Raw genomic sequence first — 122936 nt, 5'->3', positions numbered from 1 at the left:
TTTTGGTCAAAAAGAAAACATATGTATAGAAAAAAGACAGGTAAGATATACACATCATGTATGAATAGTGGGTACCTTTAAGTTGTGGAAGTATTTGGCTTGTCTGCATTATATACATTTTCTTCAATTAGCATATATCCTGTGGGAAAATATTTAAACTGCTCTTTGCACCATTGGCAGCCAGCATGAGCAGATAAAAGAGGCCGCCCTCTTTGTAAGGCCTGTCACCCCTCCACAAAGGGGCGGCAGGATTGTGCCGACAGCCCTAAAACCTCTCAATCTCAGGCCACAATGGGAGCTCAAGGAGACGTTTCAGAACGTTCCAGGGTGAACATTTCCTTCTCTTCCGGGCTCAGGAGGACAAACGCTACAGTAATATTTTTGTCCACCAATTCAGAGAGAAAAACCCAGCCCAGGAAAGACACTCCCTTGGTCTGTCCATTGTGAATTTCTCAGGGAACCACAGAGGGGGCGGGGGAGGGGTTCCATTTGGTTGCTTTTCACTGAATAGCAATGAGCCAGGAGAAAGCCATAACTAATCAGCTCTGTTGGAGGGGGAAACCCTACCAAGACTTTTTCCTTTTTATTTTACTTTAAAAAACGCACACACAACTTTCTTTTTTAAATATATTTTTACTGGTTTCAGAGAGGGAGGGAGAGGGGGAGAGACAGAGAGAGAGAGAAATATCAATGATGAGAGAGAATCATTGATGGGCTGCCTCCTCTATGCCCCCTTCTGGGGATCAAGCCCACAGCCCGGGCATGTGCCCTGACTGGGAAATGAACCGTGATGTCCAGGGTCATAGGTTGACGCTCAACCACTGAGCCACACCAGCCAGGCTCTATTTTTTTTTTTAAAGTGCAGCGGGTGCATAGCCTGACATGGCCTGTTGCGTGGTGGTTTTGGTGTTCCAGCCCTTCTGGACGGGAGCAAGAGAATAGAACTGAGACCAGCGTGCGGTCTGCCCCACACAATAAATGAGTGTTGGTTTGCTTCTTAAGGAGCCCATTGCAAACAGCGGAGGCAGCATCTGTGCTGGAGGAATGGGGCTTGCATCAATCCTCTGTGGGGTGGGGTCTGTCCTGTCCGAGGGCTCAGCGTCGAGCCTCAGACAGCTCTGGCTTCCATGAGAGAACCTTCTGGATTAGGACCAACATCTCAAAAGAAACAGCCTCTATTTCTGGTTAGATAACCTGCTCAGTGAGGGATGGCAGGCAGCATGGACATTTTTAGTTCCTTGTCTCTCTGTCTTTTGCTCTTCCTTCCTGCTGTGGGTTGTTCTACCTCATTTACCAGGCAGGGGATGTGGTCTGAGTGTCCTTTGTTTCATCATCTGAAAATGTTGGGGGAGCAGTCCTGGAAGCTGGTTGGACAGCCCCTGGGGGATGAGAGTGCAGTACCTTACTTGGACAGTTGTTCTCAACACAGCTCTGACCTCTGTGGGGCAAAGCAGTGGGACAAAGGAATGGAATTCCGCTTTCTCCGCTGGGAAAAAGAAAAGCTTGAAGCTGTGAGTTTTCCCAGGCTTCTTCTGGGACGCCAAGGAAGACTGAATTGCATAATCTCACAAAAATGCCAGATGTAACCTACGCCTCCATAAACTCTCATAGTATAGAGTCAAGGGATTAGGGAAGCCCAGAAACATATGCATGATTTCCTGACCTGAGCACAATGAAAGACCCTGATTGCAAAACCTAAGTGCCTCCAGACCAAAGAACTACAGAAATGCAGTTCACCATGGACGGGTCCTAATGCCACAGGAGGTTCTTTCATAATAGCGATGCGGGAGAACCCGGAGACACGCATGAGTGTGTCTTATGTTACACAGTAAACTCAGAAAGTCCATATTGGAAATTGCCCATTCATTCCTTCAATAGAGATTGTATCTAAAGGCAAAGATAGCTTTTAAACATTGCTATTTTAATAGATTTGCTTCTCTGAGGCCCAAGGCCAAATTCTTTCAAAAAATATATTTTTATTGATTTCAGAGAGGAAGGAGAGGGAAAGAGAGAGAGAAACATCAACATGAGAGAGAATCATTGATCGGTTGCCTCCTGCATGCCCCACACTGGGGATCGAGCCCACAACCCAGGCATGTGCCCTGACTGGGAATCAAACCATGACCTCCTGGTTCATAGGTTGAGGCTCAACCACTGAGCCACGCCGGCTGGGCCAAGGTCAAATTCTTGATAGTTCTGTATTTGAGTTTAAAATGTGTTATTTGCGGTCGATAAGAGCTGCTGGGCTTCGGGACCCTTAGCCAGCTGCCCAGATGATCCCAGGGACAGTGGTGGTCCAGTCTTGACCGATATGAAGGACACAGTCCCTGCCCTTAGGAACGTCACAATCTGATGGGAAATATACATAAAAATTAATGTAATAAAATAAGTGCTAATTTATTAATATGAACACTATTTTCATATGCAGAACTCAGGAGTAGGGGAAGGCCTTAAAAATTCTTCAGCAAGAACCATCGTCCAAAAGAATGTATCTGGACTTTTTACAGGGGTCTCTTTCTCTTGATCTCTAAGTCAGTGGCGTCCACAGTAAGGGTGGGAACCCTAGGAACTACAGCAAATAATCATGCAGATGCATAAATGAAATATTATAACTTAGGTTTTAAATGTATCCTTTAGAATATTTTTGCATATATTTTAGAATATATCATGGTTTATAGTTAATGCTGATCATTTATAAAAATAATTTACACATTGGAAAGGTGGTATATGCTGAGAAAAAAACTTGATGTGAGAGTATGAACAAGTTTGGAAATTATTGGGCTTGGTTGTCCCTCATCTCCAAGGCCCCAGATGGTTTCCTCAGGCTTTGGGGCAGTTTGGCTCTGTCACTAAGACTTAGTGACTGTTTTCTGTTGCCTCTGCCCAGCTAAGAGAGGACCCTCCAACTACCTGCATCCTTTGTCCTTGGAAAGCTGCCTGTAGTTATAGGACTTTCCCCCTTTATGTCATAAATGAGGAGGAGGTAGACACCCAGAGAGTTGAAGCAACTTGTCTAACATTATAGGATTAGTATTAACAATGTGCTTTCTGGCAGAAACAAAACAAAACAACCCTGACAATGGCTGAAGTGTTGTACCAATAAGAACCTGCCCAAAGTCTTAAGCAGAAAAGCAGAAAATCACAAAACCCGTTGCTACAAGAACTATAAAAGCCATGAGCTGAGCGAGACAGGGTGAATGAATCAGCATACCTATGTTGTAGTCCTACAGACCTGAGTTAAAATCCCAACTTTCACTTAGTACCTGTGAGATGGAAGCAATTACTGAATGCCTTGTAAGAGTATCAGTTGCAATTCTTGGGTTGCAAGGAATAGAAACCAGCTCTGGCTAACATAAGCACTCTTAAAAGGAATTCGTTGGAAAGAGATGGGGTCATTCCCAGAATCAAAGGAAGAGCTGAAACCTAGGCTTTGAGAAGGACAGATCTTGGCAGGGATGTTAAACATCTTGGATCTTAGGGTACTCAGCTCTGACAACTCCACTTTAATTGCTTTTGATTCTGAATTGCTCTCTACTCAGAGTTCACATTCCCAGAATAGAGTCTAATTGGCCTAACTTGATCACATGTCTATCTCTGTGGTTCTGTGATTGGACAGAGCTGGGATTTTAAACCCCAGTATTTACAGAATGAAGGGCAGGCTGGTACTCAAAGGAAGGAGAGCTGGGCAGTCAGAAACAAGTCATGTCTACTACATTAATCCTCAGTTACCTCATCTAGAAAACGGGGGATACAAATACAGATCTCCTATGGTTGTTTTGAAAACTAATTGAATGATATAATGTTTGCAAAGTTCTTAATACGAGGCCTCACACTTAGTAAGTGTTCAGTAATGGTAGCCACCGTTATTATGAATTACCGGAGATCATATGGAAATTATTAGAAGTTCAGTCTCCCCCTCTTATACAATGTTTGTAGAAGTGGCTTTAGCTATGGAACTCTCATAGAGGGATCTGTTTGATTGAATGCTAATGATGCAATAAATATTTGGAATGAAATGGGGTAATACAGTGAGAAATTTTGGTTACTTCTATCCCTGCTTTGTGCGTGGAATCCCACTCCTTTTCATATTTCACTATTTCTAAACTCTGTGGTTCCAAGTGCAGAATTGCAAAAAATAAATAAATCATCCTTTAAGTCACCCTCTCCCCACTTGCTCTTTTCATAGATCTTGAGGGTTCTTTCCTTGGTTTCCATGAACTCTCCAAGGACATACTAGGTTTGGGAAGGAGGGAGAAACCCCACCTTTGAGGCTAAGCTACTCATAGGAAGTGTCAACACGGCACTGAAGAGCTAGTCAACTTTGTTTAAAAACAAAAGCAGTCAAACCCCCATAGACAGAATTTGAGATAACTAGTGGAATTTTTTAGTCAGTGGGCAGAATTAAATGCATATTTAAGCATCACGTCAATATAACCTCAGATTTGGCCTTAATTTGTTCCATGGTTGGTAAACAATCTCCAATTGAATGACTGTTATTGGCTAAGTGACTCATGTCCCCGTAGCCGGTCATGGTTTGTGAGGGATAATGAGTATGGGTGGTGAGGGACCAGCTTGTGAGCATGGAGTCAGGGCAGGTGGGATGTGCCCTGGCCCCACCTCTGCTCTCAGCCACGTTTTAATCTCCCTGGCAGAGTGCTAATCTCTGCCCCGGACAAGTTACCCCAGAACAGAAAGTCTTGTGGGAAAGGGCCTTGAGATGGGAGCACTGAAAGGCTTGTTCAAGTTCAAGATGACCAGGAAAAGGCCCTGAGAAGGTCCCAGCAGCCTGTGTCAGCTGCAAAATAAACAGGCTCTTGCATGCAAATGGGAGCCACGCTTATATGCGGGTGGGTAAGTCTGCTGCTGACACAGCAAAGTGGGAAACTGGCCCGATGAGCTGGGAAATCCTAGCAACAGGCTCACTTAAAAATCCTTACTTTTATTGAGTTTATTGGGGTGACTGGCTAATAAAATTATATAGGTTTCAGGTGCACAATTCTATAATACATCATCTGTGTATTGTATTGTGTGTTCACCACCCCGAGTCACATCTTCTTCCATCACCATTTATCCTCCCTATACCACCCACCCCCTTTTCCCTTTGGTAATCACCATACTGTCGTCTGTGTCTATGAGTAGTTGTTGTTTTGCTTAATCCTTCTACCTTCATCACCCAGCCCCCAACCCCCTCCCCTCTGACAGCTGTCAGTCCGTTTTCTGTATGTATGAGTCTGAGCAACAGGCTCGTTTTTGTCTAGCTGAGCTGAGTCATTCAGAAAGGTCAGAGCAGAGCTTCAGCAAAACAGGTCTGTCTTTGATCTGGGGAGTTTCTCTGAGCTGCGTTTTGCAATCCCTTCCTCCCTCCAGCGGGTCATTGCCTTGAAGAATCTCTGTCTCCCCTCCCCCCACTCCCCATTTCACCAGCTCACCCTGTCCTTCAAAACAGACAGTATTCCACATAGGCACCTGGGGGAGATTCCAGGCGGTTCTGTCCCTGCTCCTCTTATGCCCTTAAAAATAAAACACACTTCCATTAGACACTCTTACACTAAAGATAGCTCATTTGGGGCATGAAGTAAATGACAATGAATTGGTGTCTTTCTGTCTGAAAATTAGGCAGTGGTTCATACTCTCTCAGACTATTCAGTCCTTGGAAAAGACAGCAGATGAAGAGTTTAATAAATGGTAAATTTAGTGGATGAGGAAACCACAGTTTTATCCAACTTGTAAGTCAAAATAAATGGACTATATACATACATCCACATACTCGCATGTATGTGTGTTTAATAGATAAAATGCTTATAAAGGGCTCTTTAAATAGCAAGGTCCCTGAGTACATTTAAAATATGATTTGAATTACAACATGTGACTTGAACACAACCTTTGGGGAATGCCTTCTTCGCCTAAATTGTGGCAAATGTACAAAGACAGTGTTTAAATGTTATCAGAATCCTTGGCTGAAGAGTAGTCAGCAACATATATCTTTGGTTTACAAGAGGCAAAATGTGTTCTAAAAGAAAAAAAAAATGTTTACCCAAACTTTCCCTTGGCCTGTCTGTCCTGGATCCTCATCATTTGGCCCCAAACTTATCTTTCCAATCTCCATTCTCATCAGCCCCCTACACAATTCTTTTATTTCTGTTTCTTACAAAGCAAATGACTAAACATTGCAAAGTGCACAAGACATGTATGAAAACCATGAGGTCCAAGACTGAGCCTTAGGACGCTCTGCGGTCCTCAGGCCCTGGGGTTGAAAGAACCGCAGAGATTGGGGTTCCCAGTGGAAGATCGTTTCTTTTCCCCACTCCCCACGCCCTTTACACCCCCACTTCTGTAGAACATGGTGACAGCACCACCAGTAAGGGAAGAACCTGGCCTGATGCTGAGAAAACAGGTCCTGTTTTAAAAGACATTTTAACCAAGTGGATCTCAGGGGTCACTGGCTTGAGTTCTATGTGAGGGTCAGCGCGCCACAGGCTCAGCCTTCCTCAGCGGCTGAAGTCTGCTTTGCTGACCAAGTCTGGTCTGCCTAGTCTTGAACTTGGGACCCAGATGGCACTTCCCTGCCTTTCAAGATACCTTGGCTTTCAAAGCTTGAGTTCTCCCTTTGCCCATAAAGCAAATGAATCCTCTCTCTCCAACCTCACTTTTGTCTCTGTCCCAGGGCAAGGAGATTCCAGTTGAAATGAACTCTGCCCTACTCCTAACCCTCATGCCCTTGTTCAAAAGCCAAACTTCCATCCTTCTGTCCCATGGCCTAACTGTACCTGTGCCACAGCTTCTAGCTCAGTCTCCTGCGCAGAAGAGAGTCAGCGAGTAGCTGAGTAAATTTCTATTTGAGTGGGAAAACAAAATGTAAAAAAAGTATTTGTATTGTGGGGCAAAGAAACTTGCCTCTACCCTTCAAGTTTCTTTTGGCTGGTCTAATAATTAAATCCACATAAGACAGATTAACAAGAGACAATAACCAAATTTAATTCCATATGTACGTATGGGAATCCCCAAGGTGAGGTGCAGGGATAGAAAGTTAAAATGAGGTGGATAAGGCATTCTGAGCTCAGGATGAGGTAAAGTGCCCTGGGGTTTCAGAGGAGAGGAGGGTCACTTGAGGACAGTAAGAGCAGATGTCCAGCAATTAGAAGTTCCCTTGCCCTAGAGATGGATGGGTCACAAGGTTTGTCTCTAATCATCTCTTACGGGCAAGGCCCTTAATTTAAATTCTTCTAGGCAGTTATGGCAGGGAGGAAGTTTCCCTTGAGCCCTCAGGGTCTTGGTTGCCTTTAGCTCCAAACAATTTGCATACCACAGAGGTACATCTTAGGGCAGTGATGGCGAACCTCTGATACCTCTGACACGCGAACTCATTTTTTTGGTTGATTTTTCTTTGTTAAATGGCATTTAAATATAGAAAATAAATATCAAAAATATAAGTCTTTTACTATGGTTGCAAATATAAAAAAATTTCTATGTGTGACACAGCACCAGAGTTAAGTTAGGGTTTTTCAAAATGCTGACACGCCGAGCTCAAAAGGTTCGCCATCACTGTCTTAGGGTGACTTGCTCAGAGCCCTTACAGTATGAAAAGCTGAATTGCTGTGTTTCAATTCAAATGTGTGAAAACCACACAGAGCAGTAGGTGTTCAGTGCTCCTTCTTCCACAGGAATCTTTAGGAGGTGAGACAACTTTTGATCAGCACTCTGACCCCTCCCTACCAGGGGGTTCAGATCGGGAAAGTAAGCAGGTATGAGGTTAGGGTCAGGATCCTTGGGCATGAGTCAAACTTTCTATAGGAGCTTTGTGACCTGGGTCAGGTTACGTTCCGTGAACCCCAGTTTCTTCATTTGCTTGTGATGATGACAGTTTGAGGATACGAGGAGATATTTATGTGAACTTAGGACATTGTCACATATTATATGGGTGCTTTTTTTCCCTGCTGGTAATATATAATCACAAAGAGCTTAACCTGTGAAGATCTGAAGGGTCAACTGGTGTAGGTTCTTATGGCACGACAAGACTAAAATCTACACTGGGTAATGACATGTGTATTTAAAAGGTTTCCAGAGATGAAATATTCACAAACAGATTTGGTGATATGTTCAGAGTATTCGAAAAGAAATTACAAGCCCAAAATGGAGTCATTTGCTCCATGACAGTAAACCAAGACTTAAGTATGGTTTCAATTTTTTCTCAGGAATGTGACCTTTAAACAGTCAGTCTGAGACGTCCAGATTAGCAGCAGTGAGGTAAGCTGCAGGATAAAGCTCCTGCTTTCCTTCTGTCCCTTGATCCCACCCCTTCTCCAAAGATGACCTGGCCTGACGCAACTCCCCCCTTTTCTCTTGCTGAGACCTTCTTGTCCCACCCTCCTCCTGCCTACAAAAACCTTCCTTTCAGTACAGCCCTGAGAGTGCGCGTCTAGATTCTAGATGGATCCCTACATAAAGCCAATTAGATCTTCAAATTTACTCCATAGAATTTTGTTTTTAAAAGAAGATTTAATGACTTGAGTCCTGGAGAGGCTTGGCATGTAACATTGTTTGTGCTGCCTTTAGGTCTTACGGCATCTATTCTCTAGCATCTATTTATATAGCACCGTGGTTGGCAAACTGCGGCTCGCGAGCCACATGTGGCTCTTTGGTCCCTTGAGTGTGGCTCTTCCTAAGCCTTAGGAGTACCCTAATTAAGTTAATAGCAATTTACCTACCTATATAGTTTAAGTTTAAAAAATTTGGCTCTTAAAAGAAATTTCAATTGTTGTACTGTTGATATTTGGCTCTGTTGACTAATGAGTTTGCCAATCACTGATATAGCATCTAAAACAACTACCAACTCACTCCTGATGTAAATGAGCCCCTCTCTCTTCTGGCTGCAGGGTGTGTCTCTAGCTATCCTTTTGGAGGAGTCAGGGTAGTGTGAGATGACAGGCAGTGAATGACTATTTCTTGCTGTCCTGTGGTCCACAATGGAGGCTGTACCCATGGGCAGTGACAGAAAACATTGTCCCTTTTGACTTTCCCTGTAGTTACCCCACCCTGGGCTTAATAAGGCATGAGACATTTTAATGAAGTGCTTCTGGTGATCGCTCCAAAGCTGCATAGAGTTGTGATATTGTGATTTATAATAAGAAATACATATTTGGTCTTCGTCCCCATTGCTGGCACAGACTCCAAAACTCTTGGGATTTCCTAAATGATGAGAGCCAGAAAGAGCTCATGCCTTTTGTTATGTGAAGGAGGTGGTTTGGGGACTACCCCTAAGATAGGGGACGGTTGGGAGAAGAGCCAGTGCTCTGATTAGAGAGTTGGAACTCTCATTCCCATCCCCTGACCTCTGGGGAGGGGGAATTGAATCAGTCAGCCGTGGCCAATGAGTGACTCAATCATACCTATCTAAGTAGCCTCCTTAAAAATGTATAGGGTGGGATTTGGAGAACATGACATGCCTGGAGAGGGCAGGGGAGCTCTGTGCCCTTTTCCCATACCTTGTCTATGCATCTCTGCCATAAGTGACATGTTTCTCTGAGTTCTATGAGCCACTCTAGCAAATTAATTAACCTGAGGTTATGGGAACATCTGATCTATAGCTGGTCAGAAAACCTAGCCAACGACCTGGACTTGCATTTGGAATCTGAAAATGTGGGACTGAGCCCTTTACCTGTGGGATCTGATGCTGTCTCCAGGTAGATAGTGTCAGAATTGTGTTGAGTTGTAGGACTCCAGGCTGGTATCCCACATGTTGTAATTGGTGACCAGAACTTAGAAGGATGGAGGAAGAATTGGCATTATCCCCAGGTTATTTCCATGAGCCCTCTTGGATCACACAAGGGTAAAGGTCTTACTGCCTAGACCTGCTAGAAGGCTTACTTTGCTGTTTCCCAGGCAATATGAGGGTGCCTTGCAGACTTCCCTTGGTCTAAACCAGGGGTGGGCAAACTTTTTGACTCGAGGGCCACAATGGGTTCTTAAACTGGACCGGAGGGCCGGAACAAAAGCATGGATGGAGTGTTTGTGTGAACTAATACATGTTAACACTGCTGCTGGTGAAGGAGCGGAGGGGAGAGCAAGAGAACCCTCCGCTCTTTCGGCTCCGCGGGCCGGATAGAACAGCCGAACGGGCCGGATCTGGCCCGCGGGCCGTAGTTTGCCCACGGGCCGTAGTTTGCCCACGGCTGGTCTAAACTCTCTCCTCACCTCCCTCTTCTAAGAGCCCTTGCCTTTTCACTCCTGGCCACTTCCAGTGCCCTCCCTATCCTCAGAATGCCCTTTCTATGGAAAATACCAAATTCTAAGTCCACTCTCAGGTCTTGTAAATTCCACAGCCTTCATCACTGAATATCAAGAGTGGAGGAGGGGGTGGCATAGGGGACCAGAACTACCCAGCTGGGTCCATGGTTATAGTGAATAAGGTAGAAATGGTATTCCAATCCATGCCTGGCTAACTCCAGTAGTTGTTCTGTTATTCTGACTGTAGTTGGCACTTTCTAAGGGTGGTTGATTTGACTGGTTTTCAAAAGAACCTTTAGATCCTTGGTGTTGAAAATACCTTCGCAGTTATGCGTTGTTACGTTTGAACAATCTCAGCTATAGGAAAGAGAATACGGGTGTTCTCAGTTGAAGTTTACCCTAACTGAAATGGTGTTTTAAAACCCCCATTTCTGATTTGCTGAATGAATTGAATGTTTCAAATGGGGCCAAACTGATAGTCTGCAGGATAAATTCTGCTATTTATGCAAGAAACGGATACAGTGGCCATCTGCTTCAACCCTCACCTTGAAGGGCCTTTCCTACAGATCATCTTAATCTATCTTGGTTTCTATGAGCTCTGCTGCCATCGGTGCTGGGCCAGTGGTTAGAACTGTGCTAGGAGCCTTTAGAACTGTAATTCCCGAACCTGCTTGTATATTAAACTCACTCGGGGACTTAAAGTAGGCAGATTCCTGGGCTTTCCCCAAACTTCCTGAATTTGAACTTGACCAGGAATCTGTGTGTATTTTCTAAATCCTGCCCCAGGTTTGGGAACCATTGCGTTGGGGAAAGTTCTGTCCTCTGTGGGTGATGGTTAAATTTTCTCTTGCACCATTGCTTGCTTATTCACCCCCTTCCACCTTCACACACTTACCGTGAAGCAAGGGTCTTCCCAGTGTCAGGAAAACTGGAGGAAATGTCAGGCTTTGTCAACTGAAGTCAATATTTACTTGAGAGGCCATTTGGCACGTCTGTGTTACTAGCAAATGTCTGTCCACACTGCTCAAAAAACAAAATCTTAATCAGAAGGCTATATTTAAATCCCGCCTCGAGTTCTAAGCTGCATTCTCATTTTTGTTAACATATTTTCCTCATTACTTCTTCTCAGTGTGCTTCAACACTTGTTTATTTATTTCTCAAGATTTGTTCCTAGAGCCTGGAAGGCACACAAACTGAAGCATGGTTAGAAACAGATTGGGGGGAAAATCTCCACCCTTTTGATAGAGACTAACATAATACACATCTTGGCAGTTGTTTAAGGGAAATATTATTACAGTACAATAACCTTGCAGTGATTAAATGAAATTGGCAATGTTGCAAATCTATGGGGAGTCCAGGCAAGAAGGAGGATGTAGAATAAGTGGCTGAAATTCTCCTGCAGGTGTTGCGGGGGAGGAAAGGGAGGATGGAGAGAGAAGAATGTGCATATGAACTTGATTTTGGATGCTCCTAGCATTGTGTATTTTATTATTGCCTCATGTTCTTATTAAGTATATATAACCTATGTGTTTGCGAGTCCTATTGTTGTGTCATATTGGTGTTGACACTAGCTGGGGTTAGAAATCTGGGAAAATGCACTCTGAAGAACAGTCAGGTGTTTCTCCATAGTAAGGACGCATAACATGTCAGATAAAGAGATTTAATAGCTGGAAATTGCATTGGTAGACCTGAGTTCTACAATATGCCCTTATGTTTCACAGCCATTCAGAGAAGTCTTACCCTGATACCATTGATTGTTGGACTTTTTTTTTATTTTTTAAGAAATGCCCTTGACCACAGCGAGGTCCATTTTCTGTTGCTCTGGCTCCTCTCACACGATGACTTTCTGTGGGGGATCCTCACCAGTGTGACACTGGCTTAGCAGCTGGGCAATGGGCAGCAAAGAAGCTGACATTTAAGGCTGAAAAGGGGCCCATGTTGTGCAGTGGTGAAACATTTGGTAAAACTGTCACCTCCCTTAATTTAAGAGGCAATTTTTACATGGGTTCAGGGAACTAGTAGTTGGAAAATAGCAAAGTGTTAGTGAAAGTGTAGCTTTTATTGGCTACCTTTAACAAGGTGTGACAAACAAACAAAACTCAGGAATCACCTGGCCCGTTTACAAGATAGAATGTAAGGGAATAGAAGGAGTCCAGGAATTGGGGACATCAGATTTGAGAAAACTACCAGCTTTTCCATCCCAAAAGGTAAAATTTTGAAAAAAGTCTTGATTGACAAAGATCTAGTAATACTCCTCAATTGAACAAAGTAACTTAGCCCTTCGACAAAAATCAGATTAGGTGTGTGTCCTTTCTTCATATTGTTTCAGACGGCTTGAAGGTGGCCACCATTAAGGGGAGAGAGGGAGTGGAGAGGGAGGGAGGAAGAAGAGAAGGAGAAGGAGAATGATGGATGATAGAGGCAAAAAAGGAAAGAAGTAAATCGGGTTTGAGGATTATATCTGGGAAAGAACTTTGGGTGTGGCTACTGGCTCCTGGAACTGACTGGTGGCGAGTACACCGGGAGCCTGTGAAGTGTTTGAAAGGATTCCATTGCCAGAGAAATCATGAGCCTGGATTTTCCAAGGTGTAAAATAACCCCTGGGCTTTCAAATGTGCTTCAGCAGGAAGTGGACTCCTATGAAACCTCCAAGGGAGCCCCCCCCCACCCCCCCCACACTCTCCGCCAGTGCTCCCTTCAGACACAGAAAGATCATTGTATCGAAACAACATCCCAGAGGGCAGAGCCAGCAGCCACAGAGAATGAGGGGCAAAGGAGTTCTCCCCAGAGAACAAAATTAGAGCCCATGGAAGTTCTCCAACCTCAAGGAAAGGAGCCTTCTCCGTGCCTGTCTCATTGTGGGCAAATGTGCGTGTCACTTCGACTTCTTTCTAAATACGAGTATGCTTTCCTTCCCCTAAGCCATCGCTGTATGTTGGGTGCGTGTTGGCGAGGGGCATGTATACATTGTATTTTTAATCTAAAGCCACAACTCTCTAGACTAGAAAGGGCTACATCTGGACTGAATGCAGAGGGCCGTGCATCCCTTGGAGATCCTAGACATAAGCTGGGTCCACAGATTGATTGGATGGACTTTGGGTGACCTTTGGGTTGTCCCCTGTGGATTGCCTATTAAACAAGTATTTGACGACCAGAAAAGGGGGGGGTGTGGTCTATGGCAGAGGCTGATTAATTGCTTATCCAACCACTCATTTTTCTACTGGGCATGTAGTTATAGGTGACATGTTCTGTCCTACCTTATGGACAACCATGTCACTGAGTTTTGCATGGATTTTATGGATGCCGTTCCCCCCAGACCTGGCTCATAAAACCTTCTGCATGATCCTCTTTTCCCCTCATTTGCCAGTTTGGCTTAGAGGATCCAGCAGAGAACTCTGAGGGGACAGTGGAATCTGGTGGAAGGTGTCTGGATGGGGAGGCAGAACCCCCTCCCACCCTGCACTGGACAATGACATGAAGGAGAAATAAACCGAGATACTGTGTTAAACCACTGAAATTCTCAAGGCGCATTTTATAACAATCTTCCTACCCTTACAATGGAAATAAATTTAGAGCAATTAAGTCATCTGCCCAAGGTCATGAAGCTACCAAGGGCTAGAGCAGAAATAAAATTAAGGGGTAAGCTCAAAACTTGGGTCTGTAGAAGAATGTGATCAGAAATACTTGGGAACCTTTTCAAAGTACAGATTCTTCAGCTCAACTGCAAAAATCTGCTTCTGTAGTTTTGGGTGGGAAGGGGAGTAGAGAGGCTGTAAATCAATTTTTACAAGCTCCCTGGGTAATGTTACCTAAATGATGCTTAGAAGCACCAAATATGAGCAGTTATTCTAAAACATGTCAGCTGAATTTCTGTGGAGAGATGTCAAATGAGTAGGACGGTCATCTAATTTATTGTCCAATCCGAGACACTTCCGAGAGTGAAAGGGGGAGCTATTAATAATTACGCTGGGAAACCAGGCATAAAACGGGACTTTCCCAGGGAAATAGACACATAAGAGCCCTTCCACATGAGAGCAAAGTCGGGACAGCTGTGTTCTCTGCTATAAAAATTCTGTTTCCTGTTAAGAAATTCTCAATTTTTCTAGAGAGTACTATCTTCCATCTGTGTAGGACAAAGGTAGCCTTCAAACTAGGGGCAAAGCTGAATTCTGGACAAAAGTCCGAAGAGGCAACCCGGGATACTTGGACGAACAAAACTCAAGTATCATGGAGTTGGAGAAGTGACACTAGGTACCCACAACTGCTCCCACAGACTCAAGAACCACCAAGGGCTTGAAGAGTTAGTCCAAGCGGTAGGAAATGGGAGAATAATTCTGATAGAGACCATAGAAGCCAAGAAAGAGGTCAAGTATGGAGCCAGATTCAGGATGGTGCGCCACAGGAGCCGTCCTGACCGATTTTCCAAGGAAGCAGGCTCTGCTTTCCAAGGAAGCTGGTACACCTATAGCATACAAATGATCCTCCACTAGAGTGTGAAAAGGAAGCACCAGAGTTTGTCTCATGTTCTCTCTCGGGACCACACGAAAATAATTATGACGCTCTCAAATAATTTGTCAACATGATGCCACTTACTAGCTGAGCAACCTAGGATCACCTTAATCTCTCTGAGCCTTAGTTTCTCAACAACCTAATGGGATATACATCTCTTCCCACTTCATTAAGGGCGATTGGTGGATCAGACCAAATATGTAAATAGCAGTGTTTCCTAACAGTAATGATTACTGAGATGAAAGATAGCATCAGTGTTAACAATATTAACAAAAATGTATAAAGAATAGAATCAGGTAATAAGTTTCCCAAGATATGTGAACATTTTCTTTGTGATTACATTGATCCTTGAAAGAAAGAAGTAAGCTAGGGTTCTTGTTTATGTAATTGTGTGTGCGTGTGTGTGTGCGCATGTGTGTGTGTGTGCACGTGCGCCCACACACACACGTCCCTTTTACTTCATATATTAGTATTTATCGGGGCTGCTTGGTAAAAATGCAGATTCATCCTAAGTTTACTGAATCTCTGGTGGTAGGTCCCAAGTGATTCCTGTGCACCATGTTTTAGATGAACTGCTTTAAGCAGTGGGGCTCTAGGAATAAGCTTCCCTCGGCTTGGAGCTAACTGGTTATCAAATGGCATTGTTACTTGACCCAGGAGGAGGAATTAGTCAATGTAACAATCTCTGAACACCTCCTCGGAGCTGATGGAGTCTCCAGTGGGAGAATGCATTGCTGCGCATGGTGTGATGTCATCAGTATCCTTTCTGATTGGAAGGCCAATTGTGGGTCATGGCACCTGATTGTTCACAAAGGAATAGGAGGGTAGGAAAGCCTCTTGCCTCCTCTGTGCAAAGAGCAACCTAAAACCAACCACCCAAATGTTTCCATTAATTTCTCCAGGTCTCACTAGAGTTTACAGAGATACGAGTAAAATTCAGGTCCAGAGAATGGCTGTTCTTTAAACAAGGTCTGGTTCAAGGAAAAGAGAAGCATTAAAAATGCTTCTCACATCTCTTCCTCTGTTAGATGTCAAGAAGCTTTCATTCATTTGGGGTTAATTTTTATTTCATCCATTTAACCAATATTTATTTCTCATTTGTTACGTGCTATAGACCCTACTGGACAATGAGGAGACAATAATGAACAAGATCCTAAAATGGGGCTTGATGTCTTCAAACATTTAGAGTTAAGGGGAAGGAATTCCCTGTAGCAGGTATCAGGAGAAAGAATAAAAGACATCTTTAGGTCTTTGGCAAGTGGTAGGTTTGAGTGACAGATAAGCTTGTGGCAGCTATCACATGCGGATCCGGAAGCTGTGAGGTATTAAATAACTGATTGCCAGTTTTAGTTCACAAAAATCATTGCTGCGCCTTTGAACTCAAACCACTCTTTGCCCTCTGAGTTTTGAGTTTTCAAATTTAGGCCTGTGGTTTTTAAACTTCAGCATTTACTAGAGGAACCTGCAGAGCGTGTTAAACCACAGACGACTGGACTTGACTCCAGAGCTTCTAACTCAGCGAGCCTGGGGTGGGACTGAGCATTTGCATTCCTCACAATTTCAAACAAAGGGATGCTGGTGCTGCTGGTCCAGGGACCACATTTTGAGAACCACTGCAATGATTAAATGGACAACAGGCAAGTGAGAGCATTGTTGGTGAGGAAAAGAGATGATTCATTAGCGTGCTCACATGGTGTTTCCTCTGAACTCCTATGGCAATTACCGGCTGCACAATACATCTGGCAATTAATCATGTCTTGCCTTTTAACACGTCTTCTCTTTGCCTGACTGCTATTTACATATTTCTGTTGGGTTTATGCGTTAGAACCAGGCAGGAATTGGGGCCAGCAGGGGACAACCAGTGGGCGAAAGAGGAGGGGGATCCAGCCCCAAAGGGGAGCAGGAAGAGGATAATTAAGCAGACAGAGGATCTGCCTGTGGGAAAGTTGAGTTAGTGCTGGGCTTGAGCTACATCTAAAGATGAAGGAGGAAGAGAATTCACATGGTGTCCAAAAGATGTGGTGTGGGAAAGGCAGGCAGACACCAGGAAAGTTATAGGGTAACCTCAAAGCTAAATGATCCAGTTGCCAAGTGAGATAAAGGGTGTGTGTGTGTGGGGGGGTGGTTATGGAGAATATAATATACCCTAAAAAAGAACCCCAACATTTTTTGGGCATTTTCTGTGATACTGGGGAAGATGCTGATGTGTGTGTTTGTTGAAGACAAAGGGGACTGAACAGGATTGTTTAATCCTAGGAGACGAAGTTCATGGACCCAAGTACTTTGGGTGGGTAAGTTTCATGAAAATGAATCGGGATCAAATGCTTGGGAAAACAGCATTTTAAAACATATCAAACCAAGAGGAATGGAGCTAGAGCCTGAATCCAAAGGAAAGCCAGGGGGTGGGTTGGTTTGAGAGAAACAGGGTTGGGTTCTTGAGATGGGGGGTCAGTTTTGCTTAGACTGTGGCACCCTCCCTTCGTGGGCCATTTGTGAAGGGCAGGGCAGCATTTCTCACCTGCATCGGGCAGGCAAGCCCATCTGGAGTGCTGAAGGTCTCAGGAGATTCTTGAGAAGCATGGCCACCGTGAAATGCCTTGGATAAGGGGGGGAAGCCCCCAGAGGAATCATCACTTTTAGACTAGAACTATTGTTTTATGTCCAAAATCAAACGAAAGAACTTCTGGTGGAAAAGCAATGGTCTCCTCCTCTGCTTCTCTCCACCCACAGCAGACACAAGCTCTTTTAATTGTTTCTATGTTTAGTTTTTTGGGTGCATCTAAACATCTAAACAACGTGTTTATACTCCTTTTGAGTTATCCACATGTGTCTGTTGACTCCTCAATATGAAAGGTGAATATTAACTCACTAATCTTACTCTATATTTTCACCTTGTCTTCCTACCAATATTTGTTTTATTGTTTTTAGTTCTATTGGTTACCTTCAAACTAGACTCTATAATATGCTACAATTTCTGTTTCTTGTTATGTCAGTTTTGTATAGAATCGCCTGATTCTCCATTTCATAAAATGAAGATATTTCCTTCTGTACTGTTTCTATTGTTTTTCCTCTCCCTATTCCATCTTGCATTCTAGCAAATCTTTCTACTTTGACATTGTGTCAAAAATTTAACATTTACTTCTCTCCTGAAACAGAAACCAAGTCTTCTGTGTGAGTCTGTAGTAGACTCTAAAAGTTTAAAATCAATATCTGCGTCACATTATTGTTTGATGCTATGCTGAGGACTAGGATTACATACCTTTCTGGGAGTCCAGTGATAAAATCCATGGGCTAATTAAAATAAAATATTCCTAGCTTCAAGGTCAAGTGGATATTCTTTTTTACATTATATCAGTTGCTTAAGATGGTTTTGTTTGTCTAATATTTGATCTATGTCTTTCTTGGATAGCTTTCTGTTTTTCCTGGAGTTGCTAACTTTCTGTTCCTTTTCTCATAATTTAGTATATCTTCAAGTTTTTCCAATTTTTAACCCATTTTATCTACTCTACAGCATATTTTTCCAGAGACCTGCCTTCTCTTGGAGTCCTTGGTCCAAGTTAGCCTAGCTTCACAGCTGACATCCAAGAATTCTCCCTCTGCTTTCCTGGGTTGGATCTCTAGATTCCATGACATCTCATTCTTGGTTTATCTCTTATTTGCTGGTGTCTATCATCAAGTACTATCCTAAGAAGGGATGATGTTTTGTATCTTTGAAAATATTTCAATCTGCCCTCACAGGAGCTTAATAATGTGCTGTGTATAGTGCTGTAGGTTAGAAAACGATTTAGAAGACAAATATTTGAACATCCAATGTTGCCGGAGAAATTTGATGGCTGACTAAGTCTCATTATTTTCTAGATGACTTGGTTTATTTTCTCTGAAAGCTTTAACATCTCTCTTTTGTCTTTGGTGTCCTGCAACTTCCTAAACAGTTGGAGTGGGTGTGGGGAAAGGGCTCACCTGAAATTGCCTGAAACCATACATCGTCACCAACAGCAGCAGACCGATGCTGCCCTGCAGGCTGGCGTGGTGGCCCAGAAAGTCTGAGAAAATGCATGTTCTTACCTGTACAGGGTGATGAGAAACTGTCCCCACTTCACACGTACAGCAGCATTAGAATTAGGTCTGTAGTCAACAGACACTTGGGGAATAAATTAATATGTGTCTTTGTGTCTGTATGTGTGTGAGAGAGGGGCAGACAGAAAGGATTTAAATACACTTATTTCTTATTGTAGGACCTGAAGTGTCTCCTGATTGAGTGAAAATGGGTCACGTGTAATTAGTTGGTCCTCGCCACACCAGCCCCATCTATGTACTGGCAGGTCCCTACCATCAGTTGTAATTTTATGTTTACTACCTTAAAAATGATTCTACTATTAAACACATTCTTATTATAAGTAATTTAAATATTATAAATACAAAAAATATTATGAACAGAAATGTGAATATTTTCATTCTTCTCTTCTGACTCATCTACTTAGTGGGGAAAACGTCAACATTTTGATGAACATCCTTCTGGTCTGTTTTAAATATACACGTGTGTGTGTGTGTGTGTGTGTGTGTGTGTGTGTGTGTATACACATGCCCCACAAAGTTTTGTTTGTTATTTGATTGTTTTACCCATACATGATCATAACATACAGACTGACCATCCTTCAGCTTGCTTTTTCAGTTAATATAGCTTGTGGCGCATTGCACATCATCGCATCCTTTAATGGCTGCTAGTGTTTCATATTATGGATACAACATATATTGTAGCACCCTGTCTAACCAGTAGTGAACATCTTTGTATATTCATCTTTGTAACGTATCTAGATGTTTCTTCAGGATGGGGAAATTGCTGAGTTGGAGGGTGTATGCATTTTTCAAAACGATTCTTTCCGATTGACTCCTCCCCACATTTTACATTATCCATCAGTTTCTGGTTAAACATTTGATATTTTCAGTTGTTTTTAACCTAGTGGTTCAGAATGTAGACTTTGTACCCAAGACTGGTTTTGTGCTCAGAACCTGCCCCATGACTTAGAGCGGTGTGCCCTTGGGCAAGGTAATTAACCCCCTGTAGCTCAACTTCCACAAGTGGAAAGCGTGAACAGGGCCTGCATCATCAGGCTGCTGAAAGATGCAGTAAGGTCGTTCCTGCACAGTGCTTAAACTTGTTCCTGGCCCTTAGTACTTGATAAATGTTCACCATTATTATTTTTTTTTTAGGTTTGAGGGCTAATAAATAATATCACATAATCCCCTAACCTCTGAACTTATTAGTATATACTCAAGGAGTAAAACAGATGATCAAAATATCACCTTTGTTACTGATAATGTGTAGGATCTATAGTAAAGGGGGCTGACCACATGCTTCTGTGCTCAGCAGACCTCTTTTCGCTCTCATGCAGTATAGCAATTGTTGTAAATATAATTCATTTGGCCATTAATCCCATGCAACCCAGTGCGACCATAGTAAAGGTCAGATGTTGTCCGTGCTCCACTATATCCCGTCAGCACAATGGCCATTTCTAGGCACACTGTTCACACTGATGACACCCTGTGTGCTTCCACTTCCAAAAGCCAGCACAGCACCTACGCCAGCACCTACACCAGCACCTACACCTCTCGGTAGGAAGGCTGTTCCCAAGCAGCTGTAACCACATTGCCTGCCAGTACAGACAGCCGGAAGCACCTGGAAACTCATAAGTCCTCTCAAACTTTCTCCCCCCGCCAAGTGACTCATAACCTGTGACTGATGAGTGTAAGTCCTCCAGCTCCTTGCCCCTGACTGGATACTGCCTTCAAAGCTCATGTGCAGCACCGAGCAAGTTTCCCTGTGTGGGCCTTCCCTTCCTGGCCCATTTCCCCACGCCCCACATCACTTTCACACACATCTGCATCCGGGAGCCCTACCGAAGACAGAAACCCACTCTGTTAAAGTCTAGGCTGTTCATATGTTTTCCTTACTTTCAGTTGTTTTCCAGTGTTCAGTTGTTTCGGTAAAGGGACCCGCAGAGATGTGGGCTGAGCATGGAGGGTACAGTCCTGGCACTTCCGTGTCCTCCTGGGGGACAGTTTGACACATAATAAGGACTAAACTATTTGTTATTGCTTTCTCAGCATCATACAGCCTCAGATTATATGAAAACACGAGGTGTTTGGAGAATGTGCATATTTATCATGCAAATAATATATTACACAGTCATTAGAATTTTAAAGGTTTTTTTTTTTCCTGAATACAGCACTAAGTTATACACATTTATAAAGATCTCAGAGAAAAGTCAGGGTGATATGAATGTTGTATGAAATTATTATATGGGATCCAATAGCTTAGTACCTGCTCTTAAAGACATTTTAATGTTGAAGTTGCTTTTAAGAATTAGTAACTAGTGAATAATTGAAATGTTGTCAGAGTGGATTCAGGGTCAGTTAGTTTGGTTGCAGATAAAAGGTCCTAAGAAATCCCTGACTTCCAACAAGGGAAATGAATATGATTTTATTATCAGTTTGGGTACCAAAATGTGCCTTTTCTAGAATATAGTAATTTAGCTTTCATGCCCAAACTGGAAGTGTGATACTAACATAAATGAATCCAATAATGGATATGCAGGAAATAATGGCATAATTATAATACCTGACATTTGTACATGCTTTCTTACTTTTTAAATAAATTTTACAGCTTTTTTACCCAGTTCGCTAGACCTAAAAACTTTAACAGTTGATACAGACTATAGTTTTCTTCATTTTGAATAGATTGATTGATGAATTTCAAATTATCAATTAACATTTTTATACCAAAATAACTGGTTATTTGGCCAGACCAACTGGCTTTACCCATCGTCCTGGTGACAAGCAGATACTTCCTGAGACAGTGTGCGTCAAAGTATGTCTCACTTCAGCCAGGCTCAGCCAAGGTGAATTCAATATTCAGTCATTTAAGTGGATGACTTCAGCTGCTTAAGTGGACTCTGTGCTTGGTCACCCGATGGACTGTGTGGTAGTTTGATTCAGATTTTGCTGTTAAGCGAGACCGAGAGTCTTTGTCACCCATGTCATGTTCTTTCAGGCATGGCAGGAAGTTGTTTCTACATTGCTTTAACCATCACTGAAGAAAACGAGATCTCAGGTGCTATTAAAACGAATGAGCCATGTTGACTATACCAGGTGCATGATTGGTCCATGTACACACACAATCCTAAGTAATAATAACATCTCTCATTGTGGAGTACTAACTCAAGTGCCAAGAATGTAACAACTCAGTACTTTTCATGTGTTAATTCAGTGAATCCTTAAAATGTCTCTATGAAGTAGATACCCTTTTTATCCCAACTTTACAGATGGGGGGACCAAAACACACAGAAGCAATTCACCCCAAATCACACAGCCAGTAAGTGGCAGAGTCACGGCGTAGACCACTTGTGGTATCATTTGTCTGTACACACTCACCTCATCATCTCAAAGTGAACTAGTCATCACATGACCACCTCATGCTTTGTGGACCCCTATGTACTCTAGTAGAATAAAGCTACATGGTCCGGGTAATGGCACCAGTGCTTCATTTTGCTCCACATGTGTAGCCACAGCTTTATATTCCAGGTGCTGAGTTATTTGTCTTTTCTGTGCTGTGCAGTGGGGACGCTAGGAGACCCACCTTCTAGGAATCCTACCATCAGAAGAATCTTTTCTATGAGGGAAGTCACAGCCTTAGGAGGGAAAGTCTGACTTTTAGGGGATCTTCCTATAGATGCCACTGATGCTGACTTCTATTGCTTGAAGAATTGAAGGTCAAGACAATGTCTTGTATCATTCATTGAATTTCTCTTATACCTCTGCTAATAAATCAGTGTGTTTTTTGTTGTTGTTGTTTTGCACTTAGGACTGCATTTTGCCATCATAGGAATTACCTTTGAATGACTTTGAGTAATTCATCCCCTGGAAAGTTAGTTTCCTTACCTATGAAACGGATGTAGAAATGTAGACCTCTGAATTTTATGGCAAAAACAAACCTTTGATTAACAGATATCTAATCTTTTTCATACGTTTTTAGGTATGAACAGCATTCCATAGCTGAGTGATGATAAAGAATTTCAAATGCCCTTAGGAATGGAAATACTCCCCCCCCTTATATAGTTTCTTATCTTAACAGCGAATCTCCTGGCTTTGATCATTGTAATAAATTCATTTTCAGTTGTGCATATTGCCTTTTCCATGCAGTGTTTTTGATAGTGCCCATTCATGTTTTCGATAGCAATACATATTGTGGAATTTCAGGTAAAAAGAACTCTGAAATACCTTCTCTCTGCCCTTTCCTCTCACTGGAGTGTTACCATAAGGCCAAGAAGTTTTGGTTAATTTGTTCATGAATTTATCAAAAACATTTTGCACATAGGAGGTGCTCAAGAATTATCAGTTGCATAAATGAATGTATACATGTTCATATCCAGGTTTTAGGAATGAATCATTTTAACTATTAGCCTTTAGAATCACAAGATTCTGTTAGAATCCCTCAGTTTACCAGTTGTGTGATCCGGGGAAAATTCTGTCTCTTTGAAATGTAATTTCCTCATTTGAAAATCGGGGGTAATATCTAGTTCACAAGACAGGCATGAGGATGAGTAGGTCATACGGGCAAGGTCATGTGGCCTGCCTCGAGTGCCAGTGAAGTCCCAGCCCCTGGGAGCGCTGTTAGCTCTTGTCTATCTGTGATCTCCAAGCACCTCTTAGTCATTTACGTGAACAGGCAGGTAAAGTGTTACCCTCGTTCTGCCAATGGGGAGTGGTGGTGAAAAGAGGCACCATTGGCTAGCTCTGCAGCTGCGTTTTCAGCTTGCTTTCCTCATGCTCCAGGATGCCTAGGGCTGACTTGCAATTTAGAAGAATCTTTGAGAGCTGAGGGGGTGACTATGTAAAACTCTCTGCCGGTTCCTATGGTCTTCGTAGTAACCCCCAGTGGTGAGGGAGGAAACACGTGTTATCAGCCCAGGGCTGGAGCTCTACCCATCTGGCAGGGGTGTAGGACCCAGCGGATGGGAAGACACGATAGGAGAGCAGGTGACGACATGCTTGATGACTTTAGGACATTATTTATAGCCCACTGCGTTGGCCACAGCAATTTCCATTGCAGCTTTCCTCTGGAATTCCTCCGGCTGGGGAACAGCAGCTTCAAAGCCTCCTTTCTTAAAACGGAGACTGGCCTTTCGCTGACTGTGTTTGGCAGGTGGGGGTGATGGCTGGGTGGCTGACTCTGGATAAACATCTCCACGTGGCGGCGTGGGCTTGCGTGGCCTTCCTGCTCCTTGCTGTAGGGGATGCTGGGCTTAGAGGAGGCTGCAGAGGGAGGATCTGCTCATATGTTTGCAGTGCCCTACAGTCCAGCCCCAGCCGGAGAGAAGCACCTATGTGGTGTATGTTACACTCCCCCTGGAATGAGTGTTGTTGGGGAGGGGAGGGCCTAGAGACAGAAAACAGGAAACTTTGGGCTGATGTTTTCAAGGAAAGCTGGCTTTGCCAGCAAAATTCTTGCATTAGCAGCAAGACTGCAGAGAAAGAGCAAACTGGTGACGAGTCTTGGCAGAACACTTCCCATCACTCTGTTCTTGCAAAATACGGCTCTAGATGCCAGTGTCAGTGGGGAACTCAACCATCCTTTCGGTGCCATTAATGCTCCATTACTGTCCCAGCCGTGCAGCCATCTGTTTAAAAGGCTCCTGTTTTTCATTGTGAGCCATCTCCAACCCGATGCTGGAAGAACATATTGAATAAAAACGTTCCTGCACATAAGACACTGGGGGATAGGGGAGGCTAGGGGACTGTCTAGGGCGGGGGGAAAAATGGACACATATGTAATACCCTTTGTAATACTTTAAGCAATAAAAAAAAAAAGACACAACAACAACAACAAAAAAAAAAAACGTTCCTGCTTGTGACCAAGGCAGCAAGGGTGACTCGATTCTTCCATTCTGTCATGACTCAGGTGGACATGGCCACAAATGGCATCTCATGAGCAGAGTGATGAGTTGGTGGAGGAAGGCAGGACCCACAGGACCCAGATTGGAGAGAGGTCGGCCAGCCACATGGAGATGGGGAGACCCGTATGGAGGGTGCAGAAGAAAAGAGAAGAGCACACAGGTGCCTGCCCACATCTAGTATGAGATGTGTGGGCGGGAATTCATATCAGCAGGGACCTGACTTACAGACGAGGTGAGGGAGTCAGAGCGCAGGCTACGAGGTTCTGGACATTCATGTCCTTCACGGCAAAAGCCCAGACAGAAGCTAGGGGGAGGAGCCGAAGTGTTACAGGCGGAAATGATGTCAAGACCCCAGTCAAGAAGACGGGCTTAGGGCAGGATTCAAAACCCAGTGCCAGGCAGAGCTGGGCCATGGGCTCTGTGAGGCAGAGTCTGCCTTTCTTTGGTCTCCGTCTGTATCTGGATGCCAAGGACAGTGCCCTATAAGAACATGCATCTACTGAGTATTTGTTGAACAAAGAAATAGAAGAAAACAAAGCAAAAGCCGAGCCGAGTCATCCAGCCTGAGCTGGCTGGGCAGACAGGTCTGGATGAAGTAGGTGTCAGGTGCTTCGGACAGCAATAGGTCTGAGAACCAATTAAGACCAAACCCCACCAGTGGGGGGACTGAGTTTGATTATCTTGTTCATGACATGACTGACTTGGGAACTGCCAGGGGCAAGGTCTTTGGTTAGAGGAGGGCTCCTATGACCCCATCCCCAAGGCTGACTTCTGCAGGGGAGCTCAGGTGGTTTCCTGAAGCAGGTTTCCTTCCCTTCTCATGGAGGACACAGGCACTCAGTTTACACACATACAACCCAACAGATTTGGAGCTTTTGAAAGCTGGAAGGCATTTTGCAGGCCCTTTATTTTATTGTTTTTAAATATATTTGTATTGATTTCAGAGAGGAAGGGAAAGGGAGAGAGAGAAACATCAATGATGAGAGCAAATCATTGACCGGCTGCCTCCTGCACGCCCCCTACTGGGGAACGAGCCCACAACCCGGGCCTGTGTCCTGACTGGGAATCGAACTGTGCCCTCCTGTTCATAGGTCGATGCTCAACCACTGAGCCACGCTGGCTGGGCTTTGCAGGCCCTTTAATCCAACCTCCTTGTTATGCAGTCAAGGAAACTGGGACTGAAAGGAGATTAATGACTTGTTTGGCCAGAGTCCAAAATAGTTTCTCTATTATTCTGTTTGTTTCATCTTCACATGGCTTTTGTTTTGTTTTGTGCCCCTACTAGATTGTAAGCTCCCTGAGGAAGCAATTATTATAACATCACCATCTCAAGTACACATAATTTTATACACAAGGAGTCTCAAATACAGCTGTTGGCTGACTGACAAAATGAGGAGCAAATAAATAAAATAATGTCTTTTTTTGAAGGGCAAGTAAGTTGTTTTGAAATCGCAATTCCCAGGGTAGCTGCTCATCATCTCATGCATGTCCAGTCCTCAGGGCTTGGGAATCTTTCAGAGGAGACGTTGTATTTCAGGCTCTACCTCCTCTGCTCCAGGGTCTGGTAATGGAAGCAGAGATGATCCTGGGGGTTATTATCTCTCAAGACCCAGATTCAAGCCCAGGCACGAAGGGCCCTTGTATCTTATATGACAGGCCATAAACCAGAAAAATCCCAGTTCTTTTAAAGGGGAAACTTCATGTTTTGGATCTGTTCAAGTCACCCACACTATGCTGCAGATAACTGACAAGACAACACTCCCATTTAGGGCTGAATTTATTTTTCTTTGAAATGGTATTAAAACAGCTGAAAATCCAGAGGCGACCTAAACAAGAGAACCATTCAACTGGATTTGCGAATATATATTTTAATGAACAAATTTTAGAAAGAAAACACAAAGACAGACCCTATAGGAATTCAGAAGTGGGGGAGATTTTTTTGGGGGGGGGCTAAGAAATCTGGGGAGCTCCATCAAAGAGGCAGGACCTAAAGGAGCTAGATTAAGTAGGAAAGGGTAATGTTGCCTTCACTCACTTTTTTTTACTCTACTTGTAGAGTTATTTGGATTTTAACTGTGTCAAAAGACAGGAGTGACTCTAATGATGGGGTTTTAGGCCTGAATGAGTTCATGGCCAGGGTGTTTGAAGAATTGAGAGGCTTTCCAGGTACACACCTAGAAGTAAAAACGGCCCTGAGGAAGCAAACCCTGGTCCGAAGAGGTTCTGGGAAGCTGGAGGGCGGCCGAGGCAAATTCCAGGGGCCAGGTCACTGGAGAACTGCTCCCTTCCCAGTGCTGACCCCACACCCCAGAGCCCATGACCCGGGGCAAAAGACAGCCCTGGCCTCCCCTGCTGGTGGGCCTTTCCATGGGAACAGTCAGAGTTCAGAACTAGTGTTGCTGTTTGCTGTGAACAATAACAAATAACTCCATGAAAGGTACCGTGCCAGGAGGCCGGAGACCTCTGCTAGGAAACATGTCTGAAGTCTGGCGGGGTGCGTAGGGGTGCGAAAACGCTGTGGTTAATTTTTGACTTCCCCATTGATGAAACGGAATCAGAGGACAGTGTTTCTGTGGTGTCAGGCAGTGTTCCTATTCAGGCCGGGTGTCACCTGACAGGTCCAGGTGAGTAATGGCCTGGGCAGCACCACTGTGAGCCTCTGCCATGTTCCCCAGGGCTCAGTGTTAATTACACCAGCATCAGCCTTTCACACTTGTCCTGGATGGCTGTTCCTTCCAGCTGCCTCTCCATTGTTCTACCTTCCCCTTAATTGCAGCATTCAGGTGACTACTGTTTCTCACATTAACTCATTGCCATGGTTTCCATTCGGTGTGAGATGATGTCACCCTCGATGAGGAATAGAGCTCCTTTTACTGGGTTACAGCCGGTGACAGCTCCCTTTTCACCTCTGTACAATACAGCTAACGCTCACAGCAATCAATTCTGTTTTATGTGTGTTCTGCCTTCCCCTGGACACGTGATTTCCAGGGGTTCTCGGGGCAGGGGCTCAGCAGAAATGAAAATTGGATAAGATTTAGCAGGGATGGACCAGAGGGTATTATGTTAAGTGAAATAAGTAAGACAGAGAAAGACAAATGCCATGACAGGAAGTGGTGAACACACACTACAGTGTACAGACAATGTGTTGTAGAATTGTGCACCTGAAATACGTGTAATTTTGTTAAGCAGTGTCACCCAATAAAGTCAATTAAAAAATAATAATAATAGAAAGACAAATGCCAGATGATTTTACTTATATGTGGAACCTAAAGAACAATATAAACAAACAAAACAGAAACAGACTCATAGATACAGAGAATAGACTGATGGTTGCCAGGAGGAGAGGGCTGGGGGACTGGATGAAAAAGGTGAAGGGATTGAGAAGTCCAGATTGGTAATTACAAAATAGTCCCAGGAATGTAAAGTACAGTGTAGGGAATATTATTAATAATATTGCAATAATGATGTATTGTGCTAGGTGGGTACTGGAAATGTCAGGGGGAACACTTTGTAACTGAAACTAATACAAAAGAATATTGAATATAAACTGTAATTGAAAAGAAATTAAAGAAGGAAGGCAGGATATAAATGTGAAAGAAAGCTGGGGTATGCAGGATCCGTGGCTGGCAGCCAGGGGCGGGCTCAGTTTGGGATCATAGAAACAGCCTCAGGCAGGCAGGGAGAACAACAGATAGATGAAAAATTCTACATCTTTTAAATGTTTTATTACACAAATAGAAAACTTTAAAATAAAGATAGTAAAGAGACAACAAAACCGTCTATTGCCCGTTTGATGTGGCTCAGTGGTTGAGTATAGACCCATAAATAAGGAGGTCACGGTTCCATTCTGGTCAGGGCACATGGCAGGTTTGTGGATTCCGTCCCCAATAGGGGGCGTGCAGGAGGCAGTTGGTCAATGATTCTCTCTCCTGGCTGTTTCTATCTATCCATCCCCCTTCCTCTCTGAAGTCAATAAAAATATTTTTTTTCTTTAAAAAGAAAGAAAAAAGCTGCCTTAGTCACAGATGCTGCTTCCAACTTTCTTCTGTCTTTGAGACATTCTGATGACTTCTCTGGCTCTAAACTTATTTTCTTTGTGACCTTTTTCTCTGCACTCATTGACTTTCTCATAGTTCCTCCCACCTTTTTATCCCATCAGCACAACAAAGACACAAGAAGCCAAATAGAACCATAGAATAGTCTTTAGAAGACCTGACAAGGGGAAGGAAAGTATATTAAAGATTTAACGTTTTTGTCCCTTTCATAAAATGGTCACAACAAAAATTTGAAAAATGGAATATTTTAAAAGGAAACATAAAAATATTTTATGTTAATATAAAATGTGACATCAAAAAAGTGCACCTTCAATGAAAACAGTATTTTTGTGTCTTTTATTGTTTTCACATAGATTGTCGTAATTGTAGGAATGATGTTGTTGAATCAAAATCCAAATGTTAAATGTAGCATTGAATCTCTATTTTCCTTTCATTGCAAAAATCCATATTGTACATGTGTGTTATAGAGAAAAAGCCCAAATTCCATATTTTGAAAAATCTTGGTACTCTTGACTTAGATTATTCCAGAATAATTCATTGTTTTACTTTGGAAAGCTTGCTTCCAGGCATTTTTAGAAAGCAGAGGTTGTGACCACTTTGATGGGTTCTAGCTTTTGATTACTTGATCTTGGAATAGTTGGACAATCTCAAGACTCTTTGTTTGAAAATATCCTTCTTTTTAGCCACAGATCGGTGGAGAATGAGTTTGTATAGTATAAATATTTAATATATAAGAAACATTAAATATTAATTTATGTTGAAATTGTAAGACAAGATGCATAACATATAGTAGCAGCATTGAATAAGTGATAGGGATCAACCTGAAATCAATGCTGCTTCTACAACATAGACAAGGTAAGCATTCTACATTCTTACATCAAGTAAGAATCAAGAAAAGTCTTCTTAGATATGGTGGATAATATTTGGGGTCATTATATTAAAGTATATTTTGCATTTCTCTTTCTAAGAACATCTAAATGAAAAACAATCACTAGCATTGGCCCAATTTACCTTGTTTTCTAGAGCATCAGTTAATGCCTTGAGACAAACCAGTGTTTCAGGTCAACTCTAAGATGTCAAAGAACCCTAATGACTGGTATTCACACTCTTGTGTAATCCCCTTCCCTGGAGTGTGGGCGGAATTTGTGAATTACTCCTAACCAGCACTGAACAGCAAAGGGGATGGGACATCACTTCTATGATTAGGTTATGAAAGATAGTGACTTCTACCTTGTCAGCAGACTCTCTCCCTTGCTGGCTTTAATGAAGAAAGCTAACAAGAAATTGAATAATTGAATCCTGTCAACATCCACGTGAGCTAGGAAGCAGATCCTTCCCCAGTTGAGCATTCATATAAGAGCCCAGCAATAGCAGACCTCTCAGTCAATGTCAGTGTGAGAGATTCAGAACCAGAGGAGCCAGGCCAGCTGTGCCTGAATTCTCAGCCTATAGAAATCGTAAGATAGTAGATGTATGTCCCCTTTGCATAGAGTGTACCTTTATCTCATACTAGAGGCCCGGTGCATGAAATTCATGCACAGGTAGGGTCCCTAGGCCTGGCCGGCGATCAGGGCCGATCTGTGGGGTGACCAGCGGAGCGATCTGGGGACCCCCACTGGCACCCTCCTTAGCTGGCCTGTGGCCAGTGAGCTGGGGGCACCTCCTGCGTTGAGCATCTGCCCCCAGTGGTCAATGCACATCATAGCGACCATTTGTTCCACCGGTCATTCCACCATGTAGTCGATTTGCATATTAGGCTTTTATTATATACTAGGGGCCCGGTGCACGAAATTCGTGCACTGGGTGTGTGTGTGGGGGGAGTGTCCCTCAGCCCAGCCTGCCCCCTCTCACATACTGGGAGCCCTCAGGCGTTGACCCCCATCACCCTCCAATCGCAGGATCGGCCCCTTGCCCAGGCCTGACGCCTCTGGCCTAGGCGTCCGGCCCGGGCAGTGGGGACCCGCAGTGGCAGCGGGGGGCGCCGCGATCGTGCGGGCTCCGCCCCTGCCCCTGCAGGACGCCTCTGACTGAGGCATCCGGCCCGGGCAGTGGGGACCCACAGCTGCAGTGCCCCGCGATCGTGGGCTTCGCTTTAGGCCCAGGCAAGGGACCCCTAGCTCCTGGGACTGCCAGCTTTGACCGTGCCCGGCTCCCATTGCTGGCTCCACCCCTACTTCCTGCTATCACTGGCCAGGGCAGAAAAGGCACCTGATTCTCCGATCATGGCTGGGGGGCAGGGCAAAGGCAGCCCCAGGGCCGCCTTTGCCCTGCCCCCCAGCTCTTAGCTCCCCCCTGGGTTTCCGATCACTGTCAGTGGCAGGGGGCTTCTTCCTGCTTTCCCTTTCGCCTCCCTGCATTGTGCCTACATATGCAAATTAACCGCCATCTTGTTGGCAGTTAACTGCCAATCTTAGTTGGCAGTTAACTGCCAATCTTAGTTGGCAGTTAACTGCCAATCTTAGTTGGCAGTTAACTGTCAATCTTAGTTGGCAGTTAACTGTCAATCTTAGTTGGCAGTTAACTGCCAATCTTAGTTGGCAGTTAATTTGCATATAGCCCTGATTAGCCAATGAAAAGGGTAGCTCGTACGCCAATTACCATTTTTCTCTTTTATTAGTGTTGACTAGGGGCCCGGTGCACGAAATTCGTGCACTGGGTGTGTGTGGGGGGGGGTGGTGGGGGGGAGTGTCCCTCAGCCCAGCCTGCCCCCTCTCACATACTGGGAAGCCCTCAGGCGTTGACCCCCATCACCCTCCAATTGCAGGATTGGCCCCTTGCCCAGGCCTGATGCCTCTGGCCTAGGCGTCCGGCCCGGGCAGCGGGGACCTGCAGTGGCAGCGGGGGGCGCCGCGATCGTGCGGGCTCCGCCCCTGCCCCTGCAGGAAGCCTCTGGCTGAGGCGTCCGGCCCGGGCAGCGGGGACCCACAACTGCAGCGGCCCCGCAATCGTGGGCTTCGCTTTAGGCCCAGGCAAGGGACCCCTAGCTCCTGGGACTGCCAGCTCCGACCGTGCCCAGCTCCCATCGCTGGCTCCACCCCTACTTCCTGCTATCACTGGTCAGGGCAGAAAAGGCACCTGATTCTCCGATCATGGCTGAGGGGCAGGGCAAAGGCCCCTGGGGCCGCCTTTGCCCTGCCCCCCACCTCTTAGCTCCCCGCTGGGTTTCCGATCACTGTCAGTGGCAGGGGGCTTCTTCCTGCTTTCCCTTTCGCCTCCCTGCATTGTGCCTACATATGCAAATTAACCGCCATCTTGTTGGCAGTTAACTGCCAATCTTAGTTGGCAGTTAATTTGCATATAGCCCTGATTAGCCAATGAAAAGGGTATCGTCGTACGCCAATTACCATTTTTCTCTTTTATTAGTATAGATATATAGGATATAGGATGGCATAATAGGAGCACACAGTGGACACCTGCCCTAATGTAACCCATTAGGGTAGAGCATCACATGGCAGGCAGGCATACTCTGTACCCACCTGAACTATCACCAAGGCAACTGATATATTTAAAATTGTGTCTTGTTTGGTTCTTCACTTTGAACTCCTTGTAGAACTGTCTATAGTTTCATGACAGTTTTATCCCTAAAGGTTTTTTTCCTGCATCGCCTAAGAAGCATAAGAACTTTCTTATGGAATACCAATAATGTAAATTCAGATTTTTTATTTTGAGAAGAAAATCTCAATCTCTCCCTCCCTCCCTCCCTCTTTCTTCCCCTCCTTGGAGTAGAGGGATAAAGGAGTAGGAAGGTCAGGCTTCTCTGTCTAGTTCTGTGTCACAAGCACCATCACTGTATTAAAAGACTTTGATATGGACATAAAAATTCAGGTAATAATGACCATGATAAATGTAAGTGAAGTGCATAGAGAAGATGCTGACAGACCTACCAAGGGTAAAATAATATCCTGTATTTCTACAGCTCACATCCGTGATATGCTAGGTTGTCAATAAGTATTAGCAGATTTCCTCGACCTTCTAAGGTGATGAATAGCTAATTGGAAAAACCTGCATTTGTGGTAGAGGCTACATAAAGAGCCTGCCTTCTCTTTCAAGTCACTTACTTGCTTTTTTAAAAAAATTGTTTTACAGAGAAAGAGGAGGAAAGAGAGAGAGACAGAAACAGAGACGTTGATTTGTTGTTCCACTTACTTATGCATTCATTGGTTTATTCTTATATGTGCCCTGACTGAGGATCTAACCTGCAACCTTGGCATATCAGGATGACGCTCCAACCAGCCGAGCTATCTGGCCAGGGCATGTATTTGCTTTTTTGTTGTTGTTAATCCTCACCCAAGGATATCTTTCCATTGATTTTTAGAGAGAGTGGAAGGGAGGGGGAGAGATAGAAAGAAAGAAACATCGATGTGAGAGAGACACATCAATTGGTTGCTTCCTGCACACACCCCAACTGGTGCCAGGGATCAAGTCTACTATCCAGGTACATGCCCTTGACTGGAATGGAACCTGGGACCCTTCAATCTGTGGGCTGACGCTCTATCCACTGATCCAAATCGGCTAGGGCTATATCTGCTTTTTAAGAGTGACATTTTTAACAACTTTCCCACCTTAACGATCTGGCTCCTAGTTCATCTCTGGTTGGGAGGAGAAGAGATGATGCCACAAGCTGGTGAGGCCATATTTTGGGGACACTTGGTCTTTAGATGCCCTTAATGTTAATCCTTCTCACAATACTGCGTCTGTTTTTGGCTAATATCTGCACTACAGAGCCCTTTTATCTTGCTGCACTGTGATGTAAAATGTGGTTCTACATGATCATAAAATTGGTTTAGATGCACTTATTTCAAGACTAGTTAATGGCCATTTATTATTTAACAATGCCTCTAAGGTCATTGGCAGCCAGGGAGGAGAGGCTAACTTCTCTGTCCTCTGTACTTCACTAAGAAACATATGTTCATTACTGAAAATATCCGATAATGGCTTTGGCTTATTTGTTAATTTAGGGGTTTATTGCATGGTAAAACAGGGCTGTGCATATTGGGCTACCTTAATTGCTACCAAAGAGTCTTTTAGAGAGAACTACTTTGCTCTCATTACAGCCCTTATTTCTGAAAGGTTGTAAGCTGCTACTTAGAGGTGTTCCCAGACATTCCCCACGTGAATTCATCTGTCCAGCCTCCCTCCTCAAGGTTCTCATCCAGCACAGGCTGAGGCTGCTATTACACAGCCAGCGAGCTTTCTCCTATGCACTAGTGACCTCCGGGACGTCTCCACCTATCGCTTCGATTCCAGCCTGTCGAAAGGCACTGCCGGGAAAATCGGTAACAGTTGCTTCAGCATCTCCCTGATCCTTTTTCCCAGGATAGCAGCTGACTCGCCTCCCAATTGACAGCAGTTCAGCCCGCCCAACCGTTATGAGGTCCCAGCAACCGGCCTTCAGAGGGCTGCTCGGTCAGGGCAGCCCCATTTTCTCTGGGGTGGGCTTTGTGCTGGAGGCAGACAGGAAGGTGGCCTCTGAAGCAATGGCATTTTTGATTTGGGGCTGGAAGGTGTCTTGGAGTTTGTGTAGGCCGTCTTCATCCTCAGTCTTCATCTTCACATGGTACCTCGACGCTAAAATCTTTCTTCTGCCTTCATGCAAACACAGACCTCACCCGAAACAGACTGTTAGAACAAGGAGAGACCCAGAAGGACATTTGTCCCCACTCTACCCCACCCCCGGGAGAAGTAGGGAGAGAAGTGACGCCAGGTCTGTTTGTGCGGCACAGCGCTGGGCGCTGGGCACTGGGCGCCAGGCTAGGGGACATGGTTTTGGCCTTCTGCAGCTCCAAGCCTGGTAAACAGACAAGCCAATCAGCCCCTCCTCTGACCGGGTCATTAAGTGCTATTCTGGAAGCTTTCCAGGGGCACTGAGAGCACAGAGGAGGGCATTGAAATCGACTGTGTAGCCTGGCGGGCGTGGCTCAGCAATGGAGGGTCGACCATGCTCCAATTGGTCACAGGTTCGATTTCTGGTCAGGGCACATGCCCAGGTTGTGGGCTCAGTCTCCAGTAGGGGGCATACAGGAGGCAGCTGATCAATAATTCTCTCTCATTATTAATGTTTCTGTCTCTCCCTCTCCCTTCCTCTCTCTGAAATTAATAAAAAGCAAACAAAAACATTTTAAAAAAAGAAGACTGTGCTAGGACCTGAAAGGGAAGCAAGTCTCAGGCAAAATAACAGTCACAGTACAACAAGCATGTACATGATGATATTAATTCCTACTGTGACTTCCAAGCCTTTGTTCTCGGTCTGTGCTTCCGGATAAGTATTTATCTGAGTGTGCTCAGAGTCTATCTCCCCACATTCACTGGGGGAACTTGTGACGTGCAGATCTCTAATAAGCAGGCTCTATGGACAGGGACCGGGAATCTGTATTTTAATTCCCTGCTTAGATGACTCTTGTCTACACTCAAGTCTGGGCACTAAATCTCTAGATCCATCCATGTATTAAATACATTTTAAATATATTTGTATTGATTTCAGAGAGAGGGAGAGAGGGATAGAAACATCAGTGATGCGAGAGAATCATCGATCGGCTGCCTTCTGCACGTCCCTAGTGGGGATCAAGCCTACAACCCAGGCATGTGTCCCTACCAGGAATCAAGCCGTGACCTCCTGGTTCGTAGGTAGATGCTCAACCACTGAGGAACACCAGCCGGGCTGAAATACATTTTACATCAAAACCCTGTACTCACACTCGACTAAAGTGTCATGAAATTATACTTGCCCTGATTACCTTTGAGGAACTGGGGGTGATTTCCTTCTATTCTAATTTGTTTTTAATGCCCATTGTGACTCAAGGCACAGATCACAACTGGTGATTTGGAAAACACAGTGTCTGGATGAAGAGAAAATGTTGCATAAGGCTTGAATCTCACATTAGAGACTCCAAGGTAGAAAGAGACCTCCTCTTCCATTGAAAATTGCTTAAATTAGAGGTTTTAAACTTTTATATGCAACTCTTGAAGGTCTGATGGGAACAAAAGCCCCATTTTACAGAAAAATTCACATGCACACAGGCTATCTCATCTTTTCAGGGAGCTCCTGGATGTCCCTCTTTCTCAGACTTCAGTAAGGTACCCCTGAATTGACTTGTAGCTCTATGCAGAAGCAAGAATAAAGAGTGGGCAACCCCCATCATTCCAGCATGGGGGGCGGGGCTTGACGTTCCAGGAAATTATTTTCTTTTCGTCTTTAAGTCATAAAGCCGGGTCCCCACGGGCTGTTCTTCTTTATTTCCTCGTTATCTGTTATCACAGGAATGCAGTCATTAGAGAAAAATGTTGCCAAAGGATAAGGATGGCTGATGGAAAGCATTTTTTAAGGACGCAGAGGTCATTCATGGACATGGCACAGGTCACCAAAAACAAAGGGTGGGAAGGAGGAAGGACGGCCATGGTCCCTGACTCACTTGGATCAGGAATGGGGCCAAGGAGGCGTACCTGACATTCCTCTGGGATGGGTTCTGCTCTGACTCAGCACGGCCACAGCACGCCCCAGGAATCCCCCAGAGAGCCCCGGAGTGGCATGCCACCTGGGAGTTGTTTGGGCAAGCCTGGAATATTTAGCTGTCTTTACAAGAAGGCTGAGTGATTAGGTGACTAAGACCACTCAGATGCAGGAGCTCCTCAGAGCTCCTCAGATGCAGCTCTGAACCTGAAATGGAGGAAAAAGATGCGAAGATGCTTGTCTGTAAATGCCCCGGCACTAGCTGCAAACCCCGCCATGGTGGCCCTGCTAGCAGCATTAGGAAGAGTTTTGGGGAGGACACGGGAGTGGGGAGGGACGGTTTGGGAAGAGGGCTTTACGGCAGCCGACTCCCACATTGTTCATTGTTGTTCAGTGATGAGCTAAGTAGAAATCGAGAATGCTTAGACACACAGACTTCAACAGAGTAATTTTATGTCTGTTGAAAGTAATAAATTTAAGCTTTTATTTTTGCACGTCTGTGTTTAAAATTCTTAACGTTTTCTGCAAATTCATTCGAATTGCATTTGACAGCAGTGTCAGTTTTTGGCAGATTGGAAATTTGGAGGGAGAAACCCTGGCTTTTCAGCATAGATGGTGTGAGAAGCACTGTTCTAGAACAATACATGCATGTTCAGAAGCCTGGGAGAATAATTCAAAGGCCCAGCGATAAACCCTCCCTTGGAACTGGGTCACACAGAAGTGAACACGATTTTCAGCAGCACTTTGGTTGCCCTCTGAGAGAGCTAAGATGAATGGTCGATGCTCTATTTGGGGGACTTTCTTATGACATCACAGAGATTTTATATTTTTACCATATTTGGAAGAGAGTACTTTCAAGCCTATATTTACATATTTACTTATTTATATCATTTGTTTATACTTGTACTTCAATAGGACTTTGACCACGTCTCATATGCTTCGACTATGAAGTGAAAATGGCTATCTCCATTTGATAGGTAGAGAAAATGAGGCAGAATAAATCCCACTGAGACGGAAACCAGGGATCAGCAGAGTTCCAATCATTCCATTCATCTGGTATGGCTTAACATCCAGACCCCACTTCCTCCCAAGAGGAGATTCTGGCGGGCTGGGATGATGTTCCTGTATTGTTTATTGTTTAAACCTCTTGTTATCACAAATACATGGCCCATAAACATAACAGGCAGAAACGCAGAGCAAAGCAAACATGTTTCTTCAGCAGCGCATTAAAGCATCTTACCAGAATGAGTTTCCGCACGTTGAACTGGGAATTATTCTTGCAATACAAATAGTTGTGGTCTTGTTTTGGGGAAAGAATGTCAGCAAACCCGCAATAACACATTTCAAGTCGAAATGAAAACAATTCCGCACTCGGGGAAAGAGAAAGTTTGGTGATTTTTCTTTTTGGGATCTATAGACCCCAGGGAGTGAGTGCCGCTAGAATTCAGAGCAGCCCACAGACACAGAGAAGTGAATGGTCCCATTGGGAGAAAACGATGAAGGCTTGGAAGAAAGCAGGCAGTGGTTCCCAGGATTATTTTAAAGCCATGTCGGTAGAAGCCATGGTTCTATCCGAGGAAAGCTGGCTTTCACACATGAGCACACTTAGTGTGTCCCAAAGTATATTTGTGTGTGAATGATTCCTCTGGGCTGCTTCCAGCTTTGTTCCAGTCAAGCAGGTGTACTTGTTTTCTCCTGTCCACGGCGAGCTCATTCTTGCCTCCCTGCTTTGGCCATTATATTCTCATCAGAGAACGAATGATTCACTCCTCTTCACTGATAATGGCTTCTTTCTGTCTTCAAATGCAGCTTCAGGCTCTACTTCCCAGAAGCCTTTTATAATCAACCCCATGGCCTTGGTGGATGCATCTCACATTATATTTCTATGCAGTGATTTTCTTTTATAGATGATTTGGTGCAAGCATGTTCGTGTGTGTGTGTGTGTGTGTGTCTGTGTGTGTGTGCGCGCGCGCGCGCGCGCGCGCGTGCAGGCCCTGCAGAGGTGAGATGTGGTGGGTGGGGGACCTGGTCTCACTGGGTCCATTGTGAGCTCCTTGACTGTAGGAACAATTCCCTGGGTGGCCTCAGATTGTGGTGGAGTCTGAGGAACTCCATAGCTGTGTGTGACTTTGGGTAACTCCCATAGGGTTACCGTGGAGATGAAAGAAAATGCCAAATGTGAACTGCAGGGCGCTCAGTAGGTGTCAAATAATAGGAAGCGTCTATTTGGTAGTGAGTCTAGCCCAAGGCTTGGTACCTGAGCTCTCGATTCCTGATTGCTGGTTGTTTTTGTTGCTTTAATGGAAATGACCCACATGTGCTTCTCTGAGATAGAGGGTCATTAACACAGACACGCCTTGGACACGCCTTGTCTTTCACTGACTGTGCAGTTAGTGAAGCTGTGTGCACTGAGGTTTCAGGACTATAACTAATAAAAGTAAAGCAATAATAGTATAATAATAACAATAATGAGAAGGGACGACAATAAAATTACATTACTGAGAGATAATTATGGAGCTTAGAACTATATCATGCGATTTATGGATTGACTACATAAATTGTGGGCCCAGGGGAGGGCCTCTTACTTAAAAATTATTCAGAATTTCAACACAGCCAAAGAAGAGCATAGCACAAGCACAGGGTTCTTATGAGTGTGGGACACCTGTGACTGCCCAGGGCGCATGCCCACAAAGCCAGCCTACCCACAGGAATGGCACTGCTATTCCCATTGGGGCAGTTTAGTTCTTTTTGTCCAATTGACAAAGAGGACTGGTCTCTTAATCTTCTGAGGATCATTCCACCCTGTCCACCATTTCCCCAGTGCACCAAGTAAGGCACTTGCTCAAATTTCCATGCACTATGCCAATCAGGGGGTGATTTTATATCCAGTACCTATGCTGTGTGCTGGCCTGTCTATTCTTGGTGTACACTGATTGAATACTTAGAGTAATTTTTAGCATGATAGTTGCTTAAGTTACTTGACCTCCTTCCACTAAAAGAAAAGATCTAAAGCCTTAAAATATAATTTGTTGCCCTGGCCGGATAGCTCAGTTGGCTAGAGCATCATCCCAATACGCCAAGGTTGCCAGTTTGATCCCTAGTCCACAGCTCTCTCCTAACTTCATCCAGGCGAAACTGCTCTCCATTTCCCCACATAAGTGTGCCCCCTCCTTACCCGTTCCCTCACACACAAACACATCCCCTCCAGGCTGGAAGTTACATCTTTTCATGATTTCTTTCCTAATTCTAGTTTGTTGTTGGTTTTAAATCTAATCTGATTTTATCCACATAAAAACATCAAACAAGCTACATAAGCCAATATGGCCTCTAGGGCAGGACCTGAATTTATTTCACATTTATAGCAGATAGGTTCACCACAGTTACTCACATGGCTCTCTGTCCTTAGCCCTCACCTCCACGCCTCAGTTGCATTCAAGTTCTCAGATTCAGAATGCTGACAGTGGTTTGTAGGAAGAGAGAGGAGGACTGTGGGTACAGAGTCAGTGATCCTCCTATAGATTTTTGGGAGTCCAGGAGAAAGACCCAGAAATAAATGAAGAGAGGCCGGGTTCTGGGTGGAAGACCCGGTTTTCCAGATTAAGCTTCTCCTGAAATGGATGCCACTAGGCAATCATTTCACCTTTTGAGGTTTGGTCTCTTCTCTGGGGAATGTACCAAGAATATTTGTCTGCATACCAAGACTTTAGTGTGGATTACAAGAGATAAGGTAAAGACTTTAGGAAATAAACATTGGCTCTTTTGTTTTCTTTTATTATTTTTATTGAGGTATAATTGACGTATAGCTTTATATTAGTTTCAGGTATCCAACGCAGTGATTTGATATTTGCATATATTGTCAAATGATGACCACAAATCCAGTTAACATTCGTCACCTTACATAGTTGCAAATATTTTATTTTGTGATAAGAACTTTTAAGATTTACTTCCTTGGCAACTTTTAAATATGCAGTACAGTACTGTTATTAACTATAGTCACCATGCTATGTATTACTCCCCATGACTTCTTTTATAACTGTCAGTTTGTACCTTTGACCCACTGCACCCACTTCACTCACCCTCCAGCTCCCACCTCTGGTAACCACCAATCTGTTCTCTATATCTATGAGCTTGTTTTTTATTTAAATTTTTTTTAGATTCCACATACTCCATATAAATGAGATCATATGGTATTTGTCTTTCTCTGTCTGATTTATTTCACTTAGCATCATGCCCTCAAGCTCCATCCATATTGTCAAAAATGGCAAGATTTCATCCTCTTTTATGACTGAATACTAAATTTATTATATATATCTCACATTTTCCTTATCCATTAATCCTTTGGTGGACACTTAGGTTGTGCTTATTTCCATGTCTTGGCTATTATAAGCAATGCTGCAGTGCACACGGGGTACAGATATAAGTATTTTTATTATCTTTGGATGTATATCCAATAGTGGAATTGCTGGGTTATATGGTACTCCGATTTTTAATTTTTTTGAGGGATCTCCCTACTGTTTTCCATATTGTTTGCACCAATTTACATCTCCACCAGTAATGCACAAGCATTCTCTTTTCCTCACATCCTCACCAATACTTGTTATTTCTTGTCTTTTTGTTTTTTTGGGGTTTTTTTTTTTTAGAGTTATGGATTAGAATTTATTTTCCCCAATCTAGTGATGGTTTATAATATTCGTTAGTACATAAAACTTTAAGCAATATATTCATGTTCCTGACTTGATAATAGTTTTTATTTTTTATTGTTTTTACTGAATAGCTTTAAAAAACTGAGGTTAAAATGGCTAAAGATTTTAGTCATAACAAACAATAGAATAACAGTTTGTTTTTTTGTTTTTTGTTTTCAGATTTCTTACATAATTCTTGTCTTTTTGATGATAGTGATTCTGACAGGTGTGAGGTGATAGCTCATTATGGGTTTGATTTGCATTTCTCTAATTGGTGATAGTGACCATCTTTTTAGGTACCTGGTGGCCATCTGTAAACAATGTTGATGAGTATTTTTTTAAAAATACATTTTTATTGATTTCCGAGAGGAAGGGAGAGGGAGAGAGAGAAACATCAATGATGAGAGAGAATTACTGATTGGCTGCCTCCTGCACACCCCCGAGACTGGGGATCGAGCCCACAACCCGTGCATGTGCCCTTGACCGGAATCGAACCCAGGACCCTTTGGTCTGCAGGCCAATGCTCTATCCACTGAGCCACACCGCCCAGGGCTTGATGATGAGTAGTGATGCTCTTATACTGAAGCCTCTTTTCCACCTTTGTTTGCCTCTAGTACCCTTTGGACTAGCAATTAACACTCTAATTTGTTCTTTATATTCTTGTGTCATTCTATCAAGATTGCACGTTCTTTAACTACATGAGCCACATGACCACGTGTAGAAGTGATTATAAAACAATGAGAACCTCTCTTTAAAATAATCAGTTTTCAAGGTTTTATGCTTATTCTAAAAAGGCTGTCATCTTTCAGTGTTTTCATTGCTTCTTAAAAGCATGATTCAACTTGATGAATACGAGGAAATATTGTTGAAACTATTATACTTCTAATATTTACTCAAATGTGAGATTATCCCATTTAATCATCCATACTACCCATCAAAGTTGATTCTGAATGACTCGGCCTTAAAAATAAACCCTCCAAAGACTATGACTTACCACCACTGAGAATACACAAAAGCTCGGTGCCACAAGATTCCAGATGCAATTACAAAAGAGGAGTTTCTTTTTGTAGCGAAGGTGCAATACAAGTCTTGCTGTATTTATGTAAAAATTAGAATAGTACTAAGCATGTAGTAGGTGCTCAGTCGTATGCAGTTGATTTGTGGCTTAGTGTAAAGGTGGAATTAAGGTTTGATATGCCACAAGGATATAGCAAAAGAATGGTTAAAAATATTACAAAGGAAGTACATTTTTTCACATATACGTAAACCTGGATTCTAGCCATGGTAATCTTCTGAGATGCATATTCCACGTTTTTAAAGCTTTTAAAAAGGGGGCATTTATAACTTTAGGAATTTGGATACTTGTTTTAGAACTAGCAAAAGAAGATAAGGCAAGTAGTGGGAAAAGTTCATCTGGAGCCATGTCAATGGAGCTATTTAGCAATGGGGGGCGAGTGCCCAGGGGGTGACTGTGGAGAGAGTTTGGAAAGATGAAGGGACATTTAAACTTGCCCTTCTCCTATGAATGGAGGCTGTCTGAAAGTAATCTGGGATCTGAAAACATGTTCAAATGCAGAGAAATCATTAGATCAGTGATTGATGCCTCCATTCAATGTCATTGTAGTTAACTGAGTAACTACATATTCCATGTCTTTAAAAGGCTCTGGAGACACAGTACTGGAAAGAATGCTCAGTGTATCCCTGTCAGTCATTATAAGAATGACGAAGGGAAGAGGAATATACCACCAAAGTGAGTAGTAGGGGCTTAGTTTTTATAGGACAGACAGGGAAGAACTTATCCAAAGTGCTTCTTTATATTAAAAAAAGTTCTTCTAAAATGGCTATAAGTATAGATTCTTACTTATTACATGATTCTTGCAGACCTGCTAAAATATTGACAGTTTACTAGTGGTTGAAGGTAAAGCAATTGTTAATGATGAAGTGCAAAGGTATCCTGGTGTCAAGATAATAAAGCTGAGATAATATTACAAAACGTAGATCAAATGCAAGTCACCTGGGCAGGAAGGCATCTTTATTATTGGGTTGAAAGTACCCAAGCTACTTGTGGAACCAGTTGAAGCCGTTTAGACAAAAGCTCATTGGAGAAGGGCCAAAATATCGAGGGAAAGCAATTACCTTTAGATTGGAGAAAAGATCTAGCTACTGCAATTCATTACTTAAAAAAAAATTAAGCCTGGGTGCTTCTGTTTGTTAAAAGAGAAAAATAAGCAATGTGTAACATGAAAGGTTATTTGTATTATGGGAGGCTCTGGTTTTGAACTGTCTAGACCAGGGGTGGGCAAACTTTTTGACTTGAGGGCCACAATGGCTTCTTAAACTGGACCGGAGGGCCGGAACAAAAGCATGGATGGAGTGTTTGTGTGACCTAATATAAATTCAAAGTAAACATCATTACATAAAAGGGTACGGTCTTTTTTTTCAATAGTTTTATTCATTTCAAACGGGCTGGATCCAGCCCGCGGGCCGTAGTTTGCCCAGGGCTGGTAGACAGTGCAAGTGCCTATCAAAATGTAAACTTCATGTGGGCGGGACTTTTGTCTATTTCATCTACTGCTCTTTCTGAAGACTTTTGAATGGTGCCTGGCATTAGCAGGGCTCAATGTTTTTTGAATGAATGAATGAATGAATGAATGAAAAGAAAAGTAACAAATGGTGTCAGTACTAATGTAGAAAGGAAGAAACTCATCAAATGTAAGTAATGTAACATTTAACATAGAAAACACAATTTACAGGGATTGAATAAATTGAGTGTGTAGAAAGAAACTACAAAACTGATCATTTAATACTAACAAAATAAGTATAAAATATAAGGGAACAGGGTACCCAGAATATGATCCATGGAATCAGATCACAAGGCTGTTTAAAAGGGTGTTGAATTCCATGATGTTCAATTTGTAAATGCCAAGTGAAAGATAACTAAACTCCTACTCTAGGGTGGCTACCGTAAGACTTTCATAGGATTGTTTTGCTTCCTATGTGACATTACAGAACTGTAGTTTGCGGGACAATACTATGGGTGTAGTCACACCCACAGGAGTCTATACGTAACCAATATCCATTATTTGAAGATGATGCTGTTAATTTTCATCTGCATTTTTTTCCGTGTTGCCAGAGACCAGTGTGTAACTCCCACCAGTAGTCACACCCACGTGTCTGGTCCTTTGTTTTGCTGTCCTGACTTCACTGTCAGGCGATGCTGTGACGCTCAGCCTGCTGAAAGGCTTTGCTCAGAAGAGCCACCCAATTCCTGAGGCTCCTCCGTGGGGAGGGTCAGCCAGCTCTGTTGCTCTCAGCACTCCATCATCACGTTATTCCACCTCTGACTTTTCATCCTACCTTTGACAGTACACCTTGGTTTATGGAGAGACTCATTTAAAAGACTGTTTTATGAGATAACCGTGATGAGCACTTCCTATGTATGGGTACAAAAGAAGGATGACAGCCTAACTGGTTCGGCTCAGTGGATAGAGCGTCGGCCTGCAGACTCAAGGGTCCCAGGTTCGATTCTGGTCAAGGGTATGTACCTTGGTTGCGGGCACATCCCCAATGCAGGGTGTGCAGGAGGCAGCTGATCGATGTTTCTCTCTCATCGATGTTTCTAACTCTCTAACCCTCTCCCTTCCTCTCTGTAAAAAAATCAATAAAATATATTTTAAAAAAAGAATGATGACAGTGAAATCACAGAGTAGTAAAATTAACAGCACTGTGTTAAGCTGCTACTCTATAGGGGATAGGAAAGAGTCACTTTGCCACCCAATCAATAATATTTATTGGGAAAACAGTTTGTATACTGTGTGAAATCTTATCTGCTTCTACAATCCCAACTTGCAAACTTTAATGATTCTCCTATACTATTTTCCACTCCTATGTGATGCTTCTTAGAAATTCAAAAGAATATGAAGGTACAGGAAAGTTTACAACGTGGGATGAGTCATTCATGGTCATTTAAGAAACTGGGTAGCTACCAATTGCTAGGCACTGAGCTTGGTCCTGGGCAAAAAGAGTTAAAGAAGACATTCCCTTCCTTGACCCAGGTCGCAGTCCCAGTTGGGTGGGCGACCAGCCAGGCACACAGTGCAAGGAGAGCAGCAGCCCAAGTGTGTCCAGGGTGCGGAGGTGGTGAGGGACAGTGATTGATGAACTCTGTGGGTGTCGGGAGGAGCAGGGGTGTCAGGGAAGCCATCCAAGAAAAGATTTTTAAAGACCAGCTCGGAGTCCATCAGACAGAAAGGAGGGAGGACATTCCAAGAAGAGAGAAGAGGTGACTCAAAGGTGCAGAGGAGTCAGCAGAACAGTGTGTTTGGGGAATTCCAACAGCGCGGCATTGCCGAGTCTAGGGCGCTTGTGGGGAGTGGAAGGAGATTAAGAATTACCTGGACATAGATTGTGCTGTGAGGTGGCGGGCCCACCCTGGACAAGCCAGTGAGCCGACTCTTGGGCTGACACTGACAGCTATGAAGACTCGTGTAGGGCATGATCGCAAGGACTTCTCAGGCCTCCTTCCACGGCCACATGCACAAGGCACAAGGCAGCAGCCTGACACAGTTTTCAACCTAAAACACATCCTTTCCATTTCAGTGGTTCCACATTTTCAGTGGCGACTGTTGACATGCAAAAACTTGACCTTGTGAAGGACAGGAGAGCAAAGGGGACCCAGTTTATTTTATGAAAAGAACTGATTATTCTTTCCCTGAAGGACATTCACCATGTTTCTCTTTAGCTGGGACAGCTCTTTGTTACGGTACAGAATTGCCCAGCTTGTGACTTTCTGCAGTGGGTTAAATGGACGATTGCAGATAGTCTTGTATCCTACAAAGTGTGCCCTCAATAAATAGTGACTGACTGGCCACGACTATCACGCACTGGATACATTTAAAACACGAGTTGAGCATGAACCCTGCTGAATCTGTCACGTTTGAGAAAGTCTTTGTTTACAAATGAGTGCCATCTGTAGACACTCATTTGTATGAATCAGCCATGTTTCCCACTTAGCGCTGTAAAAAGAATATTATAATGCTAACTGCTGGAACCGTTAGGTGAAGAACATTCCCTTTGAACAGTACAGTGCGTGGCACGTGTCCGAGTGGTGTTTGTTGAGTCAAAGAACGATTTATTAATAGCTTCTAATCAAGGCCTTTGATTTTTTTTAGCACCTCTTTCTTCTCAGTTTTTACCTTATAGAGAAGTACAGTGGGGCCTTGACTTACGAGTTTAATTCGTTCCGAGACTGAGCTCGTTAAGGAGCTCATTAACTAGGTGGTATCTCAAAAAAACTCATTAATCGGGACACTCGTAAGTCAACGCCCCACTGTACTGTCCAATAGAGACAGAATTTTAAGTGACATATGTAATTTCATATCTGTCAGTATCCACATTTGAAAAAGTAAAAAGAAACACTTGAAGTTAATAGTATATTTCATGTAACCCAACATATCAAAATATTAGCCTTTCAGTATATAATTAATATGATATTAAAGAGATATCTTGCACTCTTTTCCTATCCAGCCATTAAAATTCTGGTATGCATTTTATTTTGGCAAACGTATCTCAATTCAGATGAATCATTTTCATCAGAATACTTGATCTGCATTGAGATTTCAGAATATTTATAGTTAAGAAGTTAGATGCGTGGATCCAAGGTTTTCTAACATATTTTAAAATTTTCCAATAACTGAATAAAAGGTCAGCTTGTAAATTGTTTAGAATGAAATCACATTAAAAATTCAGTTCCTCGGTGACATGGCAAGTGCTCAGTAGCCACAGGTAGTCCTGTAAGGACAGTAGCGCCAGAGAATTCTGCTTCATAAAGCTGCTGGGAAGCAGTGCTCATTCAGCATATTTCCGTGTGGGTTTAGCACCCAACGATCTTGTTTTTCTTTTGTTTTCTCAGTATTTTCAATTCCCTCTCCTTCCCCGAAACCTTTATTACCCCAACACCTTAGGTTAGAAACCTCTAAATGCAACATGCCACATTTGGCTAATACTCCTGAAGAAAATGACTCAACCCTTAAAATATTCCTGTTGTCATTTCTTCCTAGTCACAGGCACAAGAAGCTGTGTATAGTGACACAAGAGAATTTTGCTTCTGAGCGTGCTCATTGTTAAGTAAGGGCGATGGCCACACAGCTCTGACTCAGTCACAACGCTGCAGCCTGCCATCTCAAGGGGTGGAGAGCTCACGTAGGGGCACACACTCCTTTCAAGAACACTGTGACCTTTTCTAACCTGTGCAGAGTGAATGTTCATTATGCAACAAGCCCACAATGGCAGGCATGAATTATTTGAAGTCCATTTTTTAATAAAGCTGTTTCTAGTCTATTTTGTTAACCAGAATTATGGAGTTGAGTTACCCATCCAATGAAGACTCCCTTTGAATGTAGCTCTGCTGTTATAAAACCTTTTTTTTTTAAATAGGTTGATTTAAAAAATAAGTATCCCTGACTATTGTTAATGTGATTTTCAGTTCAGGTTCAATATATTTGAACACAGTGTAGCACATAAAGCTAAGGGGTTTGCCCATGACTTTTATTTTATTTTTTCTTTTCTTTTATTTTATTTTTTTTATTGCTTACAGTCTTACAAAGGGTATTACATATGTGTCCCTTTTTCCCCCCGCCCTTGACAATCCCCTGGCCTCCCCTACCCCCCAGTGTCTTATGTCCATTGGTTATGCTTACATGCATGCATACAAGTCCTTTGGTTGATCTCTTACCCCCCTCCCTCTTGCCCCCCACCCCTCCCCGGCCTTCCCGCTGCAGTTTGACAATCTGTTTGAGGCTGCTCTGCCTCTGTATCTATTATTGTTCAAAAGTTTATAATGGTCTCTATTATCCATGAATGAGTGAGATCATGTGGTATTTTTCCTTCATTGACTTTGCCCATGACTTTTAAAAAATATATATTTTTATTGATTTCAGAGAGGAAGGGAGAGAGAAAGAGAGAGAGAAACATCAGTGATGAGAGAGAATCATTGATCGGCTGCCTCCTGCACACCCCACACTGGTTATCAAGCCCGCAACCTGGACATGTGCCCTTGACCAGAAATTGCACCTGGTTCATAGGTTGATGCTCAACCACTGAGCCATACCTGCCAGGCTGCCCATGACTTTTAAAGCACACTTTAAAGTCTTGGGAGCCACTGTACGGGAATCCTCTCCGTGAAGCTCTGTCTCTAATTAGCCTTTACGCATTACAGGTATAATGAACCTTACAGGGCGAACAACACCACACATCACGGTTATCTTTTGTATACTATGAGCCGCGTCTGTGATCTTGACTAAGTCAACTGAATGGACTTTGGTAAAAAGAAATATGCTTGCCTGGGTCAATACAAGGGTAAAGACACAGGATAATATGTTAGTGGGCATTGAAAAGCAAAACCCAAGCTATCAGTGGAGGGAATGATCACATTCCCAAGGGGTTGAACACCCTTTCATCGATCCTTGTTTATTCCCGGGTTACCACGGGTGTTGTTGTAACAAGGTGCTCTGTGGTGGCTGCTGAGGTCGCTGTGCTGCTGACACTGTGAGCAGCCCCTATAGGCAGCGGCGACTCTAGTTAATTGGAAGAGTACAAGCTCTGCCCTGGCAACCTCAGGGCATCTGGGTGATTCAGGATGTCCGCAGAGGAACTGTGAAAGCGTGGCGTGCCCGGGTGCTCGCCATAATCCAGTTTGCAGCCTTGCAGTTCCACAGCCTGAACTGGATTTGAGGAGTAGCCATCAACATCAAAGGGATCCTGTGATTTTTATTTGCTTTGTGAAACTGGGAAGTGTTTACAAGATACAGTGCTGGAGAAATACATACATAGATGGTGTTCCAGAAGGGACTGTATGCTGGGTCTCTGTATTTGCTATTTTTAGGTCTTTTGGAACATGTTGTAAGGGTCAAGTGTTAACTTTTCAGGAGCTACCTTTAATAAGTCGGGATAAAAACCATCTGGTGCAGGGTTCTTTTTTTTTCCCAAATGGGTGGACTTCAGGGGAGAGGTGGAATTGCCCATCTTGAGAGTCTCATTGGAAACTTATGGAAGTGGCTTAAAAATGGGATCTATCCCCTTCTATTGCTCCTTTTATCTACCCGCCCACCCAGGAAAGGACGTGAAAAAGAAATAGTGGAAGGTTGGGGCCGTGTGCAAAATGTAAGCTCTCAAGTAAGACAGAAAGCAGCAGCATTGCTTTCTAGAGGGCTACTGGGCCTCTCCTATAGGAATGTGAGAAGTGGGCGGAAAGGGAGAGGAAGCCACCTGGGGACGGTAGGACAGGGCCCAGATCAGAGACTGCTCTCCTCTGGCCCCAGTGACACTTCCTTGTGTCCCAGGAAGTGACGATCAGCCCCTGTAAACGTGGTGACTCCTGGGGGGCACCCACTCTGGGGGTGCTGCGATGGCCACCGGGTGACCTCTACCACCGTCCCCATTCCCAAGGAGGCCGCGCCATGGGGTCACCTGGGCGAGCTGCCTGGCCATAGCCCCTGCTGGCGCCTCTAAGGGCTTTTGTGCCCTGGGCCCAACTATTAGGGTGACCCTGACCCCACCGGCTTCCTGCAGAAGGGGGCCGGAGAGAAGGCTCGGGGAGGGCAAGGACTGGGGACGCTCGACATCGGAGGCAAAGGAGGATTTGAGAATGGGAGGCGTCCAAGGTAGCAGGTCGGGGTGCAGGGCCCGGGTCAGATGCATCTAATTTTTCCCCAACGAAAAGGACAAAAACGGGACCGGCGTCCTCCCCCTCACCCCCCCTCTGGCAAAACCCAAACGCAGAGAAAGAGAAAAGGCACCCGAGGCTCTGAGACAACCGTACTCGGCGGGTGGTGCGCGGGACCAAAATAAACGGGGACGGCGGCGCTGGAGCGAGCGCGGGAGGGAGGAGGCGGCCCCGCATCCCTAATGAGGGAATGAATGGAGAGGCCCCCGGCGGGCGCCCGCCCACCCGCCGGCCGCCGCCAAGTGGCCTGGGCGCTGCGTGCCGCGCCCGCCTCCTCCCGGCTCGGCAGCGGCTCTGAGCGCGGACCCAGCCGGGACGGCCCCGCGCGTGGCTGCGGCACGGCCCGCGGGCGCCGCTCTCCCGGGCGGGGCGCGGGGCGCTGTCGGGGCCGCGCTTGCCGGGCCGCGATCGGAGGCGCGAGTTCACCTTCGGCCATGGCCCCGGGAGCCTAGCGGGGCCCGGACGCCGCCCCCGGCGCCTCTGCCCGCAGCGCCGCACCCGCCCGCCCGGAGCCCTCCCTCCCCGGCGCCCGCGTCCCCGGCGCCTCCGCGGGCAGCGCCCCCTCCCCTCCCCGCCCCGCGCGGCCTCTTCCCCGCTCCGCTCCGGGCCGCTGGTTGCACCGCCCGCGGCCTGCGGGAGCGCTGCGCCCGGCCTCGGCCCGCGCCTGCGCCCGCTTCCTGCGCCCCCGGAGCCCGCACTCAGCCCGGCCCGAGGGACCCCGGCCCGATCCCGCCGCCCGCACAAAATGTCGGCCCGGACGCCATTGCCCACGGTGAACGAGCGGGACACGGAGAACGTGAGTAGCCCGAGCCGCCCCGCAGCCGCGCGGCCAGACCCCTCTGCGACCCGCGCTCGCCCTCCACCCGGGCCGCCGAGTCCCCAGTGGCCCCCGAGCCGCAGGGTCTGCGCTTGGCGCCCCCAGACCTCGCCCCCCGCTCAGCCCCAGGCTGCACCCCGACCCTCCGGCGTGAGACTGGGGGACTGTGAGAGGCGCTCCCTGCCCGGAGGTGGCCCTGCCGGAGAGCAAGGGGGTGATGGAGGGCAGAGGCAGGGCAAGGCAGAGTGGGCATCCCGGTGGCTTTTCCGCGCCTGGGGCGTCTACATCCCCACCCCAGGGCTGGCTCTGGGTCACAGACCAGCCCGCGGACTATTTCCCCCACCCTCGCTTTTCTGGGTCTTTCGGTCCTTTGCACACATTCCCCCCTCCCTTCCCCCCCACCCCCTGCATTGCCCCATGACTTTGCTTTTTGTAGCATCGTGGTCACGCTGGGGTCGAGGCGGAGGGCGAGGATGATAGTGGAGAGGGGGTGTGCGTTTGTGCACGGAGTTTACAGAGCTTATGCTGCTCCTGGGCAGTGATGAGTGGAAGAATCGCACCCACGGCTTCTGTGGCCCCGGGGTCATCGCACAGTGTTGAAAAGCCACAGGAAACCAAGCGCCTTTTCTTCTCTCTCTCAAGCCTGCGGTGATAAACCAGGGAAGGTTTTACTTTAAATATTCCTCCTCCTTCGTGGAGCGTCACAAGGTGCATTTCTTTGAAGGAAGGATTTTCTGCGTCTTTGATGAACTTGCCCTCAGGAGTTTTTTTCTAGATGCAGATGTCGTTCGTGTTTCAACTCTTGAAAACCAAAGGGACAAACAAGATCAGTTTGTATTTGCACCTTCTGAAAAGTACAGTTGTTTTGTGAGCTTACGTGAGTTCTTTTGTGGGAAAGATTTAAAACAGCAGCAGCAGCAGCCTCAACAACAACGAAACAACTATCCTGGCCTGTAAACAGGGCCTATGCTGATTTCCTGACTTTTTAAAAAGAGCTAAAGGGGTAGCAAGTTTTGGGGGGCCGACCAGATCTCTAGTTGTCTAGTTAACTCAGGTCCTCCCCAGCTCTGGGTATACCCATGCCTTTAAAGGGTGGGTCACATAAACTAAGTGCCTGCGCGTTCTTAGACAAAAGGAGACAGAGATACAGACTCACCTCTGAAGTGTTGGAGGGAGGTGTGGACAGATTGTTTGATTTTGGAGAGTAGGGGGCCACAGAGACTTAATGTGCTTATGTGCAGGGAGAAGAAATTCTAGGAGCAGAGTCTTGTTGGAAGAGCTGGGAGGATGTTGCAGTGTGCTTTTGTCCTCTGGTGTGGTGCCTTTACAATGGTAAAGGTAGTGTAAGTCTGCTGTTATCATAAAGGATCACATAATTTGCATCGTAATTGTTGCTATAAAACATCATTGATGTATAATTTTGGTTGAGAGATTGAAGAAGGTCGGGGAAAAGATGAAAATTTTGATAGAAGTTGATTTTAAAGCCACGTTGGTGCTGAATTTTTCTAACTAAAAAGATTGCTGTTATTCTGTGTGTCATTTCAATGTGCATGAAAAGTAAGACCTTTGTTTTAATTAGGAAAACACTGTGTGTGTTCATTAACCTTAGAAGGGTGGAATAATACATTGGTTTTATTTTCTTTTTGATTTTGAATAGTATATACAGCTCTTTCCATACTTGTATGAATAAGGTAGTTTATACAGACATGAGATAGCGTTATAGAAATATGAATGCATCGTCACGTGTAAGACCCCCCAAAAGAGCATTTTAAAGCTAAGCAATAATCATGCAATAAATTATGTGGTACCTTCAGAAAATGGTTATGCTGCGTAAGCTCATTTGCTCTGTTTCTGAACATGTTATTTCAAAGTCACTGTTATGGTCTTGTCCCTTGCTGTCATTGTGTTGCACTAACTGTACCTACAATTAGCTTACTTTACAGTCACATCTCAATTGCCTCCTAATTGCCATGGAAAATATGTTTTATTCTACTGCAGCTAATTTATCAATAAGTATACACTCAGCTTTGGTTCTGAGCGAGAAGAGATACAGTAGTAGTATTTAAGACAAGGCCTCTCCCCTCAAGGAACTTACAGAAAAGGCAAATATCCCAAACTGTACAATGGAAACCACTGTGTAAATAGGACTAAATTGGTTTTTAAGTGCTATAGGTGTTTATCAAAGGGACCACCAGTGAAGGTTATTTAAGTCACCAATTGGGCCTGGCCAGTGTGGTTCAATGGTTGAGCATCAACCTATGAGCCAGGAGGTCACAATTCGATTCCCTGGTTAGGGCACATGCCTTGGTTGTGGGCTCGATCCCCAGTAGCGGGTATGCAGGAGGCAGCCGATCAATGATTCTCTCTCATCATTGATGTTTCTCTCTCTCTGTCCCTCTCTCTTCCTCTCTGAAATCAATAAAAAATTATTTTAAATCACCAATTGGTGTCCCTCATTATTCTCTGGTTGGTAATAAATGTCATTATCCGTTCTTAAGTTCCCTCTCATCAATGAACTAACGAACCTGTTTGATCACTAATAGATTAATGCCAGTGTGGCAGTCGCAATACACATTTGTGGTGTTTCCAGTTAAAGTGACCTATTTTAAAAACTGGCTGTGAAAATTTACATTCCTATGACTTCAAAAGGCTTCTCAGTCTTGTGGAATATTAAGGGCATGGCTAAAAACATTTCATTACTGCTGGAAAGTAAAAGAAGTAAATATGGTCATTTAAAGAACCATCTTGGTATTTTATTGAAATCATTTGCAGTTTATATAAAAATTTATTATCCATATATAAATGTATTTGGATGTTGTGTCCTTGGGTGTATGTAATATCTACCCATGTCACTAATATATATTGAGGATAAGTTTTTAAATTCGAAAGAGAAATAGTATAGCACTGAGCTTCTATATACTACTGCTGTTTAGAGTAGAGTGAGAAAGAATTGGTTTTCTTTGGGAACAATCTATGGGTACTTTTTCAGAAGTATTTTGTTAGGTGAAGGAGTCGTATGTGCGGTCACAGGCCTTACGTGGCTAAATCCAACAGCACACCAATGATTCACTTGAGTGGAATAAGCACTTTATAGTGGCATAGATAATATCATGTTGCAGATAATATCATTAACTTATGCAAAATGGGTTTGATTTTAGGTTGTAAAGAGTAAGTCCAGAAAAAGAACAGGTATATGAAATATTTCTTTTCTTCTGTTGGATGACTTGGATAATTCCAGCATGGATATAGATAATATATTGCCATTACTTTTATGCTATTACTTTTAAATTAAGCAAGAAAAATTTTGTGTGTGTTTTTGGAAAAATTCTTCTTATGCTAATTTTTATGGATCCCAAATGTCCAGACTAGCTTTCTATGGGGAAGTTCGAACAGTATGAAGAAAACGGATTTGACTCCTTTTGCGAATGTTTTAAAATGGACTTTGGTAATTTTAAAATGGACTTGGAAACTTTGAATAACACAACTCTGGATGGTGATTCTGTTTATAGATCTGAAATTCACTGACCGTAACAAGTATTGGCTGAACTAAGGTGCCCATCAGGAGTTTGTCCCTGGGAATCACTGTTACCAATCACTCCCCTTGGGTTTGCTCAGTACCCTCACGTGTCACAGTACCTATCACGCTGCAGTCTAACTGTGGATTTACTTTGTCACCTTAATTCTGTATTTGCCAGCGCCCAGCACAGTGACCAGGAGTACCACACAGAAGATCAGTGCCATAATGGTCTTTCCCCTTTGAATTTTTTCATTTGTCATCAAAATTTATCAGTTCCTGGCTTTGGGGATTAGATTATGTTAGACCTTAACTCCTCCATGTGCCTTAACTTCTCATTCATTTTTCCCATGAGTTCCTTGCCTTCCCGCACAGCAATCTGTACGATTTGTTTAGATCTAAACTCTGTGGATTTATATCTTTCATTAATTTTGCAAATGTGGCAACCATTATCTCTTTGAATATTGCCTTACCCCTCTATTCTGTCTAGTGTTTCTGGTGTCAGAAAGAGAAAGAGGAGAGAAGAGAGAGGGAGGGAGGGAGGGAGGGAGGGAGGGAGGGAGAGAGAGAGAGAGAGAGAGAAACATTGATGTGAGAGAGTCATGTTGATTGGTTGCCTGCTGCAGGTCCCCGACCAGGCATCAAACCTGCAACCCAGGTACGTGCCCCTAACCCTTCAATCCTGGGGCTAATGCTCTAACCACTGAGCAAACTGGCCAGGGAGCCTATATGTATTTTAACTCTCATTCACTTCTTCCCCTCTGTTACTCTGTCTTTATTACAATCTATAGTAAAACCTACAGTATAGTTACTGTATGTAATACGTTCGGTTAGCTAACTCTCGGCTGTATTTAAATCACTGTTGAATTCGTATGGTAAAACACAGGTAACACGAGATCTATCCTCTTAACACATTTCCAAGTGTGGGTACAGTGTTGTTAACTTCAGCACGGGCACAGTGTCGTACAGCAGCTCTCTAGGACCTTTCCACCTGGCATGATGGAGACTTTATACCCATTGAACAGCAACTCCCACTTTCCTCTCTCCCCAGCCCCTGGCCCCCACAGTTCTTCTTTCTGTTTCCATACATTTGATGACGTTAGCTACCTCACTGAAGGGGAATCATGCAGTATTGATCATTCAATGACTGCCTGATTTCACTTAGCATATAACAGAAATCCTTCCTTTTTATGGTGGAAAAACATTCCATTGAGTGTATATAACATTTTCTTTACCCATTAATCTGTTGCTGGACATTTGGGTTAATCTATTATGAATAATGCTGCAGTGAACACAAGAGTGCAGATATGTCTTCCAGATCCTGACTTCTGTTCTTTTGAATAAGTACCCAGCAGTGAGATTGCTGGCTCTATTTTTAATTTTTTGAGGAACTTCATACTGTTTTCCATAGTGGCTGCACCATTTTCCATTCCTACTAACAGTGCTCAGGGCTCCACTGTCTTCACATCCTCACCAACACTTGTTATTGTCTGTTTTGTTTTATTTTGTTTTTTGATAATGGCCATCCTAACAGGTGTGAGGTGCTCTCTCATTGTGGTTTTGTTTTGCAGTTCCCTGATAGTGATGTTGAACATCTTTTCATATATCTGTAGGCCATTTTTACATCCTCTTGCGAGAAACATCTATTCAAGCTCTTCGTTCATTTTTTTAAAATCTGTTTTTTTTTAAAATATTGAATTATAGGAGTTCCTTATATATTTTCAATATTAACCCTGTTTCATATGTAAGTGGTTTGCAAATATTTTCTTCCATTCTACAGGTTGTCTTTTCACTCTATTGATTATTTCCTTTGCTGTACAGAAGCGTTTTAGTTTGAGGTAGTGCCACCTGTCTGTTTTTGCTTTGGTTTCCTGTGCTTTCGGTGTCTTAGCCATGAAATCATTTCCAAGAACAACATACTAAAGCTTTCCCCCCTATGTTTTCTTCTCGGAGTTTTATAGTTGCAGGTATTACACTTAAGTCTTTAATCCATTTGAAATCAGTTTTTGTGTGTAAGTGCAAGGCCCAATTTGTGGCTATTCGGTTTTCCCAGCACCATTTGTTGAAAAGGCGATCCTTTCCCCCTTGTGTATTCTTGGCATTCTTGTCAATGATCATTTGACTACATGTTCATAGGTTTATTTCTGGGCTCTTCGTTCTGTTTCCTTGGTCTATGTGTCTGTCTTTATGTCAGTACCATACTATTTAGATTACTGTAGCTTTGCGATATGTTTTGAAGTCATAAATTGTGAGGCCCACAGCTTTTTTGTTTTTTTCTCAAGGTGGTTTCAACTATTCAGGGTCTTTGTGGTTCTGCATGAATTTTAGGATTGTTTTTTCCCGTTTCCATAAAACAATGCTGTTGGGGTTTTGATAGAAATTGTATTGATTCTGTAGATCTCTTTGGGTAGAACAGACATTTTATCAATAATAAATCTTCCAATCCATGAATGCAGGGTGTCTTTCCATTTATGTGTATCTTTTAATTTCTTTTAGGAACATTTTGTAGTTTTCAGTGTACAAGTCTTTCCCCTTCTTAAAGTTTATTTCTTTGTATTTTATTGTTTTTTGATGCTATTGTAAATGAGATTGTTCTTTTAATTTCCTTTTTTTCTTTTTCTTGCCAAGCTACTCCAGCTAGGACTTTCACTACTATGTTGAATATAAATGGGCCTCCTTGCCTTGTTCCTGATCCTAGAGGAAAACTTTTCACTTTTTCACCATTGATATATTAGCTGTGGGCTTTTCATGTATGGCTTTTATTGTTGATATAATTCTTCTAGTCTCAGGGAGTTGAGAATTTTTTAAAAAATATATTTTATTGATTTTTTACAGAGAGGAAGAGAGAGGGATAGAGAGTTAGAAACATCAATGAGAGAGAAACATCGATCAGCTGCCTCCTGCACACCCCCTACTGGGGATGTGCCCGCAACCAAGGTACATGCCCTTGACAGGAATCGAACTTGGGACCCTTCAGTCCGCAGGCCAACACTCTATCCACTGAGCCAAACCGGCTAGGGCGGTAGTTGAGAATATTTATTATGAAAAGGTGTTGATATTTTTGTGTGTGTGTGAAATACCTTTTCTGCATCAATAGAGATGATTTTGTGAATTTTATATTGTTCTGCTAATATGATGTGTATCACATTGATCATGGTATGTTGAACTGTCTTTATATCTTCAAGATAAATCCCACTTGCTCATGGTGTGTGATCATTTATTATGCTGTTAAATTTGGTTTGCTAATATTTTGTTGAAGATTTTACATCTATATTCATCATGGTTTTTGGCTCATAGTTTTCTTGTAGTGTCTTTTTTGGCCTTTGGTGTTAAGAGTAATGCTGGCCTCATACAATGAGTTAAGAAGCGTACCCTTGTCTTCAATTTTTGGAAGAGTTTGAGAAGGATTCTTTAAATGTTTGGTACTGGGCTTTTCTTTGTTGGAAGGTTTTTGATTACTGACTCAATCTCCTTATTAGTTACAGATATTTTCAGATTTTCTTTCTTCATGATTCAGTCTTGGTAGATTGTAAGTTTATAGGAATTTCTCCTTCTAAGTTTGTTGGCATATAGTTGTTCATAGCTGTCTCATATGATCCTTGTTATTTCTGTGGCATCAGTTGTAATGTCTCATTTCTGATTTTATTTGAGTCTTCTCTCTAGTTAGTCTAGCTATAGATTTGTTATTTGTTGATCTTTAAAAAACAAATCTTAACTTTGTTGGCTTTTTATATTGTTTTTCTATTCTCTATCATTTATTTTTATTATAATCTTTATTGTAATTTTCTTCATTTTGCTAGCTTTGGGATTAGGTTTTTCTTACTTTTCTAGTTCCTTGTTGTAGATAGAGTTAGTTATTTGAGATCTTTTTTTAAAAAAAAATGTAGGCATTTGTGCTGTAAAGTTCCCTCTTAGTACTGCTTTTGCTACATCCCATAAGCTTTTTGATATTGTGTTTTCATTTGTGACAAGTTTCTTTTTCCTGTTGCTTTCAAAATTTTGTCTTTGACTTTTGACAAGTGGACATCTTTGAGCTCATCCTATTTAAGTTTTCTTGGATTTCTTGAATCTGGATGTACATTTCTTTTCTCATATTTGAGAACTTTCAGCCATTTTTTTCTTTAAATAAGCGTTTTGTCCTTTCTCTCTTCTCCTTCTGGGACTCCCATTATGTGTCTATTGGTCCCCTGGTTGGTATCCCAGAAGTCCCTTAGACTTTCTTCACTCTTTTTATTATTTTTTTCATTTTGCTCCTCTGATTAGATCATTTCAAACAACCTGTCTTCAAGTTTGCTGACTTTTTTCCGGCTTGGTTAAGTCTCTGGTTGAACCTTCCTAATGTTGTTTTCAGTTTAGTTATTGCATTCTTCAGCTCCCAAATTTCTGTTGGATTCTTTTTCAAATTTTCTGTTTCTTTGTTGAAATTCTCATTTTGTTCATGCATTATTTACATGAGCTAATTGAGCATCTTTATGTCAGTTTTGTGGGAATTCTTTGTCAGGTAATACATATACCTGTGTTTGTTTAGGATTGGCTTATAGAGAATTTCTTCCCTTGATTGGGCCATTTTGCCCTGTTTCTTTGTATCCTTGTAACGTTGTGTTGGTATTCATGCATTTAAAAAAATGGCTACCTCTACCAGTCTTTTCAGACTGGCTTGATACATGGAAAGATCTTCAGCATTCGGTGCAGGTGGGGATACTCAGGGCTTTCAAACCTTTTCTGTAGACATGTCTCCTCAACTTGTGTGCATGGATTCCTGGTTAGAGGGATTTGCCAGGTTCATTCATTTTCCTAGGAGCCCCTGTCTCTTGCTCCCTCTGCTGTCTGTCTGCTGTACTGTGGTTCTTCTGAAGCAGCAGCACCATGAGCCGCTGTTTTTGTTCTCAGCGGCCCCTGAGGCATCGTTTCTTTGCTGATTCCCACCAGCACCCGGAACACAGCTGGACAGTAACCAGTCCTTGGGCAGCTCCCTAAAAAGCCAGCATGCTTCATTCTTCTCTTTACCTATCTGTTAAATTTTTAAATTATATTCTGTTTTTTATTTCTAAAAGTTCTAAGGGTTTTTCTCTCAAATCAGTCTGGCATTTTCTTAAACATTTAATGTATAGTTATTTACAGTCTGTGTCTGGAAATTTTATTATCTGAAGTCCTTGGGGATTTAGCTCTATTGTTTGTGCCTACTGATTCTCATTATGGTGGCTTGTTTCTTTTTGTATTTGCTGGTTGTTGCTGATGAAGTCCCATTTGCCTGATTTTTACCTGCGTGCAACTTGGGAGTCTAAATTGAGGATAACTTCTTCTAGAGAAGGAGTCCCTACTGACCTGGGACTCTCCAGTCTCCTAGAGGGATCCTGGCTCAATGAGGGAGTTTTAGGTTCATCTCTCCCACTGTGGAGTGGGTCCAAGGCTTAGTATTTACCCCCAGGGCGACACTGGCCTTGGAGTTTGTTTTGTTGTGTGTTTGTTTTTTCCTTGGATGTTTCTCTTTCTTCAGGCTCACCAATGCATTTTTTAAAAAGCATTTCTTATCTTAGAATGAACCACAATATTTTGTCTACTCTAGAAAGGCTAGAATAAGCTTTTTAAAATGGTGTTCAGAAATGTCCATACTTATGTAATTTTATTACCCTAAACTACGTATTATTTCTGAAATTGTCCTGTTACACTTAAACATGTGGATAATTTTCTAACCAATTTATAAATTTTCCACATCAAAACCTTAGTACTTTTTGGAAGCCATTTGTCATGATTATTAAAATGATTAGTTTTCAAGAACAGTTAATTGTCACTAAGGAAAGTATTTACTAACATTTTTATTAAAAATGTATAATAATTGGATAGATTGAAATAGATGCATCATAGGATTCAAACTTGTATTTATGTGAGGTACTGTCTTTAGCCAGGATAGTCATAGAAATCAAGTACCAATATCAACTGAACTTGCAGATATAAAGCAAATCTCTGTATCATAAATTGTTAAACTATGATTTTAAAAAATCAAATATATTGCATAATTGGTAATGTTTTACTAATCAATGAAAAGTTTGTATCATTAAAATTTAATGTTTCCAAAACCTTTTTCATATATTTTTTAATGTGTATAATTTGTTAGTAAAGTAATACACCTGTAATTTATGTCAGCATTTCTAAAATTGTCCATACTTAAACATTTTAAAGATCAGGGTACTTGCCGAAACCAGTTTGGCTCAGTGGATGGAGCGTCGGCCTGCAGACTGAAAGGTCCCAGGTTCGATTCCGGTCAAGGGCATGTACCTGGGTTGCGGGCACATCCCCACTGGGGGATGTGCAGGAGGCAGCTGATAGATGTTTCTCTCTCATCCATGTTTCTGACTCTCTATCTCTCTCCCTTCCTCTCTGTAAAAAAATCAATAAAATATATTTAAAAAAAAAAAAAGATCAGGGTACTTGATCTAAATTTTGAAGACCATTCTACCGTATAGTATACCATAGAGTTTGCATTGTTCTATAATTTCAATGTGTGTAAACTTTATCTTTCGAACTCTATTGAAAGTACTTGAGGTCAGGGATTATTTCCAACATTACTTCTGTATATCCTATTTTGGGACACTCAACAATTTAATAAATCAAGCTCATTTATTCTCAACAACAGTGAGTGAACTTATGAACCAGCTGGGAGATCATTTCAAATTCGCATTCCCTAACCCTTGCTCACTCCCACTCCATGTTCTTTCTCAGTTTCTTTAGGGTGGGATCCAGGACTCTCTATTTTCATAACTTCCTAGGTGATTCTGACGCTGACACCCACTGCCTAGGCTTTGAAAAATGGTGAGTTATGTGACGATGATTGCATCGTAACTGAATCTCATCTTTTGATTAAATAAAAAAGAATTATGGTTGATGTTTATTATAGAAAGGGGTGGGGAACTGATAAACCAATCCTTCCAGCAGGTGACAAGAGCTGGAGAAGATAACAGGCATTTGTCTGGCTTGGAGAGCATAGGTCCATGTGTGTGGCACTCATGGGTCTGTAGTTGGAGAAGGGGATGCTAAGGAATTTCATGTTACCCACCTTCTCCCAGCTTTACAGGGTTAACATATTAGAAGGGGTAGATGACAGCAAATTAAAGGAGGTCACCATATAGTGCTTTTGGTGATAGGCCTGATCTTTTTTAGTCTGAGAAAGTATTATTTAATATTCTTTTGACCACTGTATCCATTTGAGTTCAGGTTGTAAACCAATCAGAGCTGAGGAACAGTGCAAAGTTTGAATGGCACTTCCTGGAAAGGATACAGTGACAGGTTTACTTTAAATCTGTAAAGCATGAGCACCTGTCTTTTGGGGATCAGCAGTGCTGCTTTCACGTGCCCTGCTCTGGAGGGACTTGGGCCTGAAGAGGGAGGTAGACACTGAGACAAACAGGTGGGGAGAAAGTTACAGCTCCTTGTCATCTGAGTGCGCAGGACACAGAAGAAAGGCGGGAGGGGGAGGCGGACCGCTCAAGCAAGTTCATGGCCTTTGAACGAGGCTCCAAACACCAGCCCTCCTTTGCCAAGTGGCTCCGTGGAAAATTGAGTTGGTGGGAAGAAGAGAGTATTGGGTTGAAGGAGCAAGATGCACAAAGGCCCTCGGCGTGAAGCTGACAGGAGGGGAGCAGTAGCCTGATGCGGGGTGGACAGGGATTAGCTAGAGGACCAGGCAGGAGGGTAGGCAGAGCCCTGCAGGTCACGGAGGTCGCTGCTGGACAATTTAAGTAGAGGGTCAGATGATTAGATTTGTATCCTGTGTGCCTGCATGTTTTAGAAACACTCACGTTTTTAAATTTAGCGGCCTGCTTTTTCATGGTCCATGACAGTATAAACAGTTTATTTGGGGGTATTGGGAGAAGGGATAGGTAGGGGGCAGGTGCCAGTGCTGGTGATGAAAACTTTCTCCTTGGCCAAACTTCAGGTTGGCTCCTCTGAGTTTTCCGAACTAGGCTTTGACCTTGGCCTTAGTGTCTGTCCTGTCCCTGCAGGGTCTGCGCACCCAATCCACGCAAGGAATTCTGCGGAAGTTAGTTTATGAGAATCACCCACCCTTGATACCTGACCACCTGGATATCTAATCAAGTCCCTCAGCCCCTGCCTTTGATGTCTAAGTTCTTGACTTGCCTTCTGCAAGAATCCTGTTGGGCTGGTTTAGCCAGAATCCCCCTCCCCTTGATGTCTGCTTTTAGTCATTTCCCACCCACTGACCCCCTTATTCTGCCCCTTGGTTATAAATCCCCAGCTGTCATTGCTGTATTCAGAACCGACCTCTCTCCCCTATCATCATACCGCGTTGCGTGATCTTGGGTCAAGTCTGCCTTACCATTTTAACAAGTGTCAGAGAATAATTACCTCTTGAACGCCTCTTAAGATTCACATTTCGGAATGAAATTCCATACACATTTCGCTGAGGATTGGGAGTGAATTTAGAGCAACCCCTAGTAACCACAAAAGTATTCATAGATCAGAAATGAGAGTCTTTCAAACTAGGGCAGAATAATAGGGTGATTTAAAGGTGTTAAGACAAGGATTTAACAAATGCTAGGACTGGTAACTCATTATTTTTTTTATGGCATCCTGTCTTTGTGATTTTATTTTATTATTTTTGTAATTTGTGTGTGGTGTGTCTGTGATTTTAATCAGTGGTGAATCCAGTTGTCCTAAGGGAGTGGGGGGGGGGGATTATTTAGCTGCTGAGTAACTAGCTACTTTATTTTGGGTAGGTCATTTAACCATTCTTCCTCTCAGCACTTACTGGTGCATCTCAATTTGGTACTTTCCTATAAACTGTCCGGCATATTTTCCTCTATAGAAATTATCCTCCGAATAGCATTGCTAAGTCATGCCATTGATCCTTCTGGCCACTCTAGATTCCTTCTATTGATTGCTGGACTACCAAAAACTAGAGGGAAATAAATCATGTACAGTGGCCACTTGTTTAAATCTGGGGGATTGACTTTCTAGTAAATTCTTAACTACTAGTGCCCGAAGGACATGCCAAGGGAAGGGGAAAGCCTTAAATGGAGAAGGTTAGTAGGAGGTAGCTTGCTTTTCTCTTCTACCTTCCTCTCCAGGACCAAGGGGAGTCTTCTCTCATCTCTGCTTTGCTGGAATTGAATATTTATCCCGCTGCTGATTCTACCGCATGTGCACTTGGTGACAGTCCTTTCAAACTCTACTGTCATTTCCTTAAACCTGCTCCACAGATAATGTTGCACCTCCTGAGCCCAAGACCCTTACAGCTGACTCGCCTCTCAGTGCTACCCAGCCGGGTTGGCTTGCAAAAGTGTTCTGAGTTGCCTGCTGTATTGTGTTAAAAACAACAAGAATATGTCAGTAGAATACATCCCCCCTCATAAGTTGAGCACAGTGCTTTGCACATAGGAGATACCTGATGGGTGTTGAGTAAATATATGCAATTATGATTCACTCATTCTATGGACAGTGCTGATGTATTTTAAGAATCTGAGGTGGTGCTATGCAGATACAATATTTGCTTTTTAAATTCTGGTGGTTTTTCTTTCCCCCCAAGTTTTTTTTAATGAACTTCTTCGGTGTTTTGAAGAGAGATTTCCCCCCCCCCCCAATCTTCTGTATTCCTGTTCACAAGTTAAAATCATTAGTTAAAAGTTTACTGTACTTCAAAATATTTATTTAGAACAGGTATTGACATTTAAGTTGATATGATTATTAGCTTATATTAGGGAATGATTACTGGATTTTGTTGGATTTGCTCACTATATCTGAACTGAAGGTCCTGGAATGGAGCTTTGCCTACAAGAGTGTTAAATTAAATATAATCTAATGATTTAAAGAACAAACATACATTGTAATTTTTGGCATGAGTTTGCTGTAAGGGTTTTGTACTTGTGGGAGTGAAAGAACTAGGAAGTTTCTAAAAGAACTTAATACCATATTTTTAGGTATAATTTAAGCCAATGTTTTCTCCTATCCCCTGGGGACTCAGTTGCTATCTCTGGCAAGCAGTAGTGAATGACCTCCCGGAGGATTTTTTTTGGGTGTAGAGGAGAGTATTTTAGGGAGGAGTGCCTCTAAAAATAAAACCCAGGCTCAGCCACTCTCTTTCTTCCTCCTGAAGAGAATAATCGCCCTTTGTACACTCCAACTCACATACAGAGTCTGTAGAACTTCTTGGTTAAGGCACATGCTCTGGAGTGAGACTGGGTTCAAATCCCAACTCTGCCATTTATTAGCTCTTTGACCTTGGGAAGCCACGTAATTTCTTTATGCCTCAGGTTCTTTATCTGTAAAAAGGAATAACAGCCGTGCTCACCTTGCAGGGTGCTTGTGAGGTTTAAAAGATTCAACACATGTGATACCCATAGAACAACGCCTGGCACCTAGTAGACGCTCTATAAGTGGTAGCTGCTGCTATTATTATTACTATTATTATTATTACACTTAGATAAAGGAAGTAAATATGCCAACATTTGTGTCACTGAATTATACACAATTTTAATTTTTAAAAATTCTGGCCTGACCGGTGTGGTTCAGTGGTTGAGCGTCAATCCATGTAACAGGAGGTCATAGTTCCATCCCCAATCAGGGCACATGCCCGGGTTGCGGGCTCAATCTCCAGTAGGAGGCATGCTGGAGGCAGCCAGTCAATAACTCTCATCATTGATGTTTCTCTCTCTCTCCCTTTCCCTTCCTCTCTCTGAAGTCAATAAAAAAATGTATTTACATCGGTTTCTGTGTTTTAAGTCATAGGTTTATATTCCTTTTTATACCAAAACTAATTGTAAACATTGTATTTAATTTTAATGCAAAAATTGTATTAAATCTACAGTGGAAAGTGTTCTTTCTGGTTGGCTGCATCAAGTGTAAGCAAGCCAAGTGGGAGGCCAAGGGATCTGCAGGTGACTTGGGGAACAAGGATAAGAGGCCAAGGGCGATAGTTGCTGGGTGACATCCATGCTCTCTCTCAGTGGGAATGGACATACATGTCAGTGGTGGTGTACAGTGCTTACTGTGTGACAAGACATCCCTGGGCTTAGTTTATCCCCGGCTTTAGTAATTTATAAGGTGCGGAGCTTCAGGCATCTTTCCTTACCTATAAAATAACCCTAATACAAACCTGGCTGGGAGGTGGTCAGTTTGAAGTTACTAGGTGTATGTATTTAGGTACTTTGCAGTAGTAGGTGTTCAGTAATGGTACCAAAGAAACCAGGAATCCAAACGAAGATGATGAGAAAATTCAGTTGCTCATCAGGAAATATTCTTCCTCTCCAGCTGATTATCATTCCTCGCCTGGTGAGGTGATCCCAACCTTCATTCATGAAAAGTCTGGGCTATCAGAGGTCTTGCCTGTACTAGGTGGTTGTAATTTTCCATTGACTAACCTCAGGACACGGGAGTCCTTAGAGGTGCTCCCAGAGGATCCCTGCATTTAGACATACTTCTCCGTAAGCCGTTACGTAATAGCAACCCAGTTTCCCCTTGATGGTCATGATCAGTCACCTAGCCAGTATAATGACCCCCTTCTTTGCCCAGTGAGTCATTGTTGTGAGGCAGTGTCGGTTTGCCATTTCATGGCACGTTGCTATGACACCTGGTGGAAGCATTCCTCCCTCAGGGGCTGAGACTCTGGGGCTAGCAGAACCCAGAGTTGCAGAGACCAGAAAGAAAAACATCCCTGGCGGATCATGAAGGCTAACAGTGAGAGGAGCTGCTTCTATTCTATCTCTTAATTCCTGGATCTATGTGTCCTGGCTATGGGACATTAGTCACTGATTCAGAGGGCATATTGCATCCTGGAAGACGTTACCCAGCTCTGCAAGGTGCTGTCACCAGCTGGTGTCATAACAGAATCCTTAAAAAGTCATTCCATTGGTGTATCAAATCAGCTGTTCCAGGGTATTGGGGAATAGAAGAAGACCGGTGGATTCTTCAAGCACGAGCCATTGCCAGCTTCATTTGCTTTAAAGTCTGTTCCTTTCTTAGAAGCAGTGCTGTGCAGAATGCCATGATGGTGAAAAATGTATTCTGTAGGTCTCCCCATGGAGGTTTCGGCATAAGTTTTATGGATAGGGAAGGCAAATCCAGCAAGTGTGTATTCCAGTGAGTTCAGACCCTGCCCCTCCTAGAATGAAGGTAGTCCAGTATGATCAACCAGCCACCAGGTAACTGACCGACCTCCGCGCCCCCCCCCCCCCACGCACCACCTCCTGGGAATTGTGGTGTCATTTGGGGAGCTCAGTATTATTCTGTGCATGTGGCAGCTTAGCCCTGGTCCATGCTGCCGGGAAGACGGGTGGCTGGAGAAGGAGGCTGACCAGCATCTACAGCATGAGGTCTCGGTGGCGAGCGTTTGCACGGGACATAATCACCATGTGCTGTGTTCATTCAGGGAGATCTGCTCACATATTTCTTGCATGGCATTCATTCCCAAATCACGTTCCTTCTAACTCCTTGATCATTCCGCCAAGCCACGAGCACCAGTCTGAATCTCTATAGCTCCATTCTTCACACTCTTTCTCTTTCCAGGCAAAGTAAACAGCCAGGTGCACTGCTGAAAGTTCCACCCACTGGGAAATGTTCTCTCTGTCACTCTTCCTTCAGTGCCACCCAGAGTGGGGCTCTAGTCCTACCACGTGCACTTTTGGGTGGGACCAACATATTTTGCGGAACACGACGGTTCCATTCTGGGATGGCACTGAAGAAAGAGGGACAGAAACATGATTTCCAAAGTATCAACAGTTTGGTGAGCAGTAGAGTTCTCCTCAGCAATAAATATATTAACCACTGGGATAATAATACCTTACAGACTGTGAGAGTATATAACTGTCAACCTCAAATTCTCTTCTAAATTAAGCAATCCTTTAAGAGTAAAGGACAAAAAAAGGTATTTTCAGATCAATGAAGATTGAGCTTTTTCTGCCTACATTTTCTTACTTCTTGAACTACCAAATGCAGTTTATGAAGAAAGACATAGAATCTAGAAGAAAGTAGTTGGATGGAAGACGTTACAAGCAAAGAAATTTCAGTTGATAAAATAAACACTGACTGTAAAAGTAACAAAAAAAGAGCAGTTGCTTATTTTTAGGATGTTGGGGGGAAAGTAAATACAAATGCTGGTTAAGAATAACATGGAAAATGGCAGAAGAAACATTGGAGCCAAAACTGAGGTCTTGGGTTATGGAGAGGAGGATGGAAAATGGATTATTTTTAAATTTAAGTCATAGTATGCTGTTCAGAATTTAACCAAAAGAAACAGAATGTATATCAGCGTGGAGTGGGGAGGAAAATTAAAGTAAACCAAATCCAGTAGAGGAGAAGGAAAGGGAAAAAAATTAGGTAAAATAATCATGAAATAAATATAAGAAGATTAAACCCTTCTTTAAAAGAAAGGGTTTCTCAGCTCATATAAAAACTAATAAAACCTAACTCCAGTGGAGGAGGAGCGTGATTGAGTTTCACAATGGTGAGGGTTTGCCAAACAAATATGAAAGTGAGAGTGAAGGATGTTTGCATGGGAGTGGTGATAGTAAAGGATCATGGCATATCACCTGAGTAAGGAGATAAGCGATAACATGACAGGAATGAATGATAGTGAGAATGGGGAAGGGTCAGTGGATAGGAGGTTTTGAGGTGATAGGAGGCTTTCACTGTTCTATTGCAAGATATTTGGGACATGAGTTAATTGCATGAAATAAATGCTCTAAATGATTTCAGCTACTCTGTGACAAAACTTACTTAGAGAAAATATGTGAAAGTAAAAAAAGTCACAAAGAACAAAGTCAAGAGCACAGTATGATCATAGGTTGTTTGCATCCTTGCATGACAAGACAAAGCATTTTCTGGAAAGGTCCATAGCACATGGTCATTCCCAAGCACATGGTTAGGAAAATGTTGTTAATATTGTCTCAGTTATAATTAAGACCCACTGGATTAATCCGGACAATGGTTAATGAGAAGTGGGCATAGGCGAATGAAGAGACAGTATGTTAATGAATGAAAGATCAAGTATTCTGCGTTTGGGGTTTGGCCAGGCAGCTTGTAATTGTGTTCTGTTTGCTTCTAGATGTTCTGGATTTCAGAGTTTCATGGGTAAAATTCGTTTAAAAAAAAAAAAGTAAATGAATAAATAAACAAATAAAACTAAAAACCTTTCAAAAATGGGATGAGATTGTCAACTTTTTGCCAAGTAAGTGGGGAAAAACTCACCATAAGCTAGCAACGTAATTACTTAAAAGAAGGGCAGCTTAACCCCAAACAAGTAGGACATGGTCTCCAAATAAAAAGAGGGCCTTTGAAGAGGAGAACATTTGACAGTCTTACCCTAACATATGTACATACATGCACACACACCCCCAAATATATTTTCCTGTTTCTGAGGACCCGTTACCCTTCCATTTATTTGGGAATATTTCAGAAACACCTGCCTTGAGAACCTGGGCAGCAGCGAGGCTTGCCTTTTGGTGATACAGTTATCAACAACAGTGGTAACCCAGGAATACCAAGTTCAATAACCCGCCCAAGGTCACCCGTCTAATTAGTTGCGATGCCAGGATTTAAGCCAGGCAGGCTGACTCCAGACCTATTTCTCTGGACGTTAATCATGAGGCTAACGTCCGTGGGAATGAGTAATCATATTTTCAATGGAAATGTTTTATTTGAAGCCATTTTTTGTAATTTTATTTTTTTTGGCGTTAAAACATAGATAACCTTGTTTATACCGAATGCACTCCTTCAGTGTGCTGTCTTCCCTTTGGCCATTTCATTGTAAGTCAGCACTTCTATTAGGAGGACAGAAGTAGAGAAAAGAAAGGTTGCCAAGTTAAAATGCATCACATGCTTATTTATTAAAAACATTAGTTTGGGGAAGGACAAAGTAGAAACCATTGCATTAAATGGCTTTTAAATAGCCTGTGGATTTAATTTCCCTCTGTTCTCTATGACTTTCATTTAATACAAATACTTTAGAGTTTCTCTGTTTTATGATTGTTCGGTTTGTAACAACTTTTTGTGGCTTGGAGTGAGACTATATTTAACTCAAGGCTGTGTCTTATCTGATGAGTATCAGAGACGGACTGAATCAAGGGTGTCCATTCATCATTGGTCGGTATAACATTTACTCATTCATTCCACACATGAGAGCCTGTGGCAGGCCAGGCGTCTATCTTGAAGAAGGTAAGGTGTTTTGCTGAGTGTGAAACAAGCAAATCAGCACTTTTTCTACCCCCTGGAGACAGACAGTTGATTATTTAATTATAGGGATCATTGCCAGAAACATAAAGACCAGATGTATATGCAATTTGTTTCCTTTAAATGTTACCCAGAGAGGTCCCATATGGTCCAAGGTGGGTAAAAGATCTACAGAATTACAACTCAGGGGGCCTGGGAATAAGTGTCTAATGTTGGGAAACAGGTCCAGATGACAGAAACACAGCACCTGTGTACACCTGTCATCAATTACATTTCGTGTCAAAACTGTTTATATTCGTTTTTCTCGCTAACCTCTAATAGTTTGGGTCATTTCTTGCAACCATGCTTATTCCTCAGCAGTTGTCGGTTCTCGATTATTTGTTAAACTAAACAATGTCATGTTGAAGTGTGTTGGTTTCATCTTACTCCTGAAATAATATTTTTTTCACCAGAGAGTTTATTCAAATTCCAAAGAGAAAATTGTCCAACATAATTTCATTTTCATTCTCTTCTTTAGAAGATGAGATTGTTTCCTTTTTCTCATTTTTATTTTATTTTATTTTATTTTTGAGAGAGGCGAATTCTGTTTATAATTTAGGACAGTACAAAGCTACTTATTTTTATGCAAAAGGATGTAAAAACCCAAGTGTACTTTCTGCTTTCCTATCCCAGTGAGGCATTGTTTGCACCGGCTCTTGCATTCAGAATGGAGTGATAGGTATGAAAAATGAATATAATTTAAGGGGAAATTTAGTACATTTAAATTGCATCCATCAGAAATTTTTCCATTCCATTCTCACTGTCGCATGGATGACCAGTTTTCTCAGCAGTGACCGTCACTTGGAGCCTGTGATGTCTCTAGTCAGCTGACACCTGATTTCAGATGATGCCACAGTAGTGAGGTCCCTGTGGGAGCCACCGATATCCCGATAAGAATAACCACAGATCTTTACTTTAGCACTTGCTCGGGTGAACTGGTCATAGTCTTGACTTGTTGAAGTTGTCAGTATTTCCCATGCTGAGACTATAAAAATAGCTGCTACCCTGTCATTTATTTTTCTAGTGCTTGCTTTTATGGCTTCTTAGTGTTGGCATTTTTTTACATTAATATCCTTAACTATTTGAGAATTAATTTTGATGTAAGGAGTAATACAGCAATCTAGAGATCCAACTCAATCTTTTTCTAGTCGTTACAAAACCATTTGTTGAATAATTTATTATTTCCCCATTGATATGAGATACTAACAACATGGATATTGACCGTCTGTTCCTTACATAAACTTCTGTAAAAATTTTGCCACCTGGAAATTCTACAAAATTTCCTCTCTTACTGTTTTGTCATGCATGAGTCACAGTTTAATTGTGGTGATGTTCTGGTTTTCACTACGTCATGATTCTAAAAAATTCAACCATCTGGAACAAATCCAGAAATAAGTGGGAAAATGCTCCTTTGTCCTTGTTCTGGATCCAAGTGAATTATTGTTTATAAGTGAAGTTAAAGAAAAAATTAGTTGTAATGCTTTAGAAAGTATATCACCTCTACCACACACCTACCTGAAAAAATTTCTCAAACTAGAAAAAGTGAATCTAAAAGAGGGAAATGCAGGGATGTAGGAAACTATGGTGAGTAATGTAACCAGTGAAAATTATAATTAAAATAATTTCTAATCATGTGGCTATGTGGTTTAATGGTATTCTTCAAAACATTTTAAAAAAATAGAATAGGCATGTTTTTAAAAATCTGATTAAAATGCAGAACAATTCTTGGTGGTAGTAACAGAGCAGCCTATGCTGGTAGCATCAGGAATCATTAATCCAATCACCCATATCTCTGACTACAGGTATTGGGCCAGGGACCGTGCTCTCTTAGCTTGTCTTGCTGTGATCATTCTCTGATTTCATTGCAGTGACTCTTCTGTGACTGTGAACCTTTAAACCTATAGGCCCTCCAGCATATTGGCCTCTACTTGTCTCTCTCCATCAACACTTTTTTGTCTTCATTTCCTCCACTATCCAGTTCACATTTTATAGCCCATCATTTCAATAACTCTCCAATAACCCAACTCATCTTGCCCCATTCTCTTTGTTGGTACCTGTTTGGCATACCCCAGATCAGGATGAACTCATATATCTGCTTCCTTCGCCCTTGCTGTGGGCTTTTGAGTGTTGCTGAAGAAAATGGTACAACTGGACAGATGAGTGCCACAATAAATTTGGGGTCATCAATGTCAACTAGACCGTCAGTACTGCCAGCAGCCTTGCTAGGCTTCTCTGATTAATGCGCTTTTCCTCTGCAGAAATTCTTTCAAATCTCTTCTACTCTCTGCAAACCTGTAGCCTCCCTTCACTCTTAGGAGGTGACCTTACCTCCAACCACACAGAGAAAGTGAAGAGCCATCAGATCGGAACTCCCTCAACTTCCTACTATCAAGTGTTCGTACTTTTCTGCATCTAGACCTGATTTCTCTTCCTTTCTGCTTGTTACGGGAGAAGAGATGTCTTTCTTCCTGCAGAAGGGCCATCGCTCCATCTGTGCTCTGCCTCTTCTCACTTTCACCTTCCCAGGAACTTGACTTATCTTTTCCCTCTCTTGTCTCAGCGGCTTCTCTCTCCACTGGATCCGTCCCTTGGGATTTCAGCGTGCTCTAGTCTCTCCCATCTCAAAACAAGCAGCTAGACAGTAACCGCCCCCAGCTGGTGCCTCTTCGTTGCAGTCACACTTCTCACTGCCTCTGTCATTTCCCACATTTCCCAACCCACCTCACCTTGACTTTTACCCTTAAAATTTAAAATAAATACCAATAGAGGAAATGACACTGGAGGTAGAACTCCCAATACAGTAGAGGAGAAAAATGGAAAAAAGGAAATCCAATGAATATAGAAAAACTAAGGAAAAGAGAAAACACAAAACAATATGCAGACATAAGTAAGCATGCCAGGAATTACAGTGAACGTAACAGGGTCAACTCTTTGTGATGTGATCTCTTTACCTAATGTTGTAGAAAATCAAAAGTGTGGTATCAGAGAGGGGTCATTGACAGCAATGGGGCACAGGGAGCTTTTTGACATGATGAAATGTTTTACATATTTACATTGTAGTCATGTTTCAAGACTTTATACATTTGTCACAGCTCATCTTTTATACAGAAATTTGGTGAATTTCATTGTGTGTTATTTATACCACAATGAAGCTGACAAACAGAAAGTTTAATAGACGCATCATACTATACTACTTGGCTTTCAGTGAGTTAGTATTTGTAAATCATAATTATATAAACACAATAGTTTTTAACTGAAATTTTGCTTATATTACATTAGGAAGAGGAGAAGCGGGGCTGGGGGCTAAAAGATAGTAATTAGCCATAATAGGAAATTGAGAGGCTGTCCAAGCCGATGAACCAAGAATTATCAAATATGAGAAGAGAAGGCTAAAGGGAAAGGTTCTGGGGAGCAGGTGTGAGGTCTGGAAGGGTGGTCCAGGAGACTGGTAGTTTTTGATAGTAGCCTCTGAGAGTTACTGGACATGTTTGACCATGTGCATATGTCATTTTAATAAAAATTAATTTAATAATCGGGGGCTATGAATTGCTAGAAATAACTATAGAAAGACCAGAAATGGGCACTGAACCCAGCTGAGTTGAGAGAGGAACAGAAGCTCTGATATGATGGATGGCTTTTCCTGGGCTGTAATGTCTAAGCTGAATTAAGAGTTCACCAAAGGATTCTTTCCAAATGTAATTGATTATTAAGGATGTTTTCTCTCTCTTGTAACTCTGTTAAAGTCAAGTAGTGCTTCCAAGAGATTATATTGATTTACTTGCATTTTCTAGGCTTACAGTTATGCCAGTGGTGAAAAGATGATATATATCTAAATCGTAAAAAGCATGGCTGGTCTATCTTGCACAATCATAATGTTGAATGAGTGTTGATAGGATATTCTCTTCTTGTTTCTGTTTTATGGCTTATCACTCAGTGCTACTCTGTGTTTTTCAAATTGAGATGATAAATTGTTTTGTGTGTATACCTTATTTAATTTTGAGCCGAGTGTTTTAAAAATCAGAAAGTAGTAACAGATAAAAATGACTAACCTTGAGTCAGGCTTTGCATGAGACTGGCAAATGGAGTCATCTTTAAGGTTGCCTTTAAGACATTTCTGATCAAAAATTTTTAGACAAGTTTTCATCACGTAGGTAGTAGGACAACAGAAGTCTGACTTACTTTACAAATAAAAGATATCCCCTTCTTTTGCTAATTTGTCCTGCTCGTCTTCAGCTATTTTTAAGAAGCTAATGGGTAAAAGATGTTGCGTTTATTTGTGATTCAATGTTTTCACAAAGACAGCTAGGAATTTTGTATGTGTAGGGATGTAGACAAAACCAGACAAGGGCAGGAACAATCGGAGCTGGTGAGAAAGCGTTTGTTAGGCAGCTCTACCCGGACCCTCACGTGCAGAACTTGCAGGTGAACAAGGCCTGCTCTTCATTGCAGTTGTAGGCTAGTGTGAGACAAGGTGACATCTTTGCTTCAAGAACAGCACTGAGGATGAATGAAGTGGGGCTACTAAGTTCTGGAGGCAAGCAGGGCTTTCGGTGGTTCCTGCTTGGGCATGGTGAGCTGATCGGGCAAGAATGGATTAGAGGTAGACCAGAAGTTCGGAGCTGATTGGTCAGTTGGCTGAGCTCTACACCCAGCAAATGAAAGTGTGAACATGAACAAGTTTCGAGAAATAGAACCATGCTCATGAGGTTGTTTGTCTTGGCATGAAAGGCTTTTTAATAAAGCAGTTCTAGACTATGATGTCATTTCAACTAAACAAATAACGCTCTTAGAGGAGTAATGGCCGTGGGGCTCCCATCTACCTAACCATTTGTATTTTTAAATCATAAGCATATGCCTGAAGCTGAGCAGAACATTTCATTTTAAATAGTTATATTCCCTCTGGCAGAAGGAGCTCAAGCGCAATATCCCAGGAAACCAGAAACACCAATCAGAAAGGATATATGCACCCCTATATTCATAGCAGCACAATTCACCATAGCTAAGATCTGGAAACAGCCTAAGTGCCCATCTGTAGATGAATGGATTAGAAAACTGTGGTACATCTACACGATGGAATACTATGCTGCTATAAAAAGGAAGGAACTCTTACCATTTGCAACAGCATGGATGGAACTGGAGAGCATTATGCTAAGTGAAATAAGCCAGTCAATGAAGGAAAAATACCACATGATGTCATTCATTTCTGGATAATAAAGACCATTATAAACTTATGAACAAAAATAGATACAGAGGCAGAGCTGCCTCGAACAGACTGTCAAACTACAGCAGGAAGGCCGGGGAGGGTGGGAGGGCAGGAGGGGGGTGGGTAAGAGATCAACCAAAGGACTTGTATGCATGCATATAAGCATAACCAATGGACATAAGACACTGGGGGGTAGGGGAGGCCAGGGGATTGTCAAGGGCGGGGGAAAAAAAAGGAGACATATGTAATACTCTTTGTAATACTTTTTGGAAAATAGGTTAGCTTATCAAAATCAAAAGGCATAAAAGAAAATATGAAAATGTTATTACTACATAAAAATAAATTATATATAAAAAAAGAAATTATAAATAGAACCCAAACTTTAAAATTGTGTAGTGCGATGTGTTTTCATTGAAGATGAGTCATTAATGAAAATTATTCCCAGTGTTTTAAACTGCCCTTTGGTAATTGAATTAGCATTGACATCTCGCAACCTTTTTCTTAGCATACGTCTGTGGATGGATATACCGAACCGCACATCCAGCCGACCAAATCGAGTAGCAGACAGAACATCCCTCGGTGTAGAAACTCCATTACGTCCGCAGCAGACGAACAGCCTCACATTGGGAATTACCGTTTACAAAAAACAATAGGGAAGGGGAACTTTGCCAAAGTGAAATTGGCAAGGCATGTTCTAACTGGGAGAGAGGTAAGTTTTCAAGATGCCTTTTAATATTTACTTGGATTAGAACATCTACCTCTCCAAAGTCTTGTTGAAAAGCGTTCCCGAAGCTGATGCTGGGAATTCATGACAGTTGTGATATGGGATATGTGTGAATGGAATGTGCCGAGTAGAGCTGTATCATTGCATGAAAAGTTGACCTTTAATGTTTAGAAAAGAATCATTCCTACATTTTAGCATCTCAGAGATGGAGTCTGATGCAAATGAACTTTTCTCAGACTTCTGTCTTTCATTAGTGGTTTCTGTAAATACTTCAGATTGCTACTCAACCTTAGGAACAAGGCTAGGACAAAGTCTTTTATTAAACTCTAGAGGACTGATGCACAAAATTCATTCAAGGCTTTGGCCCCTGCCACCGTGGTGGCCATCTCTGCCTCGGCCTCTGCCTGCCGTGGCTTTGTCCGGAAGGAAAGACATCTGGAAGGACGTCCGGTCTAATTAGAATATTATGCTTTTATTATTATAGATTAGGTATAAATGTGTAGAAAGCAACTCACCCATTTTTATCTACTTAGAGACCACATTAAACAAGTGTTGTTATACAGATGTTTTATAAGAAAATTGGCTTTCTAAAATCCCATGTGCTTTAAATTATGTGTATTTATATAGCAAAAATGTATATATTTAATAATTATTGTTAATATTAATGTCTTTAGTAATTTCTGTGTTCAAGATTGAAAATAGTTAAACATCTAACATTCCACATAACATAATATTTACTGGATCCAATTAGGACATTGTGAGGAATCTCAGTCATAAAATGTTTTTGATAAGTTTTGGTTTTGCTCTATGCCTAATATTATTGTCACTTCCAGTTGAATTTATTCCTCCCTGTCCATTCTGACCCATGAGCTGTTCAAGTACATTCTGTATTAGGCAGAGACTTAGAGGACATTCAGATCCACTTTGCTGGTCTGCTATAACTAAGCTTGGGCGGCCATTTTCTATACCCACCTCGTCATTTTATTCACATAGTACTTAACGTTACTGGAAGTTTATAAGCTCCTCCCCTCTGATATTTGTAACTTACCAAGATCATGAGTAAAAGATTAAGATGGAGATGATTTTTATTTTTAAAGAGGAAACTTGGAAGTAATAACGCAAGTGTAATTTCATTGACTCAGAATCAAATGGGTTAAAGATGTGGGTCAATGGTATATATTCTAAGGCTGCCAAATTATCAAAACTTAGCCATCCAATTATGTGAACACTAAATTATTTCTAGTTAGAAATGAAAGAACAGATGTTTTCTTTCTAAGATTTTATTCATGAAAATATGTATTCTCAAATACAGTTTAATGATTCTCTTTTTTAGGTTGCTGTGAAAATAATAGATAAAACTCAGCTAAATCCTACCAGTCTACAAAAGGTCTGTAATTATTTTAATAGTAAATAATTAGAATGTGAGTTTCCTAATTAATATGAGTTCTGTAAAGCCAGGTATCCTAAATTTTCAACTAGGTGCAATGTTGCATTTCATTAATCTATGAAGAAAAGACATGATGTAAAACATTTATATTTAAATAATATTTTTGAAGTAGTTGTTTGAAAAACATCTACTACTCAAATGCATGTACCATATGAAAGGAAGTTATGTATTTAATTCAGTAGGATAAAACTTGGCTTAAAATATTCGAAGTATTCAGGATTCTGCTTCGTTAAACATCTATGGATGAGTTAATATTCTCCATAAGTGGGTTTCCTTTTATAGCTTCACTTGCTTTTCTTCCTTCTTCTACAAGAACTAGTGTTTCTGCTAACTTAAAGGAAAAGATACAAACATTTCTTCAAAAAGTGGAAATATAAGAAAACGTGTGTGTGTGTGGGGGGGGGCGTATAAAAAGCAGTTAGGATGGGGATTGCCCTGTAAACCTGGTAGCTGTTTCATGTTGCTTTACTTGCTTATGTGGGAAAACTTGCTCAGATGCACATTTTAAAAATGTGTACTTTAAAAATGAAGCAGATATTTTAACATTTCTGCCATATATATATTCATTTTGTATAGTGATCATATCCGATGTGATTTTTATTTGAATATATAGGGATCACAGTCATATATGTACTAGTAAATGTTACATAAATGACTTTGGATTCCTAAAACAGAGAATCTTATAAGAAATGTTTAATATGGTGTATTTAATTACACATGCTGATTCTAACATTAAATTAAAAATTTGGGTCTGTGCCCTGACTGCTGTTGCTCCATGGATAGAGCATTGGCCCATGCACTGAAGGGTCACGGGTTCGATTCCTGCTCAAGGGCATGTACCCGGGTTGCAGGTTCAATCCCCAGTCCCGGTCGGAGCACGTGCGGGAGGCAGCCAATTAATGTGTCTCTCTCACATGGATGTTTCTCTTTCTGTCTGTCTCACCCCCCACCCTCCCACTCTCTCAAAGTCAATGGAAAAAATATTCTTGGGTAAGGATTAAAAAATAAATAAAAGTTGTCCTGGAAACCAAGTCTCAGCAGAGTTAGAGATGGGATGAGAAACAAATGGCTTCTGAGTTCATTACCAGGATCCTGTGGTGCGTTGTAAGCAGATGCGTTTGTTTGATTCTCCGCTTGAGTGTTCTTTTCTAACAGGAGCGTGTCTACCTGTTTCTCTGACAGTTGTTTCGAGAAGTACGAATAATGAAGATACTGAATCACCCTAACATAGGTATGAAATTTATACATGAATAATGAAGTGTTTTCTTTCATTTGAGTGTTATTTGCAAAGATGCAATTTTAAGGATGTTTTATATAAATAGAAGATAACTAGAAACCTGAGGGTGACCTGAGAAAGTGATACTTTGGGTAAAAATCGATTATAAAGACGTTAGCTGAAGGCTACTGCTTGTTACTACCTTGCTGTCTTCTGCTTCCCCCTAAAATGAGGGATATGACTTGGGGTTGATCCATAAACAGTACATGTTTTTTTTGTATCTCTGTACTCAGTCTTCCTCAAGAGAGATTGCATGCCATTTAGATATTTATAAAAATAAATTCCAAATAATTTGATAATACTCATTATAGCTTTCTCATAGTTTATAGGCAAAATAATTAATTTAAATTAAAAACTAGAGCTGGTTTCAATTTTAGTGGATTTATTTCTATAAATTCTGGGTTTCCCCTATATTTACAAATAAGTGTATTGATTGCATGTATTACATAAAGTTACTAGATTTTAAGAAGTAGAAAGCAGTTTTTTTAATCTGTTTTTAAAACACTTGTTTCTTGCACATTTAAAAATCTTATGTTTACAAGAAATATTCATATGATTATTTGTGGTGTATAATTTCAACTACATAAATCTGATAATTTAGTTTTTTAACCACAAACTTTTATAGTATCACATATTTATAGAATTTTTCTTGCTTCTGTACTAAAGATTATTTAATGTTTTATGATAGGCCCATTATAACAGTATCTTTTAAAGCTTTATTTAAAATTTATTATTGTAAAAAAAATTTTATTATGATTTTAAGATTTTTTCCTTTCATTACCTTATTCTGATTAGAAAAGGCAATGATTCTTTAATGCCAGAAACTTAACTTTCTTTTGACCTAGCAGCCAGTTCCCAATCACTTTATGGTAAGTAGTGTTCTTCCACAAGAGTAATAATCCTTAAGAGAATTTTAAAATTTAAAATTGTAATTAATATTCTTTAATAAATATTCAAAATTTTCCACTGGCTTAGTGTTACCTTTCATTTCATTAAAACATACCCAGCCACGCCATTGTGACTCAGTGGTTGAGCATAGACCCATGAATCAGGAGGTAGCTGGTTTGATTCTCAGTCAGGTCACATGCCCAGGTTGCGGGCTCAATCCCCAGTAGGGGCGTGCAAGAGGCAGCTGATTGATGTTTCTATCCCATCGATGTTTCTATCTTTCCTCCCTTCCTCTCTCTGAAATCAGTTAAAACATGTTTTTTTTTTAAAAATATAACCAATACATGCTAACAATTACAGAGGTATATTTCTAATTTCTTTTTCAGTAAAATTGTTTGAAGTTATTGAAACAGAGAAGACCCTCTATCTAGTCATGGAATACGCAAGTGGGGGTAAGGATGTAGGGCTTGAAAAGTTCTCTTTGGTGAGACCTAGGATTGTCCACACCTCAAGATTATGTCTTTATTGCTGTTAATGAACTTACAGTTTTATTAAAATGCATTTACGTGATACCTTAAGAAAAATTCAGTGTTTGCTGACCTGTTGACCCTACATTTAAAAGTTGGATTTGGGGCTCATTTTAAAATTACTTAGGGACATTTTTAAAACTAAATTTGCATTGTTATCTATGAATGATTTGATTCTCTTATCTAAGTAGTAGTATTATATGTCATATTATTATGATGACTAGAAGCTGGAAATCTCAAATTCAGAATGTGTTTAATAAAGATTATGGCAAAAGAATATTCTAGGCCAAATGTTTATTTCTCTGATTGTTCACATATGAAAGACTCTCAGTATATGTTCATTTTCAAAATAATCCATAAAATGTTTGAATTTAAACAAGTATTGATCTATATATTCTAAAAGCTGAAAGGTTGAATTGACAGGGAAATAGTAAGATGCATTTGTAGTAGAATGTAAAGTGTATTTTGACTACAGAGGTATACCAGAAGGTATAGGAATGATTTTTAAACACGGATATATATAGAAAACCATTTTCGTCTGCCTTTCCCTCAAGTGAGAGATAGGCTGGCTGAAAACCTCAGTTCCGTTAGGCGTAGGACACAACGTTCTCAGAAACAGGTTTGAAGTGTGTGGAGTAAATCATTCAATAAGTAGAAAAGGAATACTTGAAGGTCTTAAGAGCTCAGAAAATTGAAGAAGAGGGAGGGCAGATCTAAGTATTTAAAGCACTTTAGCTAATTAACTCTTTTGCTAATCAATAGAAAACCAGTGTTGAGTCCTTTTAGCTGATAAAGTACATAGATTTCCCTGGTGATTCAGATTTTATGTAGCTAGAATAAAGAGGGTTAATTCTAGTTTATAAAACATCTAAATTATGTATTTTTATACTGTCTCTTAGATTTCAAAAATTTTTTACTACAAATATTAAATATGTTTTAATTGCATTTTCAGTTTTTTTATGGAGATTGAAAGTTTTAATAGATTTGGTTGTTTACAAAGCTTTTTTTCCATCCTGAAGATATTTCAGTGTAGATTTTTTTACTTTACCTGGAAAACCAATGTTATTAATGTTTTATTATTTTTGGATTTTAAACAGTTATTCTGCCATGCAAATTTGCATAAAGTGAAGGTCTACAATAAAATTAACAAACCTATAAAAATCACATAATGAACTATTACTCCATTTTTTCCATCCTTCAGTTAGATTTATATAACATTTTGTCAGCGTGGGAACCCTGAGCATTATTTTTAGTTGTTAGACCTTTTTTTTTTCTTTTTAGTCATCTAAAGTCCAAAAATAGGGGCTAAACATGCTTTGATAGGAGAAATTATAGACTGCTAACAATCTGTGAACACCATTCTGTTTTAAACACAAGTGGCATTAATATATATACTGTGTTAACAATGAATGGTAAGTACAGTCAACTCTCTATTGGTGCTAATGTAGGGGACCGATGGCTGGGGTGATGGAGAGCACAGTTGGAGGGGTGTTGTGGTGGAGAGACGATGTACTGGAGGTCAGCCCCAACCAGGTGGTCCCTCATTCAGGTCTCATTCCTAGGGCTCGATTTTCTTCGGTCTTGCCAGTCAGCAATCTTGTAACAAAACCATCATGGTTCTGGCAGTAATCTAGAATCCTTTTCTTGCCCTTCTGATCTATAAATGGCAAAGCTCCTCTGGAAAATACAACTCTTCATATTTTCCGCTGAAATGTCCAGATATTTTAGGATTGAGTCTGACATGCACAGAGAAATCTAACATGGACAAGAGGAGTGGGGTCAGACAGCTGCCTCTTGGCCACGAGTAGATCAGTTGATTTTGGTTCCCTGATGGGAAAAAAATTTCCAGTGATGGGAAGGCAGGGAACTCCTTTACGATTTGGTCCAAAAGAGCCTATTAAAAGTAGGTGTCAGGACTGCTCTGGGATGGTGTGTTTATTCCTCCTTTCCCTCACACAAACTATATTGATTAAATGTTGACTACATATTAGGTAATATTCTGGGTGCGGCGGACACATGGGTGCGGACTAAGTCCCTGCCCTCAGGATTACATTCTAGTTGGGGAAGCAAACCATAAACAAACAATATAATAAGCGAAGGACTGAGCCATGCCAACATTTGGGGCCTGAGTGTTCCAGGCAGAACTAAGAGTAGTCCCAAGTTTTGAACTCGTGTGTGTATCTTTCCCAGCCTCAACTCATGTATCTAGAATTACCTATGATGGGCCAACTAGAGCATCCATTCATTTCTCTGTTTTCATCATCCCATTTAATCATTTAAGTAATATGCTGCCTGACATTGTAGGTGACTTAGTTTCATCTGACGTACACCATTACATACTTGATTTTTAATATTTCACTTACATCATATGATTGATATTGCATATACATGTATATGTAATATATCTGTTTACCTAGATACAAACCGATAATTTATTGAGTGCTTACTGTATGCCAGTCACTGTGCTAAGCACATGCATTATTTCATTTAATCCTCACAAAAGCCATGTGAGATAGGCAATAGATAGAAACTGGGTCTTAAGGAAGTCACCCAATTGCTACTTTGGGGCTAAACCAGGATTCATACCAAAATTGGTCTAATTCTAAAGTCTGAGTTTTAACCACTTTGCTGTACTTTACAAGAACTCTTTAAGCCATTGTGTGAGTTTTTAATATGCATATATATCTATATGGTATAAATTATAATTAAAAGGACACAAAAATAATTTCTTCTTTATACGGAGATATTTTATTTTAAATATTGTAACAATATTGAGGTTTTTCTTTTACTGTTATTGAGTAGACAAAAATAAAGTCACAAACACATAAAGTGATAGAGCTAATAGAAAATCTCTACAGTTTCTAGTTGTCTTTAAATTATTTCAACAGGTGTGTATTGTCTATCCACTTTGTGTTCTGTCATGAAGCTGGGGATACCAAGAGAGTATGGCTATGACGATGGTGCTCAAGGAGTCTGAAGTTCATTTAGGGTAATAGGAGATGCACAAAAGGAAGATTTAATTCTGTATAATAAGTAGGTACAAAATAGGTGGAATGAGTATGGCATAACCAGAATATAGGAAGGAAAAGAAAGAAACCAGTGTGTGTGGCGATAGTGAGATGGACTTTGACCAAGGCTTCATGAATTTAAAGAGAGAGATCCAACATATAAGACTTGTTATTTTATTTGAAATGTAGGCCCCAAATACAAAGCCAAATATGATTTGGTTGCCCGTGCTGCCTGTTCCCTTTATTAGAGCAGATAATAAAGAGTTGACTGTACTCTTCTACATAAGACTTGACAAGCAGAAAGCAAGTTTTTCTTGGTTATGTTTTTATGACTTGTTCTTTAAAAGAGTTTTGCTAAATCATCAGCTGCTACAGATACTCGATTCTATATGTAATCCCCCCTTTTTTTTTCTATTCATGGAAGAGTTTGTGATTTACGGAGAACTTTCAGAAAATTGGGGGCCAGAAGCTTCTTTAGACACAAGCCACAAACTTGACATTGCATATGTTGTTCATTGAAAATCTTATGTATATTTTACTGCCTGCTTTACCTTTCTGATTCAGGTGAAGTATTTGATTACTTAGTTGCCCATGGAAGAATGAAAGAAAAAGAGGCCCGTGCAAAATTTAGGCAGGTACGCAAAGTAGTTTTCAACTTTGTCTTGCTGCTCTTTTTAGTGATGTACAATGGACAGTGTCATAAACTGGACTTCAGGGTATGTGGTTTTTTAACAAGAAAAAGTCTTGCTTTCTAACACTTTTTATGAATGGAAAACTGAAAAAGAATTCTGTTCTTCCTGAATTTAAATTTCAGAGTTGCAAATGGTTACTTATAGATGATCATAAATAGTGAAATGCTAATAAGTGAGACATGTTAACTCTTTGTAGTCTTGGAAATAGAGACTAGACTGAGATAGAAAAGAAATACTTAGTCCTTTATCCAATAATTATTGTCAAGTATTATTAGCTCTATGTATACAGTATATATGTGTACTGTTTGAAGAGGTATTAGTATTATTTTCTTTTATAATTAAAGATGTCTTGGTATTAGAACTCATATTTTATAGATTTAAAGATACAGTCAATTTTATTTAGTCAGGTAGGCAAGGAACCTTGCAAATATGGCCGAAGAATGTGGTAAGATAGTTGCGTTTTCTGAATATGACTTGTTACAGAAATGACAAAAATAAGAAAAAGTAATTTAAGTTGATCTAAGATTTAATTTTTAAGAATAAAGGGATTAAAGTAGTATACTCTATAAATTACTATAGACATGACACATTAATAAATTGTAAATTGTTTTTAAAACAGTTTAAAATGCAGAAAGCATTTTGCACGTTGTGTTCCAAATAGTCATGTAACAACAGAGGTTTCACAAAACCACCTCACTCAGTGATGAATGTGGATCATGCTGAACCAAAAAATTAACAGGGGTCTGTTCAACTTCTGGTCAGGACACATGCGTGTGTAACCATTACATGTTTTCTGGGCAGAAGGATGATGATGGAGAATGATCACTTTGAAGCGTGAGTCTCCCAAATACAGCAGAACCTGACAATGAATATCTGTAGCATGTTTTCTTAAGCAATCTGCTTCAAAATTCTAATATCTGATGTTCACTGAAATTGGATTGTGGGCTCAATTCCCAGAAGAGGGTGTGTAGGAGGCAACTGATCCATCGATGTTTCTCTCTCTCCCTCTTCTTTCCTCTCTCTCTAAAATCAATAAAAACATATATATATAAGCTAAACAAGTTTTTTTCTGCCCCTTTTCTTTAGGACTTCTCCAACCGTTTATACAGGGGTGGGCAAAAGTAGGTTTCCAGGTGTAATACAAATAAGTAATACAATAATTAATCAAGAATAATACAAGAATAAACTCTTGTGTTTCACATGCTCACAACTGTAAACCTAATTTTGCCAATCCTGTATATGCCCTTGATTCTACAGTTGGATATAGCAAAGACCCTGCACAAGGCCACTTGAGCAAACATTGGTCAGACAATGCCTCTGCATTCCTTAGGATTTGATGGCCTGCAAGAAAATTATAGCATTGACTCAGCTCTTCCAATACGAAGGCGACTAAAGCTTAGAAATTCCTGACCCACTTAATAACTAATTGCAAAGTGACCCTAGCAGTTGCATCTCACAGCAAAACACTTCCGTGCCTGGTCTTAGGAGCAGTGCAGGGCTGACAATAATTCATGTTTGGCCCTGGCCGGTTTGGCTCAGTGGATAGAGCATTGGCCTGAAAGACTGAAGGGTCCCAGGTTCGATTCCGGTCAAGGGCATGTACCTTGGTTGCGGGCACATCCCCAGTGGGAGGTGTGCAGGAGGCAGCTGATCGATGTTTCTCTCTCATCAATGTTTCTAACTCTCTACCCCTCTCCCTTCCTCTCTGTAAAAAAATCAATAAAATATATTAAAAAAATAATTCATGTTTGCATGATCTATAGCAGAAGAACCGTAAAGAAATCCCTGCATCCCATTTATGGATGTTTTGAGATGGGAGGGTCTGGCCTTAGAACAATGCAGTACAACCTGGACTTGTGGGTGGGGTTCGTGCAGTGAGTCTGAAGCCAGAATTTCTTTCACATCAGAAATTGTACCTGGCTAGATGAGTGTGGTGAATACTCCAAACCACCATGTTTGACTGCTAGAGGTCAGAGGTCAAAGAGTTTGGGGAGAATGAATGCTTCACATGGAACATTCTCTTTAATTATCTTTCCATTCCAAAGGTGTTAAGGCCCAGGGGATTTTTATTTCAGAAGTGCCTGTAGAACCTGGAGATTGTTCTGTCTAGTGTGATGTGCATGTATGGTAACCAAGTCATTATCTGTAGCGTGCCTCCTTCCCTGTGTCAAGACATAGGGACTCGAAAAAGATAATATCATTATCAGCACATTTCTGTCATCCATGATACAGGTATAGCCTTACAGCATGAACATACTACAGCCCATGTTTTACGTTCAGTAAGATTTACTAATATCTACATATGAATGTGCAGATCTCTTGGCTAATCAGCATATATCAGTGAACATTGGAGATTAGAATTTTGAAACAGATTGCTTAAGAGAACATGCTACAAACACTCATTGTCAGGTTCTGCTCTATTTGAGGGACTCATGCTTCAACGTGATCATTCTCCGTCGTCATCTTTCTGCTCAGAAAACATACGGTGGTTACGTAGGACCTGCTTAGTTTGGAACTCAGAGACTTGCCAGCCTACCAAGGTGCAGTAGGACCATTTCTCCCCAACTTCTCAAAGAGCGTGCATTTCAGCCCTTTACCAGGCTCCCCTCATCACCAAATCTCCACGTTCTAAAATATTGCTGCCCTTCAAGGATGGCCTCGCTCAGTTATCACCAACTCCAGGAGGCATTCCTAACGATTCTTTATTTTTTAGGATTTCCTCACTTCTTTGTACTTCTGCTTCTATGATTCTGCCTTGTTTTATGGTTACCTGTATACATGTTTTCTACTCCTAATCAGTCTGCCAGCTACGTAAGGGCAGGATCCATGCAGTGTTAATTTTTGTGTTTCCCTAGCACATTTTCTTGCACATAGTAGGTACTCAATAAACTGACTATTGGCTCAAAATAAATTTAATTGAACTACATATTGCTCATTGTGTGTTGGTTTTGTTTTGAATTCATGTCTTCTCTGTCTTTGAACCATTTTAATATACATCAGGATAACTTTAGAATACTAAGCCATCAGTTTCACATCTATTACTTAGAAGTTGTTGGTTTTTTTTAACCCATATTCCTGTTAGCATGGTCATACTTCACATCACCTTTAGCCTTTCAGAAGTCTCATTGCTATCTCATTTGTAAGTGCCTAACCAATATTCAGCATTCAGACTTTCACATTTACCTGAATCCACAGAATTGAATGTTCTGCTGTGTATTACAACGGTTGTCCTCCTAGACAGCAGATATAACTATATGTACAAAATAGCTCTTAGTCCAGGCTAGGGTGGCTTAGTTGGGTGAGTGTCATCCCACGCATCAAAAGGTTGCTGGTTCACTTCCGGTCAGGGCACATACCCAGGTTGTGGTTTGATCCTGTGTGCAGGAGGCAACCAATCAATGTTTCTCTATCACATCGATGTTCCTCTTTCTCTCAAAAAAAAAAAATCAGTAAAAACATGCTTACGTGATTGCTATCAGAATCTTTCCAATTCTGTATTTAATGTAGTAAAAACTATGAAAGAATTGCTATAACCAATTTATCATTTGTTTCTCTGGCTCTTAATCTGTTGGGTTCCTCCCTGTTTAGACCTTGTCCCCAGAGAGCCCTATGTAATGGTTGAAAATCTTCACTGCATACAAAATCTAGTCACAGTGTAGAGTACTTAGCCCACCTGAATTAGTGACAAGTTTAAGATTAAATTTCACTTTTTAGTCTTTTCTTTTGATAATTGGGTTTATTTTTAAGGTACATTTTTCACATTTCTTTGTACATGAACACGAAGGATGTTGCTAAATACCCCCCGGGGTAAGCTCTTAATCAGTTGTCCTCACTGAAGAAACATGTGTTGAACACATTTGATATAATTCCTAAAATAGAGTTTTGCTTTTTGAACTTGAACCAACTATCTTGGAATACTGCTTCATGTTTGCCAGAGCTCTTATTACAACACTCAAATAAATAAACCATTTGACCCAAACTATCAGTTGTACACATTTGATCATGTAAACAGAGAAATATAACAACCCATAAAAATCTTCACAACTCAGACAAAAATACTTTAGCAAGAGAATTCTACTTTTCAGTATTTTCTACGTTTAAGGGTGAGTTTCACCACTCTAACTTTCATATGTATAGTTTTCTGAACTAAAGGAACATTGAGATTATTAGATGTTACTTTGAAATCCAAGCTAGTAATGTAAATTGGAGGTGATAATTGGGGGAAATTGTGATTTTTTTTACCATAAAATAATTTTTTAATCTTTTATCCAAATATTCATTTCAGATTGTATCCGCTGTACAGTATTGTCATCAAAAGTGCATTGTTCACCGTGATCTTAAGGTAAGCCCTGATTTTATAACATAAAAATTTTAATTATTAATGGATGGTTTATAATAATAGAGCTATGTTTGGTTGCCTCATTGTACCCGGAACTATACAAAGAAATTAGTTTTTATTTAATCTTCACAGCAATTTTATGAGAGGCAATATTGTCACTGAGAAAATAAAAGATATGAGTAGTCAGCTAGCATTAAAGGCTAGAGGATTTGATTAACCATGAATAAGCTTGTTTTATAGATAAATGTAAACTTTGTCCCAAACTAAAAATGTCTAAAGTCCAATTCAGTCAGCAGCAAGGTCTGGGCACAAATTCAGGTTAGTCTGATATGAATCAGTTCTCATTCTTTACATTAAAGCTCAAAGACACATTTAAAACTTTTTCTTTGAGTGATTCTGATTTAGGATTTTGGAAAACCAGTATCTCAAACATTGGGAGGCTAGGGTTGCGGGGAGAATCACTACTTTCTACCATAATATACCTCCAGAAGAGAATCTAGTTGTAAAACAGCAAAAGGAAGCTTAAAACAGACACGCTCTAATGGAGTTGGTATTGCATTGTACTGTTTTACTGAGAGAACAGAACTCTGGAGGAAGCATTCTCTCAGAGGGCAATGGATTGAGCTCAGTAGTCACAGAAGCCCTGATTGGCAGTTACTGTAGGTATTAGCCTTGTGTTAACCAGTGGTCCTCTATTGAAGTAGAGTGCTGTTGGGTAAACTTGTTGGTTTAAGCCCAAAACAGATCAGTGTTATTTGATTGATGTTCTTTTGACTAGGTCATATTAAGATACAGTTCCTTGCCCTAGCTGGTTTGGCTCAGTGGATAGAGTGTCAGCCTGCGGACTGAAGGATCCCGGGTTTGATTCAGGTCAAGGGCACATGCCTGGATTGTGGGCTCAATCCCCAGTTAGGGGTGGGCAGGAGGTAGTCAAACATTGATGTTTCTATCTCTGCCTCTCCCTTCCTCTCTAAAATCAATACAAAAATTTTTAAAAAATAAAATACAGTTCTAGGATATTATCTTGAAGGAAAAAAAGGGTTTGAAACAGCTGCAGATAAGCATAAAAATGAGAGCTCTCCTTGTATGGTGCTAAAATGCAGGCCTCTGTAGATGGAATTCCGAGCAGGTACGCATCCACCTACCTGTTGGGCTTCTCCATTAGCTGTTGCCTCGGAAAACAGAGGCAGGAGAGACAGGTCTGGGATCTGGAAGAGTGATAATGGCCGTGTGATGTTATGTAGGCTCTTTACATTGTCCTTTTTATTATTTTCCTCTTAGGCTGAAAACCTTCTCCTTGATGCTGACATGAATATTAAAATTGCTGACTTTGGTTTTAGTAACGAGTTTACAGTCGGGAACAAATTGGACACATTTTGCGGAAGCCCCCCCTACGCCGCTCCCGAGCTCTTCCAGGGGAAGAAGTACGACGGGCCCGAGGTGGACGTGTGGAGCCTGGGCGTCATTCTCTACACGCTGGTCAGCGGCTCCCTGCCGTTTGACGGCCAGAATCTGAAGGTATCGGCTGACTTTGACGTGCACGTGCTACCCCCACCAGGGTCGTGGCACACGCCCGTCCTCAGTGCTTTCTTTTGTTTGTTCAGGAACTTCGGGAGCGAGTCCTACGCGGGAAATACCGCATCCCCTTCTATATGTCCACCGACTGTGAAAACCTTCTGAAGAAATTATTAGTGCTGAATCCCATTAAAAGAGGCAGCTTGGAAGTAAGTCGTTTTTGTGCTCCAGGTTTAACTTGTTTTTATTTTTATATCCTGGTTATCTGAATTTTTATGGGTCTAGGTTTTTTATTAGAGAGAAACTGAAAAACTTCTGGGCGATTCCATCTCTTTCTAGTCTTGAACTAGGAGGAACTGTGTTACCTTTAAAAACAATGCAAAATTTGAGCAAAAGCAAGACTCCTTTTTGCCCTTTCTCTGTCCTCTCTGGTAATTCTCAAAAAGTATTTTAACACCTTTTTAATTGTAGCTCAGGTAATCTTAAGCATCTTATTGATGTCTGGCTAGTACCAGTGATGGTACTGCCATTCATTCCTCTTCCTCCTACTAATGACCTCTTCTTAAAAAAGGAAAATATAAACTCAGAAGCACATGATGGGCTTTACAAAAGTGGAACCCATTTAAGAAAAGTTATTTCCATCTGGCCATTCCAAAGTCATCTCTTTTCTCTGTACACCTAAGTGTAAGGTGTGTATTTCCATTGCTAATTTGCTTCCTTCCTCATCATTCATCTGCACGAATTAATTTGTTAGAATGCCCCAGCAAGCAGTCACTTATGTCTATAGGCAGTGGTGGCTAAAGTAAACTTTCTTTCGTTAAGTTTGGAATCCTGTTTGACTTATTGTCTCTCATTTTGAAGTGGTTGAATGTTCTGGTTGGCCAAACATAATGTAGAAATTATTTCCTAGCAAATAATGAAAGATCGGTGGATGAATGTTGGTCACGAAGAAGAAGAACTAAAGCCGTATACTGAGCCTGAACCAGATTTCAATGACACGAAAAGGATCGGTAAGTATTTAAATGCTGTGAGAGGTGTTGACCCTCGGCTGTAAGTAAGGGTCCCTTAGTCTACTAAAATAGCATTTAAAAATATAAATAGAAAGCCATTTTTATTTGAAAAATACCTGCTCTATCATTTTTCTTTCCCCAGATATACACTAATCATTGCAAATTTCAAGTTCCTTAGTTTGTTCTCGTGCATATTATAATCTAATTCAAGTGTTGGCAACAGTAATACACAAATGAAAATGATGTAGATAAATCTCTTTCAGCAATTTCTAACAGGAGGAATGACTGATTCAGCATTGATCAGACTGATATCAGCAAAACATAGCATATATTTCAACCAAAAACACAGAGGCCCTGAGCTAATAGGGCCCCTCGCTTTGTGTTTTCTGTGTCTCATCAGCGTCCACCCTCCCTGCCCAGCCCCAAGCTGCTGCCAAACAGTTTTCTTTGTTTCTCTCTCCCTTCCCACAGCCTTTGGGAACTCAAAACAGAGTCATCTCAACTGTGCTCCTGTCTGGCTTAAAGACAAAGGGAGGAACATTCTAGGGTGTTAGGACTCTGCTCAGGACAACTGTGGAATTCTAGCCTCCCAAGGAGGACTCAACCTGCCTTCAGATCAGAAAGCAGAGAGTGTTCAGAGATGGGAGAGACCACTCCATGGGAGGCTGAGGGTGTGTTGAGAGACAGAGGAAAAAGGGATTTTGTGTGTCACAGACAGATATTGTGAGTCTGGATGGACAAAGGAATTCAGCTCAGGAATGTGCTAGGCAGTGAGAAAGGGAATGGGCCCAATCATTTGTAACTCATGATATAGATATTCTCTGCATGAAAAATTGTGAACATACAGTATCCGAATATACGGTTTCCATGTGTTAATAATCTAAAAGTCTTTATAATTGATATTCCACTTTAAAATTTTAGAACTTAGTTTTCATATCTAATGTTGGCAAGCTTGGCCAATTTTTATTCATTTGCTTACTAAAATAAACCCATTTTCATAAAACTTGCATTTTTTTTCAAATTTCCAGATGTCATGGTCACCATGGGTTTCGCACGAGATGAGATAAATGACGCCTTAATAAATCAGAAATATGATGAAGTCATGGCTACTTACATTCTTCTAGGTAGAAAACCACCTGAAGTAAGTTTTTCACATTTTTAGATTAATATAAATCATTTTTTGAGCTAGTGATGGCTAAGTATCTATATATATAGAAGCCTAAGCGACCATTCGACTGTTTGACTGGTAGCTATGATGTGCACTGACCACCAGGGGGCAGACGCTAATGGTAGGTTAGCTTGCTGTGGGGTCAGGCAGATCAGGACTGGGCAAGACGGCCCAGACACGCCCTGTAGCCCTCCCTCAGTCCCTCCCCAGATTGTGCACCTGTGGAGTCCCTCAGCCTGGCCTGCACCCTCTCGCAATATGGGACCCCTCAGGGGATGTTGGAGAGCTGCAGGCCAGGCTAAGGGACCCCACCAGTGCACGAATCCGTGCACCAGGCCTCTAGTAAGATATATTATTAGCAGATATATTCTGTGTGGTATCAGAAATAGCATAAAGACCCTACCATTTCTTATGTGTTAGAATTCAAAACTCAAAAGGTGCCAAGTTATGAACCCATTTTATCTCTGAGTACCAAGAGATTCTATTATGAAAAAGCAAGCCTGGTGCCTTAGCCCCAAGGGGTACCATTCACAGTCTAGGCTTTGAGATGGCATCCCCTAGAGTTGTGCACCCAAATGCAACAGCCCCGCCAAAGGTAGCATGGTACCTCTGGGTTTGCAGAAAAGACAGTGACCAAAATAAGAGGAAGTGACAGCATTTACAACCAAGTGTACATCATGTCTTCTCTGATTTGTATAGGTGGGAACCCAGAAAAACATTGGTGACATTGTACCTTATAAAAAGTTAAGTGGCTTTGATGCATCCCATTGGGAATTCTCGAGGCCAGGACAGATCTATTGTGAGCTAGATTTAGGAAGTAGCTGTATGCAAATGGCGATTGAACTTTTAAAACAAATGATCCGTTGGGATGGCAGATATAAGAGTTAAATCGAATGTCAGGAACAAAGCCTAAAACATTGAAGGTTTGTTGAAAACTTGACATCTGTGGGGGGCTTTTTATAAAATAGACTGAAATAATTTATAGTTAGATAGTAACTGTTAGGGAAGCTGTGCATTCGGCTGACTTCGGGTCATTGAGGGTTAAATGAATTAATGCTCCTGAAGTCCTTACAGCGGTCCCTGTGTGCCCTGTGTTCGCTGGTATCTATTATAATTTCATCAGCATCACCCTGCTGTTTGTCACTGGCATCTTCACACATGAGTTCAGGATACCCGTTGGGATGCCGGGATTCAGTAAACAAACATCCTTTATGTTAGAGAGAGGGATAATGTTTTGATCCCCAATACCTCACTTAGTTCTGTGTAGGTGCAATTTCTTGATCAGAGCCAGTAAACCAAACTTGGTTCTGTAAATGTGGTGGAGAAAACAAAACAAAGAAATCCCTGCACACGTGTGTGTATAAAGTTAAACTTTTAGATTTTATCTTGACTTTGAATCCAGAGATGTCCCTTGACCCTTTTTAAAAAATATATATATATTTTATTGATTTCAGAGAGGAAGGGAGAGGGAGGGAGAAAGGGAGAGAGAGAGAGAGAAAGAGAAAGAGAGACATCAATGATGAGAGAGAATCATCTATTGGCTGCCTCCTGCACGCCTCCTACTGGAGATTGAGCCTGCAACCTGGGCATGTGCCCTGACCAGGAATCAAACCGCAACCTCCTGGTTCATAGGTTGGCACTCAACCACTGAGCCATGCCAGCCAGGCTCTGTTGACTCTTAATCTCAATTTTTATAAAGTGCAGATTAATAAATCATAGGTTTTTGGGTAATGATTTAAAAAAGTAACCAATATAAAGAGCTAAGCACAGTCTACAACCGCCATGCAATGATTGGTAGCAGTTATTGGTGTTTTGACTAAACTAAGGCTCCAAAGCCTTTTCCTTCCCTTCCTGTTTGCCGACTTGCAGTTCTGCACCCAAATTGTTTTTGTTTTTTAAGTTCTGGCTACTCCTTGTATGGCTTGGAATAGACGAGAAAAAATCCAGAGTGCGTATCGTTTGCATGAACATTTTAGTGTTTTGAAACCCTGGTGGTCTTTCTTCTTCTTGCAGTTTGAAGGCGGTGAGTCATTATCCAGTGGAAACTTGAGTCAGAGGTCGCGGCCCAGTAGTGACCTAAACAACAGCACCCTCCAGTCCCCCGCTCACCTGAAGGTCCAGAGGAGCATCTCGGCCAATCAGAAGCAGCGGCGCTTTAGCGATCATGGTGGGGAAAGTCAAATCAGTGCAACCAGACCGATTCCATCCAGATCGTGTTTTCTGGGCATCATACATTCACACCTCCATGTGCCTGTGTCACCCCTGGCCCCGCAGGCTGTCAGTGAATGACAAGTAGCGTCCCCTCTGCAGGGACCGGCCTGATTTTTGTAATCAAACAGTTTCATCTTCCTTGAGAGCGAAAATATGCAAATAGAGATATTTTTAACTCAGAGTATTTGTTCGTAAGGAAAGGATAAGTCAATTGTTTTGTAGCTCATTAGGCTTTTTTTTTTTTTTAATTATAGCTGGTCCATCCATCTCCGCGGCCGTATCGTACACAAAGAGGCCTCAGGCCAACAGTGTGGAGAGTGAGCAGAAAGAGGAGTGGGACAAGGACGGGGCAGCGCGCAAACTCGGCAGCACGACCGTGGGCTCGAAGAGCGAGGTGACCACCAGCCCGCTCGTGGGGCCGGAGAGGAAAAAGGCGTCCACCATCCCAAGCGTGAGTGGACCGTCGGGTCTGGGGCAGCTTGGGGGGGGGGGTCATCTGTTGTCAGGAGTTTTCGTTTAAAGATTTTTTTTAATGTTTCACAATTTTAAAGTGAATCGTGCGTTTCAAGAACATGCAAAAAAGGGCCAAGCTTCTCGGAACAACAAGATAGGATATGAATTATTTACATTACACCGAACCTCATCACAGAATGGCACGTTAAACTCTCCTCATTTCCCCATGTGTAATATGTACTTCATGTTATGTTGGCTCATTGAATTTTATGTTTACAAGTAAGGTGTTCGATGAAGGCAGACTCTGTTAGTATTTATAAATTTAGCTCACATCAGTCACTTAAACCAGCAAACTAGAAAGTATATAATGGGAGCTAGAAGAGAGATTGAGATATTTTCCTGTAAGGCAGCAGGAAAGAATAAAGAGAGAGAAAAGAACACTAAAATATATAGTATATATCTATTAACTTTCTAGCTAGACCTCACGATTAAACCCATTATAAGCTAATTATGTATTTTAAAGATCCATGAAAGCTGGATCGGCCAAAAATAAATAGGGCAAGTTTTGTCTATAAGAGTAAGGATTACACAGAAGGGAATTCATCCCTTTTGAGAATAATTTCGGTGCAGTTCAGTACTAGTCACTGTGAAGGGTGGGGCAGGGTGCTGTGGGCGGCAAGGAGAATCGGTCCCTTTTTACTTCCGCCTTTTTTCTCCAGAGCTTCTCAGCCTTGGCTTGCCTCCGGCTCAAACCTGAAATGAGGAAGTATCCTCAGAGTGGCACTGCTCGCCCCGTGTGCCTTTGACCATGAGCTGTATTCTCCTTAGCATTACCCTTGGCCAGCCTGCCATGGTCACTACCACGGGTTTCCCGTTGGTGCTAATATTTATGTAGAGTTGTCTCTCATTCCTGGTCCATAAAGCTGCCTTTGTCCCCTCGCCTGTCCTTGTCCCCAACCCCAGCTTACAGATGAGAATAAAAACTCAGCTTTCCAGTTGCTTCCCAACAACTGCTCAGCTGCTGCCTTGGGGCGGTGAGCTGAAGCTGGGCCGAGTGTGTGCCCCACCTTTCACCCCTACAGTCCACCTGAGAGAGAGGGTGTGACATAGGGCTCATTCATATACCTACAGTCCGCCTGAGAGAGAGGGTGTGACACAGGGCTCATTCATACACCTACAGTTCACCTGAGAGAGAGGGTGTGACTTAGGGCTCATTCATATACCTACAGTCCGCCTGAGAGAGAGGGTGTGACATAGGGCTCATTCATACACCTACAGTCCACCTGAGAGAGAGGGTGTGACATAGGGCTCATTTATATACCTACAGTCCGCCTGAGAGAGAGGGTGTGACATAGGGCTCATTCATATACCTACAGTCCGCCTGAGAGAGAGGGTGTGACATAGGGCTCATTCATACCTACAGTCTACCTGAGAGAGAGGATGTGACATAGGGCTCATTCATACAAGATTCTGGTCAATGAAAATCCAACCATACGTGTGTATGTGTGTGTTTTTTTGAGTCATTTGCAGCTTCCATTTATTTCTTTGACTTTCCACAACTGCAGCTAGGATTTTAAAATGGCTTTTCTTTTCCATTTTAAAGAACAACGTATATGCTGGAGGAAGCATGGCAAGAAGGAACACGTATGTCTGTGAAAGGACCACAGACCGCTACATGGCCCTGCAAAATGGAAAAGACAGCAGGTAAGCGTCACAGTGCTTACCCGAGAATAATTTCTATGCAGTTCAGTACTAGTCACTAGGGAAGGGTGGGGCTCCACTGTTATTGTGCTACAACCAACTGCTCATGGGTCAAGAGGGAAGGAAATACAGAATAGTAAGATTGCAGCCAGTCATTCTTTCTTTATATAGTGTATTTTTATTGATTTCAGAGAGGAAGGGAGAGGGAGAGAGAAAAACATCAATGATGAGAGAGAATCTTGATCAGCTGCCTTCTGCATGCCCCCTCTTGGGGATCGAGCCTGCAACTGGGGCATGTGCCCTGACTGGGAAACTGAACCGTGATGTCCTGATTCATAGGTTGATACTCAACTACTGAACCACACTGGCCTAGCAACAGCCAACCATTCTTACTAGGGGGAATATTTAGGGAAAACAGGAGGTAAATCTCTTAACCTGAGAATTTTCTTCTAAAATATTCTCTAATCCGATCTTCATAACATGGATCTCATTCTCTTATATGCCTGCTGCTTCCTTCTTACCTCCTTCCCTTTCCCCCTCCCTCAAGTCATAACTATATCCAAATCCCAAAGGCGTGGTTTTTCTTCCTCTACAGAAATGTGGCCATCTCAGCTGATCCTTGAGAACCATGCACTTCTCAGTGTTTTATTTTAAATAATGATAAACCATATTTTTATTATTTAAAAAATTTAGCTTTTTTTCATCATGAGTTATAATGCAGAACTATTCATCAATATAATACAAAAGGGCAGGGAGTTCATTCTAATAAAATTTTGTGCTGAGTTCCGTCCTTAGTCATTTCAGTAGACTACACAGACCATTCTTACATTTGTTTCCTCTCAGGTAATAGACACTGTATGTCATAGAAACGGTTCTCCTTGGACTTAAGATCCCTTCGGTTAAAAGAATAGTTGGGAATTGATTTCTGACTTCTTATTTTTCCTGTACTAAGCCCTCATCTGGAGTTTCTTTAATCTGCAACAGTTAACCTATTGATTCATGATAGGAACGGAAAGTGCTTCAATAATACTTCCAGCAATAGTATTTTTGCTATAATTATGAATTCTTTTTGTATAACGGGCAGTGACCCAAAGCAACTCATCACACCACACTGTGATTTTTGGAAAGGGAAAAATATCCCCAGTCACAATCATTTTATCCATAAAAATCATTTCAGACCGTCTCCGAAACTTCCTGAAGGAGGGTAAGTGTGGGTGAGGTCCTTATTTCCCACCCTATACATCATTCCCAAGAACATCGACTTGTCGGTCACTAATCATGCCATTAGTGCTAACTTCTTTTAAGTGTTGTAGTCATGAGAGGTGTTAGTCAGTTTACTTTAAAAAATGTAGTTCTTAAATGTTAGTGACCTGCCGCTTCTCTGCGTTTGTTCCATGTGCAAAGCCTCACGGAGATGTCGGCCAGCAGCTTGTCTTCTGCCGGCTCCGCCGTGGCCCCTGCTGTCCCCTCGGCTCGGCCCCGCCACCAGAAGTCCATGTCCGCCTCCGGTCACCCGATCAAAGTCACACTGCCAACCATTAAAGACGGCTCCGAAGCTTACCGACCCGGGTAACGTGCTGGCTGCCTTTCATTTTGTTTGTTAAAGAATTTTTTACATATGTTTTTATTGATTTTAGAGAGAGGTAGGGAGAGGGAGAGAGAGAGAGAAGCATCAATGATGAGAGAGAAACATTGATCAGTTGCCTCCTGCATGCCCCCTACTGGGGATAGAGCCTGCAGCCCAGGCATGTGTCCTGACCAGGAATCCAACCTTGACCTCCTGCTTCATGGGTTGATGCTCAACTACTGAACCACACTGGCCGGGTGTTAAATTTTTTAAAAAAAGAAAAGAAATAGTAATAGAGTTCTTATTGCCCTTAAAAAAAAAAGTGGGCATAGCAAGTTGTGTCTAGTTTGGAGTAGGAACTTCCTGGGCCGTTACTCTGAATAGTGCGCCGTGACTTGTCCCCACAGGACCACCCAGAGAGTGCCTGCCGCGTCCCCGTCTGCCCACAGTATTAGTGCCAGCACCCCAGACCGAACCCGCTTTCCCCGCGGCAGCTCCAGCCGCAGCACCTTCCACGGGGAGCAGCTCCGGGAGCGGCGCAGCGCTGCCCACGCCGGGCCCCCCGCGTCTCCGTCCCACGAAAGCGGGGCCTTTGCCCACGCCCGGCGGGGCACGTCCACCGGCCTCATCAGCAAGATCACCTCCAGATTCGTTCGCAGGTCAGTCCCGCGGGCTCCGGTGTGCGGTGGCCTCCGGGGATTAGAAAGGACGTGTGTTTGGGGCTTTTCTTTCCTCTTTATAGTGATTTTTCAAAGTGGTTTCATGACATTTCATGAGAGCTGCTCTTTTGCAGAAGTTTGAAGAAAATAAATGAAGGAAGACAAAATGTTTTCCCTTAAGAGAAAGAAGAAAAACAGACAAAATGAGAATTAAAAATTTTTCTAGAGTGGAAAGAGCAAAACCTGACCTCAAAAATGTGTTTTAAAAGCCTTAATTTAGAAAAGGGAATGAAATAGGAGTTTACATTTATCCTTTACATTGCTCACTAATAATAGTTTCCCTCTTTCTCTTTCTTGTAAAAAGCCTATGTATATAGCTGCTTAGATTTCTTATGTAATTTAACATCATAAAATCTTAACCTCAGTGAACACAAAATGAATAGCAAACTTCTGATCTAGTAAAATAGTAAAACTGCACTCTCCTGAGAAAGCAAGCATGAGCGTGCAATACACCTTGATTATACGGGGTGCTGACCACAGTGCAGGTTGATGTAAATTTGATGTGACTGGGTCCCTGCGGTCCCCTTCCCAAGACCTGCATCCCGGGCTGCTCCTGCGCCTCCTTCAGGTCCTTGCTGAAATGCCACTTCCCCCGGAAGGCCTTCCCCCACCCTCTGTGTAAAATCACAGCTCTTCCTCCCAACACTGCGGGTCCCTGCTTCATTCCTCTGCAGAGCCCTAACGCTCCAAAATAATAGATGCGCTTTATTTATTTGTCCATTGTCTCCCAGCCAGAAGGTGAGAACAGGGACTTGTTTGTTTGCTTTCTTTTATGCCGAATCTTCTGCTGAATATTGAGTGCCTACGTGGCATGTAATATGCCGTTCAGTAAACATTATTGGGTGAACAAAGGAATAGTGTGGGAAGCAATCTAAAAAGCAAACGAAAAACTAAGTTGTAGTAAGTTCTGGTAAATGCTAGAAGGAAGCAGGTCCTGAAATCGGGAATGAGGTGGAGGCAATGAGGGTGTTCAGACGCAGCCTCCGATGGCAGCTGGCATGGAAGTTTCTAAGGTTCCATGATGCTCTTCTTCATGGTGCTCATATTCGTGTCCTTTGAACAGTTTTCTGGGCCGAGGGGGAGAGAAAGAGAGGGAGGAGATTGTTTGTGATGTTTTGTCAGCAGTTTGGCAGGTTATTTTCAGGGTCTTGGTTTTAAACACATTTCAATCAATTCTGGATTTGGTTAGAGAAGAGAAAAATGCTCCATTCTCCTGCAAGGCCACGTGTCACCGTGGGAATGAGCAGCCTTGGCATTGCTAAAGTGCTTGCGCATGGGCTGTGTCATCTACCACAAGTGACTTCATGCAGGAAGACACGCCAGTCATTGGTTTCAGTCCCAGGAATGAGCCTGCTAAGTCCTCTGGCCAGTGGCAGACTGGAGCTGCAGTTGCTCTCTCTGCAGTCACAGCATATTGACCTTTGGGAGGGGGGCGGTGTTGGAGGCTTGGAGATAAGCTAGAGAATTTCTCAAGGTTCAGGATATAGTCTAGCCTTATTATTTAACTAGAGGCCCAATGCACGAAGATTCGTGCAAGAATGGGCCTTCCTTCCCCTGGCTGCTGGCACTGCCTTCGCTCTGGCCAGAGCTGCCCTTCTGCCTTCCCACGTTGCCCAGAGGCTCAGAGCGGCTGGAGTGGTGCCTGCATATGCAAATTAACCCGCCATCTTTGTTGGGTTAATTTGCATACTCCTGATTGGCTGTGGGCGATGTGAAGATATGGTCAGTTTGCATCTTTCTCTTTTATTAGTGTAGATATTTTCAACTCATCTCTCATGTGATCCATTCTTTCTCCTTATTTCTCCTTCTGAAGTCCATCCTGGGCTCAAGCCCTATATCTCTCTGGTTCCTTTTGCCTTTCTCCCTTCCCTTTGGCTAAGGCCTGAAGCAGTGGAACCCACACACGGACACCCTCTGTGACCAGAACTGGGTGTTCTTGGGGTCATTTTGGGAGCCAAGACGCCTCACAAACTTTGGGACCAACCAAGTTGGGGTGCCATTAAATGCTTAGGTGAAAACGTGGGGTTTTCATAGGGGGAAAAGTAAAGGAATTGGGCTTGCTGAGCATTAAGAAGGGAAGGATAGGAATGGGGGTGAGCTCATGATTCATGTATTTGGAAACCAGTATTCCAAAGAGGAAGCTGGGGGGGTAGCTCTTCCTGGCCAATAGGAAGACTGTTCACCAAAATGACCACCTGAGAGTGTTGCTTTCTGGTCTTAGGAAAGCGATTTACCCTAGAATCATCGATCAAGGGAGATGGAGATGATTTATTTCAAAGTCTTTTAAATAGTTTTTAGACCCATGTGCTGTGGATAGGTTCTCTATACTGACTCTGTAAGCTGGAAATTGCATCACATTTGATGATTTCTTTTTTAATCCTCACCTGAGGATATGTTCTTACTGATTTTTAGAGAGAGAGGATGGTAGAGAGAGAGAGAGAAAAATATCCATGAGAGAGAGAAACATCAATCGGTTGCCTTCCATATGCACCCCGATGGGGATTGAACCCACAACCTAAGTATGAGCCCTGACCAGGAATCGAACCCACCACCTTTCAGTGTACAGGACAATGCTCCTCTTTATGGAGCCTCCCTCCCGGCTAGGACAAACCTGATGATTTTTTCACCGTAGCCCACTCATATATGGAGATGCTTAAAACATTAACTTAAAAGTTCAAGTGGATCATTTTCCCCAGCTGTTTATTAATATTTTGCTATCACAAGCCACCTCTTCATATATTTAAATGGGTTTACAACTTGATGCTCCTATGTCAGTATTTAATTAACTTTGAAAATGACAAAGTCGTTAAAATTTTGGTAGATTTTTAAAATAGCAATTACATTCAACAAAAGGACAATTAGTAGAGTTTTCCTGGCTTTCTTTCACAGGTGGATATCCAGGTAAGATCAATGTCTCTGTTTAAGATTGAGTTCATGTTTTTAGCCTCACCTGCTTGGGTAGGCTGTTCATTTGCTGTAATATTTTATCATGTGCATGAATCGTTAGCTTAACTTCTGAAATAGGTTAACTGCTTATTTAAAAATTGGTACTTATTTTTAGAAATACTGATATATGTGTTGAGCTTTATTTCTAACTACTAGGTTAATGTGTATGTTTTCTAAAATTGAGCGACTACTAGAATTCTGTTTCATAACAAATACGCAGTTGAATCTTGCTGTTGATAATTATTCAATAGTTTTAACTTTAGATTGAACTAAACTAAACCAAAAAATAAATTATAACTTTAAAATCATGTCTGAGAATTGGAAGATCATGTATAAAAAAAATCCTAAACCATCACCCAGCATTTCCTCCCTGACAATACCCAGTAGACGCTCAATGAGTGACAGTTCAGTGTGGTTATGTTGAAAAACATGAGAAACAGTATTAGACTGACGAGTCACAGAAACTGTCATGCTAGAAGTTGGCTCAACAAGTTAATAATTTTAAAATCATTTCAGATGTAGGTTTTCTTGATCTATTTTTCACTCTTATCATTAAATCTCAACCTTCACTTTGTTTTGAGGGATCCAAGTGAAGGCGAAGCCAGTGGCAGAACAGACACCTCAAGGTGAGGAGCCACTATTAACCCTTCGCTGCCAGGGCCCGTGTATGCAAACGTGCTTTTGAAATACCGACAGCACTTCCTAAAATGAATAGAATGAATCACTAGCTAGTATGTGTATTTTAAATGTTTATATTGGGATGGGTTTCCCTCATGTTGCCTAGCATTTAATTACGTGTAAGTTAATTAACTGTAAGTTTGTGTTTTCCAAACATGATTTTGAATTGTATGCTTTGTAGAGAAATGGCCTTTCTGTCCTGTAATAGATGTGTTGGCGAAAGAATGAATAGATTAAAATGTACTGATCCTTTTCTCACTAAAACGATGTCACTAATATTAGTCTTAAATAGCATAGATCACTGAGGTAACCAAGTCCATGGGAAGATTTTATATTAGTGATATACTTCAGGTGAGTGTTCGGCTATAGGCCACGTGTGGAAATGCTTTGTGGCATGCTTTGTGGTTTTGTGACGTTTAATACTGGTTGTGTCTTCGACCTGGCGACAGGTCTCAAACTTGAGCATAGTCGGAACTTGATTAAACGGATGGCTGGGTCCCACCCTCAGGGTTTGCGATGGGCAGCCTGGGGCCTGGGGACCACATTAATGACATGTTTTTACCACTTGTGTTTACATGTATAAATGAGAAATTTAAGGAACAAAGGCACGAAATTAGTTTGTGTGAACACCTGCCCCGCTTCCTTCAGGAATAATTTTTGACCAGTTGAACACAAGCCTCGATTTAATTTCTACTTTTTAAAATGACTTGGGATATAAAACATCATGAGCTTTGGGAAAAACTTGATTGAACATTCCAAGGTAGTTCTTTTTACAAACTGCGCTGTATTTATGTTTAGTCATAATAGTTGAAATGATTCTTCATGGAGGTAGGTACCTGAGTCACACCGTGGAAGGGAGCCAGAGGCAGGCAACACAAAGGACTTACGTCATCCCGCATTTAGTCATCACTTCTGAGCCCCCTTCTGGATTCTTCCCCTCTGTTTTCTAAACTTCCCTCTGAGACATTTAGTAGTGGACAGTGTCACAGGCGCCTGCTAATATTTCAGTTCATTGGCATGGTTTCGTTTTTGTTTGTTCTTTTGCTTTTGAACAAACGTTTTGAATCCATCCTATCTCTACAGTACTTGCTAGTCATTGAATCCACACAACCACCAGGAGGAAAGGGTCCCATTTTACAGAAGGGACAGTGGGGAGCCTAGGAGGGGACCAGGCCAGTGCTAATAAGTCTCTGTCTTTGCAGAGAGATGTGGGGCATGATGGTGAATAGCATGGGCTCTTGAGCCCAGACCGTGTGGGGTGAGCTGTGTTCTTCTACCAGTTCCCAGGATGATCTGTGTGACTTTAGAAGAGTGATTCTACCTCTTTGTGCCCCTAGTTCCTCATTCTGACCGCCACAGGGTGGTTGTGAGGGGCAAACGAGGAATTAGCACATGTGAGGCAGGTAGAACAGCTCCTGGCATGGAGTAAGTGCTCGATAAAGGACAGATGTGGCTATTACTATAACATTTCCAGGAGCTTCTGAGTTAATGTTGGCACTGGGGATGCCCTTGAGATACACCCAGAAAATGTCTCAGATGTGCCTGTTGTCTGAAGCTCACCAAGTTTCCTGGGTGGAACGCAAGGAAAATTAGACTTGGAATAAGACATCTGATTTCTAGTCTTTCTTTTAAGTCATTAGCTGTATGAGCTTTAAAAAGTAATCTAAGTTTCCTAGCCATCAGTTCTGTTTTTAAAATGAGTGGTCGATCACGTGATCTCTTGGGTCCCTTCCAGCCCCAGCATGCTGACCCATGGCCTGAGTGTGCATGTGTTCCTGATAAATGTCTCTGCTTGGATCTGCACATTCCTGGAGGCCCGGGGCTGAGGGTCAGAGAGCAGAAAGAGAATGCTGGAGAAGGCATTGGGATAAATGCGCTCCATACTTAGGTCATAGTCTTTGGAGGTTTCTTTTCTCTGCTTATTTCTTTCCTTATTTTTTTTTCAAGCTTGCATAGTTTGCAGAGCTTTGGGCGTTCAGATGCCTAGGAATGAGGGGGAAATATAAGTATACACGTATCCCTGAAAATTCATATATAAATGTATATATAAATGTATACATGAGTATACATTATAGGATAATATTGATATAAAATGTTTAATATATGTAGATAGATTATACTTTAAAAATATACCACTACTTTAAATCATATGTAGGTGAGATGGGTTAGCGAATTAGAATTATCTATATTTGAATAATCACTCCTTAAACTTAATTACAGGGTAGTCTGAATCATAAAATCTACTACTTTTACCTCTCTTATTCTGTGAAATGGGTTGTCTGGTTCTGTATTATTCATGGGAGATCTACAGTAAGGAAAATTCAGTGAGGTTGATGAGCTTAAGAAATACGTGTCAATCATCTACTCTGGTGGAGGGAACAGCCTGTGCGAAAGCTTCAAGGCCAGACCAGACGCTGTAGGTTCCAGGAATAGTATGGAGGCCAGTGTGTGGGGGGGAGTGAGCGAGGAGGACAGTCGCAGCGGGGAGGGTCGGGGCGAGGAGCTGGGGTGTAGGTGTGTGGAGCCTTGTAGACCGTGTTGAGGATGTCTTCAGCAAAGCATGGACACGATTCGAGGCCCCGATGCCCACACGCCTGTGTGTGGTACGACCTGGCATCTTCACCTCATTGCAATACCAGCTTCTTTCTTCATTATCAGGTAGAAGTAACCCCTCTGTGGCCATTGCTACCGTGCTGTCCCAAGTCTCTCTCCTATCCCCCCCCCAAAAAAAAAAAGATAGAAAAGGGGAAATTTTTCTTCATGTTTCAAAACTGTGTATTTAAAAGCACAGTGCTAGTGGGCTCTCTTGTAAAAATGTACAGAAAATGAAGATTGGGCTTTTGCAAATTGAAACAGAAAACTATGGAAGGACCTCAAAAAGTATTCAGTTCTTCACTTCCGGCGGCAAACTTGTTCCCACAAAAAAAGTACATTTACGGAAACACACTATTTTAGATGGAAGATATTAACAAAGTCAAAACAGAGGGCATCCTGGGGTCGGTTTGTAACAGCAAGATGGCATGGACCTTTGCGCTTGCCTGATGGTAGTTTGCAAAGTAGGTCATTTTTTGAAGCACTGAATTCTGACCCCTGAGAGTTTGCGTGTGTGTCGATTTCTTGCTGAGTGGAACTTTTCTCTGCGTTCTCTCCCTGTGCCCTGTTCCTCCAGAAGTGCATCCGGGGACCCGAAAGAGAGAGACAAGGAAGAGGGGAAAGACCCCAAGCCACGCTCTCTGCGCTTCACCTGGAGCATGAAGACCACGAGCTCCATGGACCCCAATGACATGATGCGAGAGATCCGGAAAGTGTTAGATGCAAACAACTGCGATTACGAACAGAAGGAGAGGTTTTTGCTCTTCTGCGTCCACGGAGATGCCCGGCAGGACAGCCTCGTGCAGTGGGAGATGGAAGTGTGCAAACTGCCCCGGCTGTCGCTGAACGGGGTCCGCTTCAAGCGCATCTCTGGAACGTCGATTGCCTTTAAGAACATCGCATCTAAAATAGCCAATGAGCTCAAACTGTAAAGGACCTCCGCTTGGCAGGATCAGGGAAGACACATCCGAATGAGGTACAGTTCTCGAGTGTACTGGGTAATGCCTAACGCGATTGGCCTGTGAATCACCCATGTAGAATTTGCCCTTAACACGATAAGGTTATACATAGTTATGAACTGTAAAATTAAAGTCAGTATGAACTATAATAAATATCTGTAGCTAAAAAAAGTAGGTTCACATGTACAGGTAAGTATATTGTGTATTTCTGTTCATTTTCTGTTCATAGAGTTGTATAATAAAACAGATGATTGCTTCAAAACTTGTATAGTTGTCTAGATTTCTGCACATAAATGTGCGTTTGATGCTCTGAGTTGAAAATATTCTTCCCTGTTATTTACATTCTGGTGGGTTTTTAAAATTCTTACCTCCATCATGTAATTTTGAAGGTAATTGTGTCCAGAATTGAAAGTGCACAGAAGTAGTCTTTACGATTGTAGCATGGACTTTTAAAAAATTATTTTCAAGTCGTATTGAAATTGAAACCAGAAGCTGATCCCTAGATCGGCTTTATTCCACACAAAATTATTCCTGCTTATCTTTGCTCTTATCCTTGTTACCAGACAAGGTTTAGTTGAGAAGTTATGACATGTTTACAGTGTTGGCACTTAGAGTTTTTAAAATAGAGTCCATGAAAATAAGTTAAAGCTTTGCCTCGAGCTAACTAAGAAGTACTGAGGGGAAGTGAAAACCTACATCCAATGTCTTTTGAACTTGAAAGTGTTTTCTGACCCTCTGCTCCTCGTAGCAGCAAAATGAAAACGAATCAATCCCTTATCTGGCTAGTATAGCGCAATAGGTTTGCTGCCTTCCCAATATCGCAGTGTCCTTGTGGGAATATAATAATAGCGACTGTTTCATAGCACAACTCATCTTCCCAGTGTTGGTCAGTGCATCAGTTAGGAAATAATGCCACCTCAGGAATTCACTGGCATTGGGGACGTTTGCCTCCTTCGCCCTCATCCTCTCCATCCCCCCCCCCCCCCCCGACACAGTGGTATCTGTGAGTCCTTAGGAGACTGTGGAGCAAAATATACTATTTATAACAGCATATTTTTGATTTACGCTCATGTGGTTGTTCATTTGGTTCCCACGTAACCTCTCTGTTTTTACGATTTTGCCAGATTTCTTGTATTTATTCCACCTCGTTAGGCCTATAACGCGCGGCTTTGTAATCAGGCGTTTGCCTAGATTCCTTTCATAATGAATGATCCCTGCGATGTAAAACCACTAGTAAAGGTACATTTTAACACTCGTTACTTGATACGGAATTAGCCTTGGAGGTTGACTGTGCAATGTTATTGAATGTTGTAATGACTGTACTATCTTCCTACGGGCCCCCTCCGCACACTCCGGAGGCATAGAAAGTGTATTCAGATCTTCCGAGTCTGCAGAACACGACAGCTGTGATAAATACTGTAATTCCAACCTACATGAGACGGCTCTCGGTAGGGGACGTGCCATTCATTCCCGTGGCTTCCAGACTAGGGTGGGTTTTACCGTCTGTACTGGACTGTGATGCGGCTCTCTTCTGTACGGTTCTGTTCGAACACCAAGTGTATTTTTTTTTTTTTTGCCTTAGCCAAGGGTGGTGTTTGGAAAACAACTGTTTAGCCCCTTTTTAACCTCGTGTTCATTCCAGACAATTGATGCAAATTCCTCTCACTTCCACTGGTGCACACTGAAATTTTACTTGAACAGTTCTCATAATAAAGCACTCGTCTTTTGCTCTTTACCGGAATGTGGATGACCTGTTTTCTAGGACAGAAGAGGGGGTTTATATCGTGTCTTCTCCATTCTGTTGGCAGTGGGTGAAGCTACGTAGGTTTTCAGGATGTTGTAACAGCAAGAAAACGTTCATCTTTGTATAGCGGTTCCTGTTGTCTAAATGGTTTTATAAAAACAGACATCATGCCTTTTTCAACATAGGAACTGGTGTTTTTTATACTTTCTCTCTCTTCTGTGTTTGTGGGAAGGATATTTACTTCAATATTTTTTATGAACTAAAAATGAAATCTTGATAGTCACTATTATTTTTAAAATTAAAAAAAAATGTTTATTGTCGAAAGTATTACCTATGTCCCTTGGAGAGTCACTTGAGATTTTCAGTTTTATATATTCATAATAGCATACATTTTCTTGAAGATTTAGAAGAATTTTACAGTATGTTCGCATCAATAAATAACCAGTTTATGTTCACTGGCTATGTGATATCAGGGTGTCCTTGGTCTCTGTTTAAGTATTATTTGCTATAACATCCCTAATATTAAATTAGTTATTATGTAAAGACTGGGACACAGTAGTAAGTTGAAAAGTTAAAATTTGATAAATAAAATTAACTATGTTCCAGAATCTTAACCCAATCATATTCTCTAAGGTAGGATTTTACTTAAAATCCCAAAGGCCTTGTGATGAAGAGATTTTCACCGGCAGTACCATTTCCAGTGTGGGCAACCAAACTAGACATGAGTGAGGCACCAATTTACTGTAGATACGTGATTCCATTAGCACGTGTCAATTAATCAAGGTGGTCCCAGCCTCGATTCTTAACATATCTATTGAGGTACCGACTGCGTCTTTAAGAAATATAAAGGAATTGTCAAAGATGGTTCCTCTTCTCCAAGACTTTGGTTCATTCGGGAAGACCAAGTATAAACGCAAACAAAAAAACACACCCAACTAGGAAACCAGGAGAGCGTTCAAGCGAGCGCCAGCCACAGGTCCTCCCGGAGTGCGGAGCTAGGGGAGAGCCCTGTGTGGACTTGAGAAAGGAAGGCCTTCCGAGGGATGGCAAGGGTGGGTCAAGTGTAAGAGGGAGGCTGGGAAAGACCTTTTGGTGGAAGGAATACGTGAGAAGAGGCTTGACGTTAGTCATGGTGGTAAGACACGTGCCCGAAATGAACTACTTATTCTAGGGCAAGGGTGGGCAACCTTTTTGTGAGTGCGTGCCAAAACCAGCAAAATCTCTGACTCAGAATTCTTCTGCGTGCCAACCCTGATTTTTTGAGAACATGTTACGCCTACTTGATATCTCTTAAGGTGTACGTATGTGAAGAACCTTGAAGAAGTAATAAAATTCAAGTGACAAAAACACAGTATATGATGGTGAAAAATACATTTATTTTTTTAATGTATACATGTACACTGATGGTCCGACAGAAAACTTTATGACTCTGTTTGATATTATCAGTGGGACTTTGGCTGCTGCATCACTGATGACAGAGATTTCACATCAGGTTTCTATTTCGTGACCTTCAGAGAGATGCACGAGCTACTACTTTCATCCGTCAGGCTACTCCTATGACAAGACTTAACAAAATTCAAGTGACAAAAACACAGTATATGATGGTGAAAAATACATTTATTTTTTAATGTATACATGTACACTGCTAGCCCGACAGAAAACTTTATGACTCCGTTTGATATTATCAGTGGGACTTTGGCTGCTGTATCACTGATAAAAGAGATTTTACATCAGGTTTCTATTTCGTGACCTTCAGAGATATGCACGAGCTACTACTTTCATCCGTCAGGCTACTCCTATGACAAGACTTAACAAAATTCATCCCTGAGAACAAAGATTCACCATTGTAAATGGAAGATTATAAGAGAGGGTTTCGCGTGCCAGCAAAAGTTACTGGTGTGCCATGTTTGGCACGCGTGCCAGGGGTTGCCCACCCCTGTTCTAGGGCTTGCCAAGGTTCACACAGGTTAATAAGCAGATTACATAAAGCCCTGATTGGCAGCCTCGGCTTAGACTTGGAAACACGGCTCGGACCTGGAAACATGACACAGGCGATTCCTGCTGACGGCATTCAGGTATCTCTAGCATCAGTGTCCCCTCTGTTCCCTCTTCAATAAGACCATTCCCTTTTCCACTTCCCCTGTAGCTTTCTTGCAGCCTTTTTCTCCATCAAATGAAAAATACATTCTTTGCCGAAACCGGTTTGGCTCAGTGGATAGAGCGTCGGCCTGCGGACTGAAGGGTCCTGGGTTCGATTCCGGTCGAGGGCATGTGCCTGGGTTGCAGGCACATCCCTGGTGGGGGATGTGCAGGAGGCAGCTGATCGATGTTTCTCTCTCATCGATGTTTCTAACTCTATCTCTCTCCCTCTCTGTGAAAAATCAATAAAATATATTTTTTTTAAAAAAGAAAAATACATTCTGTTATTATTATTTGAAAATTAAATGGCCTCACAGTTGGCATATAACAGACATAATTTATTTTCTTCTCAGCTGTTTGTAAAGGTGCTGGGAAGGGTGAGCTGGTCCAAGCCCTTAGCTTCGGGGTTGAGTGCAGAATGAGCGGTAACGTTTCCTTTCTGTTAAACTATAGTCCTATTTGTGAAAAGGTTTTACTTAACTATGGACAGACATGACTCCAGACTGGGATATGGCTTCTCATTTTTAAATGTCTTCATTTTGTCTTCTCAGAACACCAGGGGACCCACGTGGCCTGAGAAACCATGTGGTTCACACCCTCATTTCTCTGCTGAGGAAACTGGGCTCAGAGATGGTGTAATTTGGTCTAAAGACTGGCCCAGCGAGGTTTTGCACCCCCCCCCCCCGTTTCTGGAACCCCAGCTTGCTGCGCTTCCCACTGTTTTCATCAACAACCATCCCCTTGGCCTTCCTCTTTGTGAACCCAGTTTTAGAAAGTTTGGTCTGTTGGGCAGCACTCTAATGGTGATGTGTTTGGCAGTCATAGATTCTGTTCAGTGTGAGACGTGCCTGCTATCAGACTGAATGGATAGAGTTCCAGCCAAAAGCACAGAAAGGCCACCATTTCTTCTAAACTTTTTTTAAAATATATTTTTATTGATTTCAGAGAGGAAGGGTGACGGGGGGCGGGGGGGGGGGGAGAGAGAAACATCAATGATGAAAGAGAATCATTGATCAGCTGCCTCCTGCAAGTCCCGTACTGGGGATCAAGCCTGCAACCTGGGCATGTGCCCTTGACCGGACTTGAACCCGGGACCCTTCAGTCTGCAGGCGGTCTCTCTGTCCACTGAGCCAAACCGGCCAGGGGTCTTCTAAACTTTTTGACACATGGAAATAGTTGTTGATTCCGGATATTACCAGACACAACCACAAGGGGGCAGAGAACCCCATCCAGTATGCATTGCTCAATCTTACCACCCACAATAGTTGGAACTCCGTGGACCTGTACATAAAACAGACACCCCACTGCACCCCAAAAGTGCTTGCTCTCGTGGCCCACGTTCACTGGATTAAAAGAATAGCACTTCTTCTGTCTACTCACGGATTTGAGGTTAATGTCCTTCAATGCTTCAGCGGATTTTGCACTTTGGGGGTTATTTAAATGACTTCCCATCCGACTGCAAAAGCAGCCAGTCCCATTCCATTGGACCCCTCATATCCAGATGTAGTGATTTCATAAGTTTTCTAGAACTGGTTGGAATTCCGCATTTTTCTCATTCTGTGCACATCTAGCAGGACCAAAGAACATAGAGAAAATTAAAATATTTGAAAATAATAATAGTCTTTTATAGCCATGTTCTTTTAATATCATACACGGATTTCTCTTAGAATACTGGGATGGACCAATGGCTTTTCATTGACTCAATTTATTTCCATTATTTGTAGTTATGAGTGCTTTTAGGGTGATCAGAATGTTACAATTTAGCCAAAGGAATCCTTTAACTGGCCCAGGTAGCCTTGTGTATATATGTTGTTTTGGAACACCCTATACATATACATATATGTATTAGAATATGCATATGTATATAAATATGTGTCAGGATGGAATACCATTGGCAAGGGCAAATATATACCATTGTAGATTTTTCAAGTTTTTTTTTTAATATATTTTATTGATTTCTTACAGAGAGAAAGGGAGAGAGAGTTAGAAACATTGATGAGAGAGAAACATCGATCAGCTGCCTCCTGCACACCCCCCACTGGGGATGTGCGCAACCCAGGTACATGCCCTTGACCGGAATCGAACCTGGGACCTTACAGTCCGCAGGCCAACGCTCTATCCACTGAGCCAAACCGGTTTCGGCGGATTTTTCAGGTTTTGTTAGAAATACTCTCTTGGCCCTGGCTGGGTAGCTCAGTTGGTTAGAGCGTCTTTCCACTGTGTCAGGGTTGTGGGTTCGATCTCTGGTCAGGGCACATACCAGAAGCAACCAGCGAGTGCATGGATGAGTGGAATAATGAAGCGCTGTTTTTCTCTCTCTCCCTTTCTCTCAAATCATTTTTTAAAATGTTAAACATACTCTTTTGACATATAAGGTCATATTTCTGACCTCGTTTCTCCATACAAATATTCTTCTATTCTCAATAGTATTAAGTGCACATAGCTCAGTCATTTTCCAAGTCTTCAAAGTCTTTTGGATAAACGAGAGAGAATCCGTTATATTGTGAAAGAATTCTTTTAAGCGTCAGAGATCCCACTTCGAAGCTTTATCCACAGGGGGCTTCTGGTTCTGCCTCCGATGGAAAATGATTCCAGAGACTCTGGGTCTGGGGAAAACACACCGAACCCATTCTTGGGTGGGAGGTGGGCGTCGCGGCTGCAGGGACAGCTGGAGGTGACGGAGTTCCAGGGAGGGCCAGCCTCACAGCTCACATTCCTGGACCAGGCACTGAGCTGGGGGGTGGGCAGAGGAGTGGCCTGGCCCCAGGAAGTGACTGTGGGGGACAGACGTGAGAAACAGTCACCTTTCAGTGACAGGACAGGAAGAACTCTCGTGCCCTCTTACTGTTTTGGCCGCAGAAGGGCCAGAACCCGCCCAGCTTGGGAGCTGAGACACATCATTTGAGGTCCATTTATTTCGTGGCAAGTGACATGGTTTGGAAGTTCACGGTGCATTCAGCCTTCGGGGGTGCATGGCCCTGACTCCTTGGGCCCGCAGGTCGGGGGGACGCCGGGAGGGTGGGCTGAGCTGAGCGCGGTCATCCCCAGCCCAGGCCTTGGTGGGGCCGCCGCCATCCCGGGCCCCACGGCCAGGGGGCGCTGCGCCCTCAGCTTCTCCCCCGCCCCGTCCGGCTGGGGTGGCGCCGCGGGCTGGGAGCAAAGGTTGGAGCCTTCACACCCGGACCTTCGCCGGCGGGCCGCGGCGTCATGACGGTGGGTGCCAGGCTCCGCGGGCGCCGGGGCCGAGGGCGAGGGCGGCGGGCGGGGGACGAGGAGCCCATCCTGGAGCAGCTGGAGCTGGGCGACTCGGCGGCCGAGAGCACCGCGCGCCCGGGGACCCAGAGGAGCGCACGGCGGGTGCACCTGGCCGTCCTCCCCGAGCGCTACGAGCCGCTGGAGGAGCCGGTGGCCCCGGTGCCGGAGGACAAGCCCAAGCGGAGGTACCGGCAGAAGCTGAAGAAGTACGGCAAGGTAGGCCCCCCCACTGCCCGGGATCGGGGTGCGGGGTGCGGGGTGCCGGGTGCGCCCGGGGCTTCCCGTGGGGAATGGATTCCCGTCCCCACCGTGTGCCTGCGCTCAGTCTCCTGGGCCCCCCACAGCCACCCTCTCTCCAGGAATCACTGCTTAGTCCCCCGAACCTTTCCTCTGTGACCTGGGAAAGGAAAGAAAAGTTTCGAGTAAGGATAGAAACTAAAGCCGAGGTGTCCCCAGGCGCCCATCCGCCAGCGCCCCGGCTGCTGGCTGCTTAGTGACAGGCCCAAGGGTCGCTCACCAAGCCGGTTCCCATCCTGAGTGTGTCTTACACGCCCTTGTGGGCTGGGCAGGTGGGGATACTGAGGCCTGGGCGCAGGCAGGTGCCTGTAGAAGTTGACCCAGGTGCAAAGTATGGACTTGCAGGCCAGTGGATCCGTTTCTGGCAACATCCTCCCCAGGATAGTCCAGCTGAGAATTGAGTTCTTGGCCCAGATATTCCCAAGGTTATGTCAAGGGCCTGGGAGCTGGACAAAGACACAAATATGCACCTGTAAACATACTGCCATTGGCCCTGGGGGTGGAGGCCGAGGGGAGAGGTTGAGAGAGAGAAGATGAAAGAGATATGGATGTGAAAGTCGGATAAAATGCCAGCTTCCTCCTTGGGATCTGTCTGGAAGCATTCGAAGCTACTGCTGCCCCTGCTCCCTGGGGCTGGACACAGCGCCCAGAAGAAAAATCACAGATGCAGCGTCCATTGTGGCCAAAGGCCAAAGGCCCCGTCTCCTTTATCATCCGGGTTCCTTTGCCCTGCGGCGGCCCTTATCCTACCTGAAACCAGCCAGTCCCCATTCCCGGAATCTTAGGTGTATCATCCTCCCTGAAGGCATGTCAGCAGCTTCGGGCGCAGTCTGCCAGCAGGCAGTTATAAACACGTGAATAAATACCATAAAGCGGGACTCACAGACTTGGAGTCCTGCCAGGACTCGCTAACCATTTGCTCCCTGGTTCTGGCTGAGCCCAGGAAGCCATCGTTGCTCTCGGCAAACGGCGAGCGGATCAGGGGCACATCTCAGCTCAGGTGCTGGCTCAGAAGGTGCTGCTGGGGTCCTCATTATGTGCCAGGCATCGTGCTAAGCACTAGAGACACAAAAACGGGGGCCCTGCTCACGTCTGACCTTTTCAGTGAAAGATGAACTGAGATCACCTAATGAGGGTGCAGAGCGTGTGTGAGTGTGTGTGTGTGTGTGTGTGTGTGTGTGTGTGTGTGTGTGTGAAAGAAAAAGGTACGGCCCTGACCGGTTTGGCTCAGTGGATAGAGCGTCAGCCTGCGGACTCAAGGGTCCCAGGTTCGATTCCGGTCAAGGGCATGTACCTTGGTTGCGGGCACATCCCCAGTTAGGGGGTGTGCAGGAGGCAGCTGATCGATGTTTCTCTCTCATCGATGTTTCTGGCTCATTTGTTGATCATCAACCTATGAACCAGGGGGTCACGGTTCGATTCCCAGTCAGGGCACATGCCCGGGTTGCAGGCTCGCTCCCAGTGGAGGGTGTGCGGGAGGCAGCCAATCAATGATTCTCTCTCCTCATTGATGTTTCTATCTCTCTCCCCCTCTCCCTTCCTCTCTGAAATCAATAACAATATATTTTTTTAAAAAAGAAAGGAAGTACAGCCCAGTCCTCACCCTTTAGGAGTTTGTAACTGTGTCTGAAATGCTGACTTCTCTGGATGAGGCCATCAGAGCCTTTAAGGCAGGGGTCCTCAAACTTTTTAAACAGGGGGCCAGTTCACTGTCCCTCAGACCGTTGGAGGGCCGGACTATAGTTTAAAAAAAAAACAACTATGAACAAATTCCTATGCACACTGCACATACCTTATTTTGAAGTAAAAAAACAAAACGGGAACAAATACAATATTTGTATTTGCATGTGGCCCGCGGGCCGTAGTTTGAGGACCCCTGCTTTAAGGCGACAAATGTGTGGGTTGGTCAGGGCTCTGTCCTGCTGGTAGAGAGAGGACAGGGCGGGCGCTGGGATAAGGTGATAGAGGAAACCTTGACCCAGCCTTCAGATGAACTGGAACAGAAGAGGAGTCAGTTTTGGTTAAAAATAAATAAATAAATAAAACAAAACCGGTTTGGTTTCTGAGCCAGCAGCCCCTCTGCTGTCCCCAAGATCTCGGAATGATCTGGAAACATGAGGAGCTTGAAAGCACTTTGCACGGTGGTGACATCTGTCCTGAGTCCCCCCCATGTTCCTGGGCTGGGGGTGGGTGTGAGACAAACACGGTCACTTGCTAAGGTGCCCCCAGGGGGATGTGGCCCTCGTGCAGAAGTCGCCTGACCCAATTCTTCGCTTTTGTCTTGATTCCTAAAAATAGAACGTTGGGAAGGCCATCGCCAAAGGCTGCCACTACGTGGTCATCGGCCTGCAGGGCTTTGCCGCCGCCTACTCGGCGCCGTTCGCCGTGTCCACCACCATGGCGTCCGTTGTCCGCTAGTGGGAGCCGCGAGGGCCCGGCGCCTGCAGAACCACGGGGGCCTCTGCCCTGGGAGCCCTGCAAATCCGGAGCATCGCGGACTCAAAACCACAAAATACCTGGAAGAAAAACAGTCTTTCCCGTTCTAATCGGATGCGTGCTGTGAATGGGTCCTCTCTGCCCGTCTGCTGAGCTTTCTCACGCCTCTCTCTCTCTCTTGGACTCGGGTGGCTCCGCTGGACAGCCCCTCAGAGAATTAGGCTGATGTTGGTTTGGGGTCGGAGTTCAGTTTGCTCACCCTGGAGCCTGGCAGGGCTGGCTGGTGCGGAGGCAAAGCCTCACTGAGTGGGAGCACCGTGGTGACGATGGGGAGGAGGGCTTGTACCTGGAGTGAGAGAATTTGCTACGTTCTGCTACGTTCTCCCGGGCAGGTCGCAGGCCTCCAGGCGCTCACAGCCCTCCGCAGCCCAGTTTGCTCCTGCAGTCAGGGCCCCCCATCTCCTCCTCCGCCCTTTGTCGCCAGGAGTTTAAGTTCGGGCTTGAGAAGAAGGAAGTGACATCTCTGTGAACGCCACGACACTTGGGAGCCGGGTTAAAGATGCGTCGTGACTGTGTAAAGTAGATCAACGCTTGTCGTTGTCAGAGTGACATGAAGGTGCAGGGGGGTGAGGGGAGGAGGAAGGGCAAGTTCAGGTGCAGGTGCGTGGTGGGAAAGGGTGGTGAGGGGGTGCTCCTGGGCGCTGGCCAGACACACCTGCACGCATGTGGCTGGCCTGACTCGGGCGCCAGCAGCATCAGCTCAGCGTCTCTGGGCCAAGCCATCGGAGGGAGCGTTGTCTTGGGAGCGAAGGAGATGCTACATCTGGGAATGAAAGCGTAGGCTTCAGAGAAGGAACCGGTAAGTAGGAGACAGGCACGGAAAGGAAGTAGAAACAGGACCAGAAGGAGGTTGGAGTAGAGAAGGGGAGAGTCAGGACCCAGATCTGGGTTCTGGGCTTTGGGAAATCTTCGCTGGGCTGGGCCCGGGAAGCTTGATGGCTTCTGAGCTCACGTTGTCTGCCTTGGTGGCATCCTTCCCTCTTCCGTGCTGCCCACTCTGACCACATCTCACCTGGACTCAAAGGTTAGGGTGAGCGTGGTCCCGACACCCCCCAGCATGACCCAGTGACTGATTGGACCCCTGGAGAGGGAGGTGGAAGAAAGAGGAGGTCCCTCACCCCGTGCCCTCGGCCAGTTCCACCACTGGCCACTGTCCTGACTTTGTTTCCGGAATCTCTGAAAGTCCAAAGTAGTTATTGCTGTGGGATCAGTGGCAACACCTACCTGTTGTTGCCCCTAGAAGTTTCCAGGCCATGCAAAGGAGGCCCCAATGCTCACATTTCACGCCCAACCAAGTAGCACTGTGGAGTGGAGAAGGTGGGAAGACAGACAGACGGACAGAAAAGGAAAGGGGTGGGAAGCTAAGACTTGGAGGCTCATGGTGAGTGGAACTTGGATCCAATTCCAGCATCCCTAGTGTCTGTGAGGACAAGAGAAAACAGATGCTCTTGTTCAAGCCCAAAGGATGAAAGTTGATCATGGCACGTTTTCACACATTAAGAAATTATGGCATGCCTGGCCCCACTGGGAGCTGGGGGGGTGGGGGGAGGGGGGGAAGGAGGGGATGGACGGAAGGATGGGCGGATGGACGATGAATGGGGAAGAAAAAGCAAAGCAGTGTTTAGTGGGAGAGTTGAGCCTGCTGATCCTGGGAAGGAACATGGGAGGGAGGGAGGGAGGGAGTGAGTGGGCTGGGGTGCTGGGAGTGGTCCAGGGATGCTGAGACACCCACTGGGTCCCTGAGGAAATGGAAAGTGAAAGGCGACCCAGGAAGGACAAGAGCTATGGAGGCCTGTGTGAGAAGACCTTCCCCATCTTGCGCCGCCCCTCACCCCCCCCCCCCACCCCCGTCACCCTCATTTTAGAGACGCCATCAGACCAAGTTCCTTTGGCTCTGAACTTCGGGAAGTCTGGTTAGGAATTAACCCAGGAATTCCAAAAGTCGAAACCTCACAGGAACTGTGCCCGGCGCCGGATTCCTGAGTCAGAAGATGAACTTCAGACTCGCTCAGCCTGAGTTCTCCCGACTCCCTGACTCCCCGTGCTGCCCAAGACCTTTTACGCCTTTTCTTTCTCTTCAGTTTCTTTCAAATACCAGGCCCGCACCCCACTGAGAATGGGGTGTTTTGTATCCCGATCTTGCCGGATTATGTAAATAAAAACCCCAGTTGGTTTAATTTTCTGCGCATGAAGATGTTTTTGCCCCTCGCTTTCTGGCCTTTGCATTAGTGTGATGCCCACAGCGGCCAGCCATGGCGGGCCGAGGACTGCACACGGCAGGTGAGGGCCAGTCAGGGACCAGCCCGGTGCCTTTCTGGCCCAGGCCCTGACTCACCTGGTGCTCTGGTTGGCTCTCAAAGGTGGGGCCATTCTCTAGAATTTTCTAGAAGCCCAGCAGGATGGGTTTCAGGGTGCAGGAGCCTCAGCTCATGCATTTGTGAAAAATGAAAATGTCCTTGCCTGGCCCGTGTGGCTCAGTGGCTGAGCGTTGACCTGTGAACTAGGAGGTCACAGGTCACAGTTCTATCCCAGGTCAAGGGCACATGCCCGGGCTGTGGGCTCCATCCCCAGTGTGGGGCGTGCAGGAGGCAGCTGATCAATGATTCTCATCATTGATGTTTCTACCTCTCTCCTCCTTTCCTCTCTCTGAAATCATTAAAAACATATTTTAAAAAAATATATTTTATTTGATTTCAGAGAGGAACAGAGAGAGAAAAAAACATCAACAGTGTCTATTGTTGAGAGAGGGGCAACTTCTTTGTTTTCTTTCTTTTTAAAAAATATGTTTTTATTGATTTTAGGGAGAGAGAAAGGGAGAGGGGGAGAGAAACATGAATGTGAGAGCAGAACATGTATCGACTGCCTTCTGTACGCCCCCTGCCCCACTGGGGATGGAGCCCACAACCTGGGCATGTGTCCTGTCCGGGAATCGAACAGGTGACCTCTTGGTGCATGGGAGGAACGGCCCCTGCCTGGGGTGATGGGAGGGGATGGGTCCCCAGAGCCTATGGAGAAAACAGAAGTGACGGGGTTGGCCGAGGTGGGTGCAGGGGTGAGGGAAAGCGAGGAATCAGAATTCCCTCCGATTCTGGCCGGAGCAACAGAGAAGGCACTAGCTGGGGGGAGGAACGGAAGGAAGAAGGCAGAAGACTTTCCAGCTCAAGGCCAAGGATGTTGGATTTGTACAATGCCTGTCTGCTGGGCCAGAAATATCATGTGCGAAAGAAATACCAAGACCTGGGCTTGCTGCTGCAGCCACGGGATTTCCTGAGCCATTGTTACCGTTTTTACCTTGGAGCCTGGGCAGTGCCTTGACTGGCCTGGTCCCTGACCTTGGCTGCTTGGGGGAGGCTGGGACTTGCCGGGCACTCCCCTTGGCCTCTCCTGGCATTGGAGGCCACTGAACGCTGGACACATTCGGCCCTGGGGGCAGGGGCGCGTGAGGCAGGGCTGGGGGGGGGGGGGACGCTCACCCTGCAGCAGGGAAATCCAGGCCGTTAGATGTTTCTTTTGTGGACGAAAGGGGCCACGTGCTGACCTGACAAGCTCAGGGAGGCCTGGATGGCAGGTTTGCAAACTCAGAGACTTAAAGTCACCACAAAGGATGGTCTGAAATTAAACTTTAACTAAAAGCAGTTTTGGTGGGCAGTTACATCCTGGGCCGGTATCTTCACTGACAAGGTCAACCTTTACCTTAACTGAGCCTATCTGTCTTTTTGCATCTATGATAACACACCCTTGAAATGTCTGGGTAACTTGTAACTTCCCTTTTTCTGGAGCCCCTGGGGCACAACCAAATGTGCTGGGCGCCAGGACAGATACCACAAATTCCTTCCTTATCATGTTGATTGATCCTGCACCCACCTAAGTATGTGCCCATCATTTTACTTGTTATCCAATCCCAGGGGTCTCCCCCACTTGCTTTATTCCTCCTCCTTAATCTATCACCAATGAATTTCACGTAACCCACCCATGTCCCTCCTTTGATTGTAAATGTATAAATACAATGTAACCCCGCCATTCTCCGGAGCATTATCTCAATTCGCTGAGGTTCTGCTTCCCGGCATATGTCGACAGTTTGGCTCAAATAAACTCACAAAAATTCTTTACAGGTTTCAGTGGTTTTTACGTTAACACTTTTCTACGCGTGCCTTGATCCTCAGCACAAGCCATTGACACGAGTGTCATGGTCCCCACTGCTGAAACGGGGGGGTGGGGGGGGGAGGCCTCTCGTGCACGGAGCCTTGCAGGGCGCAGCTCAAGCCCTGCAGATTCCAACCCCACCCTCGGTCTCGCTTTTCTTCTCCTCCACCCTTCCCTCCTCCCCGCTATCTAACCAGGTTGTCTGTGTTTTTGGTTTTTTGTGGTTTTTTAAAGATATTTTATTTATTTTTGTTAATCCTCGCCCGAGGATATTTTCCCATTGGTTTTTAGGGGGAGTGGAAGAGAGAGGGAAAGACAGAGAGAGAAACATCCATGTGAGAGGAACACATGGACTGGATGCCTCCCGTAGGAGCCCTGACCAGGACCCGGGGCCCCGGAGGAGCGTGCAACCCCGAGGTACGTGCCCTTGACCTGAATGGAACCCAGACCCTTTGGTCCGGAGGCCGGCGTGCTATCCACTGAGCCACACCGGCCAGGGCTGTTCAGGTGATCTTTACACTAGACTTTGTGCGGCTTCTCCAACCACAGTTGGCCCAAACTATGAGGAGGACTCCCTGGAATTCCCTCTCCCTGGGCAACGTGGGCAGCTTCCTACCCACATTCAAGACGGTCAAGGCTTGGGCCGGTTAGGAAATCGACAGGATGACAGGGCCGGGGAAATGGAGGTTATTTTGTGAGGAACGTGGGCGAGGAGACACTCTGTTTAATTCTATTTTCGTGGGGTTGGAGGCCCTCCCAGCAGGCAAGGACATTCTCTCCCTCCCCTGACACCTATCGGGGTCCAGTCCTTCCTCCTCCTCCTCCTCTCTGAGCTCACGCAGGCGGCGCTGAGATGAAAGGCCAAGGAAAACAAGGGCAGAGAAGCAGCCGCTGAGCAGGGAGAGGGGAAGCGGGATTCTGCATCCTGGCTGACAACCTCCTCGGAGTCAACGCTGCAAAGACAGGCGGACAGACGCGGTCATCGAAGGAGCTTGGGGGCCCGTTGGCCAGAGGCGAGAAGGTCCCTGGCCCTCGGGGTCATCTGCTTCAGCCCCCGCGACATTGCCCTTGATGTCCAAGGGATATGGGTGGCCTTCCCACCCCCCTGACGAATTCCTTGGAGCATCTATGTATTGATCAGGTATCAGCTGACATGTGACTGTGCCCGACGTACCCAGGTAGACCCCAAGTCCCAGCTGGTGGAAGGAGGGCCGCCCTATAGGGGGGACAGGTGCTGTGACAGACACATCTCCGCCTCTTTCTTCTGGCCGGTCTGTTCCTTGCTTCCTGCCTGAAGCCACATATTCCGGCATCTCTCTCCCTCAAGTGTGGGAGGCCGCCATGGTGGGCACCTGCCTCGTTCTCTCGGGGTGGGGCCCTCCGGGGAGACAAGGGACTCAATGTCTCGGCCGATAGGGGACTCGATGTCTCATCTGGAACAGGAATAGACGCTCGTCCTATTTCAGACTCAGGATGGCCTGAGGGCCTAACAGCTTTCTGCCTCCTAGGCCTGCAGGGACCACAGTGTGATTGTTGCAATGTCAGGGGCTGTGGACAGCGTGGCTTTGCTTCTCCCCAGTGCATTTCCAAGCTCTGGGCCTCCGGGCGACTCGCAGAACCGACTCTTCACTGAGCTGGGTCAAGGGAAGCTGCGGCCTCAAGGATTTACTCCCCAGGAAGGAAAGGAGCACTTCCTTTCTGGGCCCCAAAGAACCAGCTGCGGGCACGCCCTCCCCGCCCTCCTCGCCCAAACGCTGGCGGCGGCGCCCCCTGGTGGAAATCGGCAGCCACTGCTGGAGACAGCCCCCCACCGGGACCCAAAGGAGAAGGGGCTGGGGTTGGACTCAGGGAGGGCGGGAACTGGGGTGTCCCCTGGTGGGGGTGACGCCGTCAGGTCCCGCTGACTGTTGTCATGAAGAATACAGATCTCGCGGGACCTGACAGTTTGGTTTTTCAGGACAAGCGAGGAAGTTGCCTATTGAAAAAAAGAAGCAAAACAAAACCAACCGGACAAGCCAAAGAAAACAGGAGGAGAGCCAGAGCGTAGAGCTGCAAGCGGGGATTTCTGCGGAGAAGAGGAAACATTCAGAGTGGTTCATCCCAACCCATAGACAAGGCGCCGTCTGGGTAGCAGAAACGTGTCATAGAAAATATAAAAGTCACAACGAGGAACCTATTCGACAAGGAGAAAAAAGAACATGTGCAGTCAGTCACTTCTGAGTTTTCCCATTTATATTTGCTTGTTATACTTTTTTTTTTTTACTTCTTATATGAACCAGCAGAAAGTAGGAGGAGTTTCAATAAAAATTATGGGAGGAAAAACTCAAAATAGAAAAATTCTTTTTTAAAAATAGATGTCCAAGGGATATGGGTGGCCTTCCCACCCCCCTGACGAAATCCCCGGAGCATCTATGTATTTTTATTGATTTCAGAGAGGAAGGGAGAAGGAGAGATAGAAACATCAATGATGAGAGAGAATCATTGATTGGCTGCCTCCTGCACATCCCCTACTGGGGAGTGGGGGGCGATCGAGCCCACAACCTGGGCATGTGCCCTTGGCGGGAATTGAACCTGGGACCCTTTAGTCCACAGGCTAATGCTCTATCCACTGAGCCAGACTGGCTAGGACTCTTTTCTATTTTTAAAAACTCCTATTCATGCTTCAAAACCCAGTTCACATGTTACCTCCTACCAAAACATGGTTGACACAGTACCTCCCCAAGTCTTCAGGCATAGTAAGCTCCCCACCCCCAACCTGTGCTTTCAAAGTTCTAAGCCCATCTCTAGTATAACAACCATTTTGCATAGGTTATAGTTATCTCTTCATGCATCTTTGAAATCTACCCAAAGATATATAAAACTATGAAAATACTACATAGATTAGAAACTGGTAGGGTAGGTTTGCTGTTTTGCTCACCTAGAGCCTAGTACACCTCCAGACTGATTATAAGTAGGATAATTTTAAAATATATTTTAAAATAATGTTGATTTTTTTTTGGAATAAGTAATAATTTTCATGATTCAAAATTTTAAAAAAAGTATAAATCTGTGTAGGACTGAAAAGTTTCTGTCTCTCCCATATTTCCAGCCACCCAGTTTCTCTTTTCATCAGTAAATGATGTTACCCTTTTATTTTTATATTTTTTATCCTCTGGATGAAGTCCGCATTCCTTTCCACACAGTGTAATTCTGTCTCCCATCTGGTCTTGTTTATCTTCCCAGCCCTCTCCCTGCACTTTGCCCCCTGCTTCTGAGCCTGCACTGAGCTTTGCCATGTTCTCTGTCACCCTCTCCCCCCACTCTCTTCACTCAGCAAAATGTCCCTCATCGGTCTGGCCTCAGCGCCTGTCCGCAGCGGGTGCCCAGTGTCCGTGGGTTCCAGGAGCCCCCTTTCCCTCCCACCTCCAGCTGTTTTCTCCTTGTAACCTGATGGGATTCTCCCAGGCTCCTTGCCATCAGACACTCTTCCTCATTTTTTTTTATATACTTTTATTGATTTCAGAGAGGAAGTGGGGAGAGAGAGAGAGAGAGAGAGAGAGAGAGAGAAACATCAATGATGAGAGAGAATCATTGATTGGCTGCCTCTTCAACCCCAGCATGTACCCTTGACTGGAATCGAACCCGGGTACCCTTCAGTCCGCAGGCCGACACTCTATTCACTGAGCCAAACCGGCCAGGGGGCAAGGTGGCTTTATTTACCTGCAGTAAGTAAGAGAACCGGGTTTGGTCCAATCCCATGTGGATTCTTTGCGGTTGGCTGCATCTGCAGAGTCCTGAGCTACAGTTTAACATTTAGTAAGAAACCACATGAGAACCGCCGGGCCCAGCAGGCTCATCCTGGGGGCTCGGCCTCAGGCTGCAGGAAACAAGGCCAGACTGGGGCGCAGAGCAGAAGTGTCCACCGAATGGGTTGGGGGGGAGAAGGTTCTGCCTATCTCAGAGCATCTGCCGGCAAAAGTAGATCCTACTCGTTCCAAGTCTCCCATTCTCAAACCCGCAACCGCTTCCGATGCGCCTCCGCCAAGCAACCAAGTGGACGGGTGAGGGGGTACGACGGGGCGGAGAGGGGTTGGCCGGCGGGCGACGGTCCCGCCACA

The 122936-nt window shown here is 43.3% G+C and overlaps 2 protein-coding genes across 6 annotated transcripts; both read left to right on the top strand.

Moving 5' to 3' along the window:
• Positions 1 to 49817: 49817 nt before the first annotated feature.
• MARK1 (microtubule affinity regulating kinase 1) lies at positions 49818 to 106500 on the top strand. 5 transcript variants are annotated; one of them, XM_059677724.1, is made up of 18 exons: positions 49862 to 50388; positions 74851 to 75054; positions 76403 to 76456; positions 77699 to 77747; positions 79067 to 79132; positions 82780 to 82850; positions 87193 to 87249; positions 88528 to 88764; positions 88851 to 88970; positions 89672 to 89771; positions 90800 to 90912; positions 92953 to 93106; positions 93405 to 93601; positions 95207 to 95307; positions 96709 to 96873; positions 97279 to 97530; positions 101118 to 101162; positions 104384 to 106500. In XM_059677724.1, exons 1-18 carry the CDS (start codon positions 50338 to 50340, stop codon positions 104736 to 104738), a joined length of 2391 nt encoding a protein of 796 aa, XP_059533707.1. In that variant the 5' UTR covers positions 49862 to 50337; the 3' UTR covers positions 104739 to 106500. The 5 variants fall into 5 exon arrangements, with proteins under 5 accessions (XP_059533711.1, XP_059533710.1, XP_059533709.1 ...); XM_059677725.1 differs by lacking the exon at positions 101118 to 101162 and having other exon boundaries at positions 49861 to 50388; XM_059677726.1 differs by lacking the exons at positions 88851 to 88970; positions 89672 to 89771; positions 90800 to 90912; ... (5 more) ...; positions 101118 to 101162; positions 104384 to 106500 and having other exon boundaries at positions 49840 to 50388; positions 88587 to 88724.
• Positions 106501 to 111797: 5297 nt separating this feature from the next.
• On the top strand, positions 111798 to 116873 carry C20H1orf115 (chromosome 20 C1orf115 homolog). The gene is made up of 2 exons (XM_059677778.1): positions 111798 to 112119; positions 114499 to 116873. Exons 1-2 carry the CDS (start codon positions 111856 to 111858, stop codon positions 114616 to 114618), a joined length of 384 nt encoding a protein of 127 aa, XP_059533761.1. The 5' UTR covers positions 111798 to 111855; the 3' UTR covers positions 114619 to 116873.
• The last annotated feature ends 6063 nt before the right edge of the window (positions 116874 to 122936 follow it).

Source organism: Myotis daubentonii, chromosome 20, assembly GCF_963259705.1.
Source record: "Myotis daubentonii chromosome 20, mMyoDau2.1, whole genome shotgun sequence".
NCBI lineage: Eukaryota > Metazoa > Chordata > Mammalia > Chiroptera > Vespertilionidae > Myotis > Myotis daubentonii.
The sequence above is the reverse complement of the archived record's forward strand: the minus strand, read 5'-3'. Positions and strand labels throughout refer to the sequence as shown.

Excerpts from the sequence above, each read along its gene's own strand:
- MARK1 (XM_059677724.1), top strand. The coding sequence starts at position 50,338 with ATGTCGGCCCGGACGCCATTGCCCACGGTGAACGAGCGGGACACGGAG. Across the intron at positions 75,055-76,402 it reads ATGTTCTAACTGGGAGAGAG|GTTGCTGTGAAAATAATAGA; the intron begins GTAAGTTTTCAA and ends TCTCTTTTTTAG. Across the intron at positions 93,602-95,206 it reads AGGCGTCCACCATCCCAAGC|AACAACGTATATGCTGGAGG; the intron begins GTGAGTGGACCG and ends TCCATTTTAAAG.
- C20H1orf115 (XM_059677778.1), top strand. The coding sequence starts at position 111,856 with ATGACGGTGGGTGCCAGGCTCCGCGGGCGCCGGGGCCGAGGGCGAGGG. Across the intron at positions 112,120-114,498 it reads AGCTGAAGAAGTACGGCAAG|AACGTTGGGAAGGCCATCGC; the intron begins GTAGGCCCCCCC and ends TCCTAAAAATAG.